At 39.8% G+C, this 144,179-nt stretch overlaps 2 protein-coding genes, 1 long non-coding RNA gene and 1 other non-coding gene across 11 annotated transcripts in view; 3 read left to right on the plus strand and 1 right to left on the minus strand.

Annotated features, from left to right (window-relative positions):
• Nucleotides 1-13,857: 13,857 nt before the first annotated feature.
• Nucleotides 13,858-32,626, minus strand: LOC122422770. Its single transcript, XR_006263954.1, has 4 exons — nucleotides 32,352-32,626; nucleotides 16,376-16,557; nucleotides 16,087-16,182; nucleotides 13,858-14,361 (listed from the first exon to the last, which is right to left on the minus strand). It is a non-coding gene; the product is annotated as an uncharacterized LOC122422770 (long non-coding RNA).
• Nucleotides 32,172-70,739, plus strand: TTK (TTK protein kinase). Of its 8 annotated transcripts, none has more exons than XM_043439420.1 (22): nucleotides 32,172-32,192; nucleotides 33,962-34,102; nucleotides 36,390-36,612; nucleotides 36,968-37,074; nucleotides 37,461-37,604; nucleotides 38,703-38,817; nucleotides 38,977-39,049; nucleotides 39,140-39,234; nucleotides 40,724-40,811; nucleotides 41,868-41,988; nucleotides 45,004-45,152; nucleotides 51,759-51,895; nucleotides 53,243-53,369; nucleotides 56,312-56,404; nucleotides 60,535-60,692; nucleotides 60,818-60,969; nucleotides 62,423-62,547; nucleotides 63,902-63,982; nucleotides 67,165-67,341; nucleotides 67,803-67,887; nucleotides 68,417-68,514; nucleotides 70,239-70,739. In XM_043439420.1, the coding sequence occupies exons 2-22, from the start codon at nucleotides 33,964-33,966 to the stop codon at nucleotides 70,323-70,325; spliced, it is 2,574 nt and encodes an 857-aa protein (XP_043295355.1). In that variant the 5' UTR covers nucleotides 32,172-32,192; nucleotides 33,962-33,963; the 3' UTR covers nucleotides 70,326-70,739. The 8 variants fall into 8 exon arrangements, with proteins under 8 accessions (XP_043295355.1, XP_043295354.1, XP_043295352.1 ...); XM_043439419.1 differs by lacking the exon at nucleotides 32,172-32,192 and adding an exon at nucleotides 32,647-32,827; XM_043439417.1 differs by lacking the exon at nucleotides 32,172-32,192 and adding an exon at nucleotides 32,647-32,820.
• Nucleotides 61,011-61,133, plus strand: LOC122422944. Its single transcript, XR_006264034.1, has one exon. It is a non-coding gene; the product is annotated as a small nucleolar RNA SNORA26 (small nucleolar RNA).
• Nucleotides 70,740-126,481: 55,742 nt separating the features above from the next.
• Nucleotides 126,482-144,179, plus strand: part of BCKDHB (branched chain keto acid dehydrogenase E1 subunit beta) — a 257,879-nt gene continuing 240,181 nt past the window's right edge. Inside the window, exons 1-3 of the mRNA XM_043438990.1 lie at nucleotides 126,482-126,731; nucleotides 138,500-138,577; nucleotides 140,434-140,502. Coding sequence (XP_043294925.1) covers nucleotides 126,536-126,731; nucleotides 138,500-138,577; nucleotides 140,434-140,502 — 343 coding nt within the window. The 5' untranslated portion in view covers nucleotides 126,482-126,535. The remainder of the gene's footprint in view (nucleotides 126,732-138,499; nucleotides 138,578-140,433; nucleotides 140,503-144,179) is intronic.

Here is a 144,179-nt window from a genome sequence, read left to right on the forward strand (position 1 = left end):
AAGGAAAGTTTGAGAACCTGTAATAGACAAGAGGAGTTTAAGGAGACCTGAAAACTAAAAGTAACATAGTATTTTGGATGGGATCCTGGAATGGAAAAAGAAACACTGAGAAAGTTTGAATAAAGTACTGACTCAATATTGGCTTAGTAACTGTGATAAATAATGCAATACGAAAGTGAGATGTTAATAATAAGGGAAACTGTGTGGGATCTATATGGGAACACTGTATTTTGCAATTTTCATTTACATTCAATCTATTCTGAAGAATAAAGATTATTTTAAAATCATCAATAAATAAAATGTGAAAAATAATTTTAGCCTTTTGAAATCATTTCAATTTTGTGGTTTATCTTAAATGAAATAACTACCAAATGTATCTTATGGTAAAATCAGTTGAATAATGGTACCTAAGCATATGTATGTTGTGAGATTTAAATGAGGTCAGCCACGTAAAGCAGTATGACTACTCAAAGAATATTGGTTGCTCTTGTTATTGTAGAAGCTGATTACTCAGATGTAATCCACAAAGAATCAATAGTGCAGCAGAGAGACAAGTAAAACGAGTATAATAGTAAGTGATGACTAATGACTCTTTCTTTACCAACTGTGTAACCTTGGAAGATGAGTTAATCTCACTGCCTCTGTCTCTGGCAGTCCTAGTAAAGGTAGTAATAAAAAGGATATTAATCTCAACAACACCACTGATGACAAATGGCTACAGAAGTATGCTGAGGTGCAATAGAAACAACAGGATTTCCTAACCTAGACTGTGGATGTCACTGGTTTTCTAGAAAAGATAAAAGTTAAGATATATGTCATGAATACATGTTAACTAATTCATATACATTCAGTGAGTTTCTACTACATATATTAAGCTCTACCCCATTATTTTTTTGAGACTCAAATCAAGAGTAATTTCCCCATCACATCTCTGCCTTCTATAACTTTTATTTTTATTTTAAATGTTTGACATCAGTCAATTTTATATCTGGAATCAACAGGCATTCTTTAAAGAAAAAATGTCTTTGTAAATCGGACAGTGTTCTCCCTAGCCAGAGCATGTATAGAATAAAATTGCAAGGGCTTAGCAGTGAACAGGGCCTAAACAATCATAAAATTATCCCTAGTTTTAAAATCAAACTAAGAAGTGAAAGAGACATTCTTTTCTCATGCTCTACTGAAAAGATCATTTTTACCAAGAAACTAAACTGTCTGTAAGTCATAAGGTCTATTGAGTGAAGCTAATTTAATTGATCTGCAATGTCACAGATTTTAATTATCAAAAATGAATCAGATCCAGCAACATTTCTAATATTACTAGAACTATTTTGGTCCAGAATAATACAAAAGATTTCCAAATAAAGGAGGATATATGAATTAGTATTGGGCACAAAATTCTCAAGACCCAGAGGGAGAGGGTAGAAAGGGAGGTGGGAGGGGGGATCGGGATAGGGAATACATGTAAAACCATGGCTGATTCATGTCAATGTATGACAAAACCCACTACAATATTGTAAAGTAATTAGCCTCCAACTAATAAAAATAAATGAAAAAAAAAAACTGTGAAATAACCAGTTTCTCGGTAAATTTCTGGTAGTATGAATTTATTTATTCCTTTTTGATCCAGAATAAGTAAGAACAAGACCAAAGGAAAACAATGTAGTTTGATCATATTTTGTTAGATTCCCAACTAGTACATTGCTTATTTTACTGATAGAATTTTTCTTTGGCACTTCCTTCGTATGCAACAGATCACAGATTTCAGGAGCAACTAGGGGACTTCCCTGGTGGCTCAGTGGTAAAGAATCTATCTGCCTGCCAATGCAGGAGACATAGGTTAGATTGCTAGTCTGAAAAGATCGCACATGCCACGGAGCAACTACGCTAGTGCACTGCAACTATTGAGCCTGTGCTCTAGAGCCTGGGGTCTGCAACAGGGAAGCCACCGAAATAAGAAGCCCCAGCACCACTACTAGACAGAAGCCCCCACTTGCTGCAACTAGAGAAAAGCCCGCAGCAATGAAGACCCAGCACAGCCAATAAATACATAAGTGAATAATTTTTTTTTTTTTTTAAAGCAACTAGGAAGATAGATAGTATGCTCTAATGGTCCAGGAATCAGGAGGCCTCAGTTCTGTTTTTATCTCTGGCCCTAAGATGTATGGGCATGGACAAGGCCCAAGGCATGGACAAAAGTCTCTTTAAGGCTCTCCTTATCTGACAAATGATGATAATACATTCCTTATCTTCTTCAAATAGTTGTGTGGGTCGAACGAGATAATGACCATTAGAGTTAAATTATGACATTTTACCACTGAAATTGTTACCAATGAACATACTTTAAAGAGAATAAATTCATCAATAGATATTGAAAAATGTTTTAAAAAGCTATTGTGATATACCTTTCTTCATTAACAACTGAATTAAGTAACCACAGAAAATGTTCTAAATTTTACTTTGTAAGTACAAAAACGAAATAACCATTGCAATAGCTAGTTAGTAATAGTTAACCATTGCTAACTATTTCTTCCTGTGGGGGAAAAATTATAGCCCTCTGAATACTCTAAAGTATATTCTCATGTTGAGGAAAACCATACCCAAAACCAAGATAATTAAAAAGAATTATATAGATTGACCACCACAAATGTAATTTTAGGTAGATTAGCATTGTTAATGGTTAGTATAGTTCCTAAAAAGAATAACATGAGCTACATTCTCTAAAATTTGATGAAATACTGTATTAACATTATTTTCTCTCACACAGAATTATCAAGGGATTATATTGGGAAAAGAAATCATAAATATTCTTTAGAATTGTATCTGTCCCCTTACAGCAAATACTTTTCTCCCTTGCCTTTATATCATGTTTTCTATCCATGTCATTTCACTGCAGGTGAGAGAAATATACAATTCCTCTAAGAAGTGGTCTAAAAAGAAGAGGCCAAGAAATGCTACTTAGCAGTTCTCAGCTTCCTAGAAGAAGCAGACAAGGATATCGCTGTAGTTCAGTCGCTAAGTCATGTTCAACCCTTTGTGACCCCATGGACTCTAGCAAGCCAAGCTGCTCTATCCTTCACTATGTCCCGGAGTTTGCTCAAACTCATGTCCATTGAGTCAGTGATGCCATCCAACTGTCTCATCCTCTGCTGCTCCCTTCCCCTCCTGCCTTCAATCTTTCCCAACATCAGGGTCTTTTCCAATGAATCAGCTCTTCGCATCAGGTGGCCAAAGTATTGGAGCTTCAGCTTCAGTAAAAAACCTTCCAATGAATATTCAGGACTTGTTTTCTTTAGGATTAACTGGTTTGATCTCCTCACAGTCCAAGGGACTCTCAAGAGTCTTCTCCAGAACCACATTTCAAAAGCATCACTTCTTCAGCACTCAGTCTTCTTTATGGTCCAACTGTCACATCCATACATGACTACTGGAAAAATCATAGCTTTGACTAGACTTTTTAGACAAAGTGATGTCTCTGCTTTTTAACATACTGTCTAGGTTTGTCACACTTTGCTTCCAAGGAGCATCTTTTAATTTCATGGCTGCAGTGATTTTGGAACCTAAGAAAATAAAATCTGTCTCAGTTTCCACTTTTCCCCCTTCTATTTGCCATGAAATGATGGGACTGGATACCATGATCTTCATCTTTTGAATGTTGAGTTTTAAGCCAGCTTTTTCACTCTCCTCTTTCACCTTCATCAAGAGGCTCTTTAGTTCCTCTTTACTTTCTGCCATTAGACTGCCATTATCTGCATGAGGTTGTTGATATTTCTCTTGACAATCTTGATTCCAGCTTGTGATTCATCCAGCCCAGCATTTCCCATGATGTACTCTGCATATAAGTTAAATAAGTAGGGTGACAATATGCAGTCTTGTCATACTCTTTCCCCAATTTTGAACCAGTCAGTTGTTTCATGTCTGGTTCTAACTGTTGCTTCTTGACCCCCACACAAGTTTCTCAGGAAACAGGTAATGTGGTCTGGTACTCCCATTTCTGAATTTTCCAGTTTGTTGTGATCCACACAGTCAAAGGCTTTAATGTAATCAATGAAGCAGAAGTAGATGTTTTTCTGGAATTCCCTTGTTTTATCTGAGATCCAATGAATGTTGGCAATTTGATCTCTGATTCTTCTGCCTTTTCTATTCCCAGCTTGTACATCTGGAAGTTCTTGGTTCACGTACTGCTGAAATCTAGCTTGAAGGATTTTGAGCATTACCTTCCTAACCTGTAAAATGAGTATAATTGTATGTTTGAACCTTCTTTGGCATTGTCCTTCTTTGGGGTTGGATTGAACACTGATCTTTTCCAGTCATGTGGCCACTGCTGAGCTTTCCAAATTTGCTAGCATAATGAGTGCAGCATTTTAACAGCATCATCTTTTCTGATTTTAAATAGCTCAGCTGGAATTCCATCTAGGTTTGTTCTAGTAATGTTTCCTATCACAGCCTTGACTTCACACTCCAGGATGTCTGGCTCTAGGTGAGTAAATACACAATCATGGTTATCTGGGTCATTAAGATCATCTTTGTACAGTTCTCTTGCCACTTCTTCTTAATCTCTTCTGCTTCTGTTAGGTCCTTACCATTTCTGTCCTTTATTGTGTACATCTTTGCATTAAATGTTCCATTGGTATCTCTGGTTTTCTTTGAGAGATCTCTAGTCTTTCCCATTCTATTATTTCCCTCCATTTTTTTTTTTTTTTTTGCATTATTTTCGTATGAAGGCTTTCTTATCTCTCCTTGCTATTCTCTGAAACTCTGCATTCAGTTGGGTTTGTCTTTCTCTTTCTCCTTTGCCTTTCACTTCTCTTATTTTCTCAGCTATTTGCAAGACCTCTTCAGACAATCACTTTGCCTTCTTGCATTTCTTTTTCTTTGGAATGGTTTTGGTCACTGCCTCCTGTACAGTGTTATGAACCTCTGCCCATAGCTCTTCAGGCACTCTATCAGATCTTATCCTTGAATCTATTGATCATCTCTACTGTATAATCATAAGGGATTTGATTTAGGCCCTACCTGGATGGCTTAGTGGTTTTCCCTACTTTCTTCAATTTAAGCTTGAATTTTGCAATAAGGAGTTCATGATCTGAGCCACAGTCAGCTCCAGATCTTGTTTTTACTGACTGTCTAGAGCTTCTCCATCTTTGGCTATAGGAACATAGTGGTATTGACCATCTAGTGATGTCTATGTGTACAGTCATCTCTTGTGTTGTTGAAAAAGGGTGTTTGTTATGATCAGCCTGTTCTCTTGACAAAACTCTGTTAACCTTTGTCCTGCTTCATTTTGAACTCCAAGTCCAAACTTGCCCGTTACTCCAGGTATCTCTTGACTTCCTCATTTCCCTCAAAGGGAAAGAGATACTTCCTCATTTGACTTCCTCATTCCAGTCTCCTGTGATGAAAAGAACATCTTGGTTTTTGTGGGTTTGTGTGTGTGTGTGTGTGTTAGTTCTAGAAGGTTTTGTAGGTCTTCATAGAACTGGTCAACTTCAGCCTCGTCGGCACTAGTTGTTGGGGCATAAACTTGGATTACTGTGATATTGAATGGTTTGCCTTGGAAATAAACTGAGATCATCCTTTCATTTGTAAGACTGCACCCAAGTACTGCATTTTGGACTCTTTTGTTGACTATGAGAGCTACTCCATTTCTTCTAAGGGATTCTTGCCCACAGTAGTAGATATAATGGTCATCTGAATTAAATTTGCTCATTCCCATCCATTTTAGTTCACTGATTGTTAAAATGTCAGTGTTCAATCTTGTTATCTCCTGCTTGACTATGTCCAATTTACCTTGATTCATGGACATAACATTTTAGGTTTCTATGCAGTATTGTTCTTTACAACATTTGACTTTACTTTCACCATGAGATATATCCACAACTGAACATTGTTCCCGCTTTGACCCAGCTGCTTCATTCTTTCTGGAGCTTTTAGTAATTGCCTTCTGCTCTTCCCCAGTAGTGTATAGGACACCTTCCAATCTGGGGGTGCTCATCTTCTGGTGTCATATCTTTTCACTTTTTCATACTGTCCATGAAATTTTCAAGACAAGAATACTGGAGTGGGTTACCATCTCATCCTCCAGTGGACCACATTTTCCCAGAACTCTTCACTGTCTGTCTTGGGTGGCCCTGCACACCATGGTTCACAGCTTCATTGAGTTACACAAGCCATTTCACTCCCCCCAAGGCTGTGATCATGAAGGGGCAGATGTGAGTAACAGTCCTCAAAAGAAGCCTTGATCGGAACTGATGAACTGGCGAACTGTGTAAGGGAATCTCTGGGTGAACATGCCAACCAGGACTGTTCGTATGCATAGCATATGCATATCATAAGAAGCAGTTGTTTAATTTACATATTTCCAATACATTGTCTTAAAGAGAGCTACAATCAAAGAATGCTGTTACTGGTCCCAGAATGAATATAACAAATCTATTAAAAGTAACACTGGGGAGGAAAAAGGAGACTTGATCTGCAGTTTCACTGAGGGGTTAAAAACACAAGGAAATGCTCATAGTTTAGAGGAAATAACTGGAAAAGAAAAGAGAGAGGGCCTTAGAGGAGGATTGATTCCTATTTGGTAATAGGTTTTTAAGGCAGGGGTCCCCACCCTCTGGGATCTAATGCCTGATGATCTGAGGTGGAGCTGATGTAATTATAATAGAAACAAAGTGCACAATAAGTGCAATACGCTTGAATCATCCCAGCACCAAGCCCACACCCAGTCTGTGGAAAAATTGTCTTCCACAAAAGTGGTCCCTGGTGCCACAATGATTGGAGACCATTGATTTAAGAGTAGGGACCGTATCCTATCCATCTTGTATGTATCCTATTTTTGTATGTGTGGTAGCATGGACAGTGACTGATAATGAGGATGTGTTTGATATAGATAGCAAATATTGACTGGATGGGTGGATGAATGGATTAATGCATGGATAGACGGATAGTAGATATAATATATTTACTTCGAAAATATAAACAAAAACAAGGTATCACAATCTCTTTCAGACCTGTTAATTAGGCAGGATTGAAGATGGAAGCAGGAATAACAGCTAGGCACTTGAACATGCGAACACCTATCCATCTCTTGTCTAATTACCCCTGCCAGTCTCTACTCTCCTGATGATCATTTGGCCAACATAAAGGGGACTAAAGAGTAAAGTTGACTAGAAATGTCAGTAAGAGTGAGAAGAAAAAAAATTACAACAACAAAACAACTAGAACCAAACAATGATTGCTTGAAGTGTGTAAATTCTGAAATATCCTTTATATGCCCTGACTGGATATGAATGTTATAGTATCTGTTCTCCTGGATAGTATGCAGCAGAAATAAGGGATTCTATAAACTGCAGTTAAACAGTAAAAAAAAAAAAAAAAGGAGATGCTAATACTCACATACCCACTATTTTGATGTTTCTAATGGCGCTTCTTATTTCACAGGCTTTAATTAAATTATTACATATAGGATACGAATGGAAGTAGCTTATACCAGTGGGGTAGGAAATAGCAACCCACTCCAGTATTCCTGCTTGGAAAAGTCTATGGACAAAGGAGCCTGGCGGGCTACAGTCCATGGAGCTGCACAGAGTTGGACACGAATGAGCGTGCACACATAGCTTACATCAGAGGTAGCAAAATAAAGTTCCTACAACTTCCATGAGAGTAATGTAAATAAGGGACTTTCTGGTGGTCCAGTGGTTAAGAATCTGCCTTGCGATGGAGAAGACTCGGGTTTGACCCCTGGGTGGGGAAGTAAGCAGTACAGCTAGGGAGTTCACGTGTCTATATGACACAGCAGAAGACCGTGGCGCAAGAAAGACCCGAGGCAGCCAAATAAATAAGTCGATATTTTTAAAAAATATAATGTAAGCAAGTGACAATTTTGTACCTTTTGACAAAAATGCTCACCAATGAATGTAGAAGGGATGAGAGGAGTAGAAAAATCAAGATTTTCCAACCGCCCTAGTAATAATTGATTTTAACTTGTTATCCATGGATATTAAAATTTTTAGTTGAAGAACTGTTGAACCTTCCGACAGTCTAGTGGTTAAGAACTAGGATCCCACATGCTATGCAGCATGGCCGAAAAAAAAAAAGAAGTGCAGAAGAACCTGTTAAGGAACAGGTAAGTTACATAATCTGAACTATCACTTCACCAATCACACAATCAGATTAATTACAAAGCAGAAAAGTAAGTTTTACAATGGAAAATCGTAGATAATATCTTAACAAATGATGATCGATCTTGGGACTGACTTCTGTGCCTTCTGATATGAAGCACTGAAAAGACCAGTGAGTATGTAACTCTACATGTCACCATGTCTCTAGAAGGGCAAGGGGCTCCGTAACTCCTCCTCACAAGGTTCTCAGGGGGACTGTTAGATTGAGTCATGAAATGTGAGAGTAAGTTGTAGGAGTCAGTCTGAGCAAAATGTATTAGCAGCAAGTATTTCAGGAAATTGTGTGTCCCCTCAGAAAGCTGGTGTTCATCTGGAAACACTCCTCAGCTGCTTGAGGAGCAGTAGCATAAAATTTTTGCATGATACTCACAGCAAAAATTTCCATGGGCTCTGGGGCCAATTCACATGTCTCTGTAGCAGGATGACAAGAGCCAGTACCCTGATCCAAGTGCTCACATGCATGCTACGTCACTCAGTCGTGTCCAACTTGTTGAGACCCTATAGACTGTAGCCCACCAGGCTCCTCTGTCTATGGGATTCTCCAGGCAACAATACTGGAGTGTGTTGTCCTCCTCCAGGGGATCTTGCCGACACAGGGATCAAAACTGCGTCTCTTATGTCTCCTGCATTGGCAGGTGGGTTCTTTACCACTAGCGCCACCTGGGAAGCCACACACACATCCCCACAAGTGCTCACATCTCCCATCAAAAGCTTACTGATAAGGTCCTTCCCATTGACTTTGAACATGACACCATTTAACCAAGAAACGTATCCTGGGCTGATGCCTCTTAAGCTTTAACATACACACAGGCCCCTGGGGAGTCTTGTTAAATTATAGATTTTGATTCAGTATGTCTGGCATGGTACTCAAGATTTTGCATTTCTAACAAATTCCTAGGTAATGCTGATGTTGGTTGGCAGACCACACTTCTGAGGGCCCCACCCATCCCATTTCTGCCTTCACAAACAAAGTGATTACCTGTGATTACTGGTGAAACAGGCCTGATTTAATCAATTCTATCAGTTGCCATGAAATTAAAATTGTTCTGACTAAAAGACTTGCATTCGAGTTTTCTTGAATAGTGTTTTAATTGTATAAATCAAACTGATTTTTAATCACTAGCGAATATGTATAAAATTCTGTAATAGTCTACTATACGGTTGATTTTTTTCTCCAAGTTAGTTTGGAGATTTCATCTTGAAAATGGCAGATAGTGGAAAACCTTAACATTCTAAATTCTCTGAAGACCTATCTGGACCACTTAGCATGGAGCAAATATTGGGCTTGTTATGCTAAACTATTCATTTTAGCAGTTATTTTTAGTTTGAGCAAGGTTTACAAACTGAACTCTTGGACCCAATTCAGCCTACAGATGTGTTTTGTGTGGCATACGAAGTTATTTGTTTGTATGTTACAGTATTTTACAATTAGGACTTCATCCATAACAATGCTTTAAAACTATTAACCTTCCCTTGATCTACTGACATGCTTAACTTTCTTCACTAAACAAAAAATTTAAAAGCACTGACACATTTGACTCTCCATATTTGTTACTATATTGTTAATTGATTCCTCAATGAAATCCAGAGCAGAAATAATGTGAGAAAAGAAAGAGCAATGCTGTTTTTAAAAAATCTATGAACTCAATGAAACACAAAATGACATTGATAGTAAAAGAAAATACTTTCATGGAACTCTGCTCAATGTTATGTGTCAGCCTGGATGGGATCAGAGTTTGGGGATAATGGATACATGTTTATATGTGGCTGAGTTCCTTCCCTGTTCACCTGAATCTACTATAACATTGTTGATCAGCTATACCCCAATACCAGATAAAAAGTTTAAGCTTTGAGAAAAATACTGAAAGGAAATAAATAAATACAAATACTAAATATGGAAAATGAAATCCATGCATTGAGATTGATGACATCTTTAATTGACAAAATATGCTCCCATTTTAATAACTATTTAAGAGAATAATACATTAACATTTTCTATGATCTTGTGGTAGATTGCCATATTAATGTCCCCTTGAATCCCTTGGGGATCCTTGTGGCTCCCCTTTGAAATCCACTCTGGATTTGGCCACGTGTCAGCACTGGCCCATGGGGACATCAGTAAACAAGACAGAAACAGATGCTTATATAAGTGTTTGTATATTGAGGCTTTTGATAACCAAATGGCCCAATTATTTGAAATGTCACAAATATCTCTAACTGCCAAGTCAGGATAATAACAATAATCACTAAGAGAACCTGCATGTTTGTATCTAGATGTTTGGCTATAAGGAAAATTAGAAGTTTAGCAACACTTAATGGAGTATGTGTGTTCCAAGTTAACGTAGTTGACCAACCATGCCTGGGCATTCATGCTCTCAGACCTGGCCTTGCCACTCAGCATTCATAGAGTGCTACTGTGGTCACTTGAAGGGTCCCATTTAGTTTCCTTTAAGGTGAAAGACCACACATGAAGAGAAGCCAGCCACCTCAGCCTCTGAGCCCTGCGGACTCACAGACTGTACGTGTGAATCCAGAAACCAAAAGATTTCTTCTGTCTTCTTGTTCTCTCTCATTTGTAAGTTAACTAAGTTACATATAAGAAACAAACCTGCAAATTAAAGCATTCTTAATAAACTTACATGGAACAAACCTATAAATTAAAATATTCATATTAAACAAAACATTGCTGGATTCTGTATTCTAAAATATAAGCATGATTATATGTATTAAAATTGTTTGAATGCCCAGAGAGTGTGGAGAGTAAGGATAAAATAAATGAATAATGCTAAAGCCAAAATGTAGTCTATTACATCCAAGATTTTTTTTAAACAAGAAGCTAAATAGTGCTGATTCATGATAAAAGCAATTTTCAAATTGCAGGGTATGTTAATAGATTAAGAACCCAGAGTATGAAAGCTGGAACCTAAAAAAGAGATATATGAAGGTGATTATACATGTTCTTTCTTTTTTAACTTAAAATTAATTTCTTTCAGATTTTTTAGATTTAAAGTTTCTAATCGATTTTACAAAATGGAAACAAACAACATCTACAAACATTATTTTGGTTAGATAAAACATATATATTTTGCATGTAAGATTCCACCACTATAAATACCAACAATATCTTTCTGCAGATTTGGAAAATATCAATTTCATGAAATATCATATATTGATACTTCACTTTTGGTTTTCTTAAAAGACATTCTCTTAGAGAACAGGCTGAGGTCAAATGTTAGAGAAGTAAACTGACTTGCCCAAAATTGCAGTTGGGTAGTGGCTTAAATAAGATGAAAGCGAAATTTTCTAATCACTGGTCTAATACAGTCTTTCCATTTTACCAAATCTGCTATTTTCTTTTTTTCTCTTTATGAGTTAAAGCTTTATGCTATTTTCACAGGAGTTTAGGGTTTCAATCTTAGATGAAAAAAAATGAGGGATGACTGCTACCTAGTGCCAAAATGATAACCTTCATTTGTTCATTTGATAAATATTCAGTAGCCACTGTTCTAGGTTCTAGGAATATAGTAGTGAACAAATTGGGCAGTTATTCCTATTGTTGTGGAGAAGTTTAGAGGCAAACATGAAAAACTAAACAAGTAGAATCTACAGTATTTCAGGTGGTGATACTGTGGAGAAAAATGAAGCCGGGCAGGCAAATAGGCAGTGTGGGAGTTGGGGTGAGCCTTGGGCACTTGGTGACCCATTTAAAATACAATGTTCAGAAAAGGCAGTACCAAGAAAAGGACCACTGAAGAAAGAGTTAAAGGAAACGAGGGTCATAAATGCAAAGACTTGGTCAGCTCTGATTTCTCCTCGACCTGGAATCATGTGTTTCTTTTTTTTTTTGTTTTAAATATTTATTCATTTGGCTGTACCAGGTCTTAGTCGCAGCACGCAGAATCTTTTAGTTGATCATACGGGCTTACCTGGTGTCTCAGAGGGTAAAGCGTCTGCCTGCAATATGGGCGACCTGGGTTCGATCCCTGGGTCGGGAAGATCCCCTAAAGAAGGAAATGGCAATCCACTCCAGTATTCTTGCCTGGAGAATCCCATGGATGGAGGAGCCTGGTAGGCTACAGTCCACAGGGTCGCAAAGAGTTGGACACAACTGAACGACTTCACTCTCTTTCTTTCTACAGGATCTTTCAGTTGAGGCATGTGGGATCTAGTTTCCTGACCAGAGACTGAACCCAGGCCCCCTGCATTGGGAGCTCTGAGTCTTAGCCACAGGACCACCAAGGAAGTTCTCTAGAATCACATATTTCTGTTTCAGTGGTGAATAATGCATGACCCAGAAACTGAGTTAACAGATGTGTTATGAAAAGTTTGTGAATTTCCTATAACCTGAGCATTCTGTGCTATCCCCATGCATGTATACTAAGTTGCTTCAGTTATGTCCAACTCTTTGCAACGCTATGGACTGTAGTTTGTCCAACTCTTTGCAACTCTATGGACTGTAGTTTGCCAGGTTCCTCTGTCCAAGGGATTCTCCAGGCAAGAATACTGGAGTGGGTTGCCATGCCCTCCTCCAGAGGATATTCCCAACCCAGGGACTGAACCCAGGTCTCTTATATCTCCTGCATTGGCAGCCAGGTTCTTTGCCACTAGTGCCACCTGGGAAGCCAATCTTACCCCATAATAAACTTTTACTTACGGTTCATTTTATTTATTTATTTAAAGTAATAAAAGCAATACAAAAATTTTCCCCTAGAATGCTTGTGTGTGTGTGTGTGTGTGTGTGTGTACATCTGTGTGTGGTGAGGGATGCATGTGTGTGTGTGAAAGAGAGATTGGGGGTTGGTGGCAGGTTGAAAGCAAACTCAAAAAATTCTGCAGTATATGCAGGTGCCTGCTGTGGTGCCAGCTGTGGGCAGAAACTGGGTCGGAGGGTGGAGGAGGTGGAAGCGCTGCTGTTGGGTTGGTGCAGATGGTTCCGTTGTCTGCCAGCTGAACCATGACCGAGGACGGAGGCCCTTGACAGACCCAAAGGAAAGTTGTGAACTGAATTGTTTAGGTTGATTCCCATGTTATGTTGACAGTACACAGAAAGGGAAAACCACACACAGTATCCATTCACTAGGGATAAGTACTGTGAGTGATACCAAAGCCTGGAGAAGCTTTACTCAACTCTGGAAACTCATGGCTGTTTTCAGTGACAGAGATTGTGGAATCAGGAATGATCACTCCTTCAGAAGTGAAAAAACAACACCTGGGAAGCAAGAGCCAAGAGCTCTAGTCCTAGTTTTGTTATTTCCCGGATTTTAACCCAGGGCAAACCACCAAGCTGGTCTAGGCTTCAATCCTCTGCCTGCAAAATGAAGACAAAGAAATTGGGCAGCCTATTTTTAAAACTGGCATGAGGATTAAATGAAACCGTTTAAGTGAAATACCTTGGAAACTTGTTACATTATTTACAAATACAAAATATGATCATCTTTTGGTGTCTGACTCTTTGCGACCCCATGGCCTGCAGCACGCCAGGCCTCCCTGTCCATCACCAACTCGGAGAGTTTACTCAAACTCATGTCCATTGAGTCATCCAACCGTCTCATCCTTTGTCTTCCCCTTCTCCTCCCTCCTTCAATCTTTCCCAGCATCAGGGTCTTTTCAAATGAGTCAGCTCTTCGCATCAGGTGGCCAAAGGATTGGAGTTTCAGCTTCAACATCAGTCCTTCCAATGAATATTCAGGACTGATCTCCTTTAGGATGGACTGGTTGGATCTCCTTGCAGCCCAAGGGACTCTCAAGAGTCTTCGCCAACACCACAGTTCAAGATGATCTATTTTCTGTAAGATAACCTATGTCGTCAAAACCAACATTATCATTTGACCAACACCTGCTTTTTCTTCTTCCTGTCTCTCCTGCAGAGTTGATGCAAAAGGCACCACTTAGGATTCTCAGCCTGACTTTTGTTTAGAGAAAAGGGCCCTTGCTCCTCCATTCTTCGGCCCTGAGGCATCCGTGGCAGAACCAGTCCTGCAACCTTACCCTACCAGGTAAAGAAGGGAGCGAGCCTCTGACAGCTGCTGTCGCCCTCCTGGATGACCATGGCGCAAGTGCCACCTGAATCAGACCAGCGGGGACACATGGTTGTGCAAGAGGCTGTGGGTGGGTAATTTATCCTCGCCCCAGAAGAGCACTTTGCCACCTCAGGGTGCTCCGAGTGAGTCATGTCCTTCCGAAGCTTTGAAATAAAAACCAACGATATGAAAACATTAGGACGTTGTTCCTAACAAAATGATATACATTCAATTGTGTAAGAAGAACTATATTAGAAATACATATTAGAATAAAATAGAATAAATATGTTTAATGAGAACAAAATACTGTATTAAATTTTTTTCTTAACTGATCAAAAGTGTTGAGCTAGTTTATGTATTCAGATAAGTTAATTCAAGCCCCTCATGGGGATATAATTAGAAGATAATTTTAAATAGAATAAATAAATAAATTAGAAAAGACTTTAGCCATTGCATGTCTTATACTTAATCCTCAGAAATTATTTTAGGATTTCAGAATACTGCTCCCTTTAAAGTGTTGAATTTTGTCTTTATTCTTATTTTTATTTAAGACATATTGATATATTTTGCATATTTATACAGGAGAAAACAACGTGTTCATGTTTAGTTTCTTTAATTTTCACGTTCAATAATATTAACTTTTTTTATTAACTTTTAAAAAGTTTTTAAATTTTTATATTGGAGTATAGTTGGTTTACAATGTTGTGTTAGCTTTCAGGTGTACAGAAAAGTGATACAGAGTATGGTTTATTATGCTTATCATCTTGGCACAGTGTTATGAAGTTAATTGCCCATGTTTTAGTTAAATGTCTTCTAGAATTCATGTTGATGGTTTTTTTTTGAAATTATTCATCCTAAATAGGTGACCAGTCCCTTAGCGTCTCCTTGCTTCAGAGGCAAGATGTGGCAAGACCCTGAGAGGAGCTGGCCTCTTTCTGAGGTCTCTTAGAAGCCTGTCTTTTCTGCACAGTTACTATCAGAACTGCTGACAATTCCAGGGCCCCGCACATGGACAAAAGCAGCAGAGCAAATGACTGATGAGAGGTGCCCTCCAGAATCTTAGTGATAATCAAGACACAAGGTTCAGTCTTGTGTGGGTGGGGCCCCAACTATTACTAATTTCTTTCCAGGCTTTCAGAAAGGCGCATGGCAAGAGGGAGGGGACATATGTGTATTTATAGCTGATTCACGATGTTGTAGGGCAGAAACCAACAAAACAGTGTAAAGCAATTATCCTTCAATTAAAAAAAAAATATATATATATATAAAAACCATGAGGAAAAAAAAGACAGGGGTGTGGAGTTGGATTTCAAGTGATTTAGAGATTACAAACAAATATAATTCTTGACTTTTAAATTTGTGACCTGGGCTTCTGCTAGTCCTTTGTTTTGACTTTTAACATACACATTCACAAACTGAACCAGGAATTGAAGAGAATTAGCTATGACTTCTTGGTTTGATCAAGAGATTATTGTGCTGACAATCTTAGCCTGTTAGGCTCTCAGATATATAATAGCAATCTTCAATTTTATTCATTATCTTCTCATTGTGAAACTAAAGTAAAAGGCTACATTTTATTTAGAAAAGTGTATAGTTGATTTACAATGCTGTGTTAATTTCTGCTGTATAGTAAGTGACTTAGTTAAACATATATATATATATTCTTTTTCATATTCTTTTCCATTATGGTTTATCACAGGCTATTGATTATCCTTCCCTGGGCTTTACAGTAGGACCTTGTTGTTTATCCATCCTGTGTATAATGGTTTGCATCAGCTAATCTCAAACTCCCAATTCTACCCTGCCCCCTTTGGAAGCCACAAGTCAACTATTTTAATGCTGTGTATGTATATCCTTCCAGTCAATATACTTATATATTAACAACAAACCTGTGTGCCCAGTTGGAGGAGTAACATGGAAGAATTTCAGCAGAATTGTTTAAAGCCAACTTCCTTCCTATGCAGCGACTGGCTTCTGTGTTCCCTCTGAAAGTGAAAGTGTTAGTCACTCAGTCGTGTCTGACTCTTTGCAAACCCATGGACTATAGCCCACCATGCTCCTCTGTCCATGGGATTCTTAATGCAAGAATACTGGAGTGGGTTGCCATTTCCTCCTCCACGGGATCTTCCCAAGCCAGGGATTGAACCTACATCTCCTGCAATGGCAGGGATTCTTTACCATCTGAGCCACCCTCTGTGTTCCCTCTGGTGGCCTTTAAATTCCTCTTGCTGACACCTCGTGGCTTCTGTTGCTGCTGGCTGCCTTTATTGGCAAGGACGTGGGAGGTGGCTTTATGTGACTGGAAGATTTGTCTCTGCTAAGTTGATTTGAAGATTTTCTTCTGCATCAGTGTAGAAAACCTGTGGGCAACAGAAGCAGACTCAGCCTGTGAGAGCTCATCTGGGAATTGCAAGTCTATTTTCCTGGGGCCTGAAGAGCCTATGGGAAAGAGTGGGAGCTTGATCTCCTGCCTGGCCTGTAGGCATGCTTGTACATGCTAGTCGCTCAGTTGTGTCCAACTCTTGGTGACCCCATGCACTGTAGCCCGCCAGGCTCCTGTGACCATGGGATTTTCCCAGGCAAGAATACTAGAGTGAGTTGCCATTTCCTCCTCCATGGGATCTTCCCAACTCAACTGTGTCTGAACCTGTGTCTCCTGCACTGGCAGATGGATTCTTCATCACTGTGCCACCTGGGAAGCCCCAAGACTGTAAGCATTTGGGGTAAATTATGAGATAGTCAGACATAAGTCAAATTGAAGTAGGGCCATAGAGTCTTCAGCAAGAGAAGTCAAAGAGCAGAAGGAGGGAAGCCTAATCATCAGAGGAGAAAGATCGTTAGTATGTATAGCTTTGTGACTGTTACAGCTGTTCCCAACCCAGTCCCCTAATTTATATCTGGGTCCAAGTGAAGGTTATAAGTAAAAGCTGAAAAATCATGTACTGAACACTTCATAAAACATAAGGTGCACACACTCACACTGCATTGTTCTTGACCCTTCATATTAAAAGTTACAAAGGACAGACAGATAACCCTAATTTGCCACCGATCTCCAAGCTTTAGTGCTGCAAACTTTTAAGAGCCTCACAGAGCATGGCAAAGTCCTTTGTGCTCAGTGAAGTAACCACAGATTTGCTAAAGAACGAGGAGCTTGGAGGCACAGGATCTTGGAGAGCAATGGGGACCCCTAATGGAGAAATGCAGTCCCCAGTGAGGCTAGATTTGTTCCTGATCACAAAGAAGGCCACCCCTGTGACTTTCAGAAACGAAGGGAACACCTCAGGGGCTGAGGACCAGCATTATACGGAGTCTTTTTTTTTCCCCCCAAGACAAGTTTTATTTGGAAAGTATTTCTAATTGTAAAAGTTGCAAGCAAGTTACTTTCACAGTTACAGTTCTATGGATCTAGTAGTTTCAGAGATCCCAGTGTTCAAAAGTATATCTCAAAGTTAACAATAAAGCCACACCCACACCAAAAGGAAAGCGCTTTTAGACCGGTTTGAAATGTACAGCCATGGATTCCAGCTGTTCTCAGAAACGGGCCCAGCACTTCCTTGGGAACCAGGTGGGATGAGGGCACCGCCTGCAGAAGTCAATGTTTCTAAGTAAGTTAGCTATGTGGACAAGATGACCCAGTCCTTGGAAAAAACAGAGGAAGCAGCAAGTCTCTGCCGGTGGGGTATGTGATACAGCTCACGTATCAGGGCACTCACGGGATCCCAGGGCCAGCAGCCGCTGGGACACGCTGCACATGGTGAAAGCTGTCAGGGAAGGGCGAGTACTGAAGGGCAGAGGTCTCTCCCAGTACCACTCAGCCTTCAGCTTACTACAGCAGAGGCCATGTTCTGGGGTATCTTCGGGAAAACACTTGAAACAGTTAAAGAGAGACGACCCAGGATGCAGCTACCAGCTGATGAGTTCCTTTGAGAGCTAGACACAGGCTCACATACGCACAGATGGCAGATGCTACTATAGAGAACTACTATCTGTTCCGAATGGTTTAGCCTCTGGTTTGTAATGGTGCCCCTGGACTTGCTATCCTCTTTCATTTTTATTCAGCACATATTTATTATGTGTACTTAATAAGTACATCCTCAATGTGTGAAGGTATAGTAGTGAGCAGGTCATATTTTTTATCAATTTTTATTGGAGTCTGGTTGCTTTTCAATGTTGTTTTAGTGTACTCTGTACAGCAAAGTGAATCAGTTATATGTACACACATATCCTCATTTTTGGATTTCCTTCCCATGTAGGTCACCACAGAGAATTGAGTAGAGTTCCCTGTACTCAACAGTAGGGTAAGACTTATTTTGGTAAATTCTTAAAGACCTCATAGCCTGTCAAGCAAGAGGCATAAACAAGTTTATCCATTTATTCATTCAACAATTTCTAATAACTACCTACAATACACTAGATGCTGTTCAATGTTTTTGGCATAACACTGGATAAGAAAACAAAGAAGGATCTTAATCTCACGGTGCTCACTTGGTAGGAGGAGACAGATGATAAACACAAAGATAAATAATTGAACAAGATAACTACAGATAGTGATGAGTACTGTAAAAAGATAAAGCATGGTGATGGGATGGAGAAAAACCACAAGGCCTCATTGAAGAGATAACTATTTGAACAGGAACCTGCAAGATGGACAGGAGCCAACTGCTGAAGAACTGTAGGTGTGTGTTCTAGGCAAAAGCAACAATACTAAATAGAGCCCTTACACAGGAAATAATTTGGTGTGTTCAAGAACTGAGAAGAAAGTACGCTAGAGCTTAGTGGGAAAGAAGAAAGAGTGAGATGAGATACTCACAGAAAATCAGAAAGGGCCAACCCATGCAGTACCTTAGAGATGTTGGGAAGGGGCACAACTTCCCAAAGATCCTATAAAGCCAGGGATGTTATAAGTAGGGGATTGCTGTGATCTGAGAAGTTGCAATAACATGTGTGAGATATTTCATTTCTACTTTCTAACAGCACTCTCCCCCAGTATCTAAGGAACTTAAACTCTTTTCTTTATGTTTATTCTTTGGCCACAGCTCGTGTCATGTGGGATCTTAGTTTTCCAACCAGGGACTGAACCTGTGCTTCCTGCATGACAAGCACTGCAAAGAGTCTTAACCACTGGACCAGCAGGGAAGTCTGCAAGAAACTTAAATTCTTTAGAGCTGGTTCCGGTGGGTCACTAGTAACCCTAATTCCACCAGAAAGCTCACTCTTTATCCTAACATGTGATGCCTCTGCTTTGACTCTTATCTCAGTTCCTATCCATGCCAGAGACCATAAGATGGGACACCCTGTAAGACACTGGTGGTGGAGGGCTTTGGTTTCCTCTTCTTTGCTGGAGATTTCCATGTCAAGACTATCTAGCAACTGCCTCTCCCAGGAGATTCATGAGTATTAAGACTTCTACTAGCCTTTCACATGAGAATAGCCCTATGTTGAGGAATTTGGCACACATACACATACAACCCCTAGTTTAATAGAGTCTCAGTAATAGTCATGCAACAGGGAAAAATGACAGAGATGTCTGCAAACCAAAGAGGACTGTGAGAAGGGTGGTTTAAACACACAAAGGAAGACAATTACATCCTATATAGTAGCTACATGTTCTTGTACATGAACACATCTGAAAAACTCAAGGGACTCTCAGAAATATTGGCTTCTGCTGCTGCTAAGTCGCTTCAGTCGCGTCCAACCCTGTGCGACCCCATAGACAGCAGCCCACCAAGCTCCCCCATCCCTGGGATTCTCCAGGCAAGAACACTGGAGTGGGTTGCCATTTCCTTCTCCAATGCGTGAGACTGAAAAGTGAAAGTGAAGTTGCTCAGTCGTGTCCAACTCTTCTTGACTCCATGTACTGTAGCCTACCAGGCTCCTCTGTCCATGGGATTTCCCAGGCAAAAGTACTGGAGTGGGTTGCCATTTCCTTCTCCAATAAATGTTGGAGGAATGTGCATTTTTCAAAGAAATGGTAGGTTGTACTAGACAGTTAGGGAAGAGTGAATCACAAACAGGCTAAAATATGGAATAGCACATTCATCTTCAAGAGCCTCAAATATTTTTCATATATTTTCTAAATATTTGGGGCTTCTGGATAAGATGAATCATTTGGGTTTATTTTGTTTTTATCCATTCACCACCATTAAAGTTACTTTAATCATCACCCACATATATATATACTTACATTGTTTTATATATATATAGTAATATAAATTATAAATAATTATAATATCTATGTATAACCATATTAGTCACTATGTATACTGGCATATATATCTAAGTCACTGTATATATATTACAATTATTATGGACTGAATGTGTCTCCCCAAAATTCATATGGCCCCCCAATATGATGTGCTCTTATAAGAGAAGAGGCATCCAGAGATCTTTCTCTCATTTTCCCCACCTGTGCACAGAGGAAGGACCATCTGAGGACTCACTGAGAAAGTGAGAAAGTGCCATCTGCAAGCCCAGGAGAGAGGCCTGCCCAGAAAACAAACCCCGCTGACACCTTGATCTCTGACTTCCAGCCTTCGGAACTGTGGGAAAATAAATTTCTGTTGTTTAAGTCACTCAGTTGACTGTATTTTGTTATGACAGCCCAAGAAGATTAATTCAGATTTTAGTACCATGAAGTAGGATGCTGATGAAGCAAATACCTAAAAATGCAGAAATGGCTTTGGTGGGTCAAGGCTAGAAGAGTTTTGAGGTACATGCTAGAAAAATCCCAAATTGCCTGTTGGTAGAAATATGGATGGGGCTTCCTTGTTGGTGCAGTGGTGAAAAAAAAACATCCACCAGCCAATGCAGGAGACAAGCATTTGATCTCTAGGTTGGAAAGATCCCCTGGAGAAGGAAATGGCAACTCACTCCAGTATTCTTGCCTGGTAAATCCCATGGACAGACAAACCTGGTGGGCTACAGTCCACATGGTCACAGAGTCTGACACGACTAAGCAACTAAACAACAACAACAGAAATATGGATTTTATGGAAATTCCTTGATGGTCCAGTAGTTAGGGTTCCATGCTTTCATCGTTAAGGACCGGGATTCAATCCCCGGTCAGGAAACTGGGATCCCACAGGCTGTGCCACCTGACAAAAAATAAAAAATAAAAGACAAACAACAAAAAAAAGAAATACGGATGTTAAAGGTGATTGTAGAGAGAGCTCAAAAAGCAAAGAGGAAACAAACAGACTGAAAGAGGTGAAGGTACAAACACCTTGGTTTGTTTTTTATTTTCCTTATTGCTTACAGTTAAATACAAGAGGAGATATAAACTGAAGGAACTATAATGACTAGAGGAAGCTTTTATTATCACAAGGAACAGAATGTTGGTAGAAAAAAGAACATGAGAGGTGTTTCTGGCGAAATCTCAGACAGAAATGAGGAACATATGATTGGAAATTAAAGGGTAAATGATCCTTGTTATAAAATGATGAGGAACTTGGCTGAATTGTGTTCTAGTGCCTTGTGAAAGGTAGTACTTGCAAGGGATGGCGTTGGATACTTAGCAGAGGTTACTTCTACACAAATTTTGAAGGTGAAGATGCAGCAGGGTTTCTCCTCATTGCTTATAATAAAATGCAAGAGGAGAGAGATACCTTGAAGGAATTGCTTGTGTTTTTTTTAAATTATTTTTTATTTAACCTTTGGGGATTTTTTTTTATTCATCTGCTGCTTTTCATTTTTTCTTTCTTTGAAAATATTTTTTTAAATACATTTTAAATTCTTTTATATTCTATTTTTACTTTCCTGAGGGAATTGTTAAGAAATTCCATACTGCAAAAATGAGAAAGTGTGTCCTGAAGGAGTGCCAGTTCCTATCCTGTATCTGGACAGGATCTCCATATGAAGATTACTCACAGATTTAATCATCCATGTCAGTTGAAGTCAGCAATAAGAATGAGATTATATCAATACTGTCAAAATGGCTATACTACCCAAAGCAATCTATAGATTCAGTGCAATCCCTATCAAGCTACCAATGGTATTTTTCACAGAACTAGAACAAATAATTTCACAATTTGTATGGAAATACAAAAAACCTCGAGTAGCCAAAGTAATCCTGAGAAAGAAGAATGGAACTGGAGGAATCAACCTGCCTGACTTCAGACTATACTACAAAGCCACAGTCATCAAGACAGTATGGTACTGGCACAAAGACAGAAATATAGATCAATGGAACAGAATAGAAAGCCCTGAGATAAATCCATGAACCTATGGACACCTTATCTTCGACAAAGGAGGCAAGAATATACAACGGAAAAAAGACAACCTCTTTAACAAGTGGTGCTGGGAAAACTGGTCAACCACTTGCAAAAGAATGAAACTAGAACACTTTCTACACAAAAATAAACTCAAAATGGATTAAAGATCTAAATGTAAGACCAGAGACTATAAAACTCCTAGAGGAGAACATAGGCAAAACACTCGCTGACATAAATCACAGCAGGATCCTCTATGACCCACCTCCCAGAATATTGGAAATAAAAGCAAAAATAAACAAATGGGACCTAATGAAACTTAAAAGCTTTTGCACAACAAAGGAAACTATAAGCAAGGTGAAAAGACAGCCCTCAGATTGGGAGAAAATAATAGCAAATGAAGCAACAGACAAAGGATTAATCTCAAAAATATATAAGCAACTCCTGCAGCTCAATTCCAGAAAAATAAATGACCCAATCAAAAAATGGGCCAAAGAACTAAACAGACATTTCTCCAAAGAAGACATACAGATGGCTAACAAACACATGAAAAGATGCTCAACATCACTCATTATCAGAGAAATGCACCTCAAAACCACAATGAAGTACCATTACACGCCAGTCAGGATGGCTGCTATCCAAAAGTCTACAAGCAATAAATGCTGGAGAGGGTGTGGAGAAAAGGGAACCCTCTTACACTGTTGGTGGGAATGCAAACTAGTACAGCCACTATGGAGGACAGTGTGGAGATTTCTTAAAAAACTGGAATTAGAACTGCCATATGACCCAGCAATAACCACTTCTGGGCATACACACCGAGGAAACCAGATCTGAAAGAGACATGTGCACCCCAATGTTCATCGCAGCACTGTTTATAATAGCCAGGACATGGAAGCAACCTAGATGCCCATCAGCAGATGAATGGATAAGGAAGCTGTGGTACATATACACCATGGAATATTACTCAGCCATTAAAAAGAATTTATTTGAATCAGTTCTAATGAGATGGATGAAACTGGAGCCCATTATACATAGTGAAGTAAGCCAGAAAGATAAAGACCAATACAGCATACTAACACATATATATGGATTTAGAAAGATGGTAATGATAACCCTATATGCAAAACAGAAAAAGAGACACAGATGTACAGAACAGACTTTTGGACTCTGTGGGAGAAGGCGAGGGTGGGGTGTTTCGAGAGAAGAGCATCGAAACATGTATATTATCTAGGTTGAAACGGATCACCAGCCCAGGCTGGATGCATAAGACAAGTGCTCGGGCCTGGTGCACTGGGAAGACCCAGAGGAATTGGGTGGAGAGGGAGGTGGGAGGGGGGATCGGGATGGGGAATACATGTAAATCCATGGATGATTCATGTCAATGTATGACAAAAAACCACCACAATATTGTAAAGTAATTAGCCTCCAACTAATAAAAATAAATGAAAAAAAAAAAAGAATGAGATTATACCAGCAGAAGTGCTGCCAACTGAAGCAGAGACAGAGAAAATGGGATAGAATGAAGGAAGACTGGCAGACTTCCACAGGACAGGTGTACTCACTTCTGACAAGTTCCCGCTCTGGATCCATATTTGAGAACATTTTCAAAATATATCTTAGATCAGTGGTCAAAGACCTAAATGATCAGAGAGCTCAATAACTGAAAACGCTTACATCTGTTTTCATAGACCTCTACCAAGTTAGGTCTTTCTAGTTCTGCACTTAGCAGTGTTGCCATGGTATATCATTTTACATTTTTTATTTTTATCCTACTTGTTTCTTCATATTTAAAGTCGGTTTATTGTAGGCTTTGCTTCTTTATTCAGTATGAAAATCTCTATCCTTTCCAGGGGGTGTTTGGATCATGTATTAGTTCAGTTCAGTTCAGTCGCTCAGTTGTATCCGACTCTTTGCGACCCCATGGACTGCAGCACACCAGGCTTCCCTGTCCATCACCAACTCCTGGAGTTTACTCAAACTCATGTCCATTGAGTTGGTGATGCCATCCAACCATCTCATCCTCTATCATCCCCTTTTCCTCCTGCCTTCAATCTTTCCCAGCATCAGAGTATTTTCCAATGAGTCAGTTCTTCGCATCAGGTGGCCAAAGTATTGGAGTTTCAGATTCAGCATCAAGTATACCTAATCAAGCATAACTAATAAATCATGTATATACCTAATATGTACCTAATCTATAATAATAATCTATTATAACCTATAATAATGATTATACCTAATCATGTACACCTAATACATCATGTATACCTAATATGATTATTGATAGAGTTGATTTAATTCTATTTTCTTTTTTTAGTCTTTTTTCCCTGACTTCTGCTTCATTTTTTATTAATTTAACATTTTGATTTTTCCTCTTCTGTTCACTGTTTAGCCATAAATTTTTTTATTTTACTTGTCTGCTTATTTAGTTTTACCTGGTTTTCAGTGTTTTATTGAATTCAGAGGTTTTTTTTCATACTGTTTTTACTGCTTTAGAGTTTTTAACAACACTATCTGAGATAAAATGTGAGCCACATATATAATTTATAATTTTTCTAATAGCTGTATTAAGCAGTTAAAAGGAAGAGGTGAAATTAATTTTAATACTTTAAAAATCTAATTCAATATATTCAGATTATCATTTCAACCCATAATAGTATTAAACTATTAATGAGAAATTTTAAATTATTTTTTCCACTATGGTTTTGAAATCTGATGTGCATTTTACACTTGTAGGCTATTTCCTTTCAGATTAGTCACATTTCAAGTGGTCAAGAACTATTTGTAGCTAAAAGCTATAGTAGTAGTCTGTGGAGGTTTATAGAATGCATTCTTAACTTCTCACAAGTGACAGTATACCACTTGACATAAAGTAGAAAAACCTTAAGCAAAAACACCTTCCCTCCCCCTGGCCTTAGAGCATTTAGTGTCATTTGTTTTCCTTTTGTATAAACCTAACAACATGTTGTTATTGTTATTATTTTTATGCTTTGTATACTTTAAAAAGATTTTTAAAGTAAGAAAAACGTCTTTTATATGTACTCATATTTACCATCTTCAGTGTTTTTGGGTTTCTATGTATATTCAGAATTTTTTTGGTCTGAAGGACTTCTTTTAATAGCTCTTATACAAATCTACTGGTACTAATGCTTTCAACTTTCAGATGTCTGAAAACATCTTTATTTTTCCCTCATAGTGAAAAATATATTCATAGCCTATACAGCTGTAGGTTGACAATCTTCTCTCGTCAGTACAGGCATACATTTTATAGTGCTTCACAGATACTGCTTTTTTTTTTAAAGCAAATTGAAGGTATGTGGCAACCCTGTATCGAGAAAGTCTATTGACACTATTTTTCCAATAGAATTTGCTTGCTTCAAACTTGTCTGTCACACTTTGATAATTCTTGCAATATTTTAAACTTTTTCATTACTGTGTGTTATGGTGATCTGTGATCAGTGATCTCTGATGTTACTATTGTACTAGTTTTGGGGTGCCATGAACCACATCTATATAAGATAGTAAAATTAATTGATAAATCTGTGTTCTGGCCACTTTCCCAACCAGCAGCTCCCCCATCTCTCTTGTGGGATCTCCATATTCCCTGAGACACAACGATATTGAAATTAGGACAATTAGTAACTCTACAGTGGCCTCTGAGTATTCAAGTGAAAGGACAAATTTCTTGGCTCTCACTTTAAATCAAAAGTGAGGAGTGGCTAAACTTAGTGAAAAGGGCATGTTAAAAGCAGAGATAGGCAACCAAAGCTAGGCCTCTGACACCAAGAGTTAGCCAAGTGTGAATACAAAGGAAAAGTTCTTGAAGGAAATTAAGTATGCTGCTCTAGTGAACATGAATGATAAGAAAGAAAAACAGTCTTACTGCTTTAAACAGTCTCACTGCTTTTTCTCTAAAGAGAAAGTGGTCTGGGTAGAATATCAAACCAGCCTCAACATTCCCTTAAGCCAAAGCCTAATCCAGAACAAGGCCCTAATTATTTCAAGTCTGTGAAGGTTGAGAGAAGTTAGGAACCTGTAGAAAAAAAAAAAAATTAAAGCTAGCAGAGGGGGGTTCATGAAGTTTAAGGAAAGACACTTGTCTCCATGATATCACAATACAAACTGAAGCAGCAAATGCTGATGTAGAAGCTGCAGCAAGTTATCCAGAAGATCTAGCTAAGATGATGAATAAAGGTGGCTACATTAAAAAAACAGATGTTCAATGTAAATGAAACAGCATGCTATTGGAAAAAGATGCCATCTAGGAATTTCATAGCTAGAAAGGAAAAGTCAATGTCTCTTCAATGCTTCAAAGCAAAGGCTGACTCTCCTGTTAGGGGCTGATGCAGCTGGTGACTTTAAATTGAAGCCAGTGCTTACTTGCCATTCTGAAAATCCTAGGGCTGTTAAGAATCATGCTACATCTACTCTGCCTGTGCTCTGTATATGGAACAGCAAAGCCTGGATGATAGCACATCTGTTTATAACATGGTTTACTAAATATCTTTAACTTACTGTTGAGATCTACTGCTCAGAAAAAAAAAAAAAAGAAAAAAAGATTCTTTTCAAAATTTTACTGCTCATTGACAATGCACCTGGTCACCCAAGAGCTCTGATAGAGATGTGAAATTAGCTTACTGTTGTTTTCATGCCTGCTAACACAACATCCATTCTGCAGCCCGTGAATCAAGGAGTTATTTTGACTTTCAAGTCTTATTTTCAGAAGTCTCAGGCACAGAAGGTCTGTGGGTAAGAAATACACTTCATAAGGCTGTAGTTGCCATAGAGAATGACTCCTCTGATGGATCTGGGCAAAGTAAATTGAAAACCTTCTGAAAAGGACTCATCATTGTAGATGCCATGAAGAACATTCACGATTCAGGAAAGAGGTCAGAATATTAACATTAACAGCAGTTTGGAAGTGATTCCAACTCTCATGGATGACTTTGACAGACTCATGGCTTCAGTGAAAGATATAACTATGGATGTGGTAGAAATAATAAGAGAACAAGAATTAGAAGTGGAGTATGAAGATGTGGCTGAATTGCTGCAATTTCAAGATAAAACTTGGGACAAAACTAGCTTCATAAGCATGAGTAAATAAAGTGGTTTCTTGAAATGGAATCTACTTCTGGTTAAGATGTTACTAAAGATGGTTGAAATGACAAGTGTTTATTTTTAAAAGAAGCCCCACACTCATTAGCACCCTATTTATTTATTTATTTAGCTGCACTGGATTGTAGTGGCAAGCAGGCTCTTTAGTTGCAGCTTGTGAACTCTTAGTTGCAGCATGTGGGATCCAGTTCCCTGATCAGGGATTGAACCTGGGCCCCCTGCATTGGGAGCATGGAGTCTTAGCCACTGGACCACCAGGGAAGTCCTGACAACAGTGTTACATCAGCTTATTTGAAACAGCAGTTGCAGGACTTGAGAAAACCGACCTCAATTTTCAAAGAAGTACTGTGGGTAAAATGTTAACAAACAGCATTGCATGCAGATAATGCAGAGAACAGAGAAACCATTCACTCAAGCGAGAGTCAATTGATTTAGCAAACTTCCCTCTCTTATTTTAATAAATTGCCATAGTCATCCCAATCTTCAGCAAACCCCTAAACAGCCAGCAGCCGCAACACCAAGGCCAGACCCTCAACCAGCAAAAAGGTTATGATTTTTTGAAGGCTCAGATGATTGTTAGTACTTTTAGCAATAAAGTATTTTAATTAAGGGATGTACATATTTTAGACATAATGTTATTCCACTTTTAATAGTTTATATGTGTTTTGTATGCACTGAGAATAAAAAAATTATGTGACTCACTTTATTGCAATATTTGCTTTATTGCAGCAGTGTGGAGTCAAATCTGCCATGTATCTCAGGTTTGTTTGAACTTAAAGATATTGCTCCATTGTCTCTGGGCTTATGTTGTTTTTGATAAGGAGTCTTCTGTTAGCTTTATCATTCTTCTTTTGTATGTGTCTTTTCTCTCTGGTTGTTTTTTAAGACTGTCACTAGTTTTGAGCAATTTAATCATGTGCCTACATGCAACTTTTATTAAGTTTCTTGTGCTTGGGATTTGTTGAGCTTCTTTGATCTGCTGGTTTATAGCCTTTACCATATTTGAACAATTTTGGGCGATAGTGCCTTCAAATATATTCTTAAGTTCTCCCTCCTTTCCTTTGAAAATTCCAAATGTTAAGAATTTTATTTTGGAGAAATTTTTGATTACACAGAAGGTGTAAAGGTAGTGCAGAGAATTGATGTACATGCCTCTCTCCATTTCTCTTTTAAGATCTTATATACTGTTGTACCTTTGTCAAAATTAAGAAACCAACGCTGGCACATTACTATTAACTAAACCTTAGTTACTTACTATTAACTAAACCTTAGTTACTTATTACTTGAATTCCATCAGTTTTTCCATTCATGTCCACTTTTTGTTCCAGTATCCAATCCATAACACCACTTTGCTTTTATCTGGCAAATCTTCTTAGTGTCCTCTGGTCTGTGACTGGGGATATTAATTTTAACAATATATTTTAAGACAATATATCAAAATATCATTTCAAACTGTGATCAATATTTTTAAAATTATCTATTATTTTACATTATTTTTTCATACTAAATCTTCAAAATCTAGTGTGTATACTCAAAGCACAAATTAAACTCTCTTTGGAAGTACTTCATTTGAATTGAGAGCTCACAAAATTTATAGTTGGAAAAAAAAGTAGACTGACGTTCTCTGGTTGTTCCAATACACTTAAAATTCTTCTGATAATTGTACTATGTTTTTAAATTAAAATTAATTAATTAAGAAATTTAGTTCCTCAGTTGCAATAGCCATATTTCAAGGGCTCAATTGTCCTATGTGGCTAATGGCTACTATACTAAACAGTGCAGCTCTAGACCGTTGTAAGGACTTTTGACATTTATTCTGAGCTCTGAAGTGGAAGTGTTAGTCACCCAGTTGTGTCCGACTCTTTGCGATCCCATGGACTGTAGCCCACCAGGCTCCACTGTTCATGGAATTCTCCAGGCAAGAATAATGGAGTGGGTAGCCATGCTCTCCTCCAGGGGATCTTCCTGACCCACAGATCAAATCTGGGTGTCTGCATTGCAGACAGATTCTTTACCGTCTGAGCCACCGGGGAAGCCCAGCAAAGGAGTGACGTGATTTCACTGAAGTTGACTGTTCTGCAGGAGAACAAACTGAAGTGAGGGCAGAAGCAAGGAGACCAGCCAGGAAGCTACTACCATAACCAGGTGAGTGGTGAAGGTGCCTCAGACTAGGGCAATAGTAGTGGAGGTGGAGAAAAGTGGTAGGATTCCAACATTACGTTGTTAGACCTGACACAATCTGCTTATGGATTAGATGTGGGATTAGGAATGACACCAGTTTTGGGCTTAAAAAAAAAATTATGGCAGTTCTATTTCCAGTTTTTTAAGGAATCTCCACACTGTTTTCCATAGTGGCTGTACTAGTTTGCATTCCCACCAACAGTGTAAGAGGGTTCCCTTTTCTCCACACCCTCTCCAGCATTTATTGCTTGTAGACTTTTGGATAGCAGCCATCCTGACTGGTGTGTCCCAGCAATACCACTTCTGGGCATACACACTGAGGAAACCAGATCTGAAAGAGACACGTGCACCCCAATGTTCATCGCAGCACTGTTTATAATAGCCAGGACATGGAAGCAACCTAGATGCCCATCAGCAGATGAATGGATAAGGAAGCTGTGGTACATATACACCATGGAATATTACTCAGCCGTCAAAAAGAATTCATTTGAACCAGTCCTAATGAGATGGATGAAACTGGAGCCCCTTATACAGAGTGAAGTAAGCCAGAAAGATAAAGAACATTACAGCATACTAACACATATATATGGAATTTAGAAAGATGGTAACGATAACCCTATATGCAAAACAGAAAAAGAGACACAGAAATACAGAACAGACTTTTGAACTCTGTGGGAGAAGGTGAGGGTGGGATGTTTCAAAAGAACAGCATGTATACTATCTATGGTGAAACAGATCACCAGCCCAGGAGGGATGCATGAGACAAGTGCTCGGGCCTGGTACACTGGGAAGACCCAGAGGAATCGGGTGGAGAGGGAGGCGGGAGGGGGGATCGGGATGGGGGAATAAGTGTAAATCTATGGCTGATTCATATCAATGTACGACAAAACCCACTGAAATGTTGTGAAGTAATTAGCCTCCAACTAATAAAAAAATTAAAAAAAAAAAAAAAAAAGAGCCACAGGCAGACTGTTAAAAAAAAAAAAAATTATGAATGTCTTTTACAGAGAAGATTTTGTAAGAAGCAGATTGAGAGTGGGGAGATCAGGGGCTATTTTGAACATCTGAGTTTTAAAATATCTATAATATCTACTTTACATGGACATGTTAGGTAGGCAGTGGATATGAGTCTGGGGTTCAGGGGAGAGAGGTCTGCTGGAGCAATATATTTGGGAGTCATTCATGTGTAGACGGTATTTTAAAATGTAAGAGTGGAGGCTATCGCTGTAAAGTGTTAGCAGTAGTATTTTCAGAAAAATGCAAGTTTTGGGATTGCGCCCATCAGCTCAACAGAAATTCGTGGCTCAGTGGTAAAGAATCTCCCTGCCAAGCAGGAGGTAGGATGTCTGGGTTGGGAAGATTCCCCTGGAGAAGGAAACTGCAGCCCACTCCATTATTCTTGCCTGGGAAATCCCATGGACAGAGGAGCCTTGCGGGCTACAGTCTGTGGGGTCGCAAAAGAATACGACACGACTTAGGGACTAAACAAGTTATCTTGTCTATGCTCACTCTGCTCGCTTTACAACAGGCCAATGAATTGCAGAGGAGGGGGATGAGACAAGGAATACAACTTTATTCTGAGAGCTGACTGACTGAGAAGATGGCATGCTAATGTCTCAAAATAACCGGCTTGTTGGGGTTTGGATGTCAGGTTCTTTTTTATTGATCAGAGATGGGGGGGGGGAGGAAACAAAATACAAAGGCCATTAATCTTGCAGCTATCTCCTAAAATGGCAGGGTATATGTTCCTCCTTCCTGCCATCTAGAGGTGGACAGGTCTCTGAACAAAGGCACTTTAACAGGCAGAAGGGCACGATTCTCTGAGGTAAGCCATTATGTATGATTATAATAACAAAAGCAAGGAAAAGCAAGTCAAAGAAACAGTTCCAGCAGACTGGCTTTTCTCTGCAACAGCAGCAGCAGCAAAAGCAGGTGCTGGACTCAACAATGCAAAGGCAGGCATGAGCCAACCATATACAGTAAATCATTTTGCTCTGATGAAACAAAAATACAGAGCCAGAAGGTATTAAAAAACGTACTGGGTAAGGAAGGGCTTTCAGGCTGGCCGGGTGGCTAGTCAAGAGCTGGGAACGCGAGGGTTCAAAAGACAAGCTTTGGAGTTAACAAGGGACAGCTGCAGTTAAGTTTCCTACACGTACACAAAACCGACCAACTTCTCCTACCACAGAGCATATGTCATTCTGCTGGTACAACAGGAGTCTCGTTTCCAAAGAGAGACAGCATAGCCTCCTACCGCAAAGACACTTAGCAGCCAAGCCAGCCCTCGCGGAGATGACAAGGGAGGTGGCCTTTCCCGGAGGGCACTTGAGCTCTAAAGTGGCACAGGCTAGGAGGGAGGAAGGGAGGCTGATAAGGCGAGTTCAAGCGTAGAATCTCGATGGGCGTGTGTGTTCCGCGCTGAATTCTGACAAAATGGGAGGACCTCCGCTTAAAGACAAGGCAAAGCGTCATTTAAGGACAGTGGAAGGTCTAAGGTTGGTGGAAACTTAAGGACAAAAAGCACTAAGACTTTTGAGCTGGCGGCAGGGCTGAAGGCATTGCAAACAACCCTCCCCTACCACATCCTCCGGCACAGAGGACCCTGAAGGGGCAATAAGTGAGGCGGCGGAGGGGGCGGAAAAAGGCCGACTCACCAGGCACCTTTAAGGTCCTGATGCTGAGAGCAACGTCGGCGCGCGCCTATCTCCCTCTCACCGGCTAACTTGGCCCGGGAGTGGCTCCTCTTGGAGAAAAACCTGGCCTGGTTTTTAAACCGGAAGGTGCCGGAAAGCTGGTCTATCGGTCCCTCGAACTTCCGGGTCGCGGAGCCGGTGGAATCAGAACGGAAGACCCCCGCCGCGAGGGACGATCTGGTCGCAGAAAAAGGGGCGGTGCCGGCGAGCACCAACCAATCACAGCAGACGCTTCCACGTGGCCAGCACTGGCCAATAGGCGACCGCGTCGGTAGCGGCGGGGAAATTCAAACGTGTGTACGAAGAGGGGCTGGAGTTCCCATCTTTTCTTCTCAGCTCCGCTTTTTCGCGGAGAGTCCTGCCTTGGCGGCGAACGGAGGGGCGGAGGCGGCCGGGGTGTTTTGGCCCTTGAGCCGAGCCGCGCGGGCCGGTGAGCGGTGAGGACGAGGCGGGAGGTCCCCGAGCCTGGCAGAGGGCGTGGGGTGCGGCTCACAGGCCGGAGGGGGAGGGGCGGGCCCACTGCCCCCGCAGGCCCTCCTGTTAGTGCCGGGGGTTTATTTGTCGAGGACCCGGGAGGCGAGAGGTAGGTGTATGGACTTGGCTGGGAGAAGGGGCCTGCCAGGGCCTCTGCGGGAGACTCCTCCTCTTCTGTGGTGTTTTAGAACCGGGAGAGGTGGCCGTGGTTCTGACAGTTACCTTTGGAACCTGGCTTCAAGGGGTGATACCAGGCACCCGCTTTGTCGCTCCTTTTCATTAACTATACTCGAGGTCGGGGGCGGCATTGATATCAGTGACCCTGGTTTACTGGATTGAGGGGTGTGAGAATCATCACAAAGATGACATTGATGGGAAGAAAGACTGCGGACCCTTTGTGGACTAAACAAACATCAACACCGTGGAGAAGGAACAAGTACTCAGTACTGTACAAATACCGTAGATTCTTGGTATGGGAATGATTAAGGTAGCAAGCACATCGCCCTTCTGCCAGATATACAGAAGAATAAGCCTGCTGATATCCCATTTGTGAATAAAGGGCTGTGATGTATGTATTCTGCTTTGTAACCACTTGCAACGTGCAGGTTTACTGACATAAAGCAGGTGAATAAAGGAATGGTTTTTATCATTATCGAAAGGATTTTTTTATGCCAATGTGTTTCTACCAGAATCCAAGCAAATACACTTCACATTAAAAAAAAAAAAGACTGAATTTGCAAATGGCCCAGAGAAAATAATTCTGGAAAAAGAGTGAAAGGAAGACATAGAAGAAAGTTTGAAAGGGGGCAGCAACTTCCCTTTTGTGCAATGCCTTTTTGAAGTTCTTGTGGAAAGAAGGAGTGTACTGAATACTTACCTGTCGGAAACCTTGCTGGACAGATGACAAAGACATGCAATTGTTTTTGTGCACATAGCTTCACAAGTACCACCCTGATAATATCTGTCTTGAGATGTGTTCATATAACTAATGTTTTAGTCTCCTGGGTTCTAAAAGGCTAGTTGCAACATTTTTTTTTTTCCTTTAATGCTAGTAAAACGAGGAATTATGAATAGCTCGTTTTATTTTTTTTTCTTAGAAATGGAGGCTGAGGAGTTAAGTGGCAGAGAGTTGACAATTGATTCCATAATGAACAAAGTGAGAGATATTAAAAATAAATTTAAAAATGAAGATCTTACTGACGAGCTAAGCTTGAATAAGGCCTCCACTGATACTACAGGTGAGTTGTGTTGTTTTGAGTGCCCTCTGAGGTAGAGGAAGGAAATGTTAACTGACTGATGCTCACCAGTGAGAGCACAAACATTTTATGTTTTAATCCTTTTGTGTGAAAATAGTTCCACAATTTTCCACTTTCTTAAAAAAGGAAACTTAATGCTATTACAGTGTGCTGAAAGGTGGTTTTCTTAACTTCCATTATTGGCAGCTGTCATTTCTGCTGATATGCTTGGTAGGTACTCCTCCCTCCCCTGCTCCCCCCCGCCCCCCCATATTTTGTGCAATCTGAGAAAGCCTCACTAATCTTAATAAAACGGTGTATAAATTTAAGGCTAACCACACAATATATGATTTGAAGAACCTTTCTGTTACTCTCCCAGCCTTTCTTTCCTGTTCTTTGCTCATTCTGTTTCAGCCGTAGCAACTTCCCTGCTGTGTCTGCTGTGTGTCAGACCAACCCCTACCCCAGTATCTTTGTTCTTACTCTCTGCCCACTCATACCTTCTTCAGGTTTTTGCTCAAATGTCTTTTCAGCAGGGCCCTCTCTAATCCATTTATTTAATTAAACTTTTTATTTTGAATTGAGGTATAGCCGATTAACAATGTTGTGATAGTTTCAGGTGGACAGCAAACGGGCTTAGCCACACATATACATGTATCCATTCTCTCCCAAACTCCCCTCCCATCCAGGCTGCAGAATTGAGCAAAGAATTCCCTATGCTATACAGTAGGTCCTAACCTACCTATTTAAAATAGCAACCTGCTGTATTGTTTTTCTCCACGGCAGTAATCACCTCATATCTCCTTTGTTGTTGTTCGGTCACCAAGTCACGTTCAATTCCTCACCACCCTGTGGACTGCAGCATGCCAGGCTTGCCTGTCCCTCACCATCTCCTGGAGTTTGCCCAAGTTCATGTCATATCTCCTTTACTCATGTGTTTGTTGTCTGTCTACTCCCCTAGGATGTGAGTTCCATGAGGGCATGGTTTTTATCTGTGGTGCTCTATCTACAGAACTAAGAATGGTTCCTGGCAAGTAGTGGGTACTTAAATATTTTTTGAATGATGAATGAATGAAAATACCCAGAGATTAATGTCCTAGTTTTATGAAAAGTATTAGCTCAGAAGCTGAACTCTATTTTAGGTTGTTGAAAAAGTTGCCTTTAGATAAGTTTTATCTATACTAACCATTCAATGGATGAGGGATTGGAAAGCAAAGGGAAGAATTTATCCATATAAATAGCCATGATGGCAGGTCATATTCCTTGAAACAACTAGAAACATCATTTTGGTGTTAAGCAAATTTTTTAATGGTGATAGAATAAACACATACTTTATTTTGCATATTTAAGTAGCACCAATGAAGGTTATGGCTTCCCTGGTGACTCAGTGGTAAAGAATCCACCTGTTCTGATAAAGATCAGAACAGATTATGGGTAAAAACAAAGTTCTGAATCTGTTATGTTTTAGTGAAAAGCAAAAGCAGTGATTTTGTTTGTAAAAGCAAATATTTAGCCCTTGTTGAAGGTAAGTGAAACTAATAGAAGGGATGATAGTTTCTCTTAAAAATCTAAATTTAATAATGTTTAGTAATGATTAAAGTAACCTGAACATGTTGTCAGGTTGTCATGTTGTCATTAAATTATGTTGTCTTTTAAAATCTATTAACACCAAAGAAAAAAATAAATTACAGTGTGAAAATTATGGAGAAATGTGGGTAACTTGGAGGGAGAAGAAAATGACCATATGAGTTGCTTATCTTTTATAAACTGGTTTTGTTTGATTGATTGAAAAGTAAATTGAGGAATATGGAGATAATATTGGATGGATAAAGTTGTAAAGAAGGTTATGTTAGGACTAGGACCATACGTTTCTAAATTTTTAATAAGTCATGGATGAAGAATTTTCCAGGCAAGTTGGTACTGGTAGTGGTGGGAGAGGTTTAGATTTTCTTTGACTTGTTAGGATGCTAAAATAAAATTATGCTGCTATAGGATACAGTTTTCTTAGATTGCATATGGTATTTTAAAGCTACTCATAAACATTTCCAAATTCTCTTTTCTTCAAAATATGCAGCTTTTTACAGTAAAATATTCCCTCTTAAAAGATATATATGCAGTAAATAAATTGTTTATATTTACATGAATTGGTAAAGTTTTAAAAGATATTTTAAGGAGTTTGGGTGCATTTGTACTGAGAGTATAAATGATTACATGTAATTTGAAAGAAAAGTGTAATTTGGTATTTGTTTTATGACTTTCTTTTTTTTGCTATATTTTTCCCCTTATTCAGATAACTCAGGAACTGTTAACCAAATTATGATGATGGCAAACAACCCAGAGGACTGGTTGAATTTGTTGCTCAAACTGGAGAAAAACAGTGTCCCTTTAAATGATGCCCTTTTAAATAAATTGATTGGTCGCTACAACCAAGCAATTGAAGCACTTCCTCCAGATAAATATGGACAAAATGAGAGTTTTGCTAGGATTCAAGTGAGATTTGCTGAACTAAAAGCGTAAGTATTAGCATTTTAATTGTATTTAGCTAACTACATTACATAACACATAACTACGTCACCAAAAGGTAAAATGAAAACATGTCAGAACTACTTGTAAGAAGTTTAATTTTTTTTTTACCAAGTCTTTTTGTTTATAATTAACAAGTGCATTTGTAAACTTTCTTTACAATGTACATATTTCCACAAAAATTACATACTCTATAGACTCCACCTAAAAAATTTTTTAAATTAACTTATTTAATTTTACAGACAGAAAACAGTATTTGTGTCTTCTGGAAAATAGAATGAGGAGTTATCAAACAGGCAACTGTGTTCTTTTTCTTAAAACTTGACTCTGAAATCTTTATTTCAGTATTCAAGAGCCAGATGATGCACGTGACTACTTCCAAATGGCCAGAGCAAACTGCAAGAAATTTGCTTTTGTGCATATATCTTTTGCACAGTTTGAACTATCACAAGGTAATCTGAAAATGTCAAGTCCAAATTTTAAGTAAAAGATAACTTCCTACTGTAACTTAAATCATGTGTGTGAAATAGAAATAATGAGGCAAAAGGCATGAAAGTTGATCAGATGAAAATTCAGGGAAGGATGCTACCTGAGTGTAAGTGTACGAAATATTTGTTATACCAGCCCTTTCACTTGCATATTACACAAGTTAAACTGTTTGATATTAATTGTTATCATAAGTGAGACATTGCTTATTTGCTTATAAATAAAATGTGTGAGCCTTGGAATAAATATTTTTGCCTGAGACTTTAAAACTTTTTTCCTAGGTTCTGAAGTATATGCATCTGGGGAGTAAAGGTTGCTGCATTAAAATCACTGTTATTTTTTACTGTGTTAGGTAATTTCAAAAAAAGTAAGCAACTTCTTCATAAAGCTGTGGAATGTGGAGCAGTGCCACTAGAAATGTTGGAAATTGCCATTCGGAATTTAAACCTTCAGAAAAAGCAGCTGCTTTCAGAGGAGGAAAGGAAGAGCTTATCCGGTAAATATGTTTGTGTGTGCTAATACTTTTCTGTGGTGTTTAGTTCTGCAAAAAAGGGATTCAGGATAATATTTTATAGAAAAATATTGTTTATTTAGAATGATCAAAATCTAAGATTAAGTTTTAGATGTAAAGGCAGTGAAACTTGGAAAAGTAGCAAAGTCATTACTCTCTTCTTGGCATTTTTTTTTTTCCTAGTCAAACTCTAATTAGTAACACATTAAACAACTCAGTAAAAACAGTAAGGTCCTGGGACTCCCCCGGTGGTCTGGAGATTGAGACTTCTGCTTCCACTGCAGGGATACAGGTTCAATTCCTGGTAGGGGATCTAGGATCCCTTATGCCACAAAGCACGGCCAAAAAATAAATAAATAAAAATAAAATTGACATATACAAAAAAAAAATTACACTGTAATATAAAACAATATGGTCCCAATGTATAGCACAGGGAACAATATTCAATATCTGCAATAAACTGTAATGGAAAAGAACATGAAAAGGTATATACATATATATGTGTGTGTGTGTGTGTGTGTGTGTGTATAATTGAATTACTTTGCTGTGCACCAGAAACTGACACAACATTGTAAATCAACTGTATTTCAATGTGGTCCAGTGGTTAAAAATCTGCCCTGCATTGCAGGGGACCCAGGTTCCATCCCTGGTTAGGGAGTTAAGATCCCACATACTGTGGGGCAATTAAGCCTGCAAGCAACAAGTACTCAGCCTTGTGCGCTCTGGAGCCCGCGCACCGCAAGGGAAGATCCTGCATGACACAGTGAGGATCCCGCATGCCATAATGAAGACCCAAGGCAGCCAAATAAATAACAAACTAAGCAAACTTGAGCTAGGCAAGTGAATCACTTTTTGCTATTAGAAATGAGGAATGTGACTTTACTCTGGGTAAACGGTTCTGTAATTATGAAACAATTATGAAGTACAGTTGGAGAATTAGCATCACAACATCTTCATATCTGAATGTCTTATTTAGGGACAAATATTTACTATGAATTGACTTTTAAAGTATTATGAGATTTTTTATGTGTGTGTATTCCTTATGTCTTTACAAATTTAATTATAGTTTCAAAATGTTTACAGCATCTACAGTATCAAGTGCACAAGAACCATTTCCCAATACACTTGGACATTTACAGAATAGGAACATTAGTTGTGATTCTAAAGGACAGACTACTAAAGCCCGGTTCTTATATGGGTAAGGAAACCAAATTCATTTTTTAAATATTCATCATACATTTATATTATTTATACATCTGCATATATGTTTTCATATTATAATAGTGTTTAGCAGTTGATGAAATGCTTGTATCAATATTATCCTTTTAAAAATCGGTTTTTCTTTCTTTCTCTTTAGAGAGAACATCCCCCCTCAAGATGCAGAGATAGGCTATCGAAATCCCTTGAAACAAACAAACAAGGCTAAACGGGTAAGTTATGTTTTACTTTGATTAAAGCAGTAGTGGTGAGGTCTATGCTTATTTCCTAGTTAGTTACTTAATCTTCTAAAACATTTTTAGTCATGCCCATTTGGAAGAGTCCCAGTTAACCTTCTAAGTAGCCCGGATTCCCATGAGAAGACGGATGTTTCAGTTGCACCACATTTTACTAAAAGGTATGTTTGAGTTTTAACTTTTGTTTTCAAAGCTTGAAGACTGATGGCAAAATGATCATAAAGTCTGTTACTACATAAAAGTGGTTATAAGTACATTTTTATTTAGAATGAGGAACGAGTAGGGAATACGACTTTATTTTGCTTTTTCTCTCATTAAAAATATTCATTAAAGCAATTGTTAAAAAGTTAGGAAACATAGAAGAAAAAGTATTAAGTTAATATGAAGCTTACAGGACTATGCACAGACTGAAGTGAAGTCGCTCAGTCGTGTCCGACTCTTTGCGACCCCGTGGACCCACCAGGCTCCTCCGTCCATGGGATTCTCCGGGCAAGAATACTGGAGTGGGTTGCCATTTCCTTCTCCAATGCACAGACTAGCCCAGTAGTAAAAACTCATGACGTTTGAATCGCTTATGGTAGCCTCTCTGGTGAGACACTCTAGTGTGTGTGTAAGTGTCCATTGTGGATGGGAAGTCTGAAAACAATTTTCTTTGAGGCTAGTTCAAGGAAAAAGCAGCTATTAGTAGGAAAAATGATTTAACTCACTCATTTGCTTCTGAATCTAGGGCTTCAAGAAGTGGGGCAGGGTAGGTAGAGATGAAATATTGTCCACCACATCTGAAGTGTTCTCCTTCCTTCACTTTGAAAAATGAGAATCTCGTAATCCAGTTTAGCTAAGGGTCTTCGTTTTTCTGGTGAATTTTAACTAACCACTGTTCATAACATTATTTCTAATGGAAATGACTCCTGGATTCCACAGAATCATTTTGCCAGTAAACTTTAGAGAGAAAACGTTTTTAGCTGGTGTCTTCTCTACTTAAATGCTTATTATACTTAAGGTTTGACTGAATATTGATATTAAAGAGCATTTTGGATGTCAAGGTTAAGCTCTAAAAGTCATATGAGGTGACTATTTTCTGGTTATCTTCATTTCAACTACTAGCTCAAGAATAAAGGAGACTTTCTCCACTCCAAAAAAATAAGAACAAAAACAGACCAGCCATTTTCTTGGTGCTTGTACTGATACACTGAGGTAGGCACTGTGGAGGCCCATGGGAGGGTCTACACCCTCGTTCTTACCCTTAAAGCTATTTACAGCCCGAAGTGTAGTTTAATCTACACATTGCTGTTTCCTTATTCTTTCCCACATTCATGCCTTGACTCCAGCTGTTACTTATTATGGAACAGGGGAGGCAGTCACCTGCTTACCACTCATCTCTGTTACTTTTGTCACTGCCCAGCACCTAATTTAGTCAGATTTGTATTGGAATCTTGTTATTGTTAAAAACACCTTTTCAAGGGATTTTTCCAGTTAACAGATGTACATATTTAAAAACCTAGCTTTAAAATGAAAAAGATAAAATGACTTTGCTAATTCTAAAAAATAATAATAATAATAATAAGTAAAATAAAATGAAAAAGATAATACCCTGAATACCCTGAAATGATTGATTTCAAATTAAACAATTCTTTTGTTTCATGGTAACAGACATATCTCTGGGTCAGAGTGCCGAGATACAATCACGCCTGGATCTAAATCAAGTGGAAATGATTCCAGCGAATTGAGACATTTAAAGGTTTTTCCATTTTTAAATCTTTATCTGGAGCAAGGGTTCCTGACCCAGGGTTCATGGAGCTTTTTCTGGGGAAGGGATCCATGGTTTATGTATCTCCCAGTGTTCTTGAAACCCCAGGAGAGGTCGAGCCACTAATGGGAAGTGACACAGAAGTCCTAAACTGTATCTCCTCAGTGGAAGTGGGAGGGCAAGGAACGACCATCTACTGTTGAAGTAGTGTTTATTATACAGTGTTTAAGCAGGTTAGTTGGCCTGGTTTTGGGAATAATGGGGCAAGCATTGTCCCGCAACTTTTGTTTCTTGATGTGTTGAATCATATGATCTGACAGAGGAAATTAGACAAAAATGAGAGGGTGTCTTTTTGGTGCGGCAGAGGTGAGGGCTTAGATAGTCAATTCTGACGTGCTGATAGGGCAGACACGTGAACGTCCAAGGCAGGAAGTAGCTTTAGTCCCTGACACACTGATTTTTAGGGGTTATACTGTTCTTGCTGAAGTTGAGTTAGACCCCTGGCATCATAATGTGGGTCTTTTCAGTTTTACATTCTTTGTAATTCCTCTCTCTCTTTCATGATGTATCCTTTTAAATAATGAGTTTATCTAATTTACAGCTATCTTAGGGAATAGCATATGGTTGTGTCAGGAGTTTACTTTTGGGATTTAGAATAAGTTCTGTCTTAGACTACTACAAATCTTAATTTTGACCAATGCTATTATTTTTGGTGATAACATAGTAACAAAATAGTGAAGCATGTTTTATGTTGAATTTAAGCTTTCTAACCTCTCTTTTTAAGTGAATATGTCTTATCGTTTGATAATATGTCTACTGAAAGCAAATTGGCCAAATCTATCATATGGCCATTCCCATTGCTCTAGTCAATAATTCAAGAAGTTATTTTTGCTGGAATTTTGTGAGTCTACATATAATTATGATAACTTTCCTAGCAATCTTTTCATATAGATGAGACTGTAGTATATTGAACACTAAAATTAGTACTACTTCTGTTTTTAAGACTTTGTCTTATATCAAATCGAAATAAAATCTTACTCTATGTAGTCTGTTCAAAATATTCGTTCCAAGGAACCTGTGATGTCAGATGAGAAGAGTTCTGAACTTATTACTGATTCAGTAACCCTGAAGAATAAAAGTGAATCAAGTTTTCTAACAAAATTAGAAGGTAAGAGTGACAAAATAGACTACCTCTTTAATTAAGAGAACCACTTTGTTACTTACGAAAGTTGACCAGCCCCCTAACAATTGCCATGGAAGAGTAGGTCCCTTTATCTTGTGTTTCAGTTAAATTGTATACAGTATATGAAAAGTATTAAATTCTATAGCAGAGGATTCACCTAAAAGGTGTGTAAGAGGAAAATAGAGGGAAAATTCAATGGCATTGAGTCAATTTTCTCAGTTGGCTTGAGAAATATTTGGGAAAGCACATGAAAGTGTATTTATATGATAATTCTGTTTCCCCTTTTGTCAGACATTTGCTTTTCCACTATATGTGTACTATGGTGAATATTCTAAGACCATATAAATGAATGAGACAGGTTTTAGCCCTGAGAGTCCCATGTCTCAGGAAACCCTGAAAACTGGGATGCCGTTATTTTGACTGGGACCATCAGCATTCCTTGATACCCACAGGGAATTGTTTCCAGGATCCCCCATGGATTCTCAGATCATAGAATGCTCAAGTCCTTTATATAAAATGATGTAGTATAGTTAGTTCTGTGGAACCTGTGGATATAAAGGGCCAGCTATAGATTCCTTTTCCTGATATTTGGGGGAAATGATTTTATATTTTCATGGCATCTATTACAAACTGATATGATTGAAAAAGCATCTTTACCAAAAATGCTTGTTTATAGTACTGATCTGGCACCTAATTTAATGCTAAGTGAATGCTTACTGAGTGCCCACACTATGTTAATGGTATTTTATTATGTAGTAAAATTTGCAGTCAGAAAACTACCCAAAGCATAAGAATACAACCCAGTGAAATATCACTTTTTTCACATGCATTTCTGTCAGGTATATTCAGGGTGGGGTGGTCAGGTACACAGGATGTGTATACAATCAGCTCATCGATAGTACCAAGCAGTTTTCCAAAGGGTTGTGTTTGACCAGCACTTATACTAGCTCTTACTCCATATTCTTCCCAATCATTTTATTGTTGGTTTTCAATGTTACACATTCTGATTCTGCTAAGTAATAGTTCATTGTGGTTTTAATTTGCATTTTCCTGTTGTCTAATTATGTTGAATGCCTCTTTGTGTTTATTGGCCATTTGGGTATCTTCTCAAGTGCTTGTTCAAGTATCCCCAATTTTTCTATTGAGTGTCCTTTTTTTTTCTCAATGATTTTTTGGTCTAGATACAGTTCCTTTGTTGGGTACATGTGTTACAAGTAACTTCTCCCATTATGTGGCGGAGATTTGATTAAATTTTAAATTATCATGCATTTTAATTTATCAGTCTTTTCCTTTGTGGTGGGTATTTTCTGTGTCTTTAAACAAATCTTCCTACTCCAAGATTATAAAGATATTTCCATATGTTTTAGAAGGTATCATTTTACCTTTCACATTTAGACCTATATTCTACTTGAATTTAATATTTATGTATGGTTAAGATGAAGTGTCAGGATTCATTTTTTTCTTCTCCATGTAGATATCTAGTAGACTCCAGCAGCATTTATTGAAAAGATGCTTTTTTCCCCTCAGTGAATTGTTATAAATTAGATGAGTCTGTTTGTGATGTCTGGCTTTTGGATACTTCTCTGTTCCATAGTCCATTTATGACTTTGTGCTAATTCTGTCTGAAGTCAGTCTTCATATCTGTCAGTGTAAATCTTCCAACTTGTTTCTCTGTTAGAGACTATTTTAGTTTTTCTAAGCCTTTTGAATTTCCATATAAATGTTAGAATCCATAAGTTTCCTTTTTCTGTTTTTTTTAAATGGTATTTTGTTTGAGTTCTAGTGGGACAAGTTGACATCTTAACAAATAAATTTTCTAGTCCACTAACCTGGCATACCCCTTCATTCATATAAGTAGTCTTTAAAACATTATTGAAAAGATTGTTTTCTGTGTAGAGATTTTGCATTTCTTTTGCTAGAGATATATCTAGATATTTGATATTTTTGATAATATAATGATGGGATCTTTAAAACAAAATTTATCCTTTGCTTCTTTGTTGCTAGTATATAAAACTACAACTGATTTTTAACTATTGTTCTCGTTTATAGAGATTGCTAAAATCACTGTTTACATCTAATATTTGCCTACGAATTCTTTCATGTTGTTTGAAAATAATATAACATTTTTTTTCTTCCATTCCTTTTACTTTAATTTCTTTGCTGTGTTGCACTTATAACCTCTAGAATAACAGTGAATAGAAAGATTGATAGGTGGCATTTTTGTTCATTCCTTAGAGAGACACTTTCACTGTTTTACCCTTGTATAATAACTGGCTTAGAGTCTTAAAGCTGTTCTTTATCATATATCAAAACAGATTGAGGTTAACAGTTCTTTTGTGACTGGGTGTTAAATTTTATGAGATACCTTTTCTGTGTTTATTGAGTCGGTCACGTACTTTTTTTTCTTTATTATTATGCCAAATTAACTTTCAGTGTTAGGCAAACTTTACATTTAGAAATAAATACAGCTTGGTCATAATTTATTGTACCTTTTGTATATCACTTGCAAATATTTTGTTTAGAATTTTTGTGTTTGTCATGATAGGGATAGAATAGTGACACTCATAAAATAGTCAATATTGTTGAGTTTCTTTTGTTCAGAGACCCTTAAGATAGTAAATTACAGGCTAGTTTAAGGTAAAATTTTTATTAAAACTAGGTCTATGAAAAATGGTGAACTGGCTTTTATTAATGAGACTTTATGATATATGTTTTTGGACTTTTGCATATTTCTTTCTTTGTTTTCTGGTAAAAAACAGAAGTATTTAAACTGAGAATAGTCTCTGATAAAGCTCTAGATAACAACCTAGGAAAATGGCTGTTGCAGCTTTGTAAAATTGACTTGCTAAAAGCAAATTGTCAGTAGCTGGTTAAAGCTTTTAATTTCTGTTTTTAAGAGCAAAATGCGAATACAGTTTGTAACATGTTCTGTTGTTTAGGTTTAATTTTGTTATTATCCAGTATTCTTGCCATTAATGACAACAATAAATGCAATTGCAGAAACTAAAGAACATCAAGAACTAAAGGTTCCAGAAAGTGATCTGAAACAATGGCAATCAAAGAGAAGGTCTGAGTGTGCAAACCAGAATCCTGCTGCATCTTCCAGTCAGTGGCAGATTCCAGAGGTAATCCCCAAAGTTGACACAGAGGTAACTTGCTTTTCCACATCAAGTTTTTCATAATGTGATGATCATGCTAAATGTTTTCTTCTTGTATTAATTTCTTTAGTGGAGTAGTTTTCTTTTTGCTCAAAAGTGTGTGTGTGTGTTTTAAATTTACAAAAGAATGATCTAAACAATCATAGGTTTAGTTTAGTAACAGTATGTATCAAGCTGAATTCTTTTTCTGCTTTCAGTAGTATTTCTAGATTGCTGGTAGACTGGTGCAGAGGTCAGCAAACTACAGCCTAGGAGCCAAATCTCGTTCCCAACCTGAATGTAAACAACACTTTTTGGGAACAGAGCCATGTCCATTTATTTACTTACTGTCTTTGCCTATTTTTGAACTATAAGAGCAGAACTAAGTAATTGCAACAGAAACCTCGTGGATAAAATAGAAAAATACAGACTAGATAATGTGAATTCATAACAAGTTGAATGATCATTCCCCTTGGCTGGGGTCTATTTCAGAAGAAAGGATCTGTTAGAGAGATACATCTGAATATAGTTCTTGGGCATACTCTCCTTAACAATTAATTTTCAATTGTAGTCTCACTCAGCAGTTCTCAAATATTTCAGTTTTGGGATCCTCTCTTATATTCTTAATTATTGAAGCCCATAGAGAACTTTGGTTTATGTAGGCTATGTTGATCTCTATTTGCTATATTAGAAAGTAAAACCAATAAATTTTTAAAGTATTGGCTACTTTATTAAAAATATCAATAATAAGCATATTACATGTAAATAATACTTTTATGAAAAAAGTGTTTTGTTTTATTGAGGTATAATTGATATATAACATATTTGTTTTAGGTGTATGACATAATGATTCGATGTTTGTATATACAGTTGACCCTTGCACGACATGGGTTTGAACTGTGTGGGTCTACTTATATATGGATTTTTTTTCAGTACATATGTATTATGGTACTACATGATTTTCTGTTGGTTGACTCTGAGGATGTAGAGCAGTGGATACAGAGCTCCAGCTGTAAAATTATATGTGGATTTTTGACTTTGTGGGTAGTCAGTGCCCCTAACCTCTGAGCTGTTCAAGAATCAACTCTATTGCTAAATAATCACCATATTAAGTCTAGTTAGCATTCATCACCATACCTAATTACACATTTTTTCTTCTGATGAGAATTTTTAAGATCTACTCACTTAGCAACTTGCAAGTGTGCAATATAGTATTATTAATTATAGTCACCACATTGTGCATTACGTCCCAATGATTGATTTATTTTGTAACTGGAAGCTTGTACCTTTGATCCTCTTCACCCATCTCCACTCCTGCCACCTACACCCCTTGGCAAGCCCCAAACTATCCGTGAGCTTGGTCTTTTGCTTTTTTTCCCCTCTAGATTTTACATATAAGTGATACAATGCAGTAGTTGTCTTTCTCTGGCTATTTCACTTAGTGTGATGTCCTCAAGATCCATCTGTGTTGTCACAGATGGCAAGATTTCATACCTTTTATGGCTGAATAATAGTCCATTGTATATATGTACCACATTTTCTTTATCCCTTCAGCCATCAGTGAATATTTAGATTGTTTCTGTTTCTTGGCTATCATAAATACTGCTGCTATGAACACAAGAATACAGACATCTTTTCAAGTTAGTGTTTTCCTTTTCTTTGGATAAATACCTAGAAGTAGAATTGCTAGGTCATATGGCAGTTCTGTTTTTAATTTTTTGAGGATCTTCCGTACTATTTTGCACAGTGGCTGCACTAATATACATTTTCACCAACCCTGCACAAGACTTCCATTTTCTCCACATCCTTGGCAACACTTGTTATTTCTTATGGTTATGATAATAGACATTCTGACGGGTATGAGGTGATCCATCATTGTGGTTTTGATTTACATTTCCCTGATGATTGGTGATGTTGAACTTCTTTTCATATCCATTGGATATTTATTTATATGTCATCTATGGAGAAATATCTAGTCAGGTCTTTTGTCCATTTTTAAGTTGGTTATTTGATTTTTGGTATTGAGTTAAAGTTCCTTGTGTATTTTGGATATTAATCTCTTAATGGATATGTGGTTTACAAATATTTTCTCCCATTTCATAGATTGTCTCTTTTATTTCGTTGATGGTTTCCTTTGCTATGCAGCTTTCTAGTTTGATGTAGTTGTATTTGTTTATCTTTGCTTTTGTCTTTACATTTGGTGTCTGATCCAAAAATTCATTGCCAAGACCCATGTTAAGGAGCTTACCACCCGAGTTTTCTTCTAGAAGGTTTATGTTTTAAGGTCTTACATTCAAGTCTTTAATTCATTTTGAGTTAATTTTTGTGTGTAGTGTGAGAAAGTAGTCCAGTTTCATTGTTTTCCGAGTGGCTGTCCAGTTTTCTGAAGACCATTGATCTATGTCTGTTTCTTGCAAATATCATATTGTCTTGAATACTGTAGCTTTGTAATATGGTTTGAAATTAGGGAGTGTGGTGCCTCCAGCTTTGTTCTTCTTTCTCAAGATTGCTTTGGGTATTCCAAACTTTTGTGATTCTATACAAATTTTAAGATTGTTCTATTTCTGTGAAAAATGCCATAGGAATTTTGATAGGAATTGCATTATATCTATAGATTGCTTTGGGTAATGTGGTTATTTTAACAATATTCTTCCAATCAGTGAGCACAAAATATCTTTCCATTTACTTGTGTCTTCTTCAGTTTAAGAAGAAGACATCAGTGTCTTACAGTTTTCAGTATACTAGTGTTTCACTTACTTGGTTAAATTTATTCCTAGGTAGTTTATTATTTTTGATGTGATTGTTTTCTTAATTTCCCTTTCTGATAGTTTGTTATCAATGTATAGAAATGTAACAGGTTTTTGTATATTGATTTTGTTTCCTGCAACTTTACTGAATTTGTTAATTTTTTCTAACAGGTTTTTTTTGTGTGTGTGTGTGTGTGATCTTTAGGGATTTCTACATATAATATGTTATCTGCAAATAGTGACAGTTTTACTCTTTCCTTTTCAATTCTGATACCTTTTATTTCAGCTTCTTGTCTACTTGCTGTGGCTAGAATTTCCAATACCATTTTAAGTAACAGTGGCAGGAGTAGGCATTCTTGTCTTGTTCCTGATTTCAGAGGAAAAATTTTCATCTTTTCACCATTGAGTATGATGTCAGCTGTGTGCTTGTCATACGTGGCTTTGTTATGTTGAGATGTGTTTCTTCTGAAAAATAAGTATTTTTCAAAACAAACTAATTACAGTGAGGGGTGTGACATTTGTTTTACAGTCTTTACAATTTTTTTAAATGGTTGGCATTAGAGGGCTAGATTTCTTATATCTGCTTTTGCATCCAGTCTGTTTCACTAATCACGTGCCTTGGGAAAACTTTAGTTTATATTCATGAAAGAATGAAAGTGAAAAAGGCAAATAATGTCTTAGTATGATTATGAAAATAGTTTTAACCTCTCAGACTCCCTGCAAGTATCCTGGGGAAACCCCCGAACTTTCTGCTATTTCTGGGTCGCTGGTTGAGAACTGTTTATCTAAGTAATGGAGTGGGTAACAAATGTTAAATGAGAAGAATCCTGACAGGTTGAATTATGGACAGTCAGCATCTCCTGTATTTTTCTTTTTAAAAGTTATAAGCTAATAGAATGGTGAAAGGACTTAAAACAATTTATTTGTCATTAGGGAGATTCAGACTAAAACCACAATGAGGTTTGTGGTTTGAAATGTGCCATTTCACCCACAAGATGGCTGTAGTTAAAAAGAGACAGTAATAAGTGTTGGTGAAAACGTGGATAAATTAGAACCCTCATACATTGTTGCTGAGTAGCTAAACTGGTACAGTCTCTTGAAAAATGGTATGGCAGTTCCTCAGAAGGTGTAGCAAACAGTTACTATATAATTCAACAATTCTATTCCTAGGTATATACTCAAGAAAATATGTATCTGCAAAAAAGCTTGTATGTGAATGTTCATAGCAGCATTAATCATAATTGTTAAAAAATAGAAGTAACCCAAATAGCCATCAACTGGTGAGTGAGTAAACAAAATGTGGTATTCTGATTTTATTTCATTTTATTATGCAACAGTAAAAAACTAGTGAACTTTGGGAAGGTCATGTATACACTGCTATATGTAAAATGGATAACCAACAAAGACCTATTGTATGGCACATAGAACTCTGCTCAACATTATGTGTCATCCTGGATGGAATGGGGGTTTGGGGGAGAACGGATACATGTATGTATATGACTGAGTCCCTTCGCTGTTCATCTGAAACTACCACAACATTGCTAATCAGCTATACCCCAATGCAAAATGTTTTTGGTTTTAAAAGAAAAAAATGTTTAAAAAAGTAGTGAAGTGTTGATAAATGCTACTGCATGGTAAGTAATAAAAACCTGTCACAAAAGGCCATATATTTTGTGATCTCTTTTATAAGAAATGCCTGGAATCAGCAAATCCACAGAGACAAAAATTAGACAGATGGTTGCCAGAGTCCAGTAATAGTAGAGATTGGGGGTGATGGCTAATGCAGAGTTTCTTCTTAGAATAATGAAAATGTTCTGTAATTAAATCGTGGTGATGATTGCATACTCATGAATATATTAAAAACCACAGAATAGTACACTTAGGTGAAAAAAGACTAGGCAGTTTTTTGTAAAGAATCCGCCTGCAATGCAGGAGGCCCCGGTTCAATTCCTGGGTCGGGAAGATCCCCTGGAGAAGAGATAGGCTACCCACTCCAGTATTCTTGGGCTTCCCTGGTGGCTCAGCTGACAAAGAATCTGCCTACAATGCGGGAGACCTGGGTTCGATCCCTGGGTTGGGAAGATCCCCTGGAGAAGGAAATGGTTACCCACACCAGTATTCTGGCCTGGAGAATTTGATGGACTATATAGTCCATGGGGTCCCATAGCTGGACACAACTGAGCCACTTTCACTTTGCTTCACTTACTTTATAGCTATAAGCTCCCCCTAGCTATGTCCAGAGCATTTCTTTTCTTGTAAAAACCCAGTCCTTTTCTTTTGGGGGCATGTGCTGCATGCAAGATTTTAATTCCCTGACCTGGGATCAAGCCTGTGCCCCATGCAGTGGAAGCGTGGAGTCTTAGCCACTGGGCCACTGGGGAAGTCCCAAAACCCTACCCTTCTGAGGTGCCTACTTTTGGGATGTGCTATCCTGCAGTTGCTTGTTGCCATCATCTCTGAACATCCCCGTGACTCCCCATCATTCTCTGAAAATATTAGGCTCTGGATCACTTCTTTCAACTTCAGCCCAACAACTGTCATCATTTTTTGTTAGCTTCTGTACCCCTATGTATCACTAGTCCTATACCTGGCCTCCAAATTCATAACTTCTTCTTCTTTCATGCCTACTTTCTTAATTTCACCTCAGCTACCCATTCCTGTGTCCTCAATTCCGAGCTCCAAAATTCTCAAATGCAAACATCTAAATCTATGGTCTATGAGTATAACCTTTCCACTTTCCTTACTAAATACTCTTGCTACCACAGTTTCTCAATACCGTTCTGGCTACTCATCCAAATGTGTGTGTGTGTGTGTGTGTGTGTGTGTGTGTGTGTATATACATATATGTATACACACATGTATATACACATATATACATGTATATATATAAGGAAATCTTAAATGGAAAATTTATCTGGGAAAAGAGGTATAGTGGCCAAATACACAAAAGACTGAAAAGTAGAAAATAGTTTAGATTTATCCATTGTGGATCTCCAGAGTATAATGTGGACCCAGTGGGTTGAAATTATAGAAGCTAATTTAATCTAGATATCAGTTAATACTTACTAATAACTAAAGCTCTCCTCAAATTAGAGGTAGTGAATGATCAGTTACTAATAGTGTTCAAGCAAAATGTGATTTGCAGGAGTTGGCAAGATTTTCTGTAAGACCTTTGTGAGGCAGATGGTCACTGTTTTATCTTTTGAACTCTGCCATTATTACATGAAAACAACCACAGACATATAGACAAATGGTCTTTGCTGTGTTCCAATAAAACTTTATTTACAAAAACAAACAACAGACCAGATTCGACCTACAGGTTGTACTTTGCCAGTCTCTGCTGTAGAGGAAGTTCATTCATCATTGCTTTGGAATTTGTATGAGATAAATTCTGTAAGCTGTATGTCTTTTACAAGGGAGAAGAACACTAGATAGGTATTTGCCATTTCAAACGTTGCTAAATAATTAATACTTGATCATTTTCCCTTCGAATGTAAAGGTAAGGGATGATTCTATTTGTAAAGACTAGTTTTCTGAAGCACAGAATACTTATTAATATCTAGATTATACAAGTCCAATTCTAGTGACAGTAGCCCTAAAGAGAAAGGATATTTAGATCCTGTTTTGTTCAACACTGCTGTGTGCCTTCCATCTAATTGCAATCTCTTTGAGGAAAGTATAACAAGCTTCAAAATTTAGAGTAAAAGAGCTTTAACTAAAAAGTTATTGAAAGCCTATAATACATACATCTACTTATTATAGCATGTTTTCATATTTCATATTTTCTTTTAGAAATTTAATATTTGTGAAATTGTTGAACAGGTGACTAATTAAAAAACCCAAAATCATGATGTTTTTTATTTTGGTCTAGCAGAAACACACCACTTTTGAGCAACCTGCCTTTTTGGTTTCCAAGCAGTCACCACCAATATCAACACCTAAATGGATTGACCCAAAATCTATTTGTAAGACACCCAGCAACAGTGCCTTGGATGATTACATGAGCTGGTAATTCCTTTTGGTTCTTAGCTTGGTACAACATGTGCTTTGGGGCAAACAGATATGGAGGTGAATTCTGCTCTCTTACCTGAAAGACTTTCTAAATTCGTGTTATTTTTCTCAGCATCAGTTTTTTCATCTGTAAAGGAAGGGAAGGTAGCAACAATATATTTTTAAGGATTGTTATGAAAGTCTCTGTCATTATAATCTGTACCTACTCTATGTATATGCTTTTTATACCTATAGGTCTATAGGCAGTACCTTTAAATACTTTAAGTATGCAAAACTTCTTGTTAATCAAGCACTGCCACTTGTATATCTCTGTAATTGAGAGACTTTAAAGATTAGCATTCTTACAGTAAATAAAGGGTGGATGCATATTATAGCAAAGGAGGTAATAATTAGAGTGTGAGAGAGGTTGGTGGCATAACTCACATAGTTCTGGGCTTGTTCAAGATCTGAGTCGCTGCCAGTGAGGAATGAGTGAAGAAGCTGATCAGTGCTGATTGACAGAAAACATAAGGGATGTTGAAAAGCAAATCAATGGCATTTCTAAGAAAGGAAAGAGGGGATATGGCATGTGATATCCTTTAAGTAGTGGCTATATTTTTAACATAGTTTTAATGTCTTAGAGGCTAACTGAAGCTCATGTCTTTTGCTTTTCATTTTCACAATGTGATCTTGAATCCTAATAAGAACTGGCCTTGGAGTTTTATAACCGATTCTATTAAATAAGTAAGCTATTTAATACAATTTTGCTATTTATTGCCTCATTTTATTACACTTAGAATACTTTAAAGAATGACCGCTAACTAAAATAGGATATGGTTATTTCTTATGAAGTTATTTATTTTCAACAAATATTTGTAGAATTCCTTTGTGTCAAGCACTATTCTTGGTGTTGAAGATACAATAGTGAAAATAAGAGAAGCAAAGCACAAACGTGAGCTGAACAGCTTTGTGTTCAAAGGTCAGACTCTCATGTAATTGGCTTTCAGATATTTCTAGTAGGTTGTCATAGAACATTATTGTTAAAAAACACTCAAAATCTATGATAGACTGAGCTTTGTCTTGGCTAACTTTTATAAAATAACTCTTAACTGTATTTTTTAATGACATTATTTTTATTTTAATAAGGACTTCTCGTCTGGGGACAAAAATTACTTTCAGAAATAATTCCCCCAAAGTGAAATTTCTGGTGATGGTGAATCTAAAGTAAATATTTCAGATGTATTAGGAAAACTGACTTGGGTTCTATTTGATATAACACATTTATATTCACCACACAAAATCTGAGTCAGAATCTTGTATTTAAAGCTTTAATGTTTTAAATTTTAAAAAATATATCTTTCCCAGTTTTAGAACTCCAGTGGTAAAGAATGACTTTCCACCTGCTTGTCAGTTGTCAACACCATATAGCCAGCTTGCCTATTTTCAGCAGCAACAGCAGCAAATACCTGTTACTCCACTTCAGAATTTACAGGTTTGATAAGCTTTATTTATGATGGTACATGATACGGTATGATCAAAGATTTTATTTTTGCAGGATTTATTTTTTAAGAACAGTGTTAAAAACTTATTCAATCTTAGTCCCATTAGGCCAAACTCTTTTCTGATATTCTCATAAGGGTGCCTCGTGACTTTGATAGGGTAGTTACTGAAGAAACTAATGAAGTATTTTTCATTAACTTGCCCAAAGTATCTAGTCTGAATAGCTAGATAAAATTTCTTTTGTAATCTAGGTTATTTTTCATTCCACTTAACTATTTAAACCAATTGTTAGTGGGCAGCTTCATTTTATCAGCTGATTAATATACAAGTATATATACTAATATATATACAAGTAATATATAAGTTTTTAAGAATATCAGAATAGCAATATGAGATGCTACTAGAATATATTATAAAAAAACCTTTTTTTGCTGGTGAGGCGATTATATTGCCTCAAAACTTTTTTTGCTGGTAAGGCGATTGTATTGCCATCCAGGAAGATAATTATTTAGATACTCTGTTCAATACTAAGATTAATTTTTAATAACTATCTGCTTCTCAGAAGCAGAGAAGCAGCTTAATATTGGTAGAAAGTATAGGCTTTGGTGAGAGTTTGCCTGGCCATGACTTGGCCTCACTACTTACCAACTATGTGACCTTATTGCAAGTTAATTAAATTCTCTACTTCCTCATCTGTAGAATAGGGATAATAAAGCTCTCTACACCATAGGATGACTGTGAAGTTTAACTTAGTTAATATATATGTAACTCTTACAACAGAAACTGGTGCTTGGTAAAGAATAAAAGTTGGTAGCAATTGTTTAAGAAAAACAGCAAAAAAAAAAAAAGTAATGAACTAAACAAATCAAGAGATTAAAAAGTTAGCTGACAGAAAATAAAAGGTAACCAGAGGCTATAGGAAGAGGAATGGAGGGTTATCTCTGAGGGGTGTAGGGTTTCGGTATGAGATGAGGAGAGGCCTGGAGACGAATGGTGGTAACGCTGGCACAGCACTGTGAGTGTACTCAGTGCCACTGGGTGGGACACTTAAAAACGGTTAAGATGGTACATGTTATGGCATGTAAATTTTACCACAATTTATAAAGGCAATGGAACAAGCAGTTTAGCTGACAGTAGGTTATACTAAAAGATATAATAGTGTTTTGAGGGTTGACTCAACAGTATAATAAACTACAAAAAAGAGAAAGAAAGATAGCCTGGTTTGCCCATCATGTTAATTCAAAGAAAATTCATTGAGGAGTTGCTTATGTCAGGCCTTGTTTGAGCTGAACTCTGAAAGGCAAGCCAGACGTGACCAAGTGAGGGAACGAGGATCCTTCTAGAGGAGCCTGGTGTCAGGAGGAAACCTAAAGAGGCCAGAGTGTGACTATAGTTCACCAAGGGGCAGGGCGATCCTCAGGGTTCTGCTGGACTCTTTAGGTTTCGCTCCGAGGGAATTAGGAAGCTGTGGAACAAGCTGGAGTAGGGGAGTGAAGCAATCTTACTTGTATTTTGAAGAAATCTACTCTGGTCATGGGTGAGGAGGGTGTACTGAGCGGGTTACAGGATGTCCTGTTCAGTGTAGGACACTGAACTTCACACTGGTGTTGAATCAGACATAGATCAGAGTTACTGTATTCTAAAAACAGTCAGCAGCTAGGAGGAAAGGATATGGGACTGCTTCCTTTGCTCTCAGAAATTTTTGTAGGAGAGGAAGCCCCAGAAGGAAGAGTGGGGAACGGCAGTAAAGGGCAACTCAGTGAAAAATAAGGTGTCCATATGTCAAAGCCTAACAATTTCTGACAGAAAACATACTTCATGGCCCAACAGCGTCTTTTTAACCCTAAAAGTGAAAGAAGTTACAGTCCTTATCTTTTATATCAGGGCTTCCCTGATGGCTCAGCAGGTAAAGAATCTGCCTGCAACGCAGGAGACACAGGAGACCCGGGTTCAATCCCTGGGTTGGGAAGCTCCCCTGGAGGAGGAAATGGCAACCCATTCCAGTATTCTGCCTGAGAAATCCCATGGACAGAGGAGCCTGGTGGGCTACAGTCCAGAGGTTGCAAAGGGTCGGATATGACTGAGCACACGCACTGGATACCAGTTACGCTATGTAGGAGAGCACCCGAGAAAGAGTCTACCATTTGGGATCTAAAGCATGACTTAGTTGAACTGAGGTTTATTTAGACATTGTTTCAACTTGGTTAGTCAGCTGACCGGGTGGTCTCTGTGTCCAGCTTCCTGCTCAGCTCAGAGTAAGTCCTCATGCTGTCCATCTATTCAGAGCATTTATAGGTCCACAGAGGGCTCTCATGTCAGGGAAGGGAAGGCATGCAAGTTGAATATGGTACATCAATTGAGAGTTTGCTGAGGAAGATGCTCAAGTTCAAACTAAGCAATTCATTGAATATTATCCAGCATAAAGGGGACATTGCTGAAATCTGCCTTTGTCTGATTGACTCTGGAACACTTAGCACCTTAGCATGCTGCTTCCTTTATAATGTTAGGCTAAATGAGAAAAAAGAATATGATAAAGTTGTGTGTTTGTTTATGTATGTATGTATGTATGTAAGTTAAGAGGTTTGTGTAAGAAAGAATAGATGAGAAAGATGAAAAGTGACTGCTTGTGAATTTGTCTGTTGGACATTAAGTGGGTTTTTTTCCCCTTTAAATTTTCTGTTTATGTATGTCAAGTTGAGATAAATTAGACGAGGAGACTTTGAACTATTGCCTATATATTAATTTAATAAATTTATTTCTTTGACTAAAGTATGTAAATTGCTTCTGTAAAATATTGAAATGTTGTGACATATCTGATTGCTTGAGATTTCAGATAACTTCAAAATTGGAAATGTTTCACTGTATTAAATGCAAGTTAGTTTCTCAGGCATGTTCTATGAATGTTTGAAGCTTTATCTTATTTTAATTATTTAGATTTCAGCATCCTCTTCAACAAATGAATGCATTTCAGTTAAAGGAAAAATATATTCCATACTGAAGCAGATAGGAAGTGGAGGTTCAAGTAAGGTAAGTTTCTTAAATTTTTAAGAAATGAATAAAAATATTTTAAACTTTCTTCTGTTTGTGTACCTTTTGGGGCCTTTTTTCTTATTTTCTAGGGGCCCATATTTCCCTTGAGCCAAAAAATCCTTATTCCTTTCTCCCATCCCCTCCCCTTAACACATGGCATATTTCTTTCAATCTCAATTCCCTGCTCTTCCCCTCCAGTGGCCTATGATTCCGTATTTCTTCTCTAAATAACATTAACATTGACTGGGGGATGGCAAACGACAGCTTTGTGACGTCCCCAAAGAATCTTTCTGAAAGTGAGGCCGATGGTGATTAAGTAGTTAGTGTGCTGAGTATGATTAAGCAAGGTTTCTGATTAATGGGTCTTGTTCAGTAAATGGCAGCTTCTTTCTTCCAATCACTGGACCAAACACCCTGGGTCATCACTGACTCTGCTTACATCACATTCATCCAGCTGATCAACAGGTTCCACCTCAAAGTCTGTCCAGAATCTGACTCTTCTTCATCACCTCCACTGTTGTCCCTTTGGCCAAAGTAGCTTCATCTTTTCACCTGAATTTTTAAAATCGCCTCCTAACTTGTCTCAAGGACTCTTGCTCTCCTTGTCTACTTTAGCATAAGGGTAGTTTCCTCCAGATACCCTCACATCTTTGCTCAGGTATCTTCTAGATCAGGCCTTCCTTGACTACATTCTAAAACCATCGCTCTTGCCTTCCAGTCCCCAGCACACTATATTCTCTCCTGCTGTATTTTTCTCCTTAGCTCATCTAATATGCTCTGTAAGTTACTTACTTGGTTTTGTTTTTTGTGTCCCCTTCCGCTTGAATGTGAGTTCCATCAACGTAGGGATGTTTGCTCCATTATCTAGAACGGTGCCTGGAACAGAACAGTGACTGAGTTGTTTGTTAAATGAATAAGCTGACCCTCCTCAGCTGTTTCGCTGCTTTAAGTTGTTATGGATGATATATGCAATAAACCATATTGGGTTCATTTTAATCTTAACAGTGTTTTAAACATTGTTTTCCTTGGAAGATAATAATGATGTAAGTTTACTTAAGGGCCAAACGATAAAGTTATGACCAGCCTGTATTTTCTTAGTGCAATTAAATTAATTATTATGATGGCCTTGCCAAATTCAGCATGCCTCAGGGAAAAGGGTAACATGCTTTATGAACCTAACATTGTTCATGCTCTGTCTGCTGGAGTTTAGACAGTGACCAACTTAGACTGTATTAAGAACATTTTAGAAGATTCATGGGGCTAGTAGAAACGGTCAAGACATTGACCTTTCTAGTTCTTTCATTAACTTTGCATGAAACTGAAAAATTATAACTCTGACACTGTCTCTAACTGGAAGTAAATGTTCCCTAATCCTTTTCATCAGTTATTGCCAGAGCAGGGACATTAGGGGAGGACAAGCACATACATGGAAAAAGCTGATTTAGAAGTTGCACTTGCTCAAAAATTTTGAGATCTTTGTTTTAATATCCTGCAGATCTTTTTTTCTGATATACCTGACAACGGTAATATGTTTTGAAATGTCCACTTTATTCTGTCCTAATTGCCTCTAATAATGGTAGCTAATGTTTGCTACACACAAACATGTCATCTCAGCATCCTTCCAGCCCTGTGCAGAAGGTGCTCCTAACATTCTAATTGTATTGAAACAGAATAGTAGATACACTAAATTCTCTGAGAGGTGTAAGGCTGTTTGGTGGTGTTTAGTTGCTAAGTTGTGTCTGACTTTTGGACCTCATGGACTTTAGCCCCGCAGGCTCCTCTATCCATGGGATTTCCCAGGCCAGAATATTGGAGTGGGTTGCCATTTCCTTCTTCAGGGGCTCTTCCCAGCTCAGGGATCGAACCTGCTTTTCCTGCATTAGCAGGCAGATTCTTTACAACTGAGCTACCAGGGAAGCCCATAAGGCTGTTTACCTCATGCCAAATAGCTTTGTGCTGTTTTAAAATTGCTTTTCTTTCCTTCCTTGCTGTTGTCTGCTGCCTCTTGCCCTATCACTGTTTTATGTTCCTCCCCCTCTAATTTGCTTTCTGTGCAAGTAAACCAACAATACTTTGTTTGAGTTTTGTATTTAAAGTACAGGTTATTGGCTGTAGCCGACAACTTGATAGACTCTGCTTTCAGTGCAGTTTCAATACATGAATCTCATTTACTCTTGGGCTCTTTTCTTATTTCTTGCCACTATTTGCTGGATCAGTTCAGATCGGTTCAGTTCAGTTCAGTCGCTCAGTTGTGTCCAACTCTTTGCAACCCCATGGACTGCAGCACGCCAGGCCTCCCTGTCCATCACCAACTCCCAGAGTTTACGCAAACTCATGTCCATTGAGTCAGTGATGCCATCCAACCATCTCATCCTCCGTCATCCCCTTCTCCTCCTGCCCCCAATCCCTCCCAGCATCAGGGTCTTTTCCAGTGAGTCAGTTCTTCGCATGAGGTGGCCAAAGTATTGGAGTTTCAGCTTCAGCATCAGTCCTTCCAATGAACACCCAGGACTGATCTCCTTTAGGATGGACTGGTTGGATCTCCTTGCAGTCCAAGGGACTCTCAAAAGTCTTCTCCAACACCACAGTTCAAAAGCATCAATTCTTTGGCACTCAGTTTTCTTTATAGTTCAATTCTCACATCTATACATGACCACTGGAAAAACCATAGCTTTGACTAGATGGACCTTTGTTGGCAAAGTAATGTCTCTGCTTTTTAATATGCTGTCTAGGTTGGTCATAAGTTTTCTTCCAAGCAAGCATCTTTTAATTTCATGGCTGCAGTCACCATCTGCAGTGATTTTGGAGCCCCCCAAAATAGTCTGTCACTGTTTCAATTGTTTCCTCATCTATTTGCCATGAAGTGATGGGACCAGATGCCATGAGCTTAGTTTTCTGAATGTTGAGCTTTAAGCCATTTTTTTCACTCTCCTCTTTCACTTTCAGCAAGAGGCTCTTTAGTTCTTCTTTGCTTTCTGCCATTAGGGTGGTGTCATTTGCATATCGGGAGATGGAAATGGCAACCCACTCCAGTATTCTTGCCTAGAGAATCCCGTGGACAGAGGAGCCTGGTGGGCTGCTGTCCATGGGGTCGCACAGAGTTGGACACGGCTGAAGCGACTTAGCAGCAGCAGCATCTGCATATCTGAGGTTATTGATATTTCTCCCGGCAATCTTGATTCCAGCTTGTGCTTCATCCATCCAAGAATTTCTCATGATGTACTCTGCATATAAGTTAAATAAGCAGGGTGACAATATATAGCCTTGATGTACTCCTTTCCTGATTAGGAACCAATCTTTTGTTCCATGTCTGGTTCTAACTTGTGGTTAGTCAAGATTAAACAGCTTTTGAATAAATGATGTTTTCTTTAATGTTAAAAGAGATAAGTTAATATTTATTGCTTACACTGGTATTCTGTATCTGAATTTATACATTTTAGAAGCCCCATCCCAGTTGCACATTGCTGAAAGTTAGACACATTACCAGTGTTTTTCCAAATGTATTAATATTGTCTCCCTTATCAGCATTGATTAGAAATCGACTGTCACTAGCCAGAGTGGTTTGGCCTGCAGCTCACCATGCGTATAGCAGCATTTTGTTCTTGTCAACTTGATTTTGAAAATTGAAACTCAGTCTACTTTTCACAACCAAATACACTGATAGCTTACAATTAGCACTTATTTTTAAATATTGTCTACCACATGGATGAAATTGTCAACTTCAGTCATAGTGGAATCAACACCATCTGTGAAATGAATTAATTTTTATTTCCTTATTCAGCCCTTAGTGTTCCTTGGCATTTTTTAATGTCTTTTTCTTCAGATTATTTCCCTGGTTATGACATCTAACACAGTGTTATGAATGCATATGAAATTTAAACTACCTTATATGTTGATAGATGTTTTATTAAATTTGTGCATTGGAGTAATTGAATAACCATTGTCATAGGTAGTTGAGAATGTACTGTTACGCTCCTAACATTTTTTTTTCCCTTTTATACTCAAAATAAGGCCAAATATTTTAAATTATTCACATCAATAATCCTTAAGTGTCTGTCTAATGTAGAAGTATTGTGACAATATATAAATAGTGTATTCTAAACTTTTTCCTTTGTTTTGCTATATAGGTATTTCAGGTGTTGAATGAAAAGAAACAAATACATGCTATAAAGTATGTGAACTTAGAAGAAGCAGATAGCCAAACAGTTGATAGTTACCGGAATGAAATTGCTTATCTGAATAAACTACAACAACATAGTGATAAGATCATCCGACTTTATGATTAGTAAGAATTTTTCAGTTTAAAAGAAAACTTTTTTTTTTTTGCTTTAATTTTTATGATAAACACTTAAATCTTGGTAGTATAACCTAACCATTTATTGTTTTGTTTTCGTTTATTTTTAATGGCAGTGAAATCACAGATCAGTACATCTACATGGTAATGGAGTGCGGAAATATTGATCTGAATACTTGGCTTAAAAAGAAAAAATCCATCAGTCCATGGGAACGGAAGAGTTACTGGAAAAATATGTTGGAGGCAGTTTACACAATTCATCAACACGGTATTTTAAAATCTCTTCACAAAAAAAAAAAATAAAATAAAATCTCCTTTTAAGGCTGACACAGTGCCTTAAGAGGCTAACACAGAAGGGTAAAGGAAGTCTCCAAAAAACCCAGAGAAGAGATTTTTAGAACTCCTCTCTGGATCCTGTCTGGAGTCACAACTGAACCGGAAGATTTTAAGTCTTAGCACTTACTAGTATGTGTATAGTTAATACCAGAGTCATTAAATTTAAACTTGAAAAAAAAAATAAATAAAATAAAATCTCTTCACATATAATGTTAAAATATTCATTAGCAGTGCCAGCTTAGAGAAACACACTTATAATTTTAAGGTATTGGTTATTGGCAGCTTTAGGCTAAATAAACTAAATATTTGGCAGTTTAATAAAGATGAAGCGACAAAATCATTTCTTTAAAATACTGTTAACAAAAGAATATAGGGCATGAACTCAAATCCCCACATTCATGAAGCACCCATAACACAAAATGTTTCATTATCAGTAATAACATAGTCCATAGTCCTGGGTCTCCAAATATTTGAATTACAGCAGATCTGAGACTAAGGTTCAGGCACCCTAAAAATCTTAGATGTTTATTTTACTCATTCTACTTGTTTTGTATTATGCACCTTGTGTGAGAGTTTTTTTTTTTTTAACTACTAGCTCTATATTCTGGGTTGGCTTTTTACTTGGACTTGGTTCTATTTTGTTTGTTTTGCTTTTTTGTTTTATTTAAAATTCTTTAATTCTATCATGGCCTTATATACTGTACAGAGCAGTTGTCTCTTGTTTTTGCATCCCAGCCTCTACCCGCGACCCCTAATCCATTTCTCCTTCCTCATAGAATCCTGAATTTCCTTCCAACTTTTCAACAGTTTAGACTTGGTTCTTTTTAGTGCTTCTTTGCCTTTTCCTTGTTTTAAATAATTGATAATGTAGGTAATTGTAAATTATCTCCTTATGTCTCTCTTCCTATAAGTTAGAAGGTAATTCACCAGTGATCAAGATCAGGCTTAGGGGCGGGTATGTGAGGGGCATTGGAGTCCTACCACATGGCAGCGTAGCTTACAGTGCTGTCTTGTGGTCAGAGAAGCACAGTGGTAGTTAAGAGCATAAACTCTGAGGTCAGACTGCCTGGTTCTACTTATGACCCTGTTCCTTAGGCTGTGTAGCCTTGAACAGATTGCTTAAACTCTGCCTTAGCTTCTGCAACTAAAAATGGGGATGATAATAGTACTTGCCTCAGCATTGGTATAAGGGTTGAATGGTTCAATACAAGCTGCAAACTTAAAATAGTGCCTAGCACGTAGCAATTTTCTATATGTACACAGAGTATATTAAAAATGAATATTTAATTTGACTAAAGGAATCAACTCATGAGTAGACTGTGCAATTTCTTTGTACTTAGAATGCTTGACATTGTCTGATGTTATACTGGATTTTTATTTTGAAGGTATTGTTCACAGTGATCTGAAACCTGCTAACTTTCTGATAGTTGATGGAATGCTAAAGCTAATCGATTTTGGAATTGCAAACCAAATGCAACCAGATACAACAAGTATTGTTAAAGACTCCCAGGTAATGAATGGCTGGTTACTACACAGTAGAGTTCAATTCCTTTTCATCTTTGAAGTATTAGTTTGCTAATGAGGATTTTATTTTTCCCTACTTCATTTTTCAAAGGATTTGAAACCTTTTTTTATAAGAATAGATATTATAACCATAAAAAAATAAATCAGTCACACAATTAATACAATTTAGTATAGAAAGTCAAGACCCAATAGACATGTATCCAGCAATTTTGAATGATTTTCATATAGCTGAGGTAGAGAAGCAGTAATACCTGCCTTGAAATCATTTTGGTTATTATCTAAAATTCACCTAAAACTTTGTCTCAAGTTTCCTGGTAGCAGCCAAAGAGAATTGCAGTTTTATGTTTTTCATTGTCCTTTAAGAGATAAGATTATTTCATTCTTCCAGAGAAGTAAAGCTTTCGCTATCATTTATATTTGAGAAAAATTCTTAAGTGAGCCTTCATATTGGAAACAACATGACAAATATTGTACTTAACCACATTTTTATAATAAGATATGCAACAGCAATCTTAATAAACTTGTTCCCATAAAAACCAAGGTGATAACAATCAAAGAACGACTAAAAATAATCCTGCTTAGAGCCAGGACAGTGTGCTCCATGTATGCAGATCTCTGATGTGGATCTGCCTTAATCCTAGGAATAAAACTGGATTTTTTTTTTTTTTTTAGGAGTAGCTGGGCAGCATGCCCTTCAAACAGTTCTGTTTGACACTCACTTCTTTTTATATAAAAAATACAGCTGAACATTTAGTTGTAAATCAGTTTGACGATAACTTCTATGGCAAGGCTCTAAAGTATAGGCATTCTATATTTGAAAGCAGAATTATTTTAGAATAAAACAAATGCAGTGTAAGGTTGGCATAATCCTGCTGCGGAAACTCTTGCATGATGTAGACACCCATCCTGTCTCTATTTGGACGTGGGTCCGGGGAACACTTAGAGACAAACTAGATTTTTCGTTGATTGGTTAGTTTATATTGAAAAGTGTTCCGGGTCTATTCCAGCACAGAAATGAGTGACTGATCAATTCCTTCAAAGTTTATGGCCATTAATAAATTTCATCCTGTGAAATGTTATGGTCCCTGCCCACCATAATCATAGAAATAGCTCAGCATTCTGAAAGGAGGCAATTTTTTTATTATGAATCTAATTTATTTTGCTGGAAATGTGAAGAAATTTGTTTTAATGTTTTTGTCAGTTATTTGAGTTTCACAAATATATTGTTGAAATCTGTAATTATTCAAGTTGTCAAGAATTTGGCATTCATGTTTTTAAAAATCTCAAGCAGACTGAAGTATTTTCATTGATTTCTGTGTTTTCTGTGATTTGGCAAGTAGGTTGGGACAGTTAATTATATGCCACCAGAAGCAATCAAAGATATGTCTACTTCAAGAGAAAATGGGAAGTCCAAATCGAAGGTACTTTAAGATTATTTATATCCCATTTATTTGGCACAAACAGGAAATGGGCTAGTCTCTGACCAAATTAACAGATAACTGAAAATTTATTTCTTTAAGTTCTAAAATTAGGCCATTATAGAGACCTTGCCTCATTAAGCAGACTGTCCTGGGATTCAATTTTACCCTTCTTTATTGATTTGAGATTGCTCTTTTAATATTGTGCTTTTAATGTGGTAATGCCTTACAGTGTGCTCCTATAAGAAATGCACATTGGATATGTTTTTAGTTTTAAAAATAAGACTAAATTAACTCTGATATGGACATCTTAATTAACACTGAACTGATAACCTTAGAAGTCTTTTTTGTTTGTTTCCTCTCTGACACTTAACGTTTTATTTCTTACCGTTTCTTCATTTGTAAATTTTACATTTCCAAGTACAGCTCTAGCAAGGAATTTTTCCAGGCACTTTCTCACTTCCCTTATTTCACTGCCTCTCTGAGCGCTCATGTCAGTCTCACTGACATGAGACTGAGTCGGCTTTGCCTGCCGAGGTGCCTCTGGCTCCAGACCCATCCTCCTTCCTCTGCAGCCGGGCAGTCTGATGGACACCAGCATGCATCGCTGTGTGGTCCCTGTGTTCAAGTGACACACCTGCCTCGCTGTCAGCTGTCTTTGTGACTCGACCATGTCTGTCAGTTTCTTTGTCTGTCAGTTAGGCTTATGAATAGTACCTATTTTAAAAGTAATTGAGGATTAAATGAGAAGGAATATAAAGCATTTAGTACATTGTTCAGCTGAAAACAGTTGCTTAATAAATATGCTTTCACTTGCTAAATTATATTTTCCTCCCTAGAAAATTGTGACTTCTAAATATCTTTCCAAATAACTGACATATAATTATGCCTAACAGTTTCTTTTATAAAAATTCTTCTTAAATCTCTTTAGCTTCTCCTTTTCTTTTAACACTTAGGCTTGTCTGTTCTTTTTTCTTGATTAGATTTGCCATGGTTTTGTTAATCTTCAAGAGTCAGGTCTTGGGGAGAGGTGGGAGGGAAGCCCTAGAAGGAGAGCATGTGTGTGTAGTTATAGCCGATTCACGTTGTTGTACAGAAAAACCTAACACAGTATTGTAAAGTAATTATCTTCCAATTAAAAATAAATTAAAAAAATAAAGAACCAGGTCTAGATTTCACTTACTATATTTTCATTTGCTCTCTAATTAATTTCTGCTCTTATCTTTGTCATTTGTATTCCCTTTAGGTTTTTTTCCCCTTGCTTCCACATTTAAATAATTACTATTTTAATTTTAGTAGCCTTCCGTATAAAGTTGTACTCAAGTAAAACTTTGAGTTTTACTGTTGCTGCGCCTTATAAGTTTTACTGTAGTGTTTCTTATTTTCATTTAATTCACTTAATTTCCAAAATTCCTGATTTCAGTTTTAAAATTTTTATGTTTTCTTTTCTTTAAAATAAAATTGGATTTGAGCTGCATGTAATGTTCAGATCTTTTTCAGTTGTCAACTCAGTACTTTAATATGTAATATTGGGAAATATCAATTCCATTGCATCACCTGCTCTGCAGTGGCCTTAGGGATTCTGCATAGAAGATAATTTTATTCCAATATGTAAGCTCACCATTGCTGTAGAAGAGCTCAAGGCCCCTTCCAGACTAGCTCTGTTCAGGAACTGCTTTCCAATGAGCAGCTAATGACCACTTGGAGCTTCTGTTCTGAGGTCTGTCAGGCACACTGATTACTTCTCTCTGCGTCAAATGCCTCTACCATGCAGGACCTGTGGCTGTTGGTGGTTTGTCTCCATTCATATTCAGGTTTTACTGTAAATATTTTCCTTATGTTTATGTTTGCTACCAGGCAGCTCTGTCTAACTTATCTGGGGATTTGGAGAGTTTGAAAAACTATGCTGCCATAACACTGCCATTTTCCCAGAATCTGAAATTCTTTTTAATCTATGATTTAGGTTTAGAAATGGACTTAAATTTCCAAGTGATTAAATTGGAGGAAAAGCTTATTTATTATTATTATTATTCATTTGCAGTTTTCTTTGTGTTCAGATAACAGGATCTATTTTCTCTCTCATGTTCTGAAGGGCATGTTAAAATCTGTCCCCACTTCAAAGAATTTAATATAGTTGCTTAACATAGTCCTATTAAATGTGATTTCAGTGCATAAAAATTCATAACATGTCTTAGTTGATTATACCTTTTATCACAATGAAATGGCTTTCTTCCGTTAGGAGCATTTTGCTGTGTTCTCTTTTTCTAATATTAATATTGTTGTCTCTTCTTTCCCTTTTTATGCATTTGGTTATATGTGTCCATTTTTTTCCCCCTCTAGCTTTCTGTTATTTGGTTTAGATTAATCCTTTGTATAGAACATATGGTTACTTTTGTTATACTGTATATTGAGTATGTATCTTTTAAAAGAGGAGTTTAGCCATTCTTATTTACTGTACTCACTGCTGTGCTTGGTCTTAATCATGTTTTTTTAAAGTCAACAGTAGAATTATGTTGTAATATTGCATTACTTATAATGAGGTTATTTAGTGCAAAGAACATTTAATAATAAATAATATTTACTGAGAACCAGAAACTATTCTCTATGTTTACACATCTCATGGTTATTTAATGTCCATGACAGTGTCCTTTTATTATTTCTGTTTTGGAAGTTAGGAAACAGATAAGGAGAACTACCAGCTAGTACTAAGGCAGGGACTCAAGCCCAGCCCAGTCTGGCTCTATAGTTTATGTTCTTAGTTTTAGGTTAGCTCAGCTTAACCTTTTTTTAAATCTATATGTATTTACATATTATGAATTTATTTTAAAAAATGTGTTTTAATCCAGTAATTTTTGGAAAAACAAGTAAATTTCATACTTGCAGTTATGATTTTTAGCTTTGTGTTTTCACAGATCGACAAGAATATAATATTTTCTTTCAGTAGATCTATTTTAATTATGAGTTTGTTGAAAGATTTAAAGTGGAGCTCATTTCTTTTGATAAAATAGCCAGATGTAATAAAAACTAGAAAAGGATGTTTAGTAACGAACATTATTTAATACTTGAGACATGTAATGAGGTTTAATTAAGATTTTAAATATGAGGGTAAATGTGTGTGTGTGTATAATATTTTAATTTTATGGTAAAATAATAGTAACTTCTTTTTTTTTTTTTTTTTAACTTAGATAAGCCCAAAAAGTGATGTTTGGTCCTTAGGTTGCATTTTGTACTATATGACTTACGGGAAAACACCATTTCAGCATATAATTAATCAGATTTCTAAATTACATGCCATAATTGACCCTAATCATGAAATTGAATTTCCTGATATTCCAGAGAAAGATCTTCAAGATGTATTAAAGGTAACATTAATAGTATATAAATATAGAAGAATTATATTTCATATAGTACTTAACTGTTTACTTAAAGAAATAGCTGAGGGGATTCTCTAGTAGTCTAGTGGTTAAGACTCAGCAGTTTCACTGCTGTGGCCTAGCTTCAATTGATGGCCAGGGAACTAAGATCCTGCAAGCCGCATGGCATGGCCAGAAAATGAAAGAAAGAGAAATAGCTGAAATGATTGGAATTATATATCTGGAGTAGATGAAGCTTGTCTATTGAAAGTTCATTTTGAAGGGTTTTAAAACATATGAATACTTGGAGATTTTGAAGAAATGATGTGTAAAATCATCTTGTCATTTCTGAGTAGGCACTCTAGAAACAGCTTCTGTAATATGATGCAATCGGGAAAAATACTTTATCAATATTGCATAAGGAAACTTGCTTTGCTTTTGTTTTAAAAACTTAACCTTTATGTTTATAGCATTGTTTAATAAGGGATCCTAAACAGAGGATATCCATTCCTGAGCTTCTGGCACATCCGTATGTTCAGCTTCAAACTCATCCAGGTACTTCTTTAAAAATAAACTTATTACCCGATTGGTAATATCAACAACCTTCTGACTACTCTCTTCCTGCATGCCTCCTTCCTTAAGGAGGTTCCTTAATGCTGAATACTAAAATAAATGAGATTGGCTTCCTTTACTTGCCAGCATTCATTTTTACTTATCCTAGGAAAGGGACTATGGTCAGTGATAAATTATGAGAATGTAGTTATTGTGCTTTTAAGCAGAATACACATTTATATATAAACTTCTATTTTTCTTACTTGATACCAGTGTGCTATTAATTCTATATATTATTTTACACCTGGGCTTCATAGGTGGCTCAGTGGTAAAGAATCTGCCTGCCAAGCAGGAGATATGGGTTCAACCCCTAGGTTGGAAAAATCCTCTGGAGGGAGAAATGGCAACCCACTCCAGTATTCTGGTGTGGGAGATTCCATGAAAGAGGAGCCTGGCGGGCTAGAGTCAATGAGGTCAGACATGAGTCAGACACAACTTAGCAACTAAACAACAAAACCAAATTATTTTATAGGTAACCAGACGGCTAAGGGAACTGCTGAAGAAATGAAATATGTTCTGGGCCAACTTGTTGGCCTGAATTCTCCTAATTCCATTTTGAAAGCTGCTAAAGTGAGTATGTCTATGCTCTGTCTACACTAATTTTAATTGTTTTGTATAGTTTAGTGAGTTAGGCACTTAAACAGGTAAACCAAAGGAAAATTGGCCCAGTCATTAGATCAGCTATGAAGTGTGTTTCTGTATTTAGATACTTAATATGTGTTTTTTAACAAATACAGATTTATTTGATTTACGCTTTTATTGGCCAGACAAGACAGCACAATTGAAAATGGATTGTCATGGGGAGGGAGGTGGGGGGGGATCGGGATGGGGAACACATGTAAATCCATGGCTGATTCATGTCAATGTGTGGCAGAAACCACTACAATATTGTAATTAGCCTCCAACTAATAAAAATAAATGAAAAAAAAAGAAAATGGATTGCCATATAAGGTGCATTGAAAAGATTGCTTTCAAGTAGGTCTCAACCAGAATAAATTTAGTAAAGAATCTTTTAAATCAACCCCATTTTTAATTTATTTCTTATAGCCAGTTTTATTTTTAAACCATCTTAGACAAATCACAGTATTTGTCACATATAATGACTTCTGTGTAACTGTATATGGCAGTCAGTACTTTTCTCAAAGCAAATGTCTCAAACCTATTAGTCTCCCAGTGCCTGTTTATACCATAATTTTTTGGATCTCACTGACATTAAACACCTAATCATTTTTAGAATACTATACTTAATTGACTTTATTTACTAATTTTATATTTCAGTTATAATATTATTGTTAAACTACAGTAACTTAAACTAAAAAACACTGTTAGCTCTCTGGATAGGGATAACACCAATCTAAGATGTTTAGAACTTGAATACATTTCTCGAAGAATTTACTACATATTTACCATTATATTTCCATTTATATAAGGTAAATTTTTTTCTTAAATTTTCTCGAGTGCTGACAGCTAAATCAATGGCTTTAGGAATTGAAATTGGACCAAAATTTATTATGTAATTTTTCTCTATATTTCATTTCTCTAATTCTACCAGTGTATTGTTTAAAGCCTTTTATGAATAAAATTAGGTGGATTACCTTTATCGCTAAGGTTATGTGTTCCTTGATGGCAAAGATATCTTCTATCTTCATAAATTAGATGTTGGCTTAGCCTTAAATCTTTTACCAAATATGTAGATTTTAGTATATTAATTAGACTTATTTATATAGCAGTTGTATTTTTTAATGTCTTCCATTCTTTAGTTTAAGTATCAACTGAAAGTATATTTCCTGTTGATTTTATTTTACAGTATAGGACTTTATCTAAGACTGGCTTTATTTAAGAAAAAATAAGGTATCTTGTAATAACATAATGAAAAAGAATATATAGAGGAACAGACAGATACAAATATATCTGAATCACTTTGCTATACGCCAGAAACTAACACAATATTATAAATCAACTTTATAATACTTCAGTCAAAAAGTTTTGCTATGTAATACTATACATCAGCTATAAAAGAAAAAGTAAGGGAGATTAAGGCGACCTTGAAGATGCATCCATACACTTAAAAATAACTGTTACATTTTTCTTCCAGAAAGATTGAGCTGCATCTCATGATAGCTGATTCTTAGGCCAAGCTAGGTGTTTAAAACCTTAAATTATCTCCAGTAGTGTATAAAATAATTTGTAATTATAAGAACAACAGAGAAATGTCTTATGTAATGAAACCTTTGTTAATCTGATATACGTTGAATTTTAAATATTACAAATCAGATGTGTGTTTTTAATTTCAGACTTTATATGAGCAATACAGTGGTGGTGAAAGTCATGATTCCTCTTCATCATCCAAGACTTTGGCAAAAAAATGGGAAAGAAAATGATTTGCGGCTACTCGTGAACTGTCAGGCATCACCTGTAAAACATCGGGACTGTTAAACTCTTGGTTCTCTGTGGAAATCTCTTGAAGACAGCTTCACTCTGAAATGTCACTGACAGAAAAATTCAGTGGATTATCCTCAAAAGAAAACTGTAAAAACCCGCTAATGGCACTGTATGTATTAAATTGTAGAATTGTTTTCCTTTTTATGCTTCCCTATAAATCTAATCTATTTGATATCATTTTCACACTTGGGATAGTAGATGGAAAATGGAAATATATTCTGAAGAACTATGTAAATAGGCTTTGTATAGTATAAAATGACACTAAATTCTCAAAGTTATAGAATTGTTTTCTTTAAGCAAATATACTGTTGGTGAGGCAACAGATTTCTTAATAAAAATGGATTAAGGGAAAACATGAGAGTAGACCTTAGTAATTAACTTTGGGGGAAAAAATTCCAAAGGTTTCAAATTCTAAAAGAGATTTCCAGTTGTTTTATGGCACTGGAAATACTGCATCATTTTAAAGCTGTACTTGCCTTTTTTAATTTTCTTTGATTCTTCATAATATCTTTGTTTTGGGTGTTCACAGTATCATGCTGGATTCCTAGACATAGGCAGTGTCGAGCATGACCTCATTGTATGACTTGCTTAATGATGAGCAATTACAAATGTGGTCCCAGAATTTCTGAGTCTAAACCTAACAGGTTACTTAAAGATATTATCATATAGTATTCTTTTCCCCAATATTTTCTTTCTATTTTGATAGACTTTTTTTTTTATTAAGACTTTATTTTTAAAATAGTTTTGGATTCACAGCAAAATTGAGGGGAAGGTGCAGAGATTGCCCATTTAACTCCTGAGCCCACACATGCATGGCCTGCCTCCCTATCAGCATCCACCACCAGAGTGGTGCTGTTGTTACATTTAATAAGCCTACATTGGCACACTAGTAATCACCCAGAGTCCATAGTATATATTACAGTTCACTCTGTGCTGCATGTTCTAGGGATTCAATAAGAGTATAAAAACATCCATCATTATGCTCTTTTAAGAGTGTTTTCACTGCCTGAAAAATTCTCTGCGCTCTACCTGTTTATCTCTCTCCTACTTCTAACCCCTGGCAACCACTGATCTTTTCACTGCCTCTATAATTTTGCCCTTTCTAGAATGCTCCCATATAGTTGGGATTATACAGTGTTTAGCCTTTCAGATTAGCTTCTTTCACTTAGCAATATGCATTTAACCTAGTAACATCCACCTTCCTGTCTTTTCATGGCTTGAGAGCTCATTTCTTTTTAGTGCCTAATAGTATTCCATTGTGTGGATGTACCATGGTTTATCCATTCATGTACTGTAGGCCACCTTGATTGCTTTCAAATTTTGGCAATTATGAATAAAACTGCTCTAAACATCTGTAAGTAGGTTTTTGTGTGGTATTCAGCTTCAAAGAGTTGAATACCAAGGAGCATGATTGATGTATTATATGGTTAAAGTATGTTCAGTTTTATAAGAAACTGCCAAGCTGTCTTTCACAGTGACTGTACTAGTTTGCATTTTCTTCAGCAGTGAATGAGAGTTTCTGTTGCTCCATATCCTTGTCAGCATTTGATGTTCATGTTCCAGATTTTGGCCTCTCTAGTAGATTTGTTGTGATATCTCATTATTCTTTTTATTTGCATTTCCCTGTTGACATATATTGTGTAGAGAATCTTTTCATATACTTACATCTGATAGCTTCTTTAGAAAGATCTTTTCTCCTTTTTCAAAGATCTGTTAACTGTATTTATGGGTGGTCTATTTCTGGGCTGTCTATTTGGTTCCAATAATCAATTTAGCTTTTCCTTCATCAATACATGCTGTCTTGATTACTGTCACTTTATAGTAAGTCTTGAAGTCAGGCAGTGTCAGTCTTCCAACTTTCTTCTTCTCCTTCAGTATTGTGTTGACTGTCCTGGGTTTTCTGCCAATTCATGTAAACTTTAGAATCTCTTTGTTAATATCCATAAGGAAACTTGTTAGAGTTTTGATTGGGATTGCATTGAATCTGTAGATCAAATTGGGAAGAACTGACATCTTGACAATATTGAGTCTTCCTATTCCAAGAACATTTATTTTCCATTTATTTAGCTCTTCCTTGATTTAATTATTCAGAGTTTTTCAGTTTTCCTCATACAGACCTTGTACATATGTTGTTAGATTTATACATTAGCATTTCATTTTGGGCAGGGGGTGGCTGATGTAAATGGTTGGAGGAGGAAATGGCAACCCACTCCAGTACTCTTGCCTAGGAAACCCCATGGACAGAGGAGCCTGGCAGGCTACAGTCCGTGGAGTCTCAAGAGTCGGACACCACTAAGCAAGTAAACCACCTCCGATGTAAATGGTATTGTGTTTTTAATTTCAAATTCCACTTGCTCTTTGCGGTTATATAGGAAAACAATCAATATTTATATATCAGTGTTGCTATTGTTGGTTATTTGTTTCAGGAGTGTTTTTTATTGATTTTTTTTTAAATTTTCTGCATACATGATAAAGTTTCTCACTATTAGGTATGCTGTTTGCTGTATGATTTTTTATGGCTATTCTTTATCAAAATGAGAAATCTCTTTCTAGATTGCTGAAAGTTTTTATCATGAATGGGTATTTGATTTTATCAAACGCTTTTTCTGTATCTATTGATATTAATAATGATTATGTGAGTTTTCTTTTTTTAGCCTGTTGATGTAATGGATACCTGTATGGCTGTTAGTGTAGCTGGCATTATCCTGGCCCCTTCCGGTTTCCCCTGTCCTCCTGCTGACCTTAAGCAGGATTGCACTGTGTCTTATTTCCAAGCCCCTGCCCTGCCCTGAGGTAGCTGTCAGCTTGTCCCGGTGGCCCTTCTGGTGCAGGGGTGCTGTCCGTGCTTCTGCCCAGGCCCACCCTGGGATTAACTTACCCTAGCAGTTTTTATTGGTCTGTTTTCAAAAAAAATCAGCTGTTGGTTTTGTTGAGTTTCTCTTTTTGATTTCTTGTTTCTGATTTCAGTGATTTCTGCTCTAGTTTTTATTAATTTTTTTTCTTCTGTTTACTTTGGATTTAATTTGCTTTTCTTTTTTTATTTTCTAAAGTACAAACTTAAATAATTGATTATAGATGTCTCTTGTATTTTTATTTAATTTTGCTGTAAATTTTATTTTATGCACTACTTTTACTGAATCCCATAAATTTTGATATATTCTATTTTCATTTCTATTAATTGAAATATTTTAAAATTTCTCTCCAGGGTGTGAATACTAGGAAGCACAGATCATCATGGGTTACCTTTGAGACTCACTACCAGCAAATGTTAGCTCTCTTTATGATTTTTTTTTCCCCTATTTCATACAGATTTTAAAGTTTATCCTTAAGAGTGTTGGCCTAAATTACCTTTTCCCTTTTTAAACTGTTTTACATATGTATATATTCTTAATCAATATACTGATATCTCCTTAATTTGTTCTTGAAAAATCAGATCTTCTATGTAAAAATAACATTTCATAGAATAGGAAAACACCCTTAAACAAGGGACAAGCTATCAAGTTAGGATTACAGTGTTTAAAATAACATTTTCTGATTGCTAAATTATGTCCAGTTTTGCCCTGTGTATTTTGAGGCTTTTTCACTAGAGGCATACAAACTTGGAATTTTTTTTATCTTCCTGGTAAGTGTAATGGTCACCATTTCATAGGGATTCTCTTAATTTCTAAATATATATTTGTCTTGGCCTTTCCATGTTTCTTTGGTTAATAGTTGCCTCGTACACATATATATTCTTTAATTTCTGTGTCCTTTTAGGAATATCCCTTGTAAATAACATACCTGAATTTTACCTTATATTGTCACTGGCGATTTCCTTCTTACCTAATAGATTAATTTAATCTATTAATATTCATTATGGTTATATTAAATGTGTTCCTACAAGCATATGGTTATATTTCTATTTAATCTACTTGTTCTATGCTTCCTTTTTTTTTAAGTCACCCCTCCCATCTTTTTTCCTAGTTTTGTGTTTCTTTGCCTATTTCATAATTTCCCCATTGATGGCTTAGAATTTTATTTTACTTGTTTTTGTCTTCTGTTGTTAGTCTTAAATTTTACCATGCTTATTTAACTTATCAAAGATTTAAGTTAAACATCTCGACTTCCTGCCAAAGAATTCAATGACTTTAATGTACTTTAACTACATTAACACAACTTCTGTGGCATCGTGGTGTAATGGTTTTATCCTACTATAACCTCATAGACTATTAACATTTTATACAAACAATATTTATTTAAGATTCACATAAACATTATTTTTTTCAGGTCTGAATTCTGAACTGATAGTTATTTTCTCTTTGCACATTGAGGTTATTATTGTACATTATTATTATTGTATATTGTTTCTGTTATTGCTATTAGAAACTCTTCTATCTATCTCATTATTATTCCAAAATAAGTGATCTGCCTTTCTCTTTGGCTGATTTTATGATCGTTCTACCTTTTGTAATCTGCTATTTCACTAAAATATGGCTAGTCTTTTTCTTTTAATTGTTCAGTACATATTTATGCTTGCCAAGTGTTTAGAATCACATATCTTCTTGACTCAACATTTCTGAGCCATGATATCTTCATACTTTTTCATTTTTAAGAATTCCGTTTGGTTATTTTTCGAATATGCCCATTTTTCCTTGATGATTTCTTGCTTCTTCCTCAAATGTGTGATTCTTTAATCATTTTACATTATTATTCTTTAATCATTTTACATGGAACAATTTTACATTTCATACCTACGATTCCAATGATATTTCTGCATTGAAATCTTTTTTTTTTTCCCCTAACTCTGATGGTGATTTTTTTTACTGAATTGGAGATTTCTAAGACCACTCCCAAGTTTGATGATTTGCTCAGAGAACTCAGAGGATTCAGCATATGGTTATGGCTTATTCTAGTGAAAGGGTATAATTAGCAAAGGAAAAGGTGGAGCAAAATCCACAGGAAACATGACATTAGGTCCGAGGGTCCTCTCCCAGTGGTTGCACATGGGGTGCACTTAATTTGCTAGCAACAATTCCCTTCTTGTGAGTTTTGCTGTTCTTTGTTTGTGATGTATTTGCTTGATCTCAATTGTTGGAAATCCTTAAGGAAGCTGGTGTTTGCTGTTAAACCAGTATTAGTATCAATCAGAGTAGGTTATTGTCATGGTAACAAGCAACCCTAAAAGTTATCAATAGTTGTAAGCAATGAAGTTCTGTTTCCTGCTAATATCTGTGGGGGAGGAAGGAGTACACTGCTCTGGGTTGTCCTTACACTCTCAGAACCAGATTTTGGGTTGCCATAGCAGACAGAATGGGAAAGTGTGATAAATTTTACTCTGTCTCTTAAAATTACTCCTTTTAAGTGACAACCTTAACTTCCATACATAATTCATTGGCTAAAGAAGTTACATGGCTTAATGTAATAACCATGTGTTCAAAAAAGAAAAAGCTAAAAATATGTGATGAACATCACTAATTAAAATTCAACAGAAGATATAGCAGTACCCTTTCTTATTTTGCTTCACGTAGGGGTTCCTACCCTGTAGTTCAGGGCTTCCCAGGACTGCTGGGTATGGAGTGACCCAAAGAGAGGTGAAGTATTCTTTTTTTTTTTTGGCTGTGTTGAGTCTTCATTTCTGCTCAGCTCTTCTTGTTCTCTAGCTGCAGTGCCGGCTTCTCATTGCGGTGGCTTCCCTGGAGCAGGGGCCGTAGGGCATGTGGGCCTCAGTGGCTGTGGCACACGGGCTTAGTTGTCCATGGCGTGTGGGATCTTCCCAGATGAGGGATTGAACCCGTGTCTCCTGCATTGGCAGGCTGATTCTTTACCACCGAACTACCAGGGAAGCCCAGAATAGAAGTTTTCTCTTGTGTCACTCTGGTGGGTTTTGATCTTATGTGCCTTTCCCAAAGAGCAACTTTGGGCTGCTCTCCATGGTGTTCTCCTTCGTCTTTCTTCTTTTCTTTCTTTCTTCCTCTCTGTTCTACTTCTCCACTTTTACCTCCATAGAGAAAGTCTATCGTACTGAAGAGGAAAATGTATTTGTAATGACACTACTTAATTGCTTAATAGTTAAAGTAAGAAATAACTTTTATTGGGTTATAATGTTTGTAGAGCCATAATTGTGTGTGTGTGTGTGTGTAAAATGTATATATATATGTATAGATACTGAGTTAAGTCAGAAAGTACATTTGAGTTTTTCCATAAAGAACTTTTTGGGCAACCCTATATATATAACCAATTTGTATACTGTTATTAGAAATGTACTAAATTAGTGCATTTGAGAGAATAAGATCAGAAAGGTCCCCGTAGCCACAGATAGGGTAAGGAGGAGGTGGTTGTGGATGGTTGTTTTATATTCTGGCTACAACTTCACCAGTGAGGTAAAGCAAGAACACAGTTGGTACTCAAGCAAGTAGAGCAGAGGGTCCAGCCCAAACTCTGTAACAAAGTCTTCACTTAGTTCAGGGATGTTATAATGTCCTTATAGGATACATAATATGTGTATATATATATATATAAGGCAGAGAAGGCAATGGCACCCCACTCCAGTACTCTTGCCTGGAAAATCCCATGGACGGAGGAGCCTGGTAGGCTGCAGTCCATGGGGTTGCGAAGAGTCAGACATGACTGAGCGACTTCACTTTCACTTTTCACCTTTATGCATTGGAGAAGGAAATGGCAACCCACTCCAGTGTTCTTGCCTGGAGAATCCCAGGGATGGGGTCGCACAGAGTCGGACACGACTGAAGTGACTTAGCAGCATATATATATAAGGAGGTATAACATACTTTTTTTAAAAGCATGTGCAAGTGAAGAACAGTGATAACTAGTCATGGAGCAATGGTGGACTAGCTAACTCTACTTGGGAGAAAAGTCTAATGGAGTTTGTGGTGGTGGTGGGGTCAGGGTGGTGTGTTTTGCAGGCAGATAGTGGAGGAGTGGAGATGGGTTGGAGAAGGGTTGGGAACCACACTGGGAAGGCATACTGGGGGAGATTGAGTATGCTGCCTTTCTTCCCTTTGGTGGGGCAGATCAGGCTGACTACACCTGGTGAATTGCCTCGTCCATCTCATCTCTTGGGATAAATATAAACTAATCACGTGTTGTGTTAATTGCTCAGTTGTGTCCGACTCTTTGCAACCTCATGAACTGTAGCCCAGCAGACCCCTCTGTCCATGGGATTCTCCAAGCAAAATGAAGTCTTTTCCTTTTGAATATGTGATTTAGTGCTTTTTGTTTGTTTTGTTGGAGTATAATTGATTTACACTGTTGTTTTAGTTTCAGGTGTACAACAAAGTGATTTAGTTATATGCATACATATATCTGTTCTTTTTCAGATTCTCTTCCCCTATAGCTTATTACAGATTATTGAGTAGTTCCCCGTGCTATACAATAGGTCCTTGTTGATTATCTATTTTATTCATTTAGTGTTTTTTTATTACAAAAGGAAAATAGTCTCATCTTAATCTACCTGAGGAGTAAAATAGAAGCACAAATAATGCCTAATCCCATCACCCTGAGTTAGTTACTGGTAACAGTTGGCATATTTGCACAATTGAGATAATATATTAATAATTTTATACTCCTGTTTTTTCACCTACCTTTCTCATAAGCATCTTCCTAAATCATTTAAACCTTTCATAAATATAATTTTGATTCCTATGAAATATCATGTGAATGTAAAAAACAATTCTTTTTTTTAAATTTTGTTAAATAATTCAGAATAAACCACAACAAAGCTGTTTTTGCTTTTAAGGAATGGAAGTTAATTGTTTGTCCCTAAAACATAACTAATAACATAAATCCATAAATAAATAAAGATTGTGACACTGTCATGGATTTTTTTTTTTAAACTATCAGCAATTTGATATTAGATTTGGAAACTGAGATTTGATTTTACATTTAAACCATTCATGATGTGTAGTGGCCAACCTAGTACCTGTTTAAGTAGATTCAATTGAACAATATTTTAGGGAGAAGAAAAGGCTATCTAACCAGAAAATCCTGTTGGTTCCACTTTCAAGGTATATCTGTAATTCGAAGTCGTCACCCGCTCCACCTGTATCACCTTGAATCATTGCAGTAACTTCCTACCTGTTCTCTCTGCTGCTACTTGCGTTGCTTTCTACTGTGCTCTTCACAGAACATGCAGCCCAAGTTGCTCCTCTGCTCAATACCCTCCACCTGTGTATGCACGCTCAGTCTTAGTCTGACTTTGTGACCCCATGGACGGTAGCCTGCCAGGCTTCTCTGTCCATGGGGATTCTCCAGACAAGGGTACTAGAGTGAGTTGCCATTTCCTACTGCAGGGAATCTTCCTGACCCAGGGATCAAAACTACGTCTCTGCGCCTCCTGTACTGGCAGGCGGATTCTTCATTACTGCGACACCTAGGAAGCCCTACCCTCCACCTGAGTCACATCCAATTTAAAATAAATGGCCAGTGTCTTGAAGGCGGGGTTTCTGTATGCAGTCATATCTGGTGAAGGCCCTAGGGCCTTTGTCCTTGCTGTTGCCTTTCCTAGAATGCTTTTCCCCCAGTAGTCACCATGCTTATTCCCTCATCTCTTTGTGTTTGTCCAAATGTCATTTTCTTAATAAGGCCTTGCTTAAACAGCATATTTAAAATCACAACCCCCTTCCTGTGCTGCATAATCTCTTTACCTGCTTTATTACTTTTAATATTATTTATCCTCCCGAGTGAAAACTGAGTGATAGTCGCTCAGTCGTATCCAACTCTTTGCGACCCCATGGACTGTAGCCTGCCAGGCTCCTCTGTCTGTGGGGATTCTCCAGGCCAGAATACTGTAGTCAGTAGCTGTTTCCTTCCCCAGGGGATCTTCCCAGCCCAAGGATTGAACCCAGGTCTCCTGCATTGCAGGCGGATTCTTTACCAGCTGAGCCACCGTTCTCACATTCTATAACGTGAACATTCTCTAACATCCTCCTAACATTCTCTATAATGGATTTAATTTTTTACTGTTCACCTCCCTCCATTGTAATACCAGGCTCATAAAGCAAACCTCTTTTATTAGTTTTCTTCATTACTGTATCCCCAGTGCCTAATGCAGTGCATGGCCGGCTAATTGCCACTTGATACATATTAGTTGAAAACATGAATAAAAGCTTTTCTTCCTGGAAAGGAAGAATTAGAACACATTTCTTGTGGAGATACAATAGGAGCCATGTTTGCGTGTTCTTCCCACCCCAGGCTGAGGCTCTCCTGGTTCCACATGCTTGGCTGGCTGAGAGGGCCCCCTGGTGGTAAGGGTGGGAGGTATGGAGGGTGCCATTCACCCCAGAAGTTTGGAAGGCGGTGGCTTAGTGAGTCAAGGTTCACAACCCCGAGGTTGGGTGTGGAGCAGCAGCAACAACATTTGTGGTTCTGGTCCTCAGCAGGAATTTCTGGTTTGGGTGTGAGTCTGCACCAATGACTGACTTGAAACTCTGCTGTAGGGCTCAGCCAGGGACTGGCTTGCTAAGTGGGTCAGGTCAGGTTGAAAGACTCTGACGATTGCTAGTTACCCAAGTCTATCCGGTCACTGCCCAGAGAACTTTCCTTGCATTTTTGCAGATCATTACATTCGTTTTGTCCTCAGCAACTGGTCCTTGGTGCTTAACCTTCTATGACTGGGGGCAACTTGGAACAAGTCAAGAAGGGTTCAACTCAAGCAGCAACTCCTTATGATGAAGAATGATTTTTTTTTTCTTTTTTTTTGACAAAGACTGATTTTTTATCTTCTGATTATCAAGATGGCTCTACGTCCAACATTCTCCTTTTTTTTTTTTTTTGCTGTGCCATACAGCATGTAGGCTCTTAGTTCCTCGACCAGGGGTCAAACCCATGCCCTCTGCAGTGGAAGTGAGGAGTCTTAACCACTGGACCACCAGGGAAGTCCCCCACTTTCTCTGTCTTTTTTTCTTGCCACTTCGGTTCACGGATTTGAACTCCAAACAATTTTGTCTCCCTTTCCCCCTGCTTTTTCTGTACCTATCCCAACCACACACCAAATTCTTAAATGATTCCCTCCCGTTCTTTCACTCTCGTCTCTAAAACCACTCCCTTGTTCTGGCACTCCTGTGTCCTCCAGTCCATCCGGTACAATGGTGGTTTCCAAAGTGTGGTTCCTTGAGTAGCAGCATCAGTATTGTTTACCTGAAAATTGGGTTTTCCTCTTAGTGGGTGTCGAGCCAAAAGATGCAACCAAGTCAGGAGAAAGAAGGATTTATTACTTGCAGTATCTAAGGAGAACACGAGGGATCTTTCCCGAAGCAGTGTCTCCCGGAACAGCAAAATTGGGGAAGTTTTAATTTAAGGGTACATGCATATTCATGAAAGTGCTTGAGCAGAGGAGAATTCAGCATAGAATTGGGGCAAGGGTTGGCAGAGTCCAAGCTTTAGTCGACTGAAGTCAGGAAGGTAATACCATCATCTGTCCTCCAACTGGGTGGGGGCCTTACTTCGTGCAGAGCTCAAAGACATGTATCAGATTTTTCTGTATATCTGGAGGAGGATCTAGGGCTCTGTTTTATTGCTGAACTATTATTTTTAATTAATTTAGTTTTAATTGAAGGATAATTGACTTACAATATCATGTTGGTTTCTGCCATGCATCAACATGATTTAGCCATAGGTATACATATGTCCTCTTCCTTCTTGAACCTCCCTCCCATTTCCTACCCCATGAACTATTGTTTCTTGACTTGCTTTTCCTTTCTTCCTGCATTCTCTCCATTCCCTTAAGATCGTTAATTATCGAGGCCTGTTCAAGGGCAATGAATGTGGCCAGGCTTAGATCACAAAATGGTTTGGGCAAAAATGGCTTCTCTTGTGTCAAGAAAGCCATGCCTGGTTTTCTTTATCCATGGACTCCCTACCCTATCTGCTTACAGTATTGCTTGGGAACTTGTTAGAAACGAAGTTTTGGGGGCTTCTTGCCAGACCTCCTGGATCTTAGGGGGTGGGGTTTAGCTTTGGGCTTTAATATGCCCTCCAATGAGAACCCCTGAGCTGCTAATGAACCTTGTAACCAGATTCACCTGCTAAAAACATTGTTTCATCAGTTCCTTCTTCGGCTCAAAAATCTCCAATGACTCCCTGTTCCTTACAGGTGTGAGTTTGAATGTGTCAACTCCCATCCTGCATTTCCTTTGCTCTGTCAGACTCCCTGCTCTCCCACACGTTTCTGCCATTCTCCACCCCATGCCCTCCATACTTAAACATCATCTTTTGAGTCTCCAGCAGCAGAACCCAAGTCTTAATCCTGAGCCCAGCCCAGAGCTCTCTTCTCCCTCTGAACTTATCCTGGTCTTGTATGGGCTAATGCACACATTTGCCTCTTGTTTATCTCACCTTGTATTGACAACCATTGCTTTCTGTATATGGCTTTGGATTCCTCAAATAGATGATAAGCTTCTTAAGGTTTTATAATGAACATCCTCGCATTACATACACAAGACCTAATTACTTCCTTGTCTATGAGTCTTTCCAAAACTGGCCTTGGAATAGAACCCCTGGTGCATTTGTGAAAGGCATGGGTTCTCAAACACCCTTACCCCCTGCCATAGACCTTTGGAACTAGACTCTTCAGGGGAAGGTCTTAATGATCCATAGTTTGAATAAGTACCCAAGTGCTTCCTCATCATCAAGCCATGTGTGTGAAATACCACTGTAAACGTGTTCAAACACCGATTTTTGTTGTTGCTGTTAAAATGACATTTTTTTCCTTTTTAAGATTGACTTATCTATGACTGTGCTGGGTCTCCATTGCTGCACACTGGATTTTCTCTAGTTTTGACCAGCAGAAACTACTCTCTAGTTGCAGTACTCGGGCTTCTCCTTGCAGTGGCTTCCCTGGTTACAGAGCATGGGCTCTGGGCCCGCGGGCTTCAGTAGTTCTGGTTCATGGCTCTAGGGCACAGGCTCAGTAGCTGTTACACAGGCTAGTTGCTCTGCAGCACGTGGGATCCTCCCTGACCGGGGATCCAGCCCATGTCCCTTGCATTGGCAGGCGGATTCGTTCCCACTGAGCCACCAGGGAAGCCCGAGATGGCTTTTTGATCGAAAGAAACAAAGAGGAAGGTAGGAGGCTTTGTTAGACACACCCTGTAAACACGTGATAAATACCTGTTGAATGCCTGAGTCTGGAAAGGGAGCTGAGAAGACATCAAGGAAAGTGAATGGGGGTGTCAGATACCAGAAGATACCAGCAAGAGGAAAGAGGAGTGGCAGGAGACCAGTGCAAGTGGACAGTTTGATTTAAATAACACCCTATTTCTCCTGAGAGGAGCATGTCGCCTTCATGCTAATTGGTGACTAGGAATTCAGGTTGTAAGGTGAACACATGAGTAGAAATCAGGGGAGATGATGATAAAATAAAGAAAACATTTTTGTCTCGCCTCATTTTGTGAGCTGAATGATTTTGAGACTCAGGACCCAAGGAACTGCTTCCTTCCTGAGTTGTAATTGTAGAAATGCCTAAAAGGGCAGTCTTAGAATATGTCACTCAGTAGATGAAGAAACAGCTATGAAAATTAGCAAGTTGCCCAAGGATGCACTGCTGTTTCTTTTCAGAGTAGAAACTAGGATCCAGATCTTCTGACTGACCATCCTAGACCTCTTATTTTTTCTTGAAATCTCTATAGTTTTTTTTTAAAAAACAAAAAACAACTATGTTAATTTTTAAGAGTCTGTATCTTATGAATCTTTATTTATCTAGGTGAGAATAATTAATACCTAACTTGATTCCAGATTTTCAGAAGGAGACCTAATTCTAAAAAAGTTTTAATAACTGAGATGAACTTAAATTATGAGGTAAAAGCAACTGTCAGAGTGACTGGCATAGGCTTGGCTTTTAATGCCTATCTGTTTTTCTAATCTTTGAATTATAATTCAGATCCTCACCTGAAAGTTTCTCCTCATCCTTTGTATAATTAAGGGCATTGTCTTTGGAGTTATTCAGATATAAATTTGGATCCTGGCTCTGTCATGCTCTATGTAATTTTTTCATAATTGCTTAATCTCTCCAAGCCTTGCTTCCTCTGCTACAAGATGAAACTGACAATACCTTGCAAGTTTTATCAAGAGAACACACTCATAGCAAACACCCTATTCCAACAACACAAGAGACGACTCTACACATAGACATCAGATGGTCAATCCTGAAATCACATTGATTTATTCCTGCAGCCAAAGATGAAGAAGCTCTATACAGTCAGCAAAAGCAAGACCTGGAGCTGACAGTGGCTCAGATCATGAGCTCCCTATTGCAAAATTCAGTCTTAAATTGAAGAAAGTAGGCGAAACCACTAGGACATTCAAGTATGACCTCAATCAATTCCTTATGATTATACAGTGGAGGCGATGAATAGATAAGGGTTTAAACCTGGTAGAGACTCAAGTGCCTGAAGAACCATGGACAAAGGTTGGTAACATTGTGCAGGAGGCAGTGGCCAAAGCCATCCCAAAGAAAAATGCAAGAAGGCAAAGTGGTTGTCTGAGGAGGCTTTACAAATAACTGAGAAAAGAAGAGAAGCAAAGGCAAGGAAGAAAGGGAAAGATAAACCCAACTGAATGCAGAGTCCAAAGAAAGGCAAGGAGAGAGAAGCCTTGAAAAATGCAAAGAAATAGAGAAAAACAATAGAATGGAGAAGACTAGAGATCTCTTCAAGAATATTGGAGATACCATGGGAACATTTCATGCAAAGATGGGCAATGATGAGGGACAGAAACAGTAAGGACCTAACAGAAATAGAAGAGTTTAAGAAGAGGTGGCAAGAATACACAGAACTAACTATACAAAAAATTCTTAATGACCTGGATAACCACAGTGGTGAGGTCATTCACCTAGAGCCAGATATCCTAGCGTGTGAAGACACGCTACCTCAAGTGGGCCTTAGAAAGCATTACTATGAACAAAGCTAGTGGAGTTGATGGAATGCTAGCTGAGTTATTTCAAATCCTAAAAGATGATGCTGTGAAAGTGCTGTACAGAATATGCCAACAAATTTGGAAAACTCAGCAATGGCCACAGTGGAAGAGGTCAGTTTTCATTTCAATCCCAAAGAAGGACAATGCCAAAGAATGTTCAAACTACCATACAGTTGTACTTATTTCACATGCTGGTAAGGTTACATTCAAAATCCTTCAAGCTAGATTTCAGCAGTATTTGAACTGAGAACTTCCAGATGTACAAGCTGGTTTTAGAAAGGTTGAGGAACCAGAGGTCAAATTGCCAGCATTCATTGGATTATAGAGAAAGTAAGGGAATTCCAGAAAAATATCTACTTCTGCTTCATTGACTACGCTAAATCCTTTGTGTGGATCACAATAAACTGTGGGAAATTCTTAAACATATGGGACTTCCAGACCACCTTATCTGTCTTCTGAGAAACATCTATGTTGTTCAAGAAGCAACAGAATCAGACATGGAACAACTGACTGGTTCAAAATTGAGAAAGGAGAATGAGAAGGCTGTATGTTGTCACCCAGTTTATTTAACTTATGTGCAGAGTACATTATGGGAAATGCTGGGCTGGATCACTCACAAGCTAGAATCAAGATTGCCGGGAGAAACATCACCAACCTCAAATATGCAGGTGATACCACTCAAATGGCAGAAAGTGAAAAGGAACTAAAGAGCCTCTTGATGAAAGTGAAAGAGGAGAGTGAAAAAGGTAACATTCAAAAAACTAAGATCATGGCATGCAGTCCTATTACTTCATGGCAAATAGAAGGGGAAAAAGCAGAAGCAGTGACAGATTTTAGTTTCTTGGGCTCCAAAATCACTTCACATGGTGACTGCATGAAATTAAAAGATGCTCCCTCCTTGGAAGGAAAGCTGTGACAAACCTAGACAGTGTATTTAAAAAGCAGAGACATCACTTTACTGACAAAGGTTCGTATAGTTAAAGCATTTCCAGTAGTCATGTATGGATGTGACAGCTGGACTATAAAGAAGACTGAGCACCGAAGAATTGATGCTTTCACATTGTGCTAGAGAAGACTGTTGAGAGTCTCATGGACTTCAAGAAGATCAAACCAGTCAATGCTAAAGGAAATCAACCCTAAATATTCATTGGAAGGACTGACCCTGAAGCTACAATACTTTAGCTGTCTGATTCAAAGAGCTCATTCATTGGAAAAGACCCTGATGCTGGGAAAGATTGAGTCCAGGAGAAGAAGGGAGCAGCAGAGGCTGAGATAGTCAGAAGCATCACCAACTCAGTGGACATGAGCCTGAACAAACTCCAGGAGACAGAGAAGGACAGGGGTGCTTGGCTTGCTGCAGTCCATGGGGTCACAGACACAACTTGGCAACTGAATAACAACAGCAGTACTTTGCATGATCACTCTGAAGAGTGAATGTCAGGATGCTTCAGAGTGCTTAACACAGTACTAGACACTTGCTGCTGTTGCTGCTGCTGCTAAGTCACTTCAGTCGTGTCCGACTCTGCACGACCCACAGACGGCAGCCCACCAGGCTCCACCGTCCCTGGGATTCTGCATGCAAGAACTCTGCAGTGGGTTGCCATTTCCTTCTCCAATGCATGAAAGTGAAAAGTGAAAGTGAAGTCGCTCAGTTGTTTCCAACTCTTAGCGACCCCATGGTCTGCAGCCTACCAGGCTCCTCCGTGCATGGGATTTTCCAGGCAAGAGTACTGGAGTGGGGTGCCATTGCCTTCTCCGACTAGACACTTAATAAGTACTTAATATATATGGCTTATTTTTTTTAATTATTGATATGCAATGAAACTTTAGTCCAATCTGTACCTTCTCATTATGAGACAGTAATGGAAGGAAAGTGTGGTTTGAGGCAACTACCTGAAGTTGAATCTTGACCCCACTGCTTACTACTTGTGTGATCTTGGAGACGTTACTTAACTCTTGCAGGCCTCTGTTATTGTCCCCATTTTATAGATGAAGACCCTATTCCTAATTTGCAGGGTCACAGTGGGCAATGAATGAGTCAGTATATGAAAAGTGTTTAGATAAGTGCTTGGCACAGCAGAAGTAACCCAATAAATATTAGGATTAATGTATTTCTTTCAGTACCTATTGGCTTGAGATTTTTCTGACTTTGAAGAGATCCCTTCCTCTTGGCAAGGCTGAACCTGAAGAACTCTTTCCTTGCCATCCTTCTATTCTATGTCTGTGTTTACACCTGATGGCCTACACCTCCCATATCTTTTATTCCCTACCCTTCTGCCTATTGAAGTTGGAGGAACCCTTTGCTCCATGATCAGAAAATAACCAATTATGGTTGAAAGAAATGGTCAGCTGTAAAGGAACAAGAAGACTGCTGATAATGTTAGAGGTTTAAAGTAATTTTAAAAACTAGAGAACTTACCTGATGTTCCAGTGGTTAAAACTCCATGCTCTCACTGCTGGGGGCACCAGGATAATCCTGCATGCCATGAGGCATAGCCCACACCACTCCTCCCCAAAATAAGGAAAATTCGAGGATGTTAAAAAGGAAATTAATGATCTAGACAGAATAGAAACTCTGCTAGATTATTTCCTATTTAGTCGGCATGTGAAGGAAATAATACATCTTTCTGCTTGCCCAAAGACACATTCTTTAATTCATTCCTGTCTTCTGTATTTTCAACAAGTAGCCTGAGAATTCTCACTCTGGTCTGCTTAGCTGCTGATCCAATCTTCTGCCCATCCAGTATTTCATGACACCCTTGCTGGTCGGCTTCTAGAGGGTAACCACCTCCCTATCCTGTGTGTATACGGCAACCACACTAACTGCCTGCTCACAGCTCTTCCCTCTTTCTGCCTGGAAGCAGGGCTTAGGTTCCACAGAGGTGTCCAGACCCCTTTCCAAGGGACTCAGAGAAGACTGGCTCTGTCCCTGGCTCTAGGAGTCGATCTTGTTTGGTCGAAGCCCAACTTGGTAGTCTCATTGTTCTGCCAAAGACAAGTTCAGCCCTAGGCACGTATCTTAATTCTAGCAAATGAAATACGAAGTCAGGGAGCTCTTGGAAGTATATCCTAGTGGTAAAAATAAACTCGTGGAAAGAAGCAGTACATAGTCTTCTGGATGTCGTTATGTCTGCATTGATCTTAAACTACAGCTGCTCACCTGCAACTATGAAGGGGATTAGAAGGAGGAGGGCAGATCAGAATGGTGGGAAAAAAGCATGGATCCTTGGGGATGTACTGGAGCATGAGGTTGGTCCTGAAGCCATCTCACTGTGGGAGTTCTTGTTTTATAGGATAATAACTTTTCCTTAATGATTAAGCCAAGTTGGGGTGGTCTAATGGCTAAGACTCCATGCTCCCCACACAGGGGCCCTGGGTTCGCTCCCAGGTCAGGGAACTAGATCACAACTCAGAGTTTGCATGCCACAACTAAAGATCCTGTGTGCTGCCTGTAAGACCTGGCACAACCAAATAAGTAAGTAAACAAATAAATAGTTTTAAAAGTAGTCATAATTAAGCCAAGCTGCATGTCGTCTGTTATATGTAGTTGAAAGCATCCTAAATAGTACACATACCGTTGTTCTGCTTGGACGCAGACATTTTCTCTAGGCTTTTTCATGTCTACTGCCTCAGTGAGTATCCCAGCCCAGAATAACAAGCCTCTCCTTTGAGCTCCTTTATCCACTCTCCATCTTTATCTCTTGCTGTAAATGCAAGACCCTGACACACCTTTTTGGTTCCCAATGTCCAGCACACTGCCTGAAAAGCAGACACGTAATTGCCAGTGGTACTTAGGATGGAAAGAGAACAACTCTGGCCTTTACCATCTGCATGTTGGCTGGCGCTCATTCGCATGGTCAGCAGTATGTTTTAACGGAAAGAGGGTAGACTTAGGGGTTGATGGACTTGAGTCCCAGCTTCATCACTTGCTAACACTGGGTTCTCATGCCACTTCCATAACCTCTCTCAATTCCTTTTCCCCCTTATGTACGATACGGTTAACAGTACCTTACCACATTATTTTGAGAATGAGGTGGAGCAAGGAATATGGCTGCGCTGGGTCTTCTTTGCTGCACGTGGGCTTTCTCTAGTTACTGCCAGCAGTGGCTACTCTCTAGTTGCAGTGCTCAGGCTTCTCATTATATTGACTTCTGGTTGCTGAACACGGCCCCTAGGGAGTGCTGGTTTCAGTAGTTGTGGCACAGATGCTTGGTTGCCCCGAGGCATGTGCAGTCTTCCCTGACGAGGAATCAAACCCATGTCCCCTGCACAGGCAGGCAGATTCTTAACCACTGAACCACCAGGGAAGTCCTCTTGGGTGCATTTTAATGTGCACAAATGAGCTTCTTGCCCCAGATTAAGATACATTTACTCCTCAACTTTGTCCCTTCTTCTTGCATTGAGGCTCAGGTCGGGTGACAGAGAAGAGGATGTCAACATGAAATACTTTCGAGACCAGGCTAAGTGAAACTGGGTAAGAAAGAATCTGCTACGGGATCTACAAAAAGAATCATTGCATCCTTCCTGAGAGACATGATATGAAAATTGGTAATGTGAAATAAAAAAGCAAGTAGTAAGGGGAATCATCTCTGTTCCAATTTTGATACCAGGAGAGATGTTTTAACTGCAACAGTTTGATTAATCTTATTTCCCTCATCTATAGATGCTTTTGCTCTCTAAAGCAACTTCTCTCCTTGTTATTTGAAAGATCACAGTAAAGGGGAGCGGAAGAGAGTGGAGAGCAGGGAAATTAAGAACATGGGACACCTTGACACCTTGGTCCCCATGAAGTCATCCAGTCATTTATTGCCAGCAGCCCACAGGAGTTGCTCAAACTCTCACACTCTTGACATTTGCTCAGAGGAACACTCAGGCCTCTTTTGCAATCCAGGGTTAGAAGGCTTTGTAGAAAAAGTGATGCTTAGATTTTGGTTCTGCTCTTGGCCTGTATGTTTAACATAGCAGATGGCCCTGGTCAAGGGGTCTGAATGTGTTTCCAAACTCGGAGGCCATGACATAAACATTCTGTCCTGAGGCCAGTCATTACTAGGATGGGGAGGGGAAAGAAAGCCCAAGTAGGTCTTGGGTTCTCACAGCAGAAGCAGGGGAGTCTTGGCTGTTAATGTACCTGGTTACAAGGGAAAGATAATGGCGGTTGCATGAGTGAATCATGATACATGATTACATGGGTGAGCCTAGAGCATGATGTAATGAATATAAAGTATTTCTACTTTAAGAAATCCATTTCAAAAAAAAAAAAAGAAATCCATTTCAGAAGTCAATCACAGATCTTGCCAATCTTTTCTTCCCACAACACAGCAGAAATATTAAAAGGGAAATGGATATGTACCATTCAGCCAATTGTTCCATACTTTTTCTTGTGTTGAAAAAGAATAAAACTTATATTGATTATTCATCAGTTGTCTTCCTACTTTAAAATGTAATTTTTTTTCATTTTAAATTCAATTATTTAAATTCTTTTACTTCTTCCTTTTTTTCCTGACTCCCTACTTCTTGTCAAAGATAGTAGAGACCACACTTCAACTATTTTATTGCAGTGACAGTTTCTCATTTAAATTGCTAGAATTAAAAAAAAAAAAATATTCATTTTTGGCTGCACCAGGTCTTAGTTGCAGCATGTGGGATCTAGTTCCCTGACCAGGGATCAAACCTGGGCCCCCTGCATTGGGAGCTCAGAGTCTTAACCACGGGGCAAGCAGGGAAGTCCAAATTGTTAGAATTTTTAAAGCTTGTGAGACTAAACAAATATTCACAGAGAAGCATTCAAGGATGTTTCTGACAATACATTTGTGGGCAAGAAATTGGAGGCAATCTGTCTGTCTTGGGAGAAATGGGGAAATCAACGGGGGAAATGCCAGTAGCTGTATACTAGTTGTCCATGAGCCACCGTGCATAGATCTCGAAAATAGTGCTGAGAAAGTGAGAAACAGAAACAGGAGCATTTAATTAAATAAGTGCACAGAGACATCCCTGGTGGTCCGGTGATTAAGACTTCATGCTTCTAATGCAGGAAGCCCAGGTTCAATCCCTGATCAGAGAATTAGGTCCTGAGAACCTAGTTGCAGAGAACATGCTGCAACTAAGACCTGGTGCAACCAAATAAATATTTAAAATATAATAATAAAATAAGTACACACAGAAAAATATTTTTATAAAGAAATATATAACTTAAATGATGAAAAAGTGAAAGTCACTCAGTTGTGTCCAACTCTTTGCAACCCCATGGACTATACAGTCTGTGGGATTCTCCAGGCCAGAATACTGGAGTAGGTAGTCATTCCCTTCTCCAGGGGATCTTCCCAACCCAGGAACTGAACCCAGGTCTCCCATATTGCAGGCAGATTCTTTGCCAGCTGAACTACAAGCGAAGCCCCAACTTAAATGGTATATGTCAAAAATTAAAATAGGTATTTATTTGGGGGGAAGGTAATGCTAGAGAAGGAGGAAAAAAAATAAATTGATGGCAAAATTTAGAGAAGATATTTACATGTGTTAGCAATGAGCATGTGCCATAAATGGCACAGGAATAGTATGAGTATAGATTAACTCAGCCGTGCACTGGAGGGTCCAAATAAATCTATAAGTAAACAGAAGAGAAGGGCTTATCTATAGTGGAAGAGCTGAGAGATGTTTTTGAATGCTGTTTCTATAGAGGCAGACTTGATGTGTCCCAGGAATTGTATCATCTAAGGCCAGGCAAATGATAGCTATCTGTAGGATAGCTAGAGTGTGTTTACCTGGTGAGCTGATGTGACTTAATGTGAGTACCCTACTGGCAGGGATGACTGCTGAGAGCCATGGACTCAGTCTTGTTGCCAACAGACCACAGAGACGTTGAAGGTCTTTTTCTCAGCATTAGAAACGCTAATCGGAGAAGGCAATGGCACCCCACTCCAGTACTCTTGCCTGGAAAATCCCATGGACAGAGGAGCCTGGTGGGCTGCTGTCCATGGGGTCGCTGAGAGTAGGACATGACTGAGCGATGTCACTTTCACTTTTCACTTTCATGCATTGGAGAAGGAAATGGCAACCCACTCCAGTGTTCTTGCCTGGAGAATCCCAGGGACGGGGGAGCCTGGTGGGCTGCCGTCTATGGGGTCGCACAGAGTCGGACACGACTGACGTGACTTAGCAGCAGCAGCAGAAACGATAATACCTTCCATGTGTATGACATTTCACATTATTCAAGGCACTCCTGTGTTTACAGATTCATCTGATTGTCCTGAGAGAGGCTAAGTGAGATATTATCATGCATTTCACAGATGAGGATTCTGACACACTGTGTGTGTCTTCAGTTACTGTTCCAAGGCCACACAAGCTGGTAGAAGACCTGGGTCTAGAAGACATGTCTCCTGAGCAACTGATGTGCTTCTGTTCTTTCTCCTGGTGAGAACAGACAATTGAATGGGACATACCCCTTTTGCTTTGGTTCCCAGGAAGCTCTTCTGAAAGAATTATATCTGGGCTTTTTTTGTAATATTTATTTATTTGCCTGTACCGGGTCTTAGTGGCAGCACACAGGATCTTCAATCTTCATTGCAGCATGCAGGACCTTTCATTGCAGCCTGTGAAGTTCAGTTGCAGCATGTAAGATCTAGTTGCCTGACCAGGGATCAGCCCTGCGCCCCCTGCATTGGGAGTGTGGTGTCTTAGCCACTGGTCTGCCAGGGAAGTCCTGTATCTGTTCTTATCATCTGCACATTTATTCTTTTTCTCCTGGTTTTGAACTTTCCTTTTTTTTCCCCTATTTTCCTGGTCATAGTTCTTTATTCCTACCTAAGTTTTACCCTTATTCTGTGGCCACTACAGACTCTATGAACTCATTTGTACAAGAGGTAGGAGTATAAATAAACGCATGAAAGTAAAAATATGGGGTCCACAGCTTTACATAAAAGTAAAAAGTTTCCACAGCGGGAAGATAAAAAGCATGTTTTCCTAGGATGGTCAAATAGCTAGCTCTAATAAAGCTGTATTAGAAAACCACATTTAGAAAATCATAAATGCTTGGATTGTACATGGTTTGATTAGTGTTTTGAAAACCATGGCAAAGAAGAGGACAACTTCTCTAACACTAAATTAAGACCGTGATGTAGATTTGGAAACTTAACACGTCAAAATGACCCTCAGTAGAACCTGTTGCTTCATGGGTAAGGAGCCGTCCTTCATGGAATCCCCCTCTCTGGAGTGGTCTGGCTTCAGAGCATCAGACTGGCATGCTGGGTTTGCAACTCTTGTCGGCTTTTGATGTGGATCATTTTTACAGTCTTTGTCGAATTTGTTGCTCTGTTGTTTGTTTTAGGTATTGGTTTTCGGGCTGCAAGGCATGTGGGATCTTAGTTTCCTGACCAGGGAGTAAGCCTGCACCACCTGCGTTGGAAGGGGAAGTCTTAACCACTGACCCACCAAGGAAGTCCCTTCCATTTATTATTTAGATTGCCCTTCACACCGATCACTGACCTCAGCCAACCTGTCCAGCTTCCTTTCCATCCCTTCCCCTGACCTTCCATCTGGCACCTACATTGCCATGGATTCACCATCTCCCTTGCCAATATGCGCACTGGGTCCTGTGATGGATCTCCCTTCAAGGCCCTGTTCATGTCACTTCCCTTGAGAAACTGGTTTGGGCTCCTCAGGGGTCCCGTCACTCAGACAGAAGCTCCTTCCTGGAGTCAGAGCATTTTGAATATGCTGCCATAGTTAGTAGCTAATTCATACCTTTGTCTCTTCTGCTAGATTTTGAGCTCGTTCAGTCAAGACCTGTTTTACATCACACCTACCTTCTTCTGACCTAGCATAGCACTTGTCATGTAGGAGGTACTCAGTTGATGTACTTGATGATGTGATCTACAGGTGGCTGAAATGGTGTCCAATGAGTTGTTACATGCTTGGGTCAGCCAGACACTCTGCCAGGTCACAGCTGCAAAGGGTCAGGTGTGCACTCCTTAGGCCTGATTCTTGGGCTCCAGTCGCAGCAACTCCATGCCTTTCTTTTTCGTCTTTCTGTGGTCCTCTTTACCCTCTATTTTCCTAATGACGAAGCTAATCTTAAAAGCCTAGATGCCTGCTTTAAAAGTTAATTTTTAATTATCGTGATTTAATTTTGAAAAATCTCATTTTTTTTAATCTGGCAAAAAATATAAATATCAACATGTTTATTATGCTAAGAGATATGTAGGTTTTTAGGAAATAAGAATATTTACAGTCTATGAAATACATCTCTGTGTATACATATATATTAAAATACACATATATATGTGCGTGCATGTATGCTCAGTCATGTCCGACTTTTTACAACCTCATGGACTGTAACCCACCAGGCTCCTCTGTCCATGGGATTTTCCAGGCAAGAATGCTAGGGTGGGTTGCCATTTCCTCCTCCAGGGGATCTCCCCAACGCAGGGATTGAGCCCTAGTCTCCTACATTGGCAGGCAGATTCTTTACCACTGAACCACCTGGGAAGCCCTATGTATATGTACTTAAATACTTTAAATGTGGTTTCTACAGTCGATTTTTGTGTCCAAATTGAGTTTATAGCTGAAATTTGAAGTTTCACTTTTACAGCCTGAAAGCAGATTTGAACCATTCAGAGAAAATCTAGCGCTGAAAACTTTTGTCTTGCTTTTTAAGTTAGTGCTTGTTATTATGCATGCAGGCATCCCTCCCTTCTGTAGATATTTACTGAATCTAGGGCTGGGGCCATAAAAGTACGTAAGACAATCAGTTCAGTTCAGTTGCTCAGGCGTGTCCAACTCTTGCGACCCCGTGGACTGTCACACACCAGGCTTCCCTGTCCATCACCAACTCCCAGAGTTTCTATCCCAAAAAGCTGGTAGGGGTGTAGCAGGAGCTGGAATGGGGAGTAGGGGACAAATGTGAGGAACTTGTAGACCACAGGAAGGAGTTACTTCTTTTCCTGCCACCTGCTGGGAACCACTTAAAGCTTTAAAGCAGGACTGAGCTACAGTTTTGTCTCTACTTGTACTTTAAAATGTTTCTCATTCTTTGAGAAAAATGGAGTAGTGGAAACATAAGCAAATAAGATTATTGCTAAAGGCTATGGCAATCATCAGTGAGACAGTGAGGGCTACAACGATGGCAGTGAATTAGGGTGGAAAGAGGAGGAATTCGGTAAATACAAGGTCAAAGCAATAATACGGGGGACTTACCTGGTGGTCCAGGGGCTAAGACACTTCTTCCAATGCAGGCGGCCTGGGTTCGATCCCTGGTCAGGGAACTAGATCCCACATGCCCCAACTAAGAGTCTGCATGTCCCAACTGAAGATCTCACATGCTGCAATGAAGATCAAAGATCTCATGTACCTCAACTAACACCCTGCACATCCACATAAAATATTTCTTTTAAAGCAATAAAGTGAAAGTTGCTCAGTCGTGTCCGACTCTTGCGACCCCATGGTCTATACTGTCCATGGACTTCTCTAGGCCAGAATACTAGAGCGAGTAGCCTTTCCCTTCTCCAGGGGATCTTCCCAACCCAGGAATCGAACTGGGGTCTCCTGCACTGCAGGTGGATTCTTTACCAGCTGAGCCACCAGGGAAGCCCAAGAATACTGGAGTCGGTAGCCTCTGCCTTCTCCAGTGGATCTTCCCGACCCAGAAATTGAATTGGGGTCTCCTGCACTGCAGGAGGATTTGGTCACTTTAACTGGGGAAGGTGACGAACAAGGGCAATAGTAGCTATTTGGCTTTTGCAGTGTGGGGCTGCTGTTTGTGGGAATTAGGAACACAGAAGACCAAAATAAACTAAGAATCCGTATATAACTACTTCTCGGAAATAGCTACATTTCAAAGTAAAGTCACTTGAATGACTCTTTAAAGGTCAAAATCCTGAAAGCAACACTTTACACTGTACTTCCGAGGGGACTGCAGGAGAGGGTATCGGGTTTCTTTGGTCAGTTTGTGTTCTTCCCCTCTAGATCCTCAGATGCAACTACACTGCTTGAGTGAGAAGCTAAGACTGACCAATGCCTTGGGTCCAGTTGCTGTGAATCTCAACGTGCTATACTACCTGGGAGTCTGTGCTGGATCCCATATACTGACCACCTGGGGCTGGTCACACATCAAACTACTGAAAACATTACTAGTTAATTGGGAGCGATAAAATTTATCTCCCCAAGTCTAATGTTTTAAATCCCTGGCTCCTGTTCCTCATCAACCATTTTGCAAATATATGTCACATAGAAAGTCCAAGTTAACTAAGTATGCATGATCAGTATATAAAATACTAGTAGTAATGTAATTTATGCTAGGTACTATTCTAATTAAGGGGCTTCCCTGATAGCTCAGTTGGTAAAGAATCCACCTGCAATGCAGGAGACCGCAGTTCGATTCCTGGGTCAGGAAGATCCACTGGAGAAGGGATAGGCTACCCACTCCAGTATTCTTGGGCTTCCCTTGTGGCTCAGCTGGTAAAGAATCTGCCTGCAGTGTGGGAGACCTGGGTTCGCTCCCTGGGTTGGGAAGATCCCCTGGAGAAGGGAAAGGCTACCCACTCCAGTATTCTGGCCTGGAGAGTTCCATGGACTGTATGTATAGCCCATGGGGTCGCAAAAGACGGACACGACTGAGTGACTTTCACTTCACTTCATTCTAAACAATCTCAGTGAATCATCACAACAATTCACAGAGGTAAGAACCATTATTATGACCACTTAGGAGACATGGGAAGGGAGTCGTAAGATTTACCCAAGGCCATATATTAGTAAGTAATTCAAACTAGTATGGCCTGAGAACCAGATCCTTAAATCATTACACTCACTGGAGTAAATATGACCCCACAATAAAAATTTTAAAGTATATTCTGATGGACAGTAGCTCATCATTTTACTATGAAAAACCCAGGGAAAGAAAAACTCAACATATGTTGGGCCACAAGTAAATGTTAAGCACAACATTAGTAACAGAACTAGGTTATTTATAAGAAGGGGCTTCCCAAGTGGCCCTAGTGGTAAAGAATCCATCTGCTAGTACAGGAGTCATGAGAGACATGGACTCGATCTCTGGGTCAGGAAGACCCCCTGGAGGAGGAAATGGCATCCCACTCCAGTATTCTTGCCTGGAGAATCCTATGGACAGAGGAGCCTGACGGGCTATAGTCCACAGCATCTCAAACAGTCTGACACCGCTGAGTGTCTGATCACAGCACAGCATTTATAAGAATTCAACTTTCATTCTGTAATTCTCAAATCCATTCTGTAATTCTCAAATTGCTGAGTCACAGCATTAAAAAACTTGAAAGAAACTGCTTCATTACAACCAGTATACTTAATATTTGTGCACTTTGGGAAGAGTTTGTCCTTCACTGAAGATTAAAGTGTTACTTTTTAAAGGTTGTGGACCTGTTAGGCGAAACACACTGACTGAAACCACCCATGCTGATCAGAAACCATAATAACCATTGTCGTAAGTTATTTCCAGACAGGAGGTCCTGATAAGGAATGCAGAACTAACAAGACACCACCAACCAGAAGAATTTGGGAAAGGTCAAAAGAAGACACCACGAGTCCTATCAACTCCCAGAATCCTCGTTGCATCCATCTTGGCTGAGCAACGTAAGCAACACCAACACCCTGAGTCAGAATGATTGGCCAAAGACAACCTGGAAACTAATCCCATCATCATAAAACCGAGACTGTGAGCCACTTGGCAGAGCAGTCCTCCTGGGTTCCCTTATCCTCCTGCTCTCTGCCCAGGCTCCCCTTCCTAAAACGTCTCTTGCTTTGTCAGCATATGTGTCTCCTTGAACAATTCATCTCCAAGTGTTAGACGAGAACCCCCTTTCCGGTCCTGGATAGGGGTCCCTCTTCCTGCAACAGACCTGTTGCTTTCTCGCCACTCATGCTGGGGACCAGGAAGAAGTCATAGTGGGGAGTTCCCATCAGCTACCATGAATACCCATGAATCATGCCTTTGCATCATGAAAAGGGCTCTCAGACCCTTCCCCTGAAATCTAATTTTTGGCTCACATGACCTCCCTTGGAACCACACTGGGCATGAAATATCATTAGAGTGGCCAGAGGTCATGGTTTGTCAAAGATCTCCCTGGTAAGTGGCCCTAGAAGCATTAGAATCTGGGAAGCATCTCAGTGCTGGTGGATGGTTCAGACCTGAGCAAGCCTGGCCAGTTGAGGTCCCTTGCACTATAGCCTGGTCAGACCTTAGCATCCAGATGAGCCAAATCCTGGGGAAATGCCAGGAAGTGTATCTCTCCCTGGAGCCTTGCTTTCAGTTTACTTTTTTCAGCACCACGGTCCTCTAAGCTTGCTTATCCTTTCTAGTTTCTGAGGCTCTCGCTCCATGTAAAGGTCTGAGACCATCATTGATATCTCCAAAGTCATTCATAACTGCATGTTCGTGCTCCCAGGTTTTGGCATTGACTTTTTAGTCTCAGTTCTTAAAGACCTTTCAGGAAATTAGGACAGGTGTGGCAAGTCATTTAGTGAAGGTAGCCATGCCCCTGTAGTAGCACTACAGAATCATCAGAGCAGACAGGCATGCACATCTTGTTTTCCATGGCTCCTCCCTTTCATTTCTTTTTTTTTTTTTCCCTTTCATTTCTTTATCCTGGGGACATTCCCATTCCTGCTTGTTGTTGTTCAGTCGTTCAGTTGTGTCTGACTCTGTGACCCCATGGATTTCTGCACACCAAGCTTCCCTGTCCTTCACTATCTCCTGGAGTTTGCTCAAACTCATGTCCATCGAGTCATTGACGCCATCCAACCATCTCATCCTCTGTTGCCCCCTCCTGCCATCAATCTTTCCTATCCTCAGGGTCTTTCCAATGAGTCAGCTCTTCTTGTCAGTTGGCCAAAGTATTGGAACTTCAGCATCAATCCTTCCAATGAATATTCAGAGTTGATTTCCTTTAGGATTGACTGGCTTGATCTTGCTGTCCAAGGGACTCTCAAGAGTCTTCTCCAGCATCACAGTTTGAAAGCATCAATCCTTTGGCTGTCAGACTTCTTTATGGTCCACCTCTCACATCTGTCCATGACTATGGAAAACCATAGCCTTGACTATATGGACCTTTGTCGGCAAAGTGATGTCTCTGCTTTTTAATACGGTGCCTACGTTTGTCATAACTTTTCTTCCAAGGAGCAAGTGTCTTAATTTCATGGCTGCAGTCACCGTCTGCAATGATTCCTGCTTACTGTGCACTTGACCTGCCCTTGTTGGTTAACTATGGGCCAAAATAGGCTGCTCTCAGCTTTAAGAGAGAGAATCAATGAGAGTTTTAAAGAATTGTTTTCAAACAAAAGTATAACTTTTCCTGTGAATGCTAAAAACAAAAAAACAAACCAAGGAAAAGAAAACAAAGCATAAGACACCAAGACCCCTTATTTTTTAAGCAACAAGATGAAATTAAATGCACACAGGTTGATTTACTCTTGAAGGTCTAGAATTGAGGAGTCTCTTACATGGGCAAAGGCTTTTCATGTTTCTAGTGTTGTCTGGGTATTCCGTTAGAGCTATAGTTACTTCCTTGCCCTCCTATTCTCAGAACAGATATTTTTCAGGCAGAGGCAGAAGTACAGGACAAATATTCCAGAATTCCTAAGAGAGTACAACCAAAGAGACTGACCAGATAGTGATGTGGAAGTGGGTTCAGGGGAGTAAAATTAAGGGAAGTTTGGGTAAGGATCAAGAGCTTGTGAATTCCAGCTATTGGGGTGCAGGTGGCTTGGCATTTGAAATGTACTTTTGTAACGAAGATGATGATAAACAAGGGGTGTCAGAAAATAATTGAAATTAAATGAGTAAAACTCTAAAGTAGGTGCAGTACTTGAAGGGATTTTAATCTTAATTACATGAGTTGCTTCCAGTTATAGTCAAGAATGGTATATGATTATGCAGCTTGATAATCTTCTGTATGTAACAGGTTAACCTGGTGGCTTCTTGTGATTAGATCAGTGCATTCTATTTGTGTGTGCTCTCTGTGAATTTTTATTTTTATAGCATGACCCTTTGTTCACCACTTGAAGTAGCAGGGCAGAGATTCCTCAGAATTAATTTTAAGCACAATATATCTGTAATGCTGGACAATGTCTTGAACATTTTGCAAGTATTAGCTCATTGAATTCTGACAACAATCCTTTGAGGTCCTGTTATTAAGCCCATTATTCGGACTGACATGTATACACTACCACACGTTAAATACACAGCTAGTGGGAACTTGGCATAAAGTTCAGGGAGCTAGCATGGTGCTCTGTGCTGACCTAGATGGGTGAGATGGGAGGTGGGGTGAGAGGGAAGTCCATGTGGGTGGGGATATATGCAGACACATCGCTGATTTGCTTCGTTGTACAGTAGAAACTTAAATAGTTTCTATTTAGTAGAAACTATTAAATGATAGCTTAATATTTGGTACTATTGAATAGCACAACATTGTAAAGCAATCATACTCCAATTAAAAAAAAAGAAAATGAGGCATAGAGAGGTTGAGCAACATAGCCAAGGTGAAGCAATGTAAATGATGGCAGAGGTTGCATTTGCACCCAGGCCTTTTGTCTCCGATGCATGCTCCACTCTCAGATACGGAGGTGCAGTGCCTCCGGGGAGAACTGCCTTGTGCTTCCTTGGTTCTCAGTGGAGTAGGAGCAGCATTAGAAGAGAGGTTGCTCTAGCGTTGACCCCATGAGAGCTTGTGGCTTCACAGGAAGAGAAGAGGCAAAAACAATACAATAAAAAGAAAACAGACTTCACAAAAGTGAAGTACCCTGGGATCATTGGTGAATGTTGCTTTTGTAGAAAGAGTTAAGTCCCATTGGGAAATTGAGAGTGTTGTTTTGGATTTGCAAAGTCATTTCTAAGGGAAGAGGCTTGAAATTCTATTAAGTCAGTCAATCTACACTATCACTCAGCCGACTTTAGTCCGGGAAAGCTTTATGCACAGGAGAGCCCAATAATAACCAGGCAGGATGATGACCCTGACTCAATGAGAAACCCCCTCAATCCACACAAATGACTCACATATACAACTTCATAAGGCAGAGATGTGTGTGACCCACTTTAAAACATTTCCATGAATTGAAATGAGATGCATCCTTGGTTAAATAACCTATATGTGACATTTCTTAACTCCCTGATTCTTTCTAAATGATCTTTAGAATGGTAATTTTGTATAATGTATAGTGTCTTGGTCTAGAAACGTCACCTGTACCAATCCATTCAACTTCAAAACAATTATCAACATTCGAGTCACTCTGTTATCATCTGTATCACCTCCATCCACACCCCACCCCTTATTGATTATTATTATTAGAGTTTGTTTTATGTAAAATGTGTATTGTTGTTGTTTAGTTGCTAAATCATGTCCAACTGTTTTGAGACCCCCTGGACTGTAGCCTGCCAGTCCCTTCTGTCCTTGGGATTCTCCGGGCAAGAATACTGTAATGGGTTGCCATTCCCTTCTCTATAAGAGGATCTTTCCAACCCAGGACTCGAACGCATGTCTCCTGCTTGGCTGGCAGATTCTTTACCACCTAGCCACCTGAGAAACCCTTGATTGAAATGTACAAATCTTAGCTGTACAGTTTGATAAATGTATATACATGTGCAACCCATATATTTATCATACTGTAGAACATTTCCATTTCACCAGAAAGTTCCTTCTTAATCAATCCCCAACACATTATGGTAGCTAGCTTCTAAGATGGGCCACAGAGACTTCTACCATCCGCCCTCATAGTTTCCTCCCACACTGAGTTAAGATATCTCAGGTAACTGTAGGATACTGTGGAAATGATGGAGTATATTTCTAAAGACGTTGTAGATTTCATCTTCTCTCTTGGATGGCCTGCTCCGGGAGAAGCCAGCTGCCATGCTGTGAGAACACTCCACTAGACCCATGGAAAGATCCATTGGCAAGGGACCAAGGCCTGCTGCCCACAGTCAGTGGGGTGAGAAGCTTTCTGCCAGCTGCCATGTATGTGAGTGAAAGGTGAATCAGCCAACCCTGCTCAAAGCTTCAGATGGCTGTGTGCCTGGTCAATGTCCCGATTTCAGCCTCACGAGGGACCCTGACCGAGAACCACTGGGCTATGGCACTCTCAAATTTCTGACCCATAGAAACTGTTTGATAATAAATGTCTGTTATTCTGTGCTGATAAATTTAGGATCATCTGTTACACAGCAATAGACACTACTATACCCCCACTATCTCTTGATTTTTTATCTTATTAATAATCTTGCTGAGTTTACAACATCATATAAATGGAATCAGGCTTCCCAGGAGGTGCAGTGGTAAAGAATCTGCCTGCCAATGCAGGAGACACGAGACATGGGCTCAATCCCTGGGTCGGGAAGATCCCCTGGAGAAGAAAATGGCAACCCATGCAGGTATTCTTGCCTGGGAAACCCCGTGGACCGAGAATCCTGGCAGGCTGCAGTCCATGGGGTTGCAAAGAGTTGGACATGACTTAGTGACTAAACAAAAACAACATAAATGGAATCATACTGTGTGTCATTAATAATTGATTTTAAAATCTAATTGTATCTTTAGTAGCTTGAGCTATTCCCTGAAAAACTTCTAAAGAATTTTTTGCTCACGGGATTAGAGAGGCACCTCTTAATTGCCTTAGCAATTTCTTATTTGTGTGTGTGTATTTCATTATTTAGCCTTTTCCTCACATTTTTTCTTTAATAAAAATAGTTATTTCATCCATAGGCATGATCCTTATGAGGTGTCTCATATAACCTGGTGTCCCATTAGGACCTACCTAGCTCAGGGCCTTGAACCCAGGAGGTACTCAGTAGATACACAGTAACTGCGTAACTAAATCAGTATTATTGCCAACCATTCCGATGACCTGAGTGACTAAAAAAAAATTCGGTATGTGATCCTTCCTCTCAGAGCTGCACTTTGTCATTCATGATCTCTGACCTGTAATCCGTATCATATCCCAAACCATTCAGAAATAGGTGTTTGAGGGGGCTGTCTGAGCTTTCCGGAGCAACCAAAAGCACCTGGAATAGCGTCTTGCATCACTGTGTACCTGAAATATGTATTCCTCTTACCACCTGCAGACTTTGGCTGGAAACTCTGACCTCAGGAATGTCACAAAGAGGGACAGGACACAGTCTCTCTTTACTGAATACAAGTTTAATCAGCTTCTCTGAATCGTTCTGTATTTGTTTTGGAGAACACATACATTGTTTAATTCCAAAGATGTCAAGATAGAAAAAAATCTAGGTCTGTTTTATTTGCAACCACTTAGGAGGTGTGAAAATTGTAGTCTCTAATGGAAACTTTGAAAGGAGACTCTAGGTTGTTACTTAAAGAGATAGATGGGAAATTGTCCAATTCTGGCTTTAGTAACAACAATCTCTGTAGCCCCTGGGTCTTCTTCTCACACCATTGGGAGACCAGTTCAAATCTAAATCTTTGCATCCAGTTACAAGTGAATCATGAATTCAAAACATTGGGAAGATAGTCCCTCATGGACATTCTTAAAAAGCTGAGTTCACCTTGTGTTGACTTTTTTGCATTTTAAAAAAATTATATTCCTCTCATTATAATTATTTTATTTATGCATGTCTAGGACTGGTCCTGGAGAAGGCAATGGCACCCCACTCCAGTACTCTTGCCTGGAAAATCCCATGGACGGAGGAGCCTGGTAGGCTGCAGTCCATGGGGTCGCTAAGAGGCGGACACAACTGAGTGTCTTCACTTTCACTTTTCACTTTCATGCATTGGAGAAGGAAATGGCAACCCACTCCAGTGTTCTTGCCTGGAGAATCCCAGGGATGGGGGAGCCTGGTGGGCTGCCATCTATGGGGTCCCACAGAGTCGGACACGAAGGAAGCGACTTAGCAGCAGCAGGACTGGTACACATTTCTTCAACCCCAGTCACTAGGGAAGAGTCATGCAGAAAGCAGGTAATCAGAATGCAAACTCTCCAGCCTCAAAACATGACAAGGACATGTCAAAAAAGACAAGAGCCAAGTTGAAGGGACTCACATTAGCTAAACTGGAGACAGCTAAAGCAACACAATTATTGATGGTGTAATGAATTATAATCCATGTGAATAAAATAAGAATCCATGAATCCAATAAATAATATATAAATAAATGCTGAATAAATAATTAAATGAAGGACAAGGAAAAGCTAGTTATTAAAGTAGAATTCTAAGTAAAATGTATAGAAAGAATGATGAAAATAGAAAAATTGTATTTTTCAAAAACCACGTAATCACTGCCTTAGGCAAGTAGCATCAAGCGATGCTAAAATTAGCTCATGAAAGTATTTACATAGTTTACAATATCTTCCCACAAGATCCTTTAGATACAAAGAGAAAAATAGTAACATTGTGATGCAGAAACTTGGCAGACACTTTAATCAAGTGATCAACAGTTAGCCTCCAAAGTTGATATGCTTTGTGATCACTTCCATGAGGGGGACACAATATCATTTCCGTGAAGTCCTTGCCCACAAAAATGCATAACCTGAACAAGCATGATTAATATTTGTTAATCATGAACAAGCACTGATCAAACCCAAATGGAAGGATTTCCTACAAAATGATAGGCTTATACTCTTCAAAAGTGTTAAGGTTTTAAAAGACAAAGATGAGTACATTGCCTCGATCAGTGTCCTAGAACTTCAGCACACATCATAAACCCGTGGGAGGGCTTGCTGAAGCACAGATTGGTGCTTCCTTAGTTTCTGATTCCTAAGTCTAGGAAAGGGTCCCCAAATTTGCATGTCGGTTTTTTCCCATGATATACATGCTGATGGTCTGGGGACCACTTTGAGACCCATTGGTCCAGGATGAGCAAGCTATAAGCTATCAGTCTAATCAGGTGCTGGCTTTTTAATAAAGTTATAATAGAATACAGCCACACCCACTTGTTTGTGTCTTGTCTAAGGCTACTTTTGCCCAGGTTGATAGCTGTAATAGAGACCATCTGGCCTGTGCAACAGAGAATAGTTACTATCTGACCCTTTTCAGAACATATTTGCCAACCTCTGGCATAGAATCTAGGTTAAGTAGGTTAAGTGACAGTACTGTTTGCCACCGCTGTCCAAAAGTAGGGCATCCCTATGACACCTTCTGTAAGTGGAAATGGTGCAAAGGGAAGAACAATTACCCATGAGCATATCTTGATAGAAAGTGAAGAGGAACTGAAGACCCTTTTGGAGAAGGTGAAAGAGGAGAGTGAGAAAGCTGACTTTAAAACTCAGCATTCAAAAAAAAGATCAGGGCATCCAGTCCCATCACTAAATGGCAAATAGATGGGGAACAAGGGGAAACTGGCAGATTTTATTTTCTTGGGCTCCAAAATCACTGCGGGAAAATCACTGTGGATAGCTGAAGTTTCAGCTTCAGTCATGAAATTAAAGGACGCTTGTTCCTTGGAAGAAAAGCTATGACAAACCTAGACAGCATATCAAAAAGCAGAGACATCACTTTGCCGATAAAAGGCCCTATTGTCAAAGCTACGGTTTTTCCAGTAGATTAGTTGCTCTGTGGCATGTGGGACCTTCCCAGACCAGAGACTGAACCTGTGTCCCCTACATGGCAGGCAGATTCTTAACCCCTGGACTGCCAGGGAAGTCCAGTCTTCTCCATTATTATTGATACTATTACTGTGCTTGACTTTGTTGCAGTGAAATTCCCAGCCTGCCCCATGGTGTCTTTGTCAGGCCCAAAGAGGTGCTGTTGGGACACCTCAGCCTGCGCCCAGCTCCGGGACTGGAGGTTCAGGGGTGGGGAATGTCTTCAGCTTGGAGGGCACCCCTTCCCCGTGTACCTCACTATACCCTGTGGCTGGGCTCCTCTCTCATCTCTTCCTACAGAGGGCAAGAAGGGACTCATTGCAATTTTCTTTTCCTCCCTGCCCCAAGCCTTGTGAAGCCATCACAGATTCTTTCTGGGAACAAGACAGTTCAATGATTTAACCATATTAAGCCAACAGCTTCAATGATTTCTAATCTTACACAAATTAACAAATAATGAAATATATATTTTTTTTCTAGAAACAGGGTGAGGTGCAGGTGCTTGTCCCACAACTTTTCCCTTTCAGTTTGCCCCTGAGATTTTTGCCATTGATGTCTCAGGGCCAGGCTCTTGGGCCATCTTAGGCACTGAGGTCAGAGAAACACTCAGCCTGTGAAGATGAGGCCCCCAGCCTGAGGTCCCCTGCTCCCATCTCTTGATTGTGCTTTCTGGGTGACCCAGGCCTAAACTTCTGCCCTCCTGAAATGTTATGACCAACCATATACAGGAGGAGAAGTAAACCAGAGTCAGGCCCTCTCCCCAACTGGATCACAGGGATAAGCTGGGAGCCGGGTGAAGCGCATTCCACCCAAACCGACCTCGTCCTTAGAGGATGGCTTCTAGCAGGTCCCCTCTGCATACATTTTCTCGAGTCTTTGCTGTGTGGACACCAATGAGAGGCGGCTTCTCTCCTCACTGTCAGCTCAGGAAACCGAAGCTTAGGAATCAAGGACTCGCCCAGGACTACACGGCTTGTAAATCACAGCTCTTCCATCCTCAGCTCAGTTTTGTTTGTTTCCTTTTTGTTTCACTGTGGCCACGCAGCATTCCTGATCCTAGTTCCCTGACCAGGAATCAATGCCGGATCCTAGTTCCCCCACCAAGAATCAATGCCGGATCCTAGTTCCCCCACCAGGAATCAAAAACTGGAAGCACGGAGTCTTAACCATCTTAACCTCGGGAGGAGCAGGGATGTCCCTCTCTCTTTCTTTCTATTTTTGTTTCTTTTTATCAAAGGTTATAGGTCATAGGCTAGGAGATATGTTCAGTTCAGTTCAGTTGCTTAGTTGTGTCCGACTCTTTGCCACCCCATGGACTGCAGCACACCAGGCTTCCCTGTCCATCACCAACTCCTGGAGCCTACCCAAACTCATGTCCATTGAGTCAGTGACGCCGTCCAACCTCTGTGACAGACGTCATCCTCTGTCGTCCCCTTCTCTTCCACCTTCAACCTTTCCCAGCAACAGGGTCTTTTGTAGTGAGGCAGTTCTTCACATCAGGTGGCCAAAGTATTGGAATTTTAGCTTCAACATCAGTCCTTCCAATGAATCTTTAGGACTGATTCTTTAGAATAGACTGGTTGAATCTCCTTGCAGTCCAAGGGACTCTCAAGAGTCTTCTCCAACACCACAGTTCAAAAGCATCAATTCTTTGGTACTCAGTATCCTTTATAGTCCAACTCTCACATTCATACATAACTACTGGAAAAACCATAGCTTTGACTAGATGGACCTTTGTTGGCAAAGTAATGTCTCTGCTTTTGAATATGATGTCTAAGTTTGTCATAGATTTTCTTTCAAGAAGCAAGCATTTTTAATTTCATGGCTGCAGTCATAGTCCAAGAAAATAGTCTGTCACTGTTTCAATTTTTTTCCCATCAATTTGCCATGAAGTGATGGGACCAGATGCCATGATCTTAGTTTTCTGAATGTTGAGCTTTAAGCCAACTTTTTCACTCTCCTCTTTCACTTTCATCAAGAGGCTTTTTAGTTCCTCTTCACTTTCTGCAATAAGGGTGGTGTCATCTGCATATCTGAGGTTATTGATATTTCTCCTGGCAATCTTGATTCCAGCTTGTGCTTCTCCAGCCCAGCATTTCTCATGATGTACTCTGCATGTAAGTTAAATAAGCAGAGTGACAATATACAACCTTGACATACTCCTTTTCCTATTTGGAACCAGTCTGTTGTTCCACGTCCAGTTCTAACTGCTTGCTTCCTGACCTGCATACAGGTTCTCAAGAGGCAGGTTTCAGGTGGTCTGGCTATTCCCCTCTCTTTAATAATTTTCCCAGTTTGTTGTGATACATTAAGTTCAAAAGGCCTTTGGCCACAGTCAATTAAAGCAGAAGTAAATGTTTCTGGAACTTTCTGCATTTTTCAATGATCCCAACGGATGTTGGCAATTCAATCTCTGGGTTCTCTGCCTTTTTCTAAATCCAGCTTGAACATCTGGAATTTCACGGTCACATATTTGTTTGAAGTTTGAGTATTACTTTTGCTAGCATGTGAAATGAGTGCAATTGTTGTGGTAGTTTGAGAATTCTTTGGGATTGCCTTTCTTAGGGATTGGAATGAAAAATGACCTTTTTCAGTCCTGTGGCCACTGCTGAGTTTTCCAAATTTGCTGGCATATTGAGTGCAGCACTTTCACAGCATCATCTTTCAGGATTTGAAATAGCTCAACTGGAATTCCATCACCTCCACTAGCTTTGTTCATAGTGATGCTTCCTAAGGCCCACTTTACTTCACATTCCAGGATGTCTGGCTCTACGTGAGTGATCACACCATCTTGGTTATCTGGATCGTGAAGATCTTTTTTGTATAGTTTTTCTGTATATTCTTGCCACCTCTTCTTAATATCTTCTACTTTTCTTAGGTCCATACCATTTCTGTCCTTTATTGTGCCCATCTTTGCATGAAATGTTCCCTTGGTATCTTTAATTTTCTTGAAGAGATCTCTAGTCTTTCCCATTCTATTGTTTTCCTCTATTTCTTAGCACTGATCACTGAGGAAGGCTTTCTTATCTCTTCTTGCTATCCTTTGGAACTCTACATTCAAACGGGTATATCTTCCCTTTTCTCTTCTCTTCTTTCACTTCTCTTTTTTTCACAGCTATTTGTAAGGCCTCCTCAGACAACCATTTTGCCTTTTTGCATTTCTTTTTCTTGGAGTTGGCCTTGATCCCTGCCTCCCGTACAATGTCACAAACCTCCATCCATAGTTCTTCGGACACTCTGTCTATCAGATCTAATCCCTTGAATCTATTTGTCAGTTCCAATGTATAATCGGTAACTGATTTACTTTATGTCATACCTGAATGTTCTGGTGGTTTTCCCTAGTTTCTTCTATTTAAGTCTGAATTTGGCAATAAGGCTTTCATGATCTGAGCCACAGTCAGCTCCCGGTCTTGTTTTTGCTGACTGTATAGAGAGGGCGTCTCCATCTTTGCCTGCAAAGAATATAATCAGTCTGATTTTGGTATTGGACCCCTGGTGATGTCCATGTGTACAGTTGTCTCTTGTGTTGTTGGAAGAGAGTGTTTGCTATGACCAGTGCATTCTCTTGGCAAAACTCTGTTAGCTATTGACCTGCTTCGTTTTGTACTCCAAGGCCAAATTTGCTACTCCAGGTGTCTCTTGACTTCCTACTTTTGCATTCCAGCCCCTATAATGGAAAGGACATCATTTTTGGGTGTTAGTTCTAGAAGGTCTTGTAGGTCTTCATAGAACTGTTCAACTTCAGCTTCTTCAGCATTACTTGTTGGGGCATAGACTTGGATTACTGTGATATTGAATGGTTTGCGTTGGAAACAAACAGAGATCATTCTGTCGGTTTTGAGATTGCATCCAAGTACTGCATTTCAGACTCTTGTTGACTATGATGGCTACACCATTTCTTCTAAGGGATTCTTGTCCACAGTAGTAGATATAATGGTCATTTTTAAATTCACCCATTCCAGTCTATTTTAGTTCACTGATTCCTAAAATGTCAATGTTCACTCTTGCCATCTCCTATTTGACCACTTCTAATTTGTTTTGATTCATGTACCTAACATTCCACGTTCCTATGCAATATTGCTCTTTAAGGCATCGGACTTTACTTCCATCACCAGTCCCATCCACAACTGCTTTTGACTGTGTCTCTTCATTCTTTCTAGAGTTATTTCTCCACTGATCTCCAGAAGCATATTGGGCACCTACTGACCTGGGGAGTTCCTCTCCAGGAGATTTGTAATGGATACCAAACAAGGTCCCCCACTTTCACAGTTTCAATCGGCTGATGGAAGTCTTTCCAATCACCCCCTGCTGTTTTCTGAGTCCATTTCCACACAAATCAACATTTAGAGCAATACATATATACAAACACACACCCTATCGCAACAGACATTTACAACATCAAACGCCTATTAACAGTAAGTGACACCAACACAGCTCCTCCGTAATTAGGTTTCTCGACTATCTTCCCTTGAATCTCAGCAGCCCCTTGGAACACACCCCCTTCCTACACACCTTCCCCCATTCAAGCCTCACTTACCTTAAGGGCATCGTTGGAACAAAAACCTCCTGCCAAATGGCTAAGGGAAGAGGCTTTTGGTGGAGAGGAGCAGAGATAACCTTTCATCCTGGGAGTGGGCGTTTACGTTTGGAAGGAGAACACAGGCTGGCTGTCCTGTGTCCACTGTCACCTGATGATACCACCTGCGAGCCCTGGAGACTATCAGAGACAGCCCACAGTGGTTGTTTGTCCTTTGTTGAATCTGAGGGCATCTCAAGATTTCACAAGGGGGTATGGTGCTGTGTTTCAAAAATGTCTTCAGCAAAATTAATTTTTCCCTTGATTTTAATTAAAAAAAAAATCACTGTAAGAATTTAAAAAGTTGTTGTGTGACAACAGCAATATGGTTATGTAAGAAAATATTAATATTTTGAAAAATTAAAAATAAATGAGGCAAGTGGGCAAAATCTTGATATCTGTCAGATCTGGGTCATGGATAAATGGAAGCTCATTGGGCCATTAGCTCTACTTTTCACTGTGTTCCTGAAATTTCTTGTAATAACAATTTAAAAGAAAATGAAAAGGGATGATCCTTGAAGATGTGTACAGAAGGAGAAAGAAAAGCATCATTTTCAAGCTTCCCCAGATTCCTTTGGAGGTTGTCTTATTTTTTAATTGTATTTAATTTTTAAAAATTAAAAAAATTTTTGGCCACACTATGTGGCATGTGGGAGCTTCGTTCCCTGACCAGGGATTGAACCCGTGCCCCCTATATTGGAAGCAATGAGTCTCAGCCACTGGACCAGCAGGCTAGTCGTGGAGGCTGTTTTATACTCAAACCGTGTAGCACCTTGCTGCACCTGTGTGAACTTAGGTAGGTCACCTAATGTCGCTGAGGCTTCGTTTTAGTCATATCGGAGTCTCTTGGTTTTAAAGTCATTGTATTTTTAGGAAGTGGCAAAAAATGTCATAAAATCCAACAAATAAGGGAGAAGAGTTCAATTTCTAAAACACTGGCACTCTCTGCTTGAGTCTCTGCCATATTGCTTAGAGCAGAAATTCAATTCTATATTTAAAGCATTAAATGAAAAGCTGATTTTTAGGTAAAAACAATGTAAAATATAAGAAACACTTGTATTTATGTTAAACAAGATAATAACAGTGACATAATATGTCATACAATACAATACATAATTTACACGATAAACATAAGAAAGCTGAGCACCAAAGAATCGATGCTTTTGAACTGTGGTATTGGAGAAGACTCTTGAGAGTCCCTTGGACTGCAAGGAGATCCAACCAGTCCATCCTAAAGAAAATCAGTCCTGAATATTCATTGGAAGGACTGATGTTGACACTGAAACTCCAATACTTTAGCCACCTGATGCAAAGAACTGACTCATTGGAAAAGACCCTGATAGATGGGAAAGATTGAAGGCAGGTGGAGAAGGGATGACAGAGGATGAGATGGTTGGATGGCATCACCGACTTGATGGACATGAGTTTTAGCAAGCTCTGGGAGTTGGTGATGGACAGGGAAGCCTGGCGTGCCACAGTCCGTGGCGTCGCGGAGAGTTGGACACAACTGAGTGACTGAACTGAACTGAGTATAGTATTGCGATGCCTGCTCAGTTGCTTCAATCCTGTCTGACTCTTTGTGACCCTATGGACTGTAGCCCGCCAGGATCGTCTGTCTATGGAATTTTCCAGGCAAGAATACTGGATTGGGTTGCCATTTCCTCTTCCAGGGGGTGTTTCTGACCCAGGGATTGGACCTGTATGTTGTATCTCCTGTATCTTCTGCATTGCATGCTAATTCTTTACTGCTGAGCCACTAGGGAAGCCCACAGTATTATATCTATTATTATTTTCATAGATTATGCTGATTAATTAAGAGCAAAAGTGTATGATAGATATTGGTACCCCAACAGTGCTCTGGATACCTCTGTGTATAGCTGAGGAGGTAGTAGGAGGCAATGTGACCCCAGCTTTCAGGCAGTGAGTTAGAACAAGCTGTTGTAACATATCCCACTTGCCTAATCAAATTGTCCTCCTCACTCAAGTCACTAGATCTTGTGAAACAGACATCTAAACACCTTTGCCAGATTGCCACAGCTGAGAAAGAGAAGACTGGAGGGTCAATTGGTCCAGAAGTAGGATTCATCCCTTTTACATATCAGTCCATGTTCTAGAACTAGTTACAAAGCTCCATCTACCTGGAAAGAGAGTGGGAGAGAGGGGTGTGGCCATTCAGGGGGCAGTGCATTTCCCTGATACAGGTGGATGTATGACAGACATAGCTCCAACCTAGATCTGAAGATCTAAGAAGCACTTCTGCCTACGAAAAGGCTTGGGAACGAAGCACGGGGTCTTCTAGAACATACAGTCTCTGGAGAAGCAGAGTGGGAGTTGCAGATAAAGGAACAGCACAGAATAATAAAATATTGTGTGTTTTAGAGATCTATTTTGCTAGAAAAGACAGGCCCCTGAAGAAGTGTGGGAACAGGGAATTTCCTGGTGGCCCTGTGGCCAAGATTCAGTGCTCCCCATCCAGGGGGCCTGGGTTTGATCCTTGGTCAGGGAACTAGATCCCACATGTTGCAGTGAAAACCTGGCACACTCTAATAAATGTTGTTCAGTTGCTAAGTCATTGTCTGACTCTTTGCAACCCCATGGACTATAGCACGCCAGGCTTCCCTGCCCTTTACTATCTCCTGGAGTTTGCTCAAACTCATATCCATTTAGTCAATGATGCCATCCAACCATCTCATCCTCTGCCACCCCCTTCTCCTGCCCTCAGCCTTTCCCAGCATCAGGGTCTTTTCTAGTAAGTTGGCTCTTTGCATTACGTGGCCAATGTAAATAAATAAATTATGTATCTAATTATGACTGATTTGTGCTGTTGTATGGCAGAAACCAACACAACATTATAAAGCAGTTTTCCTCCAATTAAAAAATAAATTTTAAAATAAAAATAAAATTTTAAATATAGTAATGAAAATGTAAATAAATAAATATAAGAAAAATCTGGGAACATAGTCTGGAAGTCATTAGTCAATTGTATAGAGCCATATATACCATGCTAATGGGCTAATTAGCTAGTATCTAGACAAATTTACTGAACATTTTGAACTTTGAATGGATGTTATGCAGTAGGAAGAGATAGTCTAACCTTGCCTCACTGTAGAGAAGATGGCCCCACACCCAAGAAGATTAAATGACATGCACACGGTCATATAGCTCATTAGTAAGAGAACCAGGATTAAAGTCCATGTTTTCCTGACTTCCACTTCAGGTTTTGTGTAGCAACCCTATGACCATGGCCTGATTTGGAAGGCTAATCTGGAAGTGATGCTCAGAACAGATAAGATGGTGGGAAGGCCAGAGATGGGAAAACCAATTTAGAGATGATAGTATTTTCTTAGTGAGGGTGACAGGACCCTGAACTAGGCCAGTAATCAAGAGATAGGAAACAAGTCGTGGTTGGAGGTAGAGTGAGAGGATTAACTCCCCACTGGAGCGTGAGAGACTTTCTTATTCCTTCCGCTTCACATATGGGCACTTCCACTAGGTTTATACACCTACCTCTGTGTAAGGTGAGGAACAGATGAACTCGTGTGGCTCAGTCTCACATTCTCTCTTTTGTTTTTCCTCTGCCATGGATTAGGGGCAGGAGATATGGGACCGTGGTGGTAAAGTTCAGCCTTGAGCTTAATTGAATTTAATTCTGTGTTGGGAGGGAGAGTGTTAGCATATTCATGTGGCCATGCGTTCAACTTATATTTTCCAAACTCAACATTATCAGTAAGAACATCCTTCCCTTGGTTACCATTTGTTTCTCTCTAGTGTGTTTTACTGATGTTGAAACTGAAACTCCAATACTTTGGCCACCTGATGTGAAGAGCTCAGTCATTGGAAAAGACCCTGATGCTGGGAAAGATTGAAGGAGGGAGGACAGAGGATGAGATGGTTGGATGGCATCACTGACTCAATGAACATGGGTTTGAGTAAACTCCGGGAGTTGGTGATGGACAGGGAGGCCTGGTGTGCTGTGGTCCATGGGGTCACAAAGGGTCGGACACAGCTGAGTGACTGAACTCAACTGGACTGAATGTGTTTTATTTCTTAATTTGTTCTAAACTCAGGGAGAGAAAGGCGGTTATTTATTATCCCCACTCAAACTGCAACAGAAGGAATAAAGGCTTTAATAAGAGAGACAGAGACAGAATCATAATTTCGGAATGAAGACTTCAGAAAATTTATGGGTCAACTCTCTCCATTTGTAAGAAAAGGAATTGAGTTCTGAAAAGTTTGGCCTACCAGAGATGACAGGTATGCTCTTGGGTTAAGTGTTGAATAATAGTTCAGAGATCTTTGTCCTACTTGATTATGGGTCAGATGGTGATGGGAGGAGAGCAAACTATAAACAGACCTAGGAAGCAAACCAGTAGCATGGAAGGGAGGGAGGTGGAAATATAGGCCTGGAGCTATCGATGTAAGATATTTTTTTTTGCCCCCCTGTGGAAGTTTGATGTTTTGGGTAACCAAGTCTGTCACTAATTTATAGATGCTTTCCCCCTTTAGTGGCATGTATTGACAGTCCTTCCCCATCCTCTATGTTATACAAATGTAACCTAGAAAATACAAGTCAATATAGAACACAGCAGAGTCTTTTCCTGCGAGTCAGAGGAGCTGATTCGCAGGAAAAGACGCTGATGCTGAGAAAGATTGAAGGCAGGAGGAGAAGGCGTAACAGAGGATGAGATGGTTGGATGGCATCATCGACTCAATGGACATGAGTTTGAGCACCCTCAGAGAGATATAGTAAGGGAAGACAGGCGTGCTGCTTCAGTCCACGGGGTCCCAAAGAGTTGGACACAATTTAGAGACTGAACAATGAGCAACAACAACAGACTTGCGGAAGAGCTACCATTCCAATGACTTCTGAGTGATTGTGGACAGAGGTGAGATCTGTGAGAGACAGAAGTAGCAACCCAAGGACAGGGCTGGGATGGATGCTTCCATTCAGAAGGATGAAAGGAGGGAGAGGAACTCCTGAAGGAAGCAACAGAGTGGTAGGAAGGAGAAGTGGCAGGCGAAAAGTGGGGAAAAAAGCTGGTAGTAGCATCTAATGTTTGCCATCAGTCTAGAGAGATGAGTGCTGGGAAGGGGTCGGTGAATGTCACTTCTTGCTTCCTTACAATGACAGTTTCACTGGCGGGTATGTCTTGGCAGAAGCCAACTAGATCTGAGGAAGAGTGTCACGGCGGCGATCCTATTTGCTGGTTCTTATTGACTTACTTCTTTTAGCTAATTGCATGTGACATCTCGATCTGCTGTGACTACTTGTAAGAAGACAATGTCAATCCAAGGTCAGCAGTCATCAGTTTGAGTCTTCCTGCCTTGTTTAACTAGAGTGGTTTGGTGTCCTGTGGTCTAAATAAACTGCTTTATTTGTTGTTGTTGTTTCCTTGCCAAGTAATGTCAGACTCTTTGTGACCCTGTGGACTGTAGCTCGCCAGGCTCCTCCGTCCATGGGATTTCCCAGGGAAGAACGCATCTCCTGCACTGGCAGGCAGGTTCTTTACCCATGAGCCACCAGGGACACCCAAATTATACCTATGTTTTAAAAAGATACATGATTGTAAATATAACTGTGTAACTTTTTGTGTAGAAATGCTTAATATTATTTAAAATGTTAATACCACCAATTTAGCTCTACCATTTCTGAAAGAGTTCGGTTTGCAGCCACCTCACTATTTTTGCCAGAATGTTTCTTTGTTTACTTACCTGTTTTAACTCCGATGGCATCGCCGACTTGATGGACATGGGTTTGAGTTGACTCTGGGAGTTGGTGATGGACAGGGAGGCCTGGCGTACTGCGATTCATGGGGTCGCAAAGAGTCGGACATGACTGAGCGACTGAACTGAACTGAACTGAACTTTAAAGGAAAAGATACCTCCCTAGAAGGAGTCCACCAGCAAGCCTTCTATAGGCTGCTGACACTGCAAAGCCATTGATGGTAACTGATCAGCCCTCATTCACACTTTGATCATCCCATGGGCTCTTTCACCTGTGAGTTAAGGGTACTGAGCATAGAAGTGAGGTTGGAGGATCTGCCATGGTGAGAGAGTCTTTCATGGAATGAGATTTGAGACAAAGTTAAAAATTTATGGAGATGTTTTCAGTATGAGACAGGCTTTAAGAGGGTCGTTGAGTCCTTCTTCAAGAGACAGGAGAATTTTTCCATGACAAGGAGACTTACAGGGTCACTGACTAAAGAAACAATTAAAGATCCCATCTTTTACTGACGTGTCTCATGCCCCTTTCCCTTTGGAGTCTAGCATATTTCAAACAGTTTCTTCAAACGAGAGGTTAAACCCAGTTAAACAAGGCAGGGAGACACGGAGTTGACTGGCCTCTCGTGTGCTGCCAGATTTTGCAATCTTAGTTTGAAGATCACCATACTCAATCTTTGTCCCCTCTGATATTTTATGTTTTTTTTGAACCAAAGAAATCCCCCCTTTGAGTTTATTCGAGCTTGAGGGGATTGTGAAGATGGAAAATAAGCCAGTGGGTTGGGTTGGTGTAGGACCACATTAAGCCTGGCTGGAATCAGTATTGTATCTTAACTCATTCCCCAACTCTAAAGAGTGAAGTTCACACTCCTGGCATGACACATACAACACTTCTGACCTGAGCCTGTGGACCATTCCAACTTTATTTCTTACTAAAGACTGTCATGCATCCTTTGGCCCATTCCAAAGGACCTGTTCTTACACTCTGCTTTGCCTTTGGTCAAGCTACTGTTTTCCTATGGTGAATGTTCTTTCCCTATATTCACAGCCTTACTCCAGTGACACTCCCCTCCTTGATTCTCTTGGCTAAAATAAATTCCCCAATATTTCATTTTCAAACTTGTTTTTAAACCACAGTCACCTAATGAACCTGTTAAAAATGTGATGTGAATTCCCTGGCCCTATCCCAGGGGCTACTAACTTGGTAGGTCTGGAGTAGAGTCCAGGACTCCATACTTGACTTACATTCTAGCTGATGATGATACAGTCATCAGGGACCACACTGAGGAACACTGCTGTATTCTTTAAGGATGTTATTACTTTATAGTTTGTTTCACATACTACCTGGGTTGCAAAATGGTCTCTGGAATGGCTTAGCTGTATGGTAAGTCCCTTATATACAAATGAGTTTCATTTGGAGAGTGCGTTCGTAAACCCAGTTTGTTTATAAGGCCAACAAAGTTAGCATAGGTACCCAACAAGTACAATCAGCTTTATGGTACTGTCGGGTTTCCCAGGTGGCACTAGTGGTAAAGAATCTGCCTACCAATGCAGGAGATGCCAGAGATGTGGGTTCGATCCCTAGGTTGGGAAGATGCCCTGGAGTAAGAAATGGCAACCCACTCCAGTATTCTTGACTGGAGAATTCCATGGACAGAGGTTTATAATACTTTTCACACAAATAAAAAATAAACACACACAAAATAAAGGAAACCTTTTCGATCTCACAGTGCAGTACCTTGAAATGTACAGCAGTAAAGTACAATAGCTGGCACACAGGGGCTGGCATCGAGTGAACAGGCAAGATGTGTTACTGGAGGAGGGAGAGGAGGGGAGTGATGGGAGAGCTGAAAGATTGTCAGCAATAGGAGACGGAGGGCAAGCTGCAATTTCATGCACACTGGATGTTGATGGCACAGGTTTTGGTCCCCTCTTGAAAAAACAATGCAGTGATGTCTGGGTAGTACTGTACCAGCTACATCACTGCTGCTTTTACACTTGCGTCTGGACATCCTGGGCTTGAAATGAAGACACTTTACTGCTCCACTCTATACAGTACTGTGCAGTAAAATACAAAACCCACAACCACTTGTAGAGAAAGCACGCATGTGACAATGTACAAGCAACTCATGAGCTAACTCACACGATCGGATATGTCAACGCACATTTGCATCTTTGAAAGCTTGGAACGTGAAGGTTTGTTTTAGGGGACTTACTGTATCTATGCTCAGGCTTCCCAAGTGGGGCTAGTGGTAAAGAACCTTCCTGCCAGTGCAGGAGACATAAGGTTTGAACCCCGGGTGGGGACGATTCCCCTGGAGAAGGAAATGGCAACCCACTCCAGTATTCTTGCCTGGAAAATCCCATGGACAGAGGAGGCTGGAGGGCTACGGTCCATAGGGTCGCAAAGAGTCAGACATGACTGAAGCAACTTAGCATGTATGCATACACTGTATCTGTCCTAGCTTACACTTGTTTCCAATGAATGGACATCTCTGCACCAAGTTTTTTATGATTGGGAAGGAGGTCGATGTTGGTTGGGAAAAGAGTGGTGACAATTAATCTCTCTGTCCTCCCATTCCATGGCCCCAGGACAGGACCTCATGAAGGTCTGGAGTGCTTCTCCTTCAGGAGAACAGATGTTGGGACAGCTCTGGAGCTACAGAGTTAGGTCATGGCATCATCTCAACACTAAAAACTAATATTCAATAAATATTTGTTGAATGAAAAGACAAATGAATAAACATTACTTTGGTCTAGGGAACTTAGCACATGAGCATTCTAAAACCAATTTTGAGATGGGTTTGGAGGGAGCAACTTTGATTAAATGACTTATCCTCATATATTCTGTGCTCCTTCAGTTGTAAATGGAAAATTGTGATGCCTGTTCACTATATATTACTTACTTTAAAACCACGAAGTATTTTAAAACTCTTGGATATGAGTGTTATGTATATATTTTGCATTATTAACAGTTTTCAATTTAAAATTTTTCATAATATGCCTGTTAAATTTAATACTGTACATTCATATGCAAACTTATGAAGCATAATAAGCTTGGAGATTTCTTCTTATATTTTCCTTGAAAAGAGTTACTTTAGTTATTTCTTGATTCACACTTCTTAAGAGAAAATAAGGACCATGGGAGAGCAGGCAATAGACATTTTTCAAGGCATTTCTGTCAAACTTTGGTTTGAATTTCATTTTTGCCCTAGCTTCAGTTTTCTCCTCTGTTAAGTAGAGTTAATACCTCAGTTCAGTTGCTCAGTTGTGTCCGACTCTTTGAGACCCCATGGACTGCAGCACGCCAGGCTTTCCTGTCCATCACTAACTCCCGGAGCTTACTCAAACTCATGTCCATCGCATCGGTGATGCCATCCAACCATCTCATCCTCTGTCGTCCCCTTCTCCTCCTGCCTTCAATCTTTCCCAGCATCAGGGGCTTTTCTAATGAGTCAGTTCTTCCCATCAGGTGGCCAAAGTATTGGAGTTTCAGCTTCAGTGTCAGTCCTTCCAATGAACACTCAGGACTGATCTCCTTTAGGATGGACTGGTTGGATATCCTTGCAGTCCAAGGGACTCTCAAGAGTCTTCTCAAACACCACAGTTCAAAAGCATCAGTTCTTCAGTGCTCAGCTTTCTTTATAGTCCAACTCTCACATCCATACACGACTACTGGAAAACCCATAGCTTTGACTAGACGGACCTTTGTTGGCAAAGTAATGTCTTTGCTTTTTAGCATGCTGTCTAGGTTAGCATGCTGTCTAGGTTAGCACGCTGTCTAGGTAGGAGTTAATACATACCTCCTAGGAGAGATGAGGATAAAATAAAATCATGTCTATAATGTTTGGGATTGGCTTGTCATTACTTGATGGAGGTAAAGGCAGATACACTGAAATGCTAAAATGAGATTGCTGCCAGAAAGTGAAGTAATAAAGGCATTTCAAAATTTGTGTGCTGGGATTTCCCTTGTGGTCCAGTGGCTAAGACTGTGCTCCCAATGCACTGGGCTTGGGTTTGATCCCTTGTTGGGGAACTAAAATCACACATGTCTCAGCATGGGTTCACATGCTGCAACTAAGACCCAGCACAGCCAAATAAATAAAAATATATATTTAAAAAATTGTGCGTTGACTTAGGAAATTTGAATCACAAATTTTCATGAAAACATGTAATATGAAAATCTTTGTAATACTTGCATTTTTCTTCTCTACTCCAAAGTGGCAATTTTTATTATCTTCTGCCACCTGGTGCCTTGACCAAGTTACTACATCCCATAAGTGTGAGTAATAATAAAAGGCTATTATTAAAATAATTTAGTAAATATTATTTAGATATTTTTCTGGGGTAGTCACTGTATCAAACCTACATAAATTAGCTAATCAATGAATTCAACAACCACTTATTGAGTACAGATATGTATCAGCAACTTTAATGTATTATGTGGTTTTATTATCATGACATCCTTTTAGGTAAGTTTCACATTCTCCCTATGAGACTTAGAAGGAATAAGTGATATACCCTCCAAGGTCATACAGCAGGAGAGGAAGGAACTGGGATTTAAACCAATTATTTTTCTCACTGCCTTTATAATATATGGTGGTTAATCTACTCCAGTTTATTGATGTAGCAATTTTTATTTCACGGGATGATGATGACTCCAATATAACAACCTTATCAATCAAACTTTGTCACCATCTGCTTAGACTCAATGTCAATCCACCTCATGCTGACAGTAAGAACAAGTGAATTTGGAGTGTTTAGACTTCTGTGTTCTAACTCTGCTGGAGAAATAGATTGCTTGTTTTTAATTTGCTTTCCCTTTTCTCCGTTTCTTTTTTAGAAGATGTAGAGGAATTCAAATTTGTTCTGCAGAAATTCAGAAACACATTAAAATAGGCTTATAGTCTGGTTTCACTCTAGTTTGAAGAATTCGGGGGAAGGATTTTCATGGTGAGATGTTTACAGCTGGAGGGACTACACAGGCACCTCCAGGCAGGTTTCTTTTATTCTAAACACAACGTCCACTTTTGGTTGATAGCAGCTCCTTGATTTATGTTTGGGTAATCCTCCTTTTTACTTTGCATACAGTCTTGGTCAATAAGATACCTTTCTCCTCCTTAGTCAACAAACAGCAATCAACTAATCTGGGCTTATCAGAATCTGTCGCTTGAGAACTGAATCTTGAACAAAGTCAGTCAAAGACAGTAATAGTTGGAGTCAATTCATCCTTTAGAGTTTTAATATCCTTGTTAGTCTCTAAATTGCCTCCGATTACCTGGATCTTTGGGGCTACCTTGTTTGATGCTCTTTCTGAGCTGTTTGCTGCTTCCATTTTGGTGGGTTATCCCATATCTTCTGATTACTGTTGTCATTGTTGTTTCGTTGCTAAGTCACGTCTGACTCTTTGTGACCCCATGAACTGTAGCCTGCCAGGCTGCTCTCTCCATGGGATTTCCCAGGCAAGAATACTGGAGTGTGTAGCCATTCCCTTCTCCAGAGGATCTTTCCAACTCTGGAACTGAACCTGTGTCTTCTGCAATGGCAGGCAGATTCTTTACCACTGAGCTACCAGGAAAGCCCCCTTCTGATTATAGTTCTGCTTAAATTAGTCAAATAACCCTAACTGATGAAAGAGTGAGCAGGGTAAGACAATGGCTGCTCTTCTCTAGATAGGGAACACAGTGTATGGAGGGCTATATTGAATTTATAGGGTTTGTCTGCATAGTGTGTGGACTGGCCATATCCAACACACTGGGGAGGGGAAGCTTATAAGAAATGCAGATACTATGTGAATCAGCTGTATTTCAGAAAAGCTCAGATGCTTTATTCTGTGCTTAATGGATAAGAGTTTCCCATTGTGAGGTCCAGGGAGTCTGAAATTTGAACAAAGTTCTTGGGGATTATTCTGCAAAATATGTTTGAGAAACACAAAAGGGCACAGATTTTGAAATTTGAAAAGCATGGATTGGAATGATTTAAGCTGTTTAAGCTGTGGTTGGTCTATTAGCTCTCTGATTCTGTTTTGTCATCTGTAAAATGAGAACAGTTAAGACTTTTATTCATTAAGTTGTTTTAAGAGACTGAAAAGTATATAAAGGACTTTCATATTACCTCAACAGAGGAGAGTTGCATCATTCTTGGGTGCTTAAATTCCCAAATCTAATACGTCTGGGTAAAATTGTGAGTAGCCAATATTATGGATGAAAATCATGTAAATCCACAGTGGCAACAACTGGCTACTTGTATGCATCATGTTGTGAACAAATGTATAGTCTTCCTCTAAGTCGTGACTTAGGGAGAATTTTCCTGAAGAATTAGAATAGGTTGCATGCATGCTCAGTCGAATCTGACTCTTTGAGATCCTATGGACTGTAGCCTGCCAGGCCCCTCTGTCCACGGGATTCTCCAGGCAGGAATACTGGAGGAGCTTGCTATTTCCTCCTCCAGAGGGTCTCCCCAACCCAGGGATTGAACTTGTGTTTCCTGCATTGGCAGGCAGATTCTTTAACATTGAGCTACCTGCTGCTGCTGCTAAGTCGCTTCAGTCGTGTCCGACTCTGTGTGACCCCATAGATGGCAGCGTACCAGGCTCCTCCGTCCCTGGGATTCTCCAGGCAAGAACACTGCAGTGGGTTGCCATTTCCTTCTCCAATGCATGAAAGTGAAAAGTGAAAATGAAGTCACTCAGTTGTGTCTTACTCTTCACGACCCCATGGACTGTAGCCTACCAGGCTTCTCCGTGCATGGGATTTTCCATACAAGAGTACTGGGTATGCATGCAAAATAGTTGGCTTGTACTTAGAAGTCATGTTCTATTATTTCAGAAAACAACCCACACTTTACATTCTCAAATTGTTTCTCATGCTCCATGTCAAACGAGGTGGACGGGGGCAAGTGATGCTCCCGGTAATGTCACTCCAGGAATAGGCTGACAGCTGCTCTAGCATCTGGAACATTGTGAGTTGACGAGGTAGCAGAAGAAAACACGGAGCATTGGCCGCCAGCTCTTAAACTCTTCCACCCAGGAGTGCTCCACACTTGTGCTCAAATTCACTGCCAAAGCAAGTCATGTTGCCGTGCCTAATTTCAGGTGTCCAGAGAAGTGCCATCTGCCTAAATCCTTAGAAGCAGAGGGAAGCAAAATACATGAGAGTATCACTGATGCTTACGCCACGGGGCCTGGGCATGGGTGTGTTCTGAAATCTCCCCGAGGGATTCTAATGTGAAAGTTAAGGACCTGGTCTCAGGCTTGCACGCTCTGACCGGAAGGGAGGTAAAAATAACCTGCTCTACTTAAAGCCTCAAATGAACACAGGCAGGTTCAATGTGCACGTGAAGTGATATGGGTGGACTTCTACATTACTTATGTCTATGGGTGGCTTTACATGATGGGGGGACAAATTACTGAGGGTCATAGGCGGTGATCACTGCTCATCTGCCTCTGTTGTCTCCCCTCCTTTTTCACACTGGTCGCCACCAGGAAAATCTAACAGCCTCATAAAGTCTCTGATGACACCAGGGGTGCAGGTATTCAAGGTTTTGAAATAATATAAATGGGTAAAAGTCACAACAGGGGACTTCCCTGGTGGCCCAGTGGTTAAGACTTCACCTTCCAATGCAAGGGGTACGGATTCGATCCCTGGTTGGGGATCTAAGATCCCACATGCCTCTTGGCCAAAAAAACAAAACATAAAACAGAAGCAGCACCACCTCAATGGACATGAGTTTGAGCAAACTCCAGGAGATAGTGAAGGACAGGGAAGCCTGGCCTGCTGTAATCCATGAGGTTGCAAACAGTGGGACATGACTTAGTGACTGAACACCACCACCAAACAGAAGCAATATTGTAACCAATTTAATAAAGACTTTAAAAATGGTCCATATAAAAATCTTTTTATGAAGTCACAACAGAAAATGGAGGGAAGGTAAAATATGGGTCTCAAAACTTTCTTGCAGTCCCTACTCATTCTGTCAACCATAACTAATAAGGCTTTTGGAAACTTGGCAATACTCACAAATTATCCTGGGAATCCAAAAAACTCACTACTGCAAGGCTGGCGTGTGTTTTGTTTGTTAGTTTGTTTACAGATAAGTGACCATCTCTGAAACTTGGTTCTGCATACAGGCAGGTATTAATATTTGGAGCGGTAATCTGAGGCATCATGTGTATCTAAGTTCTTCCACCTGGCTGATCACAAATGCCAGATATGTCACTTTGAAGGATGCCCTTTCTGCAGTATCTGCTCACCACGTTTCATCCATGCAGGCTGGTTCAGGTTCCTGAAGGACCGATCACAGGGCATCGCATGCCCCTGCAGGAGATAAGAAGCCAGAGAGAAATTGTCTAGATACTTAGGAAGGGTGGACAGAGGGGTAACTCACACACTGGGTGTACAGGTGGGTTAGATCCAAGGTTTGGCTTAAAGTAAGTTTCATTAAAACACAGGGCCTGGTGCATGGAAGGCTCTCAATACACACTCATGAATAGTAGAATCAGAAAATTAACAACTAGAAAGACCCTAAATGTTAAAGTGTTAATCACTCAGTCATATCTGACTCTTTGTGACCCCATGGACTGTAGCCTGCCAAGCTCCTCTGTTCATGGATTTCTCCAAGGAAGAACACTGGAGTGGGTAGCCATTCCCTTCTTCAGGGGATCTTCTCAACCCAGGGATTGAACCCAGATCTCCTGCCTTGCAGACAGATTCTTTACCATTGGAGCCACCAGGGAATGAGGCATGAATGAAATGAAGCATAAATCATGTCATTATTTTAGTCTTTATTCGTTAGTATAGTCTGCATAAAGAGACTCCTTTAATGGTGTTCGTCCATCCTGTACTTGACGATCTCCAATGATATGGAATTTATTACAGTTGGTTCTCCACATCTGTGAGTTCTGCATCCATGGATGCAACCCAATACAGATCAAAAGTATTTGGGAAAAAAATTCCAAAAAGCAAAACTTGAATTTGCTGTACACCAGCAATTATTTATATAACATTTACCTTGCACTAGGTATTATAAGTAATCTAGAGATGACAAAGTATAAGAGAGGATGTGCATTAATTATATGCAAACACTGTATCATTTTATACGAGGGGCTTGAACATCCTTGGATTTTGGTATCCTTGAGGGATTCTGGAATCAATCCCAGGGGGATACTGAAAAACAATTGTACTTCCTAAGACAATGAAAAGAGTCTACTTAGTAAGCTGTTTTTATTCAGCTGGCATTTGCTTCTTTTTTTTCTTGTTCTTCCCTCTGAAACTCATTGAACTGAGCGGAAGCTTAGTGTAAACTGTGAAGTTTGTGTGATTACAATGTGTATACATTCATTGATCATAGCAAATGTACCACTCTAGTGTGAAATGTTGATAGTAGGGGAGTCTGCCTTTGTGTGAGTGTGGACTATCAGCAAACTGAGAAAACGCAACTTGATTGCTTTTTATCCTTGCTTTTTGCCCTCTTTTTTAAAAATTAAAATTTGACTATAAACATGTAATTTTATTTTGTTGCCCCCTCCCTTCTTTCAAATAAAATAAAAAATACCCTCACTCACAGAAAAATACACAGTATAGTGTGCACATGCACGCACACACCCACCCACACACACACACCATGAAACAGAAGAGGTGACCATAACAACAACAACAACAAAAACAAGATGAAAAATCCCCCAAAAGTTGAATCTGGGAGGCTTGACAGGAATAATGGAGACATAATTCTGGTGCTCGTTTGAGCAGTTTTGAATTCCTGTCTCCGACCCCCTCCCCTGGAATAACTGCTACTTCTTTGAAAGAGACCACTGTGCTGAGTGACTGGAAGTCTCATCACTGGAGGACTCATCTCCACGCTGTCAGAGCTGTTCCTGATGTTGCTGCGGGGGTCCTTGTTTGAGCAGAGGGCTGCTGCCCACTCATGCTTGTCAAGAGACCTGTTGCCAGACTGCTGCTTGTGCTGTGATGCCTCCTTCCAGGACTTCTCCTTGGAGACTCATCTGTGTCGTGTACTATTTGCAATAAGCTGAGTGATCTATGAATGGGGAAAAAAAAAATCCCGTCTCTTAACCCCAATCAGAAAACAGACAGCTGGTGCCTCTCTTTGCCTCTCCTTTCCCCATTTCTTCTCTTCTTTGCTGTTGTTCAGTTGCTAAGTCGTGTCCAGACCCCATGAACTGTAGCATGCCAGACTTCTCTGTCCATTACTATCTCCCTGAGTTTGTTCAAACTCATGTCCATTGGGTCAGTGATGCCATCCAACCACCTCATCCTCTGTCGCCCCCTTCTCCTCCTGCCCTCAATTTTCCCCAGCATCAGGGTCTTTCCCAATGAGTCAGGTCTTTGCATCAGGTGGCCAAAGTCTCCTTGCAAAACCAAAGATGAGCCGGGAGGTCAGGAATAGCAGAAGGGGAACATCCTTTCCCCTGCTCCTTCCCTTTAATTCTTTCCCTTTCTTCTTCAAATTCTGCTTGGGACCTGTACTTTTCCACTTTCATCGGATGGAAACACTTTCATTCTTCTCTCTACCATATTTTGCTGTAATGCGAAAATTTATCTATAGAGAAGGTATCCTTTTATTTTCATTTTGAAAGTATACTTTGAAACATTTGCATTTTTAAGAGGGAAAATTTACAAAGTTTATTATTTTAAATGTAAATTAAGAAATTTTTAAATTCTCCAGGTCTCTAAGCTAATCAGGTCATTTTCACTGCACCTGGGCAAAAATGCACCTGAATTGCTATGAAGTGTATTTGCAGGTAAAATAGAAGTTTTACCTCTTTCCCTCGCGTTTAAACCCAGAAAAACAAAATTAATAAAAGAAAATCAATACATACTTAAGTACACAGGGAGAGTTTGAATAAACAACGGAGGCTTACAGCACTGATTCCCGCAATGTTCTGAAACCCCAAACTAATAACCAAATGCCAATCCACAACCCTTTCCATCTCTTGGAGGATAACTGAGGTAAAGAATGGGAGAGGTAAGAAAGGGTTCCATTTCAAAAGAAAACAGAAATCTTAAGGTGAAAAAGCCATCAGAACCTCACGACGCAGATGACACTGGAAAAAGCAGGAACCCAGGCCGAGTGGGAAATTGGCGGACAGGCGTGCGGGACCCCTGACTTTGCAGCTGACCCCAGCAAGACTCCACCTCTAGGAACCATCTCATTGGAGCTCACCTGTCAGCTAGCATCCGCCCCAGCCCCCTTTCCGCATGCGCACCACGGGCCAACGCGGCAGGGTCGTCTCGCAGCCCGTCCCACCCCCCGAATTCCGGGTTCTGATTGGTCCTCCTGGCAGGTCCGCCCCTTCGGCCCAGCCAATGGGAAAGCCGCCTCGGCGCTCCGCCCTCCCGGCCGGCAGCGGGCGGCCCGGTAGCCTGCAAACCCGGGTGGTGAGCGGGGATGGCGGCGGTGGCGGCGTCCGCGGGCCGGCTACTGCGGCTCCGCGCGGCCGGGGCCGAGGGACCCTGGCGTTGGCTGCGTGGCGCGGGGCTGCCGCGGGGCTTCCTGCAGTCCGCCTCGGCCTACGGGGCTGCGGCCCAGAGGCGGCAGGTGGCTCACTTCACTTTCCAGCCTGACCGGGAGCCCGTGGAGTACGGTGAGCGAGGGGCTGCCCTGTCCGCTCCGCTGCAGACCAGTCTCGCAGGCCGGTGGGAGCTCACTGAGGGTGCGCCCTGCCCGTCCTCGGCGGGGGCCGGCAGGCTGACCTCCTTGCACCCCAGCAGAGTCCCTGCCCTCCTCTCGAGAGTCCGCTACCTGTGGGTCTGTGATTTCCTCCTTAGTTCTATGGTCGCGCTTTCTAGAGGCAGCCCCTCGGCACCCTCGAGATGGGTGAGAGGGCGCGCGGGGTGTGCTAGGGCCCCAGAGTGGAGGGGCGGTGCTGGGGAACGCCTCCTTTTCTCCGCTCTCTTATCCTTGCGTTTCCATGTACGTCCCCTCTCCCCCTTCACCCCAGAGTTGTCCCAGCTTGCCCACGGAGGGGCCACAAACTACAGGCAGAGAGGTATGTTTAAAGAAAAAAGCAGTCCCCCCTCCCGTTTTTATTTTTGTTTGTTTTATTAGGTAAGAGAAAACAGAGGGACTAAAGCAACTGAATTGGTTTTCCCAAGGTCACAGAGCAGCTTCTTCCTAGAGATGCGAAACAGCCATCTTCCTTTCTATCTGAGCCTAGCACTGAGCTTGTGCTGGGCAAGGCTGCCACTTAGCCAAGGAAGGGTAAGCGGTGTGGGTAATGGGCGGAGGAAGCCATCGAATGCTTCCAGCTGCGGCAAAGACTCGCAGACCTCGCCGTATGACAGTTGCATGACTGTTACAGCTGAGTTTTCTGTAACCTCCGAAAGATCCAGTGGCTATCATCGCAACGTTGGGAACAATAGGAAAACAGTTAACTTTTCCTTGGCTGGCTAATCACTTCTCCCATGCTAGAGCTGAGGTTTGGGAAAGTGTGTCAGTATTTACTTGTGAGTAATAAAAATGAATATTTACTGAGCGCTAGCCTCAGGCAGGCCCTGGACTGAGAAATTTACATTCATTCTCTTATTTGATGGTTAGGACAATCTTAAGAGGTTGGTAATCTTTTTTTTTTTCCCCTCAGTTTTTTAGTTGGGTAGCTGAGATCTTGAGATAGTTTGTCCTGGATTACACAGAGAAGTTAGTGGTGTAGTGTTGCAGAGTGGCAGACCACTGAAGCAACTTAGTGTGCACACAGCTTTGGAATCTAATTATTCAGATTCCAGAGCTTCTATTCTAAACAATGTGCTAAACTGCATGTGGAAACTATTTACTAAGAGGTGTTCTGGTTTTGTGAAATAGTAGACACTGTAAAGGTGAACACAATTTTTTGTCACCAACAAAATGAACCTTGAATTCTGTCTTCAAAGAAACTAGCCCAATACTTGAGAAATAGAGCATAGGTCTTCTTAACCTCCTTCCATAATTATGGAATTACTAAAGCTTGAGTAAAATGATAATAAAATGCTTGTTCTTATAAAAATAACAAAAGAATATTACAGATAATTTGGATAATAGAAAAAACAAAAAAGATAATCTCAACACCCACTACTGTAAATATTGCTAATATTTCTGGATGTATCCTTTTAGGGATTTCATTCCAGTTTAGTGGAATTAAAGAATTTCACTAATAAAATGGGGCTTCCTAAATGGCTCAGCTGGTAAAGAATCTGCCTGCCAATGCAGGAGACATGGGTTGGATTCCTGGGTTGGGAAGATCCCCTGGAGGGGGAAATGGCAACCCACTCCAGTATTCTTGCTGGGATAATCCCAGGGACACAGGAGCCTAGTGGGCTACAGTCCATAGAGTCGTAAAGAGTTGGATACAACTGAGTGACTGAGCACACACACACTAAAATGAATGGAATAAAAATTTCCCATAATTGTAGTTTTAATATAAATACAATCTGCATTATTTAATCAGAAGCCTTTCCCCATAGTTTTATATAGTTTTTTATAGCCTTCTTTAGAAGAAGGCATGTTTTGGGAATTCCCTGGCAGTCCAGTGGTTAGGACTTCATGCTTTCACAGTGGAGGTCCTGGGTCCAATCCCTGGTTGAGGGACTAAGATCCTGCAAGCTGTGTGACATAACCCCCCCACCCCCCGAAAAAAAAAAAAAACCCAACCAAACAAAAAAACCTGTTCTGTTGAACAGAAACACTATATAGGTCAGTGGTTAAAATCTTGGCTATAGAATCAGATTGGCCTAGGTTCATCTTTATCCTTACCTATAACTTTAATAAACTTATCACTTAACCCTCTGTAAGCCTCAGTTTATGAGGACTTCATATCTACTTTGGAAGGTTTTTATGAGGACTAAATAAGGATAATGTGTGTAATGTACTTAACACAGTCTCTGACTGCTAAGAAGCAATCACTCAGAAAGTAAATGGAAACTTAATAATTACCTTTATACTTTTGTTGTTACAGTTTTGCAATGTTATAAATAATGCAGATGGAAACCTTTCTTGTATCTTTTATGTATCTGAGATTATTTCTTTAGGATAAAGAATAAGTCCAGGGGTGAGATTTGGTACTTGAAGATATGAACACTTCATTGGATTTTTAATGCATAATTCAGATTACCAGTTGATACTCCTATTTGCAGTATGAATGTGAGTCCTGGGTATCATGCTAAAATCACAGGTGTGCTGTGACCCTGTGATTTGTGGTGAAATACATATCTGGTGTTTGTTCTGTTCCTGGCACAGAACCTTTGAAAATTCCCATGATGAGAGCAATAAAAATGTCTTTAGTTGTATTACTGTTTGGTAAGCCCTGACGTTACTGAAGGGGCTTCCCAGGTGTGCTAGTGGTAAAGAAACCACCTGCCAATGCAAGAGATATGGGTTTGATCCCTGGGTCAAGAAGATCCCCTGGAAGAGGAATGGCACCCCGCTCCAGTGCTCTTGCCTGGAGAATCCCAGGGACAGAGGCGCCTGGGGGGCTTCTGTCCATGGAGTCACAGAGCTGGACACGACTGAAGCGACTTAGCATACAGCACACAAAGTTACCTAAGGATGCGGATTATCACCAGATGTGCTTAGAGAGTTGGAACTTGCAGTCCCACCCCGCTCACCTCTGGAAAGGGTAGGGGGACCTCCAGGTCAGCGGATTGCCAATGGCCAGTGATTTAATCAGCCATGCCTATCCAGTGACACCTCCCTGAAACCCCAAAGGACAGGGTTCTGAGAGCTTCCGAAGGAGTGGCGCTCTCAGAGAACATCTCACATCTTTCCACACACCTTGCTGTTTGCAGCTCTTCCATCTGGCTGTTCCTGAGTTATATATATTTTGTAATAAACTGGTGATCTAGTAAGTAAAATGTTTCTGAGTTCTGTGAGGTGCTCTAGCAGATTAATTGAACCCAAAGAGGAGTTGTGGGAGCCTCCGATCTTATGTCCATTGGTCAGAAGCAGAGGTGACAACCTGCACGTGGGGTTGGTACCTGAATCAGGGGAGGGGCAGTCTTGTAGGACTGAGCCCTTAACTTGTAGGATCTGACATTATGGGAGATCGTATCAGAATTGAGTTGACAACTGGTTGGAGACTTGCTCGGGGATATGTTAAAACACCCACACTTTGGAATTGGTTGTCAGAATTGTATGTGCTCATGTGCATGCATGCACGCACACACACTCACACTCACTCACTCACTCACTCACTATGGGGTATTTTGTGCTAACTGCACTTTTGTTTTAATATGCCTTTATTTCATTTCTATTGAATGTGTTCCCATATATTTGTTTGCTAGATTTCTTTGCACTTGTGTGAATTGAATGTTCCTTGTCTTTGTGTACTTTAGAAGTTTGTACACGGTGTACTTTTTTCTGTCAGTACTAATGCTACCTACCATTTTTGAGCAGCTGCTCTATTCCAGGTGGTGTTATAGACATCAGTCTATAATCCTCCCAGGAACCTTGTTGAATTAAAGAGCATTATGCTCATTTTATTTTTCTGGGCACCATCACTGCACCATCACTGCAGATGGTGATTGCAGCCATGAAATTAAAAGACGCTTACTCCTTGGAAGAAAAGTTATGACCAACCTAGACAGCATATTAAAAAGTAGAGACATTACTTTGTCAACAAAGGTCCGTCTAGTCAAGGCTATGGTTTTTCCAGTAGTCATGTATGGCTGTGAGAGTTGGACTATAAAGAAAGCTGAGTGCTGAAGAATTGATGTGTTTGAACTGTGGTGTTGGAGAAGACTCTTGAGAGTCCCTTGGACAGCAAGGAGATCCAACCAGTTCATCCTAAAGGGAATCAGTCCTGGGTGTTCATTGGAAGGACTGATGTTGAAGCTGAAACTCCAATACTTTGGCCACTTGATGTGAAGAGCTGACTCATTTGAAAAGACCCTGATGCTGGGAAAGATTGAGGGCAGGAGGAGAAGGGGATAACAGAGGATAAGATGGTTGGATGGCATCACTGACTCAATGGATTTGGGTGAACTCCGGGAGTTGGTGATGGACAGGGAGGCCTGGCGTGCTGCAGTTCATGGGGTCTCAAAGAATCAGGCGCAAGTGAGCAACTGAACTGAACTGATGCTCATTTTACAGATGAGAAAATTGAGGCTTAGAGATGTTGGTGGCTCGACCAAGTCTGATAAGTAGCAGGACAAGAATTTGAACCCAGACGTGTCTAATTCCAAAGCCTCCTATACAAATGTACTAATGTTTTGTGTGGTAAAGATACTAATGAATATATTTATTCTCTCTCTGTCTTAATATATTGTTATCTCTCTGCTTTTATTTGTGCTGCAAAGAATTTTTATTCTTTTATTTTGATTATTTTGACACATGGACACATGAAAGGGCCTCCCTAAATAGAGTAGTGGGCACAGTGGACTCTGAGGAGGTGACATTTAAACTGTACTATAAAAAAAAAAGGTAAAGGACTCACTTCTGCAAGGACCAGAGGGCAAGTTTGTTTTTCAGGAAGAAACAAGGGCAAGCAAGGGTGAAGTCCCTGGGGTGGGGTGAGTTTGTGATGTAGGACCCGAGAAAGCCACTGTGGTTGGGATGTTCTGAGCAGGGGATGGTAGGCAGCTCTCAAAGGCCAAGTGTAGAAGGAAGGGTCCTTGTATTGTGGGGATGAGGGTGTTCTTTCCGGCAGAGTAAATCCCCAAGGTACCAATGAGTTCTGTTCCGAGAGCATGTGTGAAGTTCAGTTTGCTGGTAAGTCCGACAAAGTTAGCCTAGGTACCCAACTAACTCAATCTGTGATATAGTACTGTACTGTAATAGGTTTATAATATGTTCACATCTTCGAAAGTTCACAACTTGAAGGTTAACATGTAGGGGACTTACTGTATTAGAATTTTTAGTGTCAGGAACAACATAAGTAACAAGAGGTTAGAAAGCATGAAGTTTATATGAGGAATAGGAATTAGTTTATCTGGAGGAAAATGGGAAGGGGTAGGAAATAAGTTTGGAAAAGTAAATGGAGGCCTTGAAAACTAGAACAAAAGTTAGGGAGGAGAAAAGATTGAATATCTGCAATGTGCTTTTCACTGCGCTGATGTATTAAGTGCAGGTTCAGATAGTGTTCTGTGGGTGATGGAGGGCCATTGACTGTTTGGCAAGAAAGTGGCCCGAGATGTACTCATGTTATATTCTTAGGCAAGTTTATAGAATGGATTGCTGAAGGGAAAGTAAGGAGATCGAGAGGTGAGTCATAGATCGAGAGACAGTAATTGTCATGTAGAGGATATAATTGCTTGAACTTGGGGAGTGTCCATGGGAATGGTTGTGCGTTTGGGAGGCATTGACCAAATTTGTTGCTGTTTTGCATGTTGGGGGGTCAGTCAGGGGAAGGTGTAGCCAAGGTGGCTTGACATTTTCAGCATGGGAGCCCAAAAGGATGGTCAAGTGGTGGTCTCACTGATAGAAATGAGGGCTGCCAGAGGAGAGGCATGTTTTTGGAGAGAGAGAGAGAGATGACTTAAATTTTGGATGTGTTGAGAGGGCTTAGTCCTTTTGGGCTGCTATAGGAAAAATACCAGTAGACTGAGTGGCTTATAAACAACAGAAATTTATTTCTTAGAGTTCTGTAAGTCCAAGGTCGCAGCACTGGTAGATGATTTGGTGTCTGGCGAGGATCTGCTTCTTGGTTCTTAGCCATCTTCTAGCCATCTCCTCACATAGTGGAGGGGGTGAGAGAGCTCTCTGGGGTCTCTTTCATAAGGGCACTAATCCCACTCTTGAGAGCTCAACCCTCATGAGCTAATCGCCACCCACAGGGCCTACCTCCAAATACCATCACATTGGGAATTAAGTTTCAACATCAGCATTTGGGGGGACACAAATGTTGTGTCTCTAGCATTGGCAGTGTGGGCAGAAGACAGCACTATGAGGTGGGTTGGTCTGATTCTAATCTGGCACCAAAACACCGATGTCAAAGGTGGCAACCTTTGGGAGCAGATCGTTCTCTCCGTGTCTCTGCTCATCTTACTCAGGATTGCTCCATTGTGTGTCCTTCCTCATTTCTGCTTCTACTCCACGCTTCCTCTTCTGACTGACATCATTGTTGCTCATCCAAGCCCTTCATGGTACCCCATAGAGTGAAGATCAGGATGAGAGCAGACGCTTGATCAGTGCTCACCATCTGCCAGACACACATGGGTGCCTCACATGTACTGAGTCCTTTAGCCCTTACGTGACTGTAAGAGAGTGTTAGCCCGCACCTTGTAACTTAGCATTGTGACACTGGCCGTGTGCATTAGTCTTAAGCTTTTGTTGCCTTGTCTGTACTGTCTCAGAGGGTCACTGTGGTCACTCAGTAAGATAATCCCTGCAATTACTGGCCCAGTGGGTACCAGGCACCAGTAATTGCATAGATTATCTTATTGAGTGGGGGAGGGAAGGTTAACCAGTGCAGAGTAGATGCTCCATAAATATTGGACATTTGATAGTAGTTATCTCACTGAATTCTCACAGTCATCCTACATTATTAGATAGTATTATCCATGCTTTGTAGCAAAGGAAGCTGAATGTCAGTAAAGTAGCTTTCCCAAAGTCACACAGGGAGTGACTGGCATACCGTGGTCTCAGGTGCTTTAGCTGTGTGGACTGTCTCTGTCTCCCTTCCTTGCTGCCCCGGGCTGCAAAGGGAACAGTTGCTGAGAATAACTGAGGACTGCTCATCAGACTGGTTCTGCAGGATCACCTTCCCTCACTCCCCTTTGCCTGGAATTGTCATTGATTGTGACATTGGTAGAAGTTTTTTCCCTGCTCCATTCCTCTGTTTTTAAGTGGTTGATGAACAATTTGCTCTGTGTATTTTTTAATTTTTAAGAAACGGCCTCATGAGTTTATTTGCTCAGCCATTCACTCAGCAGATATTTACTGAGCACCTATTACATGTTAGATACTGTTGTAAGGTCTGAGCACATTGCTCTGATCAAAGGCACTTAAGAACCTCTGCCCTCTTGGATTTTATGTTCTATTATGTCCCTTACATCCTGCCAGCATGCCACTTTATTTTTGCAGCAATGATAATGACCTGGCTTATTTTTTATTTAAAATTAAAATATTTTTTATTCTATTACAGGATATTAAATATAGTTCCCTGTGCTATACAGTCTATTTTATATATAGTAGTTTGATCTGCTAATCTCAAACTCTTGATTTATTGGCTCCTCCTTCTTTGGTAACCATAAGTTTTGTTTTCTATGTGAGTCTGTTTCTACTTTGTAAATAAGTTCATTTGTAGCATATTTTAGATTCCACATATAACTGATAACATGATATTTGTCTTTTTTTTCTGACCTAATTGGGCTTCCCTGGTGGCTCAGATGGTAAAGATTCTTCCTGCAGTGAGGGAGAACCAGGTTCAATCCCTGGGTCAGGAAGATCCCCTATAGAAAGAAATTGCAACCCACCCAGTATTCTTGCCTGGAAAAATCCCATGGACAGAGGAACCTGGCGGGCTACAGTCCATGGGGTTACAAAGAGTCGGACAAGACTGAGCTTTGAACTCTGACTTAATTCACTTAGTATTATAATCTCTAGGTTGATCCATGTTTCTGAAAATGGCATTATTTCATTCCTTTTTTTTATGGATGAGTACTATTCCATTGTGTATATGTACTGTATCTTCTTTATCCACTTGTCTGTTGATGGACATTTAGATTGCTTCCATGTCTTGGCTATTGTAAATAGTGCTGCAGTGAACATTGGACTGCAAGTATCTTTTCGAATTAGAGTTTTCTCTGGAAATATGACAAGGAATGGGATTGTGGGATCATATGGTAGCTCTAATTTTAGTTTTTTAAGGGACTTGATACTGTTTTCCAGTGTGGGTTACATCCCCACCATCAGTGTTGGTGCGGGGGGTTCCTTTTCTCCACACCTTCTCCTGCATTTATTTGTAGATGTTTTAATGATGGCCATTCTGACCAGTGTGAGGTAATACTTCATTGTAATTTTGATGTGCATTTCTTTAATAATTAGCAAAACTGATCATTTTTTCTTTTGCCTCTTGGCCAGATGATGACCTGTTTGTTCATGATGTTCTACTTAGGACAGTTTTGAGTAAGCAGCTCTGAGTGAGTGAGTGAAAGTCACTCAGTCATATCCGACTCTGCGACCCCATGGACTATACAGTCCATGGAATTCTCCAGACCAGAATACTGGAATGGGTAGCCTTTCCCTTCTCCAGGGGATCTTCCCAACCCAGGGACAGAACCCAGGTCTCCCGCACTGCAGGCGGATTCTTTACCAGCTAAGCCACAGGGGAGCAGCTCTGATCTAACCGTGACACACCATTTTACCAGAGGATGCCCTTTAGCTTTCATCCTTGGCTTGGGAAACTGCACTGCTGTGTGTATTTAAGTTTTTTTGTTATAACTTTCTGTCTTAGGAAAGAAGAGTCATCAGTCCAGCTTTGAAATTTTGCAGCCAGTTAATGATACTGGTAATTGTGTGATTTGGCAACTGGATTTAATAATTTTGTAGTGGTGTTCAGAAACATTTTTCTTTTCTTTTTTTTTTTGAAAGTCTTCCCAGTGGCACAGCTCTGATTAGATATGCTCAATGTATGCTTATCTTATCAGGAGGGAAGATTAGGCATACTTTTATCAATAGTTTTTGCTGTCACCTCCAGGAAAATAAGTAATTCTAAGGAAAATAAATATTTAAATGATATTACCTCTGAATAACTTATGATTTCTTCCTGACTCGTCCTGAAATCATACTGCATATTTAAAAAGAATCAAAAGTAAATATTGTTCTATTAAAAATTGTCATTTAAAGCTTTTAAAACCATCTAATAGAATAGTAGTTAATCCAAACCCCCCAAATTCTGATTCTGTTCAGAAAAATAAGTATTCAGGAATGAAAGATTATGTGTTCATATGGAAATATAACCTTTAAATACCCTTACTTGTAAATTGTTTTCATATAAGATGAGCAAATTCTTTGTGGTTATCAAGCAATACTGTCCAGATTCACTCTGTATGATTTTTATTATTAGAGTCTTTACTTTATTCTTGTACTGGAAACTTGCCAAGCTGCAGTTCAATGAGATATCTTAGGAGCATTCAGTATTAATTCAAATGATCAACAGACTTGAAACAAATACTAGCATAGATGTTTAGGCATTTTCATCCTCCCTAGGGTCTTAGCTGTGAAAATCCTCACAGATTTTCATTGATAAAAATCTTACTTTAGGAAATGTTTGAAAGAGGAGAAGGAGTGGGAATGTCATGGTAGTTGAGTACCGGCACCAGTCAACTCTTCCAAGAATTTTTCTAGAATGGAGAAAAGTATTTAAACAAAGTACCTATTAAATGATATAGGCTTAGCCTGAAGAAAAATAAATTGTGAGGTAATTATGGACATGGAGTGTGATGGTGATATGACAACAATTTCTTGAATAAATTCCTATTCTCCTCACCAGAAATATGAGTAGAAACAGGCTTTATTATGGGTTCAGAAGGCAGCAGGGCAGATCTGATTGAATATTTGTTGTTCAGTCACTAAGTTGTGTCCGACTCTTCATGACCCTGTGGACTGCAGCACACCAGGCTTCCCTGTCCTTCACTATCTCTTGGAGGTTGCTCAAACTTATGTGCATTGAGCCAGTGATGATACAGACTGTCATTCAGCAGTGGTGGAAGGGATCAGAAAGACATGTGAGCCCAGAGCTGGACAGAGAATCAGAAGGCTGGGTGTCGATGGAAGATGGCAGATTGGAGGTATCCTGAGTCAGAGCCTGCTGTGGAGCCGGGCTGTTCTGGGTATGGGTCTCCAGGAAAAGGACAGGTGACCACGGTCTCATGGCTGCAGGTTGAAGGCAACAGCAGCTGCTGTTGTGATCCAACCTGGGAATTAGACCTTGGCTTTGAGGATACACAGGCAGCTGAGGTTTACAGAGTTTAGGTGGGCCAGTGGTAGGGGAATAAGCAGCAGGCATTGGAGGGATTTGATAGCTGCATGGCTGTGGGTCAAGGTGCATGGATCAGGTGCTGACATGAAGACAGTGGTGGTTTAATTGCTAAGTTGTGTCCGACCCTTGCCACCCCGTGGGCTGTAGCCTGCCAGGCTCCTTCCTCTGAACATGGGGATTCTCTAGGCAAGAATACTGGAGTGGGTTGCCATTTCCTTCTCCAGGGGATCTTCCTGACCCAGGAATCGAACCTGGGTCTCCTTCATTGCAGGCAGATTATTTACCAACTGAGCTACAAAGACAGAGCCTGAACATCAGAGAAGACACAGGCAGAAAGGAGCCTTTTTTTGCTCTGAGTTGTGTTTTCACAGATGATTTGACCCTAAATTTCTAGGAAGACCATGGGCACTGGGCAGCACTGAGGCTTAAATCAAAGCCCTGAAATCATGATTATTTCTGAATTCTGACATTTGGAACTTTATCAAATAAAGCTTCATACCATTCAGAATAATGCCGAGGTCAAGATGAAGGACACAGACACAGTCCAGAGTCTAACAAAAATTAGCTAATATTTATTCAGTGCTCACTGGTCATGCACTCTTCACTGTTCTGTGCATTTATTGCTCCATTTAATCCTCTTAACAGCCCATTTCGGGAGATAGAGATTGGCTGGCAGAGACTCTACTTAAGCAATAAGATAATAGGAAGGACCAAGCTGTCGTGTTAAGGCATGGGATTGTGGAGTTCTCCAAACACTAGCGGGCTCAGCTGGTAAAGAATCTGCCTGCAAAGCGGGAGACCTGGGTTCAATCCCTGGTTTGGGAAGATCCCCTGGAGAAGGGAAAGGCTACCCACTCCAGTATTCTGGCCTAGAGAATTCCATGGACTGTATAGTACATGGGGTCGTAAAGAGTCAGACACGGCTGAGTGACTTTCACTTTCCAAACACTAGCAGTTCTCTCACTGAAGTTCTTTTAGCCTTTCTCATTGTTTATGGCCCATGGCTATTTGCTTTTATTGGCACATTTAACACATGCCATTGGTCATGTGTGTTTGTTATGAGCTGTGTTCCTAAAACCCATCCAGGGCATCTTCCCAGACCCCTCCCACTCTGCTTGCTTCTCTTTACTGACTTTCTATAGCTTTTATTTATATGGACACATATTTGTTCAACTTCACTGAATTCTTTCTTCCTTTTTTTTTTTTAAATAGTTGTTTTTAAATTGTTTAATATGTTTCAATTTTGCCTCCTCAACAAGCATCTTAAAGTTGTATTGCTTTTATATCTTCCACAGAGACCTTACCATGGTAAATAATCCAGTAAATTTGTGTAATATATTCTATGCTTTCCTTTCTACCTTGGCTTTAATCAAAGTTTAATTGACTATTAAAAAACTGATTGTAATATGTGATTCATTATATAATTCATTATAATACATAATTTTTTTTTTTAATTTTCACAGGGCAAACTCAGAAAATGAATCTCTTCCAGGCAGTAACAAGTGCCTTAGATAACTCATTGGCCAAAGATCCTACGGCAGGTAAACTTCCTTTGTGCTTGACTGTGGTTGTTGTTGTTTAGTTGCTAAGTCATGTCCAGCTGTTTTGCAACCTATGGACTGTAGCCCACCAGACTCCCCTGTCCATGGGATTTTCCAGTGAAGAATACTGGTGTGGGTTGCCATCTCTTTCTCCAGGGGATCTTTCCGACCCAGGGATCGAACCCTCGTCTCCTGCATTGGCAGGCAGATTCGTTACTGCTGAGCCACCAGGGAAGCCTCGCTTGACTGTGGTAGTTGTGTTAATTCAGAATCAAAGATTTGCTGGAAATATTTGTCTGGAGCTCAATGAATAGCATTATATCTACTTGAAATTTTTACAAGATCTGAACAGATGCTTAAGGCTAAATAATCAAATCATGATATTAAACACATTTTTATCCTCTTATTATGAATTAGTTCTCATGTATATCTGACACTGACATCATTAAATTAACTTTCTTCCATGGTATGTGTGGTCCTGATAATACATTAACATAATACCTTTTACAATATGTGCTACTGTTTCTCTAGCATATAGAAAAAATGGAAAATATCACTTTGTTCAGCTATTTATTTATTGATACAAAATGAGAGTTTAGTTCTGTGCTTTCATTTGGGATACATTATCATTCAACTTGTAAGATTTTTTTGGAAAATAACTTTAATATTGATAATTAACTTTATAAGTACCTTATCTTATTAAATTGAATTATTGATATAAAAAGGGTTGTATTGCTGTGCATTTTCTAAATTAGATTGACTTGACTTTATATGTGTATTTAGTATACCTTGGGTTTCCCCTTGAGAATCTCTGGTTTAAAGGTCAAGAGGAAAGCAGGTTAGTTTTCAGGAGAAGTGAGAGCTGGACTTGCTTTGTTTTGAAAGAGAATGACTGATATAGTCACGTAGATAAGGGTGAGTTATTTTCTCGAGGTCTTTGAAGCTGGTGAGGTGCATTAATGGGACTAGAATTCAGCTTTGTGAACATCCCCTTAGTCAGTTTAATTTGCCTTGCCTATGTAGCACCCCTGAGTTTTCACCAGAACTATTCTTTGCCTTGCTCTTTACATTCCATTATACTTGCTGTCTATGTCACTCTCCTACTTGTGACTATTCTGTCAGCTTGAAATGCTGTTCCTTCAGCTTCTTCAAATTGCTGACTCTCACTGTATATTCAAAAAAAAAAAAAAAAAAGAAAATCAGGGGACTTCCCTGGTGGTCCAGTGGTTAAGACTTCGCCTTTCGATGCAGGGGGTGTGGGTTAGATCCCCGATTGGAGAGCTGAGATTCCACATGCCTTGCACCCAAAGAACCAGAAACATAAAAACAGAAGCAATATTGTAACAAATTCAATTAAAGACTTTAAAAAGGATCCACAGGATTCCTTAAAAAAGGGAGGAATCATTAACGCCCCCCACCCCCAAGCCAACAGAAACACCCCTCAAAAGCCACTGCCCAAGGGACACATATACCTAGAGTGTGAGTCACAGCTCTGCCTCTTGATTTCTGTCTTGTTAAGTTACTTGACTACTTTTCGAGGTTCCAGATTAGTGTTTCTTTCTCAACGGAGGCTCCTCCCCTTACATGTCACACTGTCTGGAGACCCTGTCGGCTGTTACCGCTTGTGCGGTCAGCAGCCCACCCACTGGACGAAGACCAGGCATGTTGCTCTGTGTCTGCAACACACAGGACAGAAGAATCATCCAGTCCAAAGTGCCACTCGTGTGGAAATTGGGAAACCTTGATTTAGATCTCGGAGTCCATTTCTGTTTTCTAATTTCATATGTAGACATTTACATTACTTATTTCTCACTGTTACGAATGATTAGATACAACGTGTTCCTTATTTTTTTCAGTAATATTTGGTGAAGACGTTGCCTTTGGTGGAGTCTTCAGGTGTACTGTTGGCTTGCGAGACAAGTATGGTGAGTCAGTATCTTTATACATGAACAGCGTTCCGGTAGAGTTTACACGTCTTGGCAGTACAAAGTATGCCTGTTAAGATGTTTGCTGTGTCCTTATTGCATCATCAGATTCCTTTTGTTTCCACAGCCACCCCCAGAATGCTTTGGCCTAGATTTCACTGAATGTGTTCTAACTGTAGCTTCCCTCTGATCTAGTTCATATTGTACGTATTACAGATTCAAAGTATTCTTCATTAAATGTATTGTTCGTCATGTCATTCCTACATCTGGGGATCTTCAGTCTCTTTTTGCTGCCCTACTTTTGCCAATTTCAATCCCACTCAAGGTTCTGCCCTATTGGTCACTGTTCATCTTTTATTATCTGCATTAGGATTCTCCAGAGAAATCAAACTATTAGGATATACCTATGTGTGAGTAGATGTATGTGTGTGTGTATAAAATATACCTGTATATGTATATGTTTTTATATCTATATGTGCTGTAGTATGCTTAGTCGCTTCAGTCATGTCCAACTCTGTGACCTCATGGACCTTAGCCCGCCAGGCTCCTCTGTCCATGGGATTTTCAGAGCAAGAATATTGGAGTGGGTTTCCATGCCTTCCTCCAGGGGACCTTCAGGACTCAGAGATCAAACCAGCATCTCCTGTATCTTCTGCAATGCAGGTGGATTTTTTTTTTTTTGCCTCTGAGCCTCTGGGGATGCCCCATCTATATCTATGTTTATACCTGTACATACTTTCCAGATGGTGCTAGTGGTAAAGAACCCGCCTGCCAATGCAGGAGACATGAGAGATACGGGTTCGATCCCTGGGTTGGGAAGATGCCTTGGAGGAGGAAATGGCAACCCATTCCAGTATTTTTGCCTGGAGAATCCCATGGACAGAAGAGTTGCGGGTTACAGTCCATAGGGTCTCAAAGAGTCAGACATGACTGAGGTGACTTAGCATAATACAATCTGTATTGAGAGAGCGAGAATCAGAGATTTATATTTTAAGGAATTGGCTCCCACCATTGAGGGGCTCACAAGTCGGAAATCTGTAGGGCAAGCCAGCCGACGAGAAAACCAGGCAGTCTTCAGGACAAATTTCTTCTGGTTTGGGAAACCTTAGTCTTTCCCTTTGGAGAAGGCAATGGCAACCCACTCCAGGGTTCTTGCCTGGAGAACCCCCTGGACGGAGGAGCCTGGTGGGCTGCGGCCCATGGGGTCGCCCAGAGTCAGACACGACTGAAGCGACTTAGCAGCAGCAGCAGCAGCAGTCTTTCTGTTTAAGGCCTTCAAGTGATTGGATGAAGCCCATCCACATTAAGAAGGATAATCTGCTTTACTTAGATGTTAATCACATCTAAAAATACCTTCTCAGAGTATCTAGACTGGTATCTGACAGCCGGGCCACATCACCTAGCCAATTGGGCATCTGTCATTAACCATCACAGCATCCTTCCATGTTTCATCCCCGCCGATCGGTGCCTTCTGCCTGGCACGTGATCCATTTCTGCCCATTGCTATCACTTGCTTCATTCAGCTCAGACTTAAAGCCATCAGAGGAAACATGCTGGCCTATTCCAGCATCCTCACTATGGATTTGCTCTGTAAGGAATGTGTCCCACTGCCTTGCTGGTGCACTGCCTTCCTTGGAGGTGCTTTGACCTTTTGTTTCCTCAGCCTTATCTAATCTGAAAATCAAAGCAGTTGAGTTGGGGTAGGAGTTGACACTTGCCTTTCTTCTGGGCTTTACCACTGCCCTGTAAAGCTCATGTGGGTGGAAAAAGCAGTGAGGGGCCTTAAGAATTTTTTTTTTCCTCCCATTTTTTCCTCCTTGTTCCTCTCTTCCTCTGATGTTATACTTGCATCTGAAACCCTAGCTGAGTCCAGGAAATCATGTGTTCCCTCCCACTTGTCAGGAGCGCTCAGGTTGTTCTTCCCCCTTCCCTTTTGCAGCAGTTTCATTTGGGTCCTGTCCGTCTGCTTTCTCCTCACTGTCTATTTTAACAGAGGTGAGATTGTTGGCTCCATCTCAGCCATCTCAAACTATCTCAGTTAGCCCCAGCTTATTCTGACTCCTAGAAACTTTAGATCTTCAAAAAGAAATCAAAGGGGCTTTCCTGCTGGTCCAATGCTTGGAAATTTGCCTCCCACTCAGAGGATGTGGGTTCTGTCCCTGGTTGGGGAGCTAAGAGTCCACAGGCTGTGGGGCAACTCAGCCCTGTGCCCTGCGACTGCTGAAGCCTGCAAGCTCTAGAGTCTGTGCTCTGCAACAGGGGAAACCTGTGTCCTGCGACTAGAGGAGTGAAGACCCAGTGCACTGAAGACCCAGTGCAGCCAAAAAAAAAAAAAATTGAAACCTTTATGCATTTGATTTCTAAATGCGTATGCATTGTGGAACATTTGGAAGATGTAGAAAAGCATAAAGAAGAAAATAAAAATTGCCCAAGCCAGCAGAGATAAACTTGAGAAAACCACTAGACATATCTTGATATTATATACACTTCAAGGCCATATTTGAATATATTTATATGTATTAATATTTAAAACATAGAATTAGACTTTTTTTTTCCTTTAGGGTTTTTATCTCTGTTTACATTGCCCATTTGTTGTTGCCTGGTGTCTATTTTGTCCAGTAGTGTGTGTGTGTGTGCCTGCTCAGTCGCGACTCTTTGCAACCCTGTGGACTGTAGCCCTCTAGGTTTTTCTGTCCGTGGGATTCTCCAGGCAAGAATACTGGAGTGGGTTGCCATTTTCTTCTCCAGGGGATTTTCCAGACCCAGGGATTGAACTGGCGTCTCCTGTATCTCCTGCATTGCAGGCGGATTCTTTACTGCTGCACCACCAGGGAAGCCTAGCATATTAACCATAGTTGTTTTAAATTCCCAGTCTGATAATTCCCGCATCCTTGCCACATCTGGTTCTGATGCTTGTGCTATCTCTTCAAATTGTGCTTTTTGCCTTTTGGTGTGCCTTGTTATTCTTTCCTTGTTAGCCAGACGTGATGCATTGGGTAAAAGGAACTGCTGTAAGTAGGCCTTTCGGAATGTGGTGGTGAGGTGTTTGTGGGGTAAGGGACAGTGTTCTATGATCCTCTGAGTCGGTCTGTCTTTTAAGTGAGCCTGTGCCCCTGGACCATGAACTTCCCAAATGTTTCTCAGCTTTTTCTCTCCACCTCCGTTAGAACTGGGTGGCTAGAGAGAGCTGGAGTTGGGTCTTTTCCTGTCCCGAGGTCAGCTGGGTTCCGATGCTACACAGGAGGCTGGGCTCTGGTTAGCTAGCGGGTTTTCCTTGAGGAGGGAGTGCTCAGCTTGTTTCAGAATGGTTCCTCATTTACTTCCCTTGTTGGAGGCAAGAGGGGATTTTCTCTGACACTTACTGTGGAAACCTGATCGAGCTCCCGAAGGGAAACGTCACAAAACGGTATGGGGGCCCCCTATGACTGGGTCTTCTGAGTTTTTAACTCTCAGACTTGTCCTCACGGAAGCTCCAACTATTCCTCAGCTACAGCCCAGGTTTCCTGCCCTGCTTCCGGTCTCTGCTCTGCACAGCCGAGAGACCCTGCGTTCTCCCGTCTGCTTCTCCATTCTCGGGGTTGGCCGTTTCCTCTGTGGCCTTGCTTCTCTATTGGGTCCGAGAAAAGTTGTTGATTTTACAGTGTGCCCCACTTTTTACTTCTTGTGAGGACGGCTTG

This window comes from Cervus canadensis, chromosome 20, assembly GCF_019320065.1.
Source record: "Cervus canadensis isolate Bull #8, Minnesota chromosome 20, ASM1932006v1, whole genome shotgun sequence".
Taxonomy (NCBI): domain Eukaryota; kingdom Metazoa; phylum Chordata; class Mammalia; order Artiodactyla; family Cervidae; genus Cervus; species Cervus canadensis.

Bases quoted from the DNA above. Each gene is read 5' to 3' on its own strand.
- TTK (XM_043439420.1), top strand. From the start codon at position 33,964: ATGGAGGCTGAGGAGTTAAGTGGCAGAGAGTTGACAATTGATTCCATA. The intron at 51,896-53,242 runs GTAATTCCTTTT...TATCTTTCCCAG, and splicing joins TTGGATGATTACATGAGCTG to TTTTAGAACTCCAGTGGTAA. The intron at 68,515-70,238 runs GTGAGTATGTCT...TTTTAATTTCAG, and splicing joins CCATTTTGAAAGCTGCTAAA to ACTTTATATGAGCAATACAG.